Below are 119,456 nucleotides of genomic sequence, written 5' to 3'. Positions count from 1 at the left end.
CACCTCCGCGTACGAAACGTACGTTAAAGTTTTAGAGAAACATCTACTGGCCTCAAATCTTTTCCATAGAGATCCGTGCATTATTTTTCACTTTAAAGAAAAACCATTCAAAGCCACATTCACACGCTGAGATGTGTTTCAGGAAGAATCAATGGGACAAACTTAAAAAACAGACTCAGTTTGCCTTTTTTAAGTTTTGTAAGGAAGGAATCGAAACATCACAAAGTGGCAGAAGCTTTTATGGGCCACATGTGTTGAAATGTCATTGAAATTTGATTTATAGTTAATCAAATGAAGTTGACAAGAAAGCAATACTTTATTGTCAGCAAAGGAAAAGAAGAATGACTTCTTATTCAATCATCCTCCCATATTTTTGTGATTTAGGTCGATTGCTTGCATGAGAAACTTTTGAAAGGACAAACAAATTGTTGCTTATTTATTTATAGCCACAGTAGATATGGTACATTTAGTTAACATCTGTCTTGAATAACCCCCCCCCCCAACAGATCAATTTTGCTTGTCAGCTGATTGGTCAAAAATGAGGACGTTTGAGCATCTGCTCTTTCTGTAATTGGATTGAGTGAAACTAGTCCATCAGCAGGTATTATGCAAACGTGTTCAATGATTCAATAACAGGAGTAAAACCTGGACTAAATGTTGCACAGCAGTTTAGGAGCAATAACCCTGTTTCTGATGTTACAACTCTGCCAAGCTTTTATACGTAAAATAAATTGTTGTAACCTTGTCAGGATGGGGGAAAAGAAGAAATTCTTCTTCCCACGTTGAAAGGATTGGTGCTTTGTCTGTTTTTATATTCATACCACATCTCAGATATCCCAATCAAATAAGCCCAATATGCATCACATATTTGATTTAACAGAGGAAACAAAGAACAAAGCGTCTTTGCAGGATGGAGTTTCTGCTCCTAAACCACAAATATTCACTTATTCACCAGTGACAAAGGGCCGAACTGTCCAGCTGCCTTTATTCTGCCGGCTGAAAAGCCGAGGCAGTGTCTTTTGTTATTGAAAACTGACACAGCTTCTCAAGAAGTAGCTCTTGTCCTCTTCCCAATGAATCATTTCTATCCTCTCCACTTTCTCTGATATGCTTTAATGTCTTTCTACTTGCAGCATCTCGTATATCTCCCTTTAGCGGCCTCCTCCTCTAAAATGTTCTCGTCAAGGATCGTGGAAAAGTAGAGAAACCTACATATTTTTTTGCACAGATGCATCATCTGTGTAAGGAGAGGCTAATCTTTAGTTTTAAAGCGCGGTGAAATCTTAGAAAATGTAAAAGCAAACATGCCTCCGGTCTCCTGCAATATCCCATTCTTTTGTGTGAAGCTGAACGCAGCGGGTGGAACATGTGACCTCAGAAAAGGGAGAACATGTGATCCAGTAATCCGCCGTCCTGAGGGATGGATAGCCCGGTGGGCACTAGCCGACGTGGCACAGTGACTCATGCAGACATTACTGTGATATCACGTGGGGGGGTCGGGGGGGGTTTGCAATCGAAGGAATTTCTGAGGAAAATTCCCCCTTTGGGCTCAGTTCATATATGTGTGCCGCTATCTGTTACTCAGAGCTCTCAGGACTAAAATCCCTGTAACAAGACTCGTGTCGTCTGCTGTCAGCTGTGGATCTGTGGTTCCCAGTCGGTAGCGCTACGGCCGTTTGGTATCTTAACTGCACAAATGCTTCTGACCTTTTTTGGTGTTGAACTAAATGGAGGATTTCACCCTTTCATTCACGGTGGCGTGTCAGATTGATGCTCTGAAACCATCAAATAAAGAGTTTCTGTGAACAGAGATGGAAAGCCAGTAAAGAAGAACGCATAAGTCATCAATTAAACAGTTAAATAGGCTTGCAAAGCTGCAGAAAAATGCACAAATTGAGATTGTTTAATTCCACTCAACAAGGTGCCAAACTTATCAGACCCAAAAGCAAAATAAAACATTTCTAGATTATTATTTTGGACCTAAAAACGTAGGGTTTAAGGAGGACATATTTTGATTTCTTTTTTTTCTTTTTTTTCATTAAATTGGGTGCTTGAAGTGATGAAAACTGGCATTAACCTTGTCGCTTTATTTTGGGTCACCCAAGTGTGAAATATCTGACTGGGTCTGTGACATCACAGACCCAGCTCGGAGTAGAAATATCTACAACTGTCTTAGTCCAACAACTCCTCTCTTCTCCTAAATGTACCAGCTATTGGAGCAACGATTCCTGTAGATTGGATGGTGCATAGACGTAAATACTCTGAGTTTTCTTCAAAAGTCTGTTTGATGCTGTTATTGGAATCAAACAGCTTTACCTGGAAGAGCAAACATGTTAACATTTATTTTAATAGAGGTTCATGCCATAGATGAGAATACGTCCAGGTACTTGACTTATATTATTGATATTATATTATACAAAGATGGTTATTATTATTATTATTATTATTAGTATTATTATTATTATTATTATGTATAGTATATTATATTATTATTAGTATAGGTATCGGATAGGTGAATGGATGAATGAATGGGATGCCTGGGTCTGGGGCCCTCCGTTGTCGGGCCTGCGCGGGTGTCGCCTTGTTGGGGGGTTCCCTCTCTCCGGGCCCGTCTCCGGTCCCCCCCGCTGCCTCTACGGCGGGGCGCCCCTCTGGTCTTGGAGGGCCACTTTCATGGGGGACGGGTGCGCCTGCCCGCGTCGGCGGCCGGGGCGGCTCTGTCTCTCCGGGCAGGCTGGCCCCCTGCCGGGTGGGGGTCGTTGGCCTGATGGGTGAGGGCCTCCTGGCCGCGTGTCCGGCCCGGACCGGGTGGCCGGGGATTGCCTGGGTCGCGGTCCGCCGCCGCGGGATCCCTGGCTGCTTCTTTCCGCGCCGTGGGGGCCCCGCCCGCGGGCCCCCTCGGCCGCCGCCGGGTGGGGGGGGGGCCTCGCAGGCGGTGGGTTGCCTCCCTCCTACTTCTCCCCTCTGTGGGGTTTGCCGGTGGCCTGGGTTCCGGGCTCTTCCTTGTCGGCCTCTGGTCTCGCGGGTGGCGGGGTTGCTCCCCCCCCTCCCCCCACTATAGATACACTTCAGGTGGAGCTTTGTTTGGTTTATTACACACACACACACACACACACACACACACACACACACACACACACACACATACACACATATAGTCATTTAGTCACATGCACACACACACACACACACACACACACACACACACACACACACACACACGCATGATCATATACATACACACACACACACATAGACATACACACTGGCTTGTTCACCTGCATGCTGGCTCTCTAGTTTTTGGGTTTAGGTAGCGGTAGCGATAGCTTAGCTCAGACTGCGATCAGATCCCAAGATTTAGGTCGATTGCTGTTATTGTTTTGGTTGGCTCCGTGCCGGTTTCGTGCTTTGTTTGTGGTTTTTTGTTGCAGATTTCCAGTGCTTGACGTGTGTCTCCGTGTGTTCCTGCTTCCTGGATTGGCAGTGGATGTCGTCACCCCCCCCCCCCCCCCCCCCCACCCCCTCCCCCCCCCCCAAAAAAAAAAAAAAAAAAAAAAACACTGGGTTTGTATGTGTATATTTATGTATGTGTACGCATATGTGTGCGTATATATATGTATATATTACATATAGTAATAATGCACATATATACACTTTTGGTTTCTACCGTCATGGTATCAATCAATAATATGTGTGCAGACAAGGTAAAAAAAAAAAAAAAATAAAACAGAAACACTATTTAAACAACAGAGAACACCAGAGTTTGCAGCAGAACATAAAAGACAGTTATTGTAGGTCCAATGCTTGTCTAAATATATATATACACACACACACATATATATATATATATATATATATATATATATATATATATATATATATTAGTGGTGGGGAAAAAAATCAATATTGCAATATATTGTTGCGCTCTCTGTTGCAATAAATAATGGATAAACTGTTGGCAAATATCGATATTTTATTACAACATACATAATGGATTTACGCGGTTGTCACCGCACTATTGTTCATGCACTTCAATTTGTCTAGCTGTTCAGTGTTTACATTTACAAGACTAGGAGGCAGTGATGTATTATGAAAAAATAAGTTGCTTACTGACTTTTCAGTATTAGAAACAAAGCAGTGCACTGTCCTGGTTTATATAAAACATGTTATTAATGTTCATGCATTTTGATTTGTCCAGCTGTACAGTGTTTACATTCATGAGGAGGCAGTGAGGTACTATAAAAATGCACTTTCTTTGTACATTGTAAGTTTTTTGCATTGAATAAATGCATAACTACAGATGTTTTCCTTTTTATGGGTATTTTTTTCTTTTTCAGTCACATATATCGTTGATGAAATTTCTTACAATATATCGAATATTGTAGATATCGTGTATCGTGATATTATCGTTATCGTGGGCCACATGTCGCCACAGTATTGAATCGTGAGTTACCCATATCATCCCACCCCTAAAACCCCTATATATATATATATATATATATATATATATATATATATATATATATATATATATATATATATATATATATATATATACATATATATATATATATATACAGGACTGTCTCAGAAAATTAGAATATTGTGATGAAGTTCTTTATTTTCTGTAATGCAATTAAAAAAACAAAAATGTCATACATTCTGGATTCATTACAAATCAACTGAAATATTGCAAGCCTTTTATTATTTTAATATTGCTGATTATGGTTTACAGTTTAAGATTAAGATTCCTAGAATATTCTCATTTTTTGAGATAGGATATTTGAGTTTTCTTAAGCTGTAAGCCATGATCAGCAATATTAAAATAATAAAAGGCTTGCAATATTTCAGTTGATTTGTAATGAATTAATGAATCCAGAATGTATTACATATATATATATATATATATATATATATATATATATATATATATATATATATATATATATATATATATATATATATATATATATATATATATATATATCTGTGTCACACACACACTCACTAGTATGTGCGCCTGACGGGGGCGTGTCGGTCCGGGTCATATGAGCGTCAGCCGCGTCTCCGTCTCGTCTAGCGGGACTCAGACCGCCATGTCACCGTCTCACTGCACCGCCCTGCCGGGGTGAACGGAGGACTGGACCCGCTGCAGCCCGGCCTAACACACCACCACAACAGGTATCTTTATCGAGAGTTTAAAGAAAACTGTAACTCTGGAGTGAAAGCTCTGATTTTTCTCTTTTCGTCTTAAGTAGTGGAGTCTGCAGCGTCGGACAGGTCTGCCTTATGCTTCCATTATCGGACAAACCGAAGTCTACTTCAAAAGTCTTCACAATAAAACCCTGCTTTTGTCAGGATGAGCAAAACACATCAACTGACAATTAATTAACACCATCTAAATTGTAATCCCACTCATGTGTGTCATAACTCTCATAAAGTAGTGGAAAAAGATGCATAACGGGTTCAAAGACTAACTTAGCTTTGGTTTTGTTGTCTATTTCTTGCTATATTAGGTTCTGGAAGATTTCATCATTAGTACCACAAGTAACATTGTGGTTAAACAGTTAAAGTGTAAACATTTCCGCCTTTGTCCGCATATTTACTGGCTTTACGGCTATAAAACGCGTGGTTAACCGGCATCACACGCTGCTGTTTTGTGTCAAACCCTCTATTTGTTTCTCTGGGATTCAACCAAGCCCTCTTTTTATGACTCTTTTGGGTAAATCATCTATATTTCACTCCGACGTGTAAATATGTAAATACGGGCCACGTCGTTGGAGGAGGCCCCAGTTTTCTGTTGGAAAGAAGTCTAAAAAGCAGCTTTCTGCTCAAATGAATGAAGCACATGACTCCTGGGGGCTTGACAGCTCAGCCATTCATTCTTGCTTCCCTTTCTTTCACAACTGCAGCACAGCAGTGTTTCTGCAGAGGAAATGAAGACAGCAGTCTGAATGTCCCCACACACAGCCAGCATTTACCAAACTCCAGTCCCTCTGCTGAGCATGCTTTTTGTCAATGCATAGTTCTGTATGGAGGATTTTACTTGGAGAAATCCAGCTTAGTTTTTCTGAAACAGCAGCATGTTGCATTTACTTGGCATTAACTGTACTGAATTAATTAGATGCTATTTGATGAGGGAAAGATGGAAAAATAAATCCTCTCCCACTCATGAACCAGGAGGAGCTCTTCCAGGAGAATAACTTTCAGGTAGTAGAAGCTTTTACTCTTTAACAATCTGTTTAACTTAAATAGTGTTAAACAGAATTAAATTGAATAAGGGAGGTAATTTTGCTCCTGTTCAATAAAGATCTGGAGAGGAAACAAAAACTTGCATTATTGAAAAATCGTTTTGTTAATCAAAAAAACAGAACTGGATTTTATTGTAAATATTTTTAGGAAGAAAAATTATGTCAAATAAAAAAAAAACAAAATGAGTAAATTCTGAAAAACAACAAGTATATGGCATTGATTTGAAACAGAGTTTCAAGTTTTTTTTATCCTAAATTTATATTTTCCTTTTAAGATATTATTTTTGCTCAGTTTTACTGAATAAATGACTTAATTAAATTAATTCAGAAAAATTCAGCAGGAAATATACATGTATATTTTTCAGAAATAAAAGCTGCCACCAATTCAGAAAAAAATAAGCAAAAAAATACTATAAGAAAGAAAATTATGCCTTGAAGTAAGACATTTTTTTAAAATAAATTATTCAATTTAATTTTTGGAAATTAAATTTTCTACATAAATAAAAACTTTAAAATAAAAATCTCAAGCAAATTCAAAACCCTTTGGGCAAATTCCATACATACAGTATATTATCTTTTTACTGTTTCTTGTGTATCTTTTAATCACATAATTAGGAGCTTCTCTTGGTTGCATGAGAGGTTTCTTTGTAAAATTAGATTTAATTTTCCAGAAGCACTGAAAGAGTTTTTAACGATGAATGAATCCTCAATTGAAATGGAAAAAAAGAATTAAAACAGTCCATCAAATTTTAGTATCATCTTCAGGATATGTTATAATATTAGATGCCTGATACATGAACGATTGACTAATCCCGAAAAGATCAGGAACGTATTTGCATGAGCTCCTTGTAAAGTTAAGAGCTGAGGAAGTTTTGGTGTCTGTCTGCTCATCCTGACGGTCATCGACGAGGAGTTTCTGTTCATGTACCAAAATGATTAGCCGGCCCACATAGGTCTCAAGAGATTTGTCTTCAGGATGTATGTGGGATGATGGCTATTACCAGAAACCGATGCTTAAAGAATGCCAGAGTGGTACGGGATTACATTACAAATCCTCATTAGTCCGTTTTTCAGCTGAGCCTGAGTGGGTGAACTCTTCACAGAGATTCACGTTACGATCTGTCCTTGTTTTGTTTTTCCACAGATTTCTGATGACACCATCTCCGCACCAGTGTAACGGTGAGGAAAGAAGCCTTCTTCTCCTGCTGACTGTGTCCATAACTTGTGACAGACAGTGGTCCTGTGATCAGCATGCATGTGACGCACTGCACAGATTATTTCATGCATAACATATTACATGTAGCGTAGGCCGTTCATGGGTTGCATAGTGTAATAATTGGGCTATGGCTGCTTAATAGGATTAACTTGTTGACTAACTTGAATCAGCAGTCCCTGCAGTCCAGTTTGAGGAAACATATTATCAGTTCATACAACTTCCTCACGAGTCAGTGCAGTGTATTTTGGCTGAGATTCAGCTTGTTCTTATCTCGCAGTAAAGTACGTACGTAGTAAAGCTTATCGAAAGCTTGTTAGACCTGGGACTGGATTCATAAATGAGTACACACAAAACAATGTGTGTACCCCAGAGCACTTTCTGGAAACATCTTAGGAGCTACAGTAGTGAACTGTATAAAAAGGTAACAGAATCGAACAGCTTTATTCTTGGTATTATTTGTGGGATTTTGTATCTTAACATTTATACATTTAGATATGTGCAAAATCGTATTTTAATCCCTTCCTTTTCCGTGAGAAAAATTATAAAAATCATTTAACCACACTGGGTTTTGCAACCTCCGGTGAACAATAAGTAGCTTTTATTTTTTATTTTTATTTAACCAGATTCCTTATGTATTTAAAAAAACTGGACTTGAAGTAGTGCTTCGTGTATGAATTTAGTTGAGTCTCATTGAGATTTTTCTTACATACAGCTCTATTGAGGTCATTTCACAGACTTTAGGTTAGGTTGAGGTCTGGACTTTTTCTAGACTTTTATCTCTTTTGTTCTTCAGCCGCAGTGATGCAGATCTACTGATCTACTGATCTACTGATCTTTTCTTTGGATCATCATCCACCAGCCTGAGCAGTTTTGACTAAACTCTACTGTAGCTGACGACTGTACTCTGTGTTTAGATCTAAAATATTCAGTAGAATACAGAGTTCCCTGCTGTGAGCTGTGGATGTAAAACAACCCCAAACCATCACCCCTCCACCGCCATGCTTGGCACTGGATATGAGGTGCTTCTGTTTAAATTCTGTATTTGGATTTGATCAAACTTTTAGCGGGGGCATTAAAGCTAATTAACTCCCCTCTCAAACTATTTTGTTGTTCCAGAGCATTTGTGGTTTTCTCAGGTGCATATTTGAATTGACACATTAGACAGGGTAAGCAGAATAAAAAGACAGGATGATAACTTTGGCACATGCAGTGAGACCTCGAGACGTTTATCTGGAGAAACTGGCCCTGTTTTATAATCCAGACCCAGAGAAGTTGTTAATTTCCCGTTAACCTGCAGGTAATGACCGCTGTTGGGTTTCCTGCAGTTGGGACGTTTCAGAGACGTCCATAAATATGGTGTTTATATTACAAATCTCAGTTTAGAGGGCCGTCACATGACCATACTCTGCAGATGGACAACCCAACGTCTAAATGCAATTTGCAGCAATGTCCCTGTTTTCCAGATGTAATCATATAAATTGGCTTCTCCTGGAGATGATCAGTTAGATTCATCAATGGATAATAGTCTCAATTCATTACTGAAACACAAACAGTGTTGACAAATGGCCAGTTCAAGGGAAGTTCAGGGAAGGGAGGAAACTGTAAGCAGGTGTATTATTTAATTTCAGCGTTGGCTTCATGAGCGTTTGTTCCTCCTCAGGTGGATCTGCTTGCTCTGCCTCCCGTCCTCTTGTGCCCAGACATCTAACCCCAGAAGAAGCAGTTCTCCGCTGCCATGACGTCCAAGTCTGCGCTCCTGAAAGTCATCCTCCTGGGTGACGGGGGCGTGGGCAAGTCTTCGCTCATGAACCGCTACGTCACCAACAAGTTCGACTCGCACCTCTTCCACACTATCGGCGTGGAGTTCCTCAACAAGGAGCTGGAGGTGGACGGGCAGCGCGTCACCCTGCAGATCTGGGACACGGCGGGGCAGGAGCGCTTCCGCAGCCTCCGCACGCCTTTCTACCGCGGGTCCGACTGCTGCCTCCTCACCTTCAGTCTGGACGACGGGCAGAGCTTCCACAACCTGGCCAACTGGAAGAAGGAGTTCACGTACTACGCTGACGTCAAGGACCCTGACAACTTCCCCTTCGTGGTTCTGGGGAACAAACTGGATGTTCCCGAGCGCCAGGTCTCTGGGGAGGATGCTCGGCAGTGGTGCCGGGAAAACGGCGGACACCCGTACTTTGAGACGAGCGCCAAAGATGCAACAAATGTGGCCACGGCCTTTGAGGAGGCCGTGCGTCGTATCCTGGCGTCGGATGACAGAGACGATCATCTCATCCACAACAACACAGTAGATTTACAGAGGAAGACTCGCTCTGCGCCCACCTGCTGCTGAGCCGAGTGCTGAATGTGACTGGAAGTAACCCCAGGGCTATTTCTGCAGAAGTCACATGAGGGTGGGAATGTTGATCCAGAAATGAGGAACTGATGCCGACTCAGCCGCTGCTCTACAGAGCGGCTTATCCTCAGTTATACTCTTAACAGAGATCATCATTTTTAAATCAGTCATGATGTTGTTTTTAGACCAAATATGATTTTTTTTACATCATCACAAAACTGCTTGAAGAGTGTTCATGACAGACTTCATAAATCTTGTGTAGTTAATGACAAACCTCAGGACCACTTATTGTCTTAATGGAAGTTTAAATACTTGAAGAGATTTGAAACTAATCTAATTCACCTCCAGAAGTCTTTAAACGCACCAGTTCCCTCCAGATGGTATTTGAGATGCACAAATGATTAAAACATTCTTTGACGTCAGCTGTGGCTAAAAGTTGTGGCGCACAAAAAGAGAAGTTGGAATGTGGTTTTGTTCATAGAAGCAGATGCAAGTTGCAGTAACAACTTTGGGCACTCAGCATGAGTTTGATCCTAAGGATTTCGGACTTTTAAACCCTTTAGGACACATTTTGTCATTGTTTTCCTTAATATTACACTTCACAGAATAATACATGTCCATCTGTATTTCAAACTTAAGATGTAAACTTTTATCTTTTTTTGTAAGTGAGATGTTATTTCCAGGTTTACAATGACACTGGCAGAGAACATGTGGAATTGGACAGTTGTGGATAAATAATGTTTTAACAAGCTATATAGTTAAATTACCATATTTAACTATTTATTAATTGGTAATTACTCTTTTTATCATTATTTTAATTATTCGAAACATAAGGTTTAAAATGAATAAAAGTGCATCAAACATTGGGCCGAGACACACCCAGGTTTTGTGGTTATTTGTTGTGCAGTACCATTTCTGTCCACCAGGGCGCGCCAATATATCAATATGGGACGATAAGCGCCCAGTTTGTCAAAAGGAAGTCACGTGGTCTGGCCGCTTATTAGAAACACCTGAACACCAACACTAATTTAAATTTAGAGGTTTTATGTTGATGGTACGGCTGAAATTGGGCATTAATATTCTAGGAATATTTTTTGGTAATAAATTATTTTCTCAATAGCAAATTTAACGTGAGAACATGAGCTGCAGTTCTTCAGGAAATGTCTGGACTCGATGAAACGGTGAGTATTTAGCATGGATCTATTATAAATTATTATTATTTATATAGGTATATATAGGTATTTAGTAGTTTCACAGCCTTGAGATTTAAAACCACATCCTGTTTCTTAAATGTAAATGTTTTTTGTACTTTCTTGGGGAATTTAGAAAAAAAATTGTGGCGTCACAAGAGCCACAGAACAGTTACCTGCAGTGACAACACTGCCAAACTGATGAGCAGGACGGTTTTAAGATGCTTCTTGCTTTTACCAAGTAAAACCTAAAGAAAAAAAAAACTTCAAAGTCAAAAAATCAAAGTTCATAGCGTTTTCAGTTTTATCCAACAGTTTGGCAGCTTTGAAAAATGTTCATATTTGACTATTTGAAGTATTGGTTCAGTTTGAAATTAGGCTCAAATAATTATCGTTCAAACATTCAGATAACCACTTAATTTACATATATTCAATAAATACATTTCTTTCTAAAGTGAAAATGATTTTATTTTTTTTTCATTGTGTGTATGCTGCGGCAAGTTTAATGTCTGAAAATTGCAATTTGATCAAGATATCATTGGTTATACTTAATGTTGAAAGACAAAATTAACTTTTTTTTTTTTAGATGGATATGTATTCCATATGAGGACATTTCAAAACAATTATGAATTTCAATATTATATGCATTTGCACGTTGCAATTACACTGCAACTTTAAAAAAAATATTTATGATATGCATGTGTAATGAATAGATTTTTTTCAAAATTACAAAAAAGAGGGTGAAAGACCATCTCCTCCCCCCTGTCAGAGACAGACTGGAGTAACTTTTGTTATGGTTTTGGGGTGCAGGTTTGTTTCCAGTGTATGCAGCCAGGGTTGTGTGCGTGTTGAGTTAAAGCATGTGTGTTGGAGCAGGTGAACATCTAAACATCTGAGGACCAGGACTGGGGAACACTGTCTTGCATGACCTTTAACTGGAAAGCTTACAAAGTCAACATACAGAATGTTGAAATGCTAGTTTGCTTGTTTTTGACAAATATGTTGGTTCTTGACTTTGATTTCCAACCTATATGTCACCCTTCCCATGATTTTTCGTTGAACAGATGATTAAATCAAGTTAGTTGCCAGATGTTGCACCAGGCGTGTTCAAGCCTTGCCTACGTTTGTTATCGTTGTCCCAAAAATTGTATATTTTCCAGTTTGATTTCTAAAACACTAAAAATGTCAAATGGAAAAAAAAAGGCAAGAGACAACGATGTCACGATAATAAAAAATATCTGTTTTACTAGAGAAGGTTACAAAAATCATCACTATATAGGAGTCATAGAACTATTTCCAACTTAAAAAATAAAACCATAATGAAACACCTACAGGGACTACAATGCCATCGAAGTACAATGGAGTTTTCATTAGAAAAGAGGAGGGGAAGGGCCGGGGAAGGGGGTGGGGGGGGAACACCGCCTACCATAGTTGTCGGTACAAATGACGACACATCACCTGAAAACTGCGAAGACATAGTCATGTCTCCTTCATGCAAGTAACGAGGAAACAACAACACCCTGACACGCATCATCGTCTTATAGGAAATTGAATTTTGCCTTTTACATCAACCTGGCGGCAAAGCACGTATATTTATCAAACAGAACACACGGCAATATAGTCCTTTTTTATACAGAATAGACAGCTGCACACATGGACGATACCGACATGCTTGATCTCATCGTTGTACCAAAATTAGTTTTTTTTTTGTGGTATTTTTTTCTTTTTTTTTCCTTTTTTTTTGCAGGCTAACCAACCAGTGATGCTTGATACAGAAGATAGTTCATGATTGTTAAACAATATCTGGTTATAAAATTAATGTATGAAAATTCCTGACTTGTCTTATTCAGTGTAAACATCCAAAACAGTCTTTGTGGCTTGTATGAGAGGCATGACGTTAAAAATTTAAGGGAAAAAAAAGTGACTTTTGGTCCCGAGTCACTCATTTGGCTGGAAAAAATAAGCAACAAACATGTTCAATGAAATAATTATTACTGAATCACAAGAAGAAAAAAAAAACCCAGCTGCCTAAAACATAAAAAAATCGAATCTCATCTTTTTTTTTTCTTTTTAAATGTTTACGTCACGATCACCCCAATCCATCATATCATGACTGCACTGAATCCTTCTCACGACATTATCATTTAAGATGTTACGTTACAATTATATCAAATGAACTAGTATTTGAGGGCTAAACACACTTCTCAAAGGTTACATTTACATATATTTGTGGTGGAAAAAAATAGAGCATGGCAAAACACTGATTGTGTTCTCCCTTTTTTGGGGAGAAGTGGAGATCAATCTGTTAGCGAGATTTAGCTATTTACAGGTGAACATCATTCTCAAAAGGAAGAACCAGTAAAGCAGGTATTAATTCTATAATTCACACAGGACAGTTTACTAATCTGGTAAGAGTTGAATGGGTGAAGCTTTGGAAAAGAACACAAAGCCGATTTGGTTTGATACCTGAGGTGTTGTGTCTCTTAAGACCCGGCCGTAATCGTCTTCTGCTGCCGCTGGTGATGGATGGAGCAAAAACCACAAAGGTCTCTTAAAGGAACACGTTGGCGAGGTTGTTTATCTCCTGGCAGGGATTTGGATGAGGTGGCAATCTCACGACTGTACGGTAGAGAGTTCCTGCTATGGTTTTATAAATGTATCAATGTAAAACCATCTAAACCCAGCCTGGCCAGGCGTCCTAACTGTTTCTGTCTTGATACCAAGAATTAGTCTGGTTCTTCTGGATTCTCTTGTAATCTAAACCACATTTCTTCCTAAACTTGTCCTTTATAGGTTTGCTACCCCTCTGGTCTTTAATTGATTTGGCAGTTAAATAAACTATATATTTGAGAGAGAGAGGGTTGGGGTAGTTTGCTTTTTTAAGTTTCTCCCTCAGCGTTTTGTTTCTGAAATAGTGCAATGTATCGAGCATCAGCAAAAACAAGTTGGAGATGGAGAGAAAAGTAAAGGAAGGGGGAAAAAATCCATTGAGCCCAAAAACATAGAAGAAAAGATCAAAATGGTACCTGGCTAACCTTTCAGAGAGTATTTAAAAAAAGAAACATCAACATTCATACACATTCGCACAATATATTCATATTCATATATATATGCATATAAAACACCAAAAAAAAACGAAGGAAGCTGGTCGCTGCCTGGCTTCCCAGTGGCTGAAGCAGACGTGAGAAATGTGTTTTTTTTGTATATTTTTTTAGGCTTTTTTTCGGAGCTGTGTTGAGGCTGTGCTGGCTCAGGGCGCGAGGCCATCACAGCTGGGCCACGTTCACGAGCCGCCGCCCAAAAGCACGGGGAGGAGACGCTTCTGAACCGATTGTACCGTACTGGAGCTCGACCCCGGCGGGGCGGGCGAGCGCTCCCGTTCTGAAGCATCTGCCTCCGTCGAAGCCTGCTGCTTCTCCTGACCCTCTATTCTCTGCCCCGCGGGCGTAAGCACCCACCCGCAACTCTGAGCATCAGAGGCGTCGCGGAGGCGGAAGAGGATGGAGAATCAGGAGTCTGGCGGACTATCAAACACGACCGAGGTGGTTTGTTTTTATCGGAGTGAGGAACGGGCGCTGGATGTTGCGGGATGGGGGTTGAGGTGTGGAGAGGAAATGGGCAATGGCGGGAGAGGAGCTCCTGTCCTTATGAGTAGGAGGAGGAGTTCTGGCCCTCCTTGGAGCGCGCCTCGGCCTCCAGGTCCTGGTCATCCTTGGTCTTGATGTCTTGGTAATCGTGCGTGGAAGCTGCACTCTTCAGATAGCCCCAGTTGGCTGCCAAGATCATCAGGTAGTGAATCTGAGGACAGAAGACATTTTCTTCATATTCAATAACAGCTCAATCAATCATTTGTTTATTGTTTTGCACAGTTTTAAAAATATACAGGAAATATCAAATATAAATACTGTAGGTGCAGGAAGAGGCAAAAAACCCAATGGGCTTATTTGAAGCCTCCACCGAAGTTATTCAAATTTCATGTGTTATAAAGAACACAAGATTAACATACAAAAACAAAAAGTCTAACTACACAAAAGTGATGGCAAACTAATAATGCAATATATAAAGAATAAAGACAAAAAATAAGTGTGTGTGAGTGTGCATGGGATATTGTTTTTACAACTTATATTACTTATATTGACTCCTGAGCAAATAAGACGGTACATGTCACTATGAGTGAAACACAAAAAGAACATGGATACATGTACAACATTACATTGGGAAAACAGTTACAAAACAGCAGTCAAGTGGTCCTTCAAATGTCTTTTGTAACATTTCAAAGAGGAAGAGCTCTTTGCCAAGTGGGAAAAATCATTCCACAATTTAGTGCTCCTAAATTTTTTTTTCTCTTTGCAAAAAAACTAACTTTAAATGGTTTCTTAATGATAAAACAATTGAGTTTGGCGTCAAGGCTCCAATCTAATCAATCCTCCTAATAAGTAGAAAACAGAACAGGCCTTGCTAAAACGCAGCTCATTTACTTTTGAAGGGAATTATAAGACAAAACTACTGTGAAATGCTACTGAACTGTCTTTTTATGTCTCCTGAACAGTTAGTGCTTCGTTTTAGCATCTACATTTCCCTGGAGATTAAACAAAAACAAAAGCCCGCCTCCACAGCAGAGTAACACAGTGACCCTGTGTAAGCGTGCACACAGAAAAACACTCACACGGAAAGGCAGGCGGGCTGCAGGCATGAATTTCAACCAACAGAACGGCATACATGAGAGGCGGGGTTGCCACGGCAACAGATAAGCACGCCATGGCAACGTGCATATTTTAAAGGGGGGCATTATCGAGAGGATCAGGAGGAGCTTACCAAGGCGATGACAGTGGCTCCGGCGCCAGCCAACGCCACGATGTAAAGGTGGTAGGACAGGTAGAACTGTGAATGAAAAGAGAGATTAGCAAAGGAGAGAAGGAGAGGATGAATGAAGAGAAGAGCGTCCCCTCACCTCGCTGGTGCTACAAATATCCACCAGTGTGGCTCCGCAAGCTTTTCCAGGTGTGGCGTTCAAGGGGATAACACCTGCAGAATCAGAGAGATGCAACGTCACAACACTGAGAGCAGAAGCTTTTTCCGAGTGATTAAAGGAGTGATCAATCAGGACCAGATAAAGATTAAAGAAAACCGCTGCCGGGGGAAAATATGGGTCATTATTCTCAATCCCTTTATGCAGTAGAATCATTTGTACTATTTTGGACCGTAGTCTGAAATGCGGCCTGACCAGGATATAGTAACTGGCACTCGTTCCTTCATCAATACCGTCGTTCAAAAAAGATACAAATGTTCGTCACTTTGATCAGTTGTAGCTTCTGAACGGCTGACAATGATTCGACAACTGCTTGTAATTGGGGTCAATATTTCATAAAGCGCAACAGCACAGCGCCGAGCCAATGAAGCATATGTGATCCTCATCCTGCTTTGTAAGCGGGCCAGCTGTCTTTCAGAAGTGGGTCAATACTCCGCATTTGCCCATCAAAGCGATAACTAGATATGCAATCGCAGGAGAATCTCACTGTGGTGTAATACTTCATGAAGATAGCTTTTCAGCGAAATCCAATCCTATTCTGAATAATCCAAACATATTTTTTTGATCTCTTTATGTATGAAAAAATTGATGTTTCTAACAGATGGTATGATTTCTTTTTTTTTTCTATTAATGAGTGAAAGTAAAGTCTATTGAATTGTGAAAGATATTTGTATACTTTGCGATCCTGCTGGAACAGGTTTGTCTCCAAGTGGGGACACAGTGTGAGAGGATATTCTTTCATGTGCAGTTAAAAGCTTCAGCTGCTGAAGCCTCGTTCACATGTCCCTGATCACCTTCATTGATCAGAGAATCTCTCTTGAACTCTGAGCACATGTAACGCTACATGCGTTTTCATTCTCCTTTACTTGAACCGCAAATCAAAGTTCAGCGGGGATGTAGAGCGCGTTGTACTTTGAGCTGATTATACTTCGTAAAGGAGAAATATTATTTCTGCAAAATGTTCTGACTTCTTAAAGACACGGTGTGTACTGCTGACCAGTCCAGTTAAACTGGGGGCCGTCAAGAAATCTCAGTTTTGGGAGTGAGTGCTAAATGTGTTGCAGCAGACAGTAATTATGGCTAAGGCTGCGTCCCAATTGACCCCCTCGCCCTTGTTTTCTTCACTACCCCTACATTTTGGGCGTTCCCTTGAGGGTAGTGGTGTCCCAATTCCTCTTTTCACCAAGGGGGAGGGGGCATAACGAGGGCTAGGGGCTGAGAATAGCCCCTACGGATCGAGTGATTTCAGATGCTGACTTCGAGCGAGGGGCTATGAAAATCTCCCAGAATGCTTTTCGTCGTCATTTGCGGACTGAATCCAAAAGAAGTGAATAAATCAATATTTTGAGTTAGTTTCTGCATAAAAATGCATTTTGATTACATTTCTAGCGACAAATGTATATTGCAAATGTATAGCTCCCCGGGGCCGGGGGCTCTTCTCATCTCCGAAAACGTCGAGTCAAATTTCTTAACAGGCGTAATTTGGATAAACTGAGCCCCGGTTAGGGATCTTAACGGTTACTTTTACGCCTGGAAAAAAATATTAAAACTAATAAAGTGCCATATTAACAGCGCTACAGCTGAAATTAAAACAGCTTTTGGCTCTCAGCTTCCTGATCAGGGTAGGGATGAAAACGAGGGGGAGTGGGGGTATTGGGACAGGCACCTGGGCCAAGTGCCCTAGATCTCAAGTGCCCTAAAATCTCCCCCTTCTTTTTCCTTTTTCTCACTTTAGGAATGTAAATTCAAGGAATGCATCTAAGGAAGAGGAAAAACAAAATATATAGATTTCTGCTTTTATTTTTAATAATCAATTTTGGTCCTCCATATTTCTCAGCCTGTACTGTTGTTGACAAATGCCACCTCCTTAATATTTGTTCCTCAGAATCATTCAGTGTCTCACGTCAATGAAAACATTGGAAAGACATTACATTCAGTTTTTATTTTCTTGACAAAGGCCAGCATTTCGTAAAGGTAAATACTAGCAGCCTTTAGGCCCTTGGCTTATTAGACTAATTAAACTCCCGAGGCAGTGAATCCAACCAGAAATACAAGATCAAGCCTTTTGAATGGGGCCTGAACTACTGACCGTACTGCCTGACATCCACACAGATGGAGTCAGGAGACGTGATGTTGGACTCAGGAGACTTCATGGCAGCACAAGTAGTCCACATGTTAAAGAACAGGAAAACTGGGATGGCTGTGAAGCAGAAGATGGCGAGGAAGGCCAGAGCGAAGATGTAGGTCAGGAACATGAACTAAAGAAGGCAAGACATGGAAGGAAAGGAGAGAATTAGATGACTGTCACTGTTTGCTTCACAAATGCTGTAATGTTTCCTTAAAGACCTAACCACCCACCCACAGAGGAATCAGAGTCTGTGTTTTTAGGCTAATGTAGTGGGATCTGCATTAATTAAAGTAATCAGGATGGAAAGAAAAAAACGTGTGCCAAATAGACCACAAATACTCGTAAGTGAATGTGCTTAAAAATGCTTCTGCAACAATTCCACGGCGATCCTTTTGGAGGCTTGCAAATCACAAGAAGTGACTACTTTTAACTAAGGAAATGATAAAACCCAACCAAAGTAATTAAATCGTATAAAGTGGCTTTTAATTTGCATTGAATCTGGGTCAGTGGGTGAAGTAAGTAGTAGCTGCGCCTGCGTGTGTGCGGGCGGACGTACGAAGGCAGTGATGCAGCGTCCGCAGACTGTCGTCTTGAAGTCGCTCTGCAGCTCCTTCTTGATGGCGCTAGTGGTGTAGAAGCCCTCACCCAACAGGACGATGGCGTAGACCAAGAAGAACGAGGCGATGCCATAAATGATGTACTGAAAGATCTGGATCCTGGAGAGATGTACAAACAAAACAAACCTCTCAACCACGACCCTTGACCTGAACTCTGCTGTTATAGCTCATGAGTTCCCGAGGAAAACCTTAACATCTGACAGTTATAGTCAAAGTTTCCTGAAATTAATCTTTAATACCGTAACAAATATATGGCAAGCTCATGAAATACCCCCCTCTACCTTGGTATAGATGGAATTAAGTACATAGAGAGGGGGTGTTCATTAAATTAAAAAAAATATGCCTACAAGTTGATGATAGCTGATATTATGACTAATATTAGCCAGCCATAACGTTTGAAACCTTGGCTTTGACATTTGGCCGTTACCATGTTGGCTTGATGGAAAGGAAGTGATCATGTTTGGACACTCGAGTACATCTGGAAACTGATGTTTGAAATCTGATGAATATCTTTGAAAATATTCTCACCATGGTTACCATGGTTACACAATACGAAATACAAATACGAGGAGGGAATATCCCCTTGTGAGACCTTAATGTCTTGAGAAGTTTTACACTATTCTGTTTTTACATCTTTGTCAGGACATCTTTCTAAAATAGATTATCTAATTTTAATGGATTTTTTTCCTGGATGGATAAAGTTTAAATGAAAAATACTATAATATACATCAGTTTGAGGCTGAGAAACTGACTTCCTCTACTGCTGCTGCTTCTACAAGGCGTAACTGGGGTTATGTCTTAGATTGGTTTTCTTGTTAGTCTTACTACCTGCCTGGAGAAGTGGTTCAATTTGAACATTCGTTCATGTTCGGTAACCTCAGAGAGTTAGGTGGTTTTCCCCCCTTTTATTCTCACTATTTGTGTCAAAACAATTATGCTAGTGCGATACGATGCATAGTAGGTGTTGGTGTTCAACATTAATAAACCTGAACTCATCCCCTGATTGTGATTGTCCTTCAGCTTGTAACAACAACGTCTTTGATTGAAAATGAACCACAATAGACATGCATTTTATTTCCCCTGGGAGATGTTATGCCATAACCACTCAGTTACTCCCCAGTCTTATCTTAACTCCTTGTTTAGATGTCACTTGCTTATTTAAGACATATTTTTCTAGTTTGAAGGTGTTCTGAATCACAGCAGATGCTGTGGGTGAGCATCTTTCACAGATCAAATATCTGCAGCACACACTAGTATGTGAAAAACAGAGCAGCAGAAGTCAAAGACTAATATTTCAGTCAACAGTCTGCACTGGTATCACTGTGTAAGAGTGCTGTGGCGATGAACATGTTGGCAGGAAGCCTTTGAGGCTTGTGTGGGCCCGTGGTGTGGAGCCACTGAAGACTTACACCATGGTGAGGGTGGCGTGGTCAGTGGTGACCCTGGAGAAGTGGTTCTCCAGCATGGTCAGGGTGCCGGTCAGCGCCACGTGGCCACAGCCGCAGAACAGAGCCACACCTGAGAAGCAGAGGATGGTGGCCACCAGAGAGGCGTAGGGCACCCCGCCCAGACACTTGATGCAGCACTCGAAGCATCCTGCAGAGGGAGACAAAGAGGAGGATTATTTTCACTTTCTTTTTGCATTTACCACCAAATTAGATCGACTTAAGACGCGAGATAGACTTAAGATAGATGTCTATGTCCTCATTATGACGTAGAAAATCCTTTCATATTCAGCCCACGGTTGTGGAGATGTGCCCAGCCAACGTATCTTCATCTGTGTGAGTTGCTGCATCACTCTTATGTGGCGTAACGCACTTAAGCATCATGAACCAGTTTCCCTCTGTGATTTAGAGCTTTGTTTGTCGGTTCTCCAGAGACGTGCAACTTCAAAAGCGGGTTGTGTGGGTCCTAGCAGAAAAGTGTCTTTATGTCTATTCAAAACAATATCTGATGGTGCTTTGGGTTGCAGTGAGACATATTTGCATCCATGCTATCTGGTCTGAAGTGGCAGGAACACAGCTTTAGGGAAAGGGAATCTATCCCTCTCCTTTTCTTATCAGTATCTATTGTATTTTGCAAAGGAGCGATTACCTTACGACAAATGTAAACATATTTTCCTCGCTACTGATATTAAAACAGTAAAACTTGAGTAGGTCATCAACCAGGAGAGCATTGCACATGTAAAATAACGGTGGTCGCTCAAAGTATGCAATAACAATAAATCCTGGTGATTTCCAAGTAATAAAATAAATGTATTTTCTTTGGAGAAGGCAGTCGGAGAACGTTAAGGCCTCAGTCAGGCGTCATTTAAAGGGTGACGTGAGAACAATGAATTAAGGTCAGATTTGAAGGTGCAGAAATTAGAAGAGAAGTGCATCTCGCAGTGACTAATGGGCTCCGCTGATGACACTCTGTGCAACATTTCACTGCCTTTTTATCTGCTGCTGCTTGGTTTTTGGTCACTAGCAGAAATATGCTGGCATGTTTGCAGCGCTGGGGTAGAACAAGCACGCTTGCTTGAAGTGATGCAGAGAAGCACACCTCTGTCCTGCATGTGGAACATCTAATCATAGCATCACACTGGAGCTCAGCCGGGAGTGCTGAATATTACATGTGAGCGTTCTTTTCTTTATTCTAACCTTATAACAAGAATAACAAACACAAATACTTGATAGTGTTACTTTCTGTGGTGAAAGTGAGTGTCAGCCTGATGTCACTCCGGATTTGTGACATCAGTGTACAAATAAAAGCCAATTAATGAAACTTTTAGATACTAAAAAAGACCAAAAGAACTTGTTTTACAAGTTTCAAAACTCCAAAATGTTGATGAATAATTAAAAGTCCTCCCTTGTGCTTGAGCTCCATCTACGGAGCGATCATGATGAATTAGTAAATGTTTCTTTTTTTTCCATTAAGCAATGCATGCAGCTTCCTGCCTGAGCGGTGGGTTTTGGCCACGCAGGAGCTTCAAACACCCCCATCCTGCTTCAGCGGTGATGAAGAATGAAAAAGAGGGCAAGATAACATATCGTAATAAGCACAAGAGCTGTGTCTTATATAATAACCGTTAAAAATAACTCCTCCAGAAAAGCAGGAAGTTACTCCAGGAGAAGGAAAAAAAAGACAAAATGAACAGCCTTGTGTGTGCCACTTTGCTGTTTCCATGACAACCTGTTCCAGTTGGAAACCCTGAAGCATCATTATTTCATGTTCACAGGTTCGTTGGATCGAAACCAACCGGGATGATCTGTTCCGACAGTCGAGGAATTGGTGAATAACACACTTTACTGTCAGTCAGTAAGTGTACATGACAGTTGATCCAGCGAGAGCATGAGATTCGCTCCAACGTCCACACGAGTGTGAGCCGAGAATCTCTGACAGTGTTTATCAACGTCGAGCCTCATCAGCGGGCTCTGACAGCTAATAACACCAAGCATTATCCTTTCCACATAAAGCAATTAAACCACACAAAAAGACGCGACACCCTCATGAAAACACAGTCGGCGTGTAATTTGATTTTTGAAATGAAAACCATCGCCTGCCACTGGACCGTTCAGCATTGCAGGCCCGCAGACAGCTGTTATTGATGAGCTTAAAAGAGCCAATTGATTTCAGCGGCCCTGAGGGGGAGGAAGAATCATTAATAACACCACTGCGCTGGGAGGAAAACGCCAGTGTGCTCACTCTAAAAGTGGTGATTTTCATGTTTTTTCCCTCAGTTGTTGGCTTAAGTACTCGACTGGAGGAAGTTAATTCTAGAGACCATGGACATACAACGCTGCTGTACAGCAGGAGCTAAATTTAGCTTAGATAATTAATTTCTATGAACCGCTTAATTTGCTTCTTGAAAATCTGGTTTGGATTAATTCTTATGAATGAACACTACAAACTGGGATTTTTTACTGGGGGGGAGGTTTAGTTTTGTTTTGAATGTATGTTTGATGAAGAGTCCTATCTTGGTGGGGATGCTTTTGTTTTACACCAACAAAGTGGACAAAGACCAGACGTGCACTAATGTCCCCATTCATTAGTACGATGTTGTCAGTGGCAGAGCCCCGTGTGGTCAGAAGCGGTATTACTACATAGAGTGACTTTAAAAACGATTTAAAAGCCTCCTTCTTTGACGCCAAATTTCCATGATATGATGTAGGGGTGTAAGAATATATCGTGCCACAAAATTTCGTGATACAAAAACGTCACAATACGTGTCGTTGAGGAGACAAAGTGTATTGCGATATTGGAATATTAATATTAATCTATTGTGTTTACTAGTAACGCGCTTCCAAAAAAAGAAAAAAGTCAAATCATACATGGGAGAAACTATTCAGTTAGTGGCAAAATATTTGTACTTGTATGAAACTGAAGATGCATAATGCAAACCTGACATTTACTTTTAGTTCAGTTTGTGGAAAATGGTTGGCCTGGCTTTCTCTTTAAAACTTAAACAGTTATAAAGCATTACAAACTGTAACAATAGGGCAAACGCACAGCATTGTTCTGTATTTTGTGTCTTTCAAATAAAAGACAATTTTTTCCAGTCATATGTTCCTCATGCAAGGTTGTTAAAAAAAAATACTGCTATAATATCGTATCGTATCGTTATCGTGACCTCAATATCGTGTATCGTACCGTATCGTGAGATTAGTGTATCGTTACACCCCTAATATGACGGTCCAATCGGTGGAAGATCGAACTGAAGTGTGCCGCTGTTGTTGAAGACCCCGCGTTGCATAACATAGCGGAGGCTCGTTGCATAATAGATCCAAATCCTATTAATGGTGATGAAGAAAGCTGGCTGATAGAGAAGTGCAGCTGATAAGGATGGATGCCGAGAAGCGGGCCAGGCCGCTTGGGTGGGGGCTGCGACGACTCGCGACGGTCGACCGTTGAAAAGCTGCTCTGAACGGAAACTCCATCCTGCAGGTCGTTTAGCACGAGTCTTCAATCGGTTTTATTTAGAGTTCACAAGAGATGGCTGATCTTTCCTTTTCAAATGCAAATTAAGGTGGTGATACTACTTTTATCTCCATTCACTGTCGTGACTAATGTAGCTGGAAAAGGGGTTCTTTTAAGACAAATCCCAAGACTCCCTGAGTGCATTTTAGTGCTTATATTATGTCTGCTGTTAACTCTCGACTTCTTGCAGGCTCAATGCAGCTTCATGGATGGATTCACAGGTTTCTTTTGAACACTGAGCAGGACCTCTCATCCGGTCCGCCTCTGGCTAGGACCGTTTGTCAGCCTGGGTTTAAAAGTGCGCTAATGGGAAACAGACGGGCCGCGGTGGTCAGCGCGAGCCGGTCCTAATGGAAATCAATGGGCTATTCATTAGAGTAGAATTTAGGGGACACACCGAGGCCAGCCCATGTCTCTCATTTAGACCTCGCTGTCTCTCATCACCTCTGCCTTTGCCCTGCTTGTCTTCTCCTGTGCTTGTGGGTTTTGAAATACGACTGCTTGCCCATGTTGTACTTAACGGGGAGCCAGCTGGAGTTAATCGCCGAGATAATAAGTTACGCTCACGTTGCAATTCTGTATCGTATATATCATTTCAGCAAACTCAGACCAGGGGGGGGATGCATAACTCTGAGCTTCAGAAAGATTTATTCATAACTAGACGATGTTCCAGAGTTTAACAGACAGAAGGATGAAAACGAGTGGGAGGCAAAGGCATGAGTGAAGAGGAAAGCTGCACAGGAGATGAATGGAAGGCAAGCTTAGATGCGTTTTACTTTAAAGTAAAAAAAAAAAAAAAAAGCAAGAAGAAGGTGAGGAAAGAGCGGAAAACAGAGAGAGGGATGAGAAAGTGGAAGTGGAAAGCAGTCCTTGGCCTCGGGGCCGGCAAATGGCAGTTGCTATGGCAACGTGTTACCCACGACCCACTTCGGCAGCGGCAGCGCGGTCCTTCGCAGCCGCTCCGCTCCTTCCACACAGACAAACTAGGAGTGATGTAACCTTAATCAGAAGCCAAAGATGGGTGCTAAAAGGTCTGGAGGTTGAAGCAGAAATAAGAAAACACGCTGCCGGATATAAAAGCAGCCGAAGGGGTGAAAAGGGAAAAATAAGTCCATCCATCTGATGCTCAGGTCTGGAGAACTGGGTCAAACAGGAACTACTGCCGCCGCCAAAGAGGGAAAGATGCAATAAATGGAGGGTTTTGTTTGAGGGTTGCCGTCTTTTCCACACACTCCTGCATTCATTATACGACAGTCATACAGACCTCAGATAGCAAAGCTTTTGTCATTTAAAAAGCTCCAAAAGTAGCAAAGCGTTGCTGCTTTCAAAGCCTCCAGCTCCTCCTGCTTAAACATTCTGCAGTCACATCTTTCTGTATTGAACTTTCTGTATGTGAACATCACATTATTTGTACAGTTGTGAAAGAAAACTAGTATTTTAACCAGGATGTGATTAAACTGCACACCTTTAATATCCATAAACTGTAAACCGCTTATTTTTGAATAATGGGACAGGACAATGAAACATCATGATTCATTTAAACTTGTGTGTAGTAAAATACTGTGGACATTTTAGGCCCAGTTTTTATCTCTATCTCCAGATCTTTAATTGCCGTCCTCCAGCTCCAGGGTTGTTCATCAGCACACCACCGATGTCAGACTCGATCAATAGCAGGAACTGGAGACGGTACCAAATCTCAACAGGAAAACTGTTGGCGTGGAAATCAACTCGTTTAAGACAAATTCCAGTATTAAAGCATCATGAGTCTATTATCTGATGGTGAAAAGACAAATTGACAGGAATCAAAGCAGTTTTGAGTGAAAGTGGAAGATGTGTTTGCAGTAAGATGGAAATTAATGTTATTGTTGCCTTGCATCAAAATAAATTGATATTTTACGCCTCCGAAGAGACTCAAAGATGTTGTTCATCTTAAAGGGTGACTGAGGTCATTTTAGTTTCACGAACTATGATCGAGCAGGGGCGAAAATCCCGGGGGGGACAGGGGGGACAAGTCCCCCCCATTAGTAAAGCTGTCCCCCCCCGACCTAGAGAATAATTTGAGACAGAATTAATAATTTTGGAACAATGCAGTAGTATTTAGTAGTGATGCACCAAAATGAAAATTTGTGGCCGAAACCGAAATCTAAAATAATAATAAACAGTAAAATCTCATTACACTTAAAACAAGAGTCATCACCAGAAAAATTACTTGTTATTTGACAATTTTCACCTGTTTCAAGTAAATTTTCACTTAAAATAAGTAGACAAATCTTATAAGCAAAACAATCTTGTTCCACTGGCAGATTTTTCTACTTATTTTAAGTGAAAATCTACTTGAAACAGGTGAAAATTGTTGTTTTTTTTCCAGTGATGAGTCTTGTTTTAAGTGTAATGAGATTTTTTTTAACTAAAAATGAGACATTTTAACTAGAAATCAGACAAATATTCTTGTTAAGATTGTGGGTTTTTGCAGTGTATTATGTCAGATGTGCTGTATTATTGCACCTTCCACTTAATACCATTGTTTTGTATTGCTCTAAGAAAGGTCTTCTGCCTGTTTGCGAGATAGAGTTGAAAATGTCAAAATGCTGTATTAAAGGAAGGCTAAAACTTTTATTCCTTGTCCCCCCCTGGATTTATTCTCTAAAATTTTACTGTTTATTGTCCCCCCCAACTATGAAACGGGATTTTCGCCCCTGTGATCGAGACATACAAAAGAAGGAAAATTCATGTTTTTTGCTTCTTACACTTGACTTTATTTCTTTTCTTTTTTAATTTTCTAAGAAATGGCCCAGAAACATTCATTTTTATACACTTTATGTACTTGCAAAGTTAACATTACTTAATTTTATCAGTAGGGAACCATTTAGTGCAACTATAGATTGAGGGTTTCACTTTATCACATTCTGTTCAACTCAAAACTGCTTTGATTCATGTTGTTTTTAGTCCCTGAAGAAAGTGTACACCATTAACTATCCAAAATAAGACTAAAGGTTGTTTTTAACAGAGATGAAGAGAAATACTGACGGAGTTCATGCTACAACTCGCTTTGTAATGCCTTGAAGGTTAATTGTAGCCGCTTTGAATTCTCAGTTTTCACTCATTTCTGGTACAGGAGGCAGCTTTGTTATTTCAAGACCTCCATTCTGGTTCTCTTATTATTTTATTTTTGGACAATAGAGCATATTCACGCAGTCGGACAGAACCTGTCACCGTTTGCTGGCATCTTTTGTGATTGTGCTCAGCTTCCTGTCAATCACCCACGACATGAAAGAGTTCCTCAAAAGCGCATTTCTTTACAAACATCATTGTCACTTCATCATTGTTATTTGCAACAAAAAAAAGAAAAGATATAAAGCATACGCAGAGCCTCTTCCTTCTGGATAATATTGCTTGAAATATGGCTTTCCTTGCTGCTGTGTCTAAGGCATAAATATCAGCGGAGAGTGGTGGAGACAGGGATTACATCCACTGTACTGATAGTTAATGATTTCCCATAAACTGTGGAACGATGTTAATAAAGGCTTGTGAATATTTTACTGGCCAATCTGCTCTCTGCCCGCGGCTGTGTTCAAATTTAGAAGTGCTGCATTCATTATGATGCTTTCTCATCACGCGGAATTATGCGTAGATTCCCACAAGAGAGAAGGAGGACCTCAGAAAGAGAAACGGAAACTCCAAAGGTGTGGGAAAGTCCAGGGAAACGGCAGTGGGGGGGGGGGGTTGGGGCGGCCGCATCACCTCTGCTCGAGATGAAAAAGAAGCCCCATCTGTTTGATGGCGGCAGACTCCAACAGCCAAACTCGTGAGCTCGTTACTCCAACTGGGGAGATTTCCGTCTCTCCACTTGAATGTAGGGATAAAAGGCTCCTCTCGGCTTTTTATGAGAGCTGACATCAAAACCACATCGTCATGACAAGAAAAACCGCTGTTTCTTTTTTATTCTGAAGATCATTTTGCTTTAGGCATCTCAGCTAAAAAGAAACATGAATCAATCAGCTTGACTGTAAGGAAGCCAGAGTTTAATCCACCTATAGCCGTGATGCGTTCAGGGACGGTGCTTTGTGTTTGCATTCAAGCATAAGATGGCAGTTCCTTCATGTGGTGATTTGCCTTTTCCCAACGATATTTCTCTTTGAAAAACCGTTCCTTGCACAGAAAATAGGTCAGATCCGGCACATGTTGGTCGCCTGAATCGTTCCCTTCTCTCAACTCGGCACACATTCAACTCACAAATAACACAATATTGAGGCGAATGCTCCCAGGAATCATCACTGATCACCGAGATGGTCTCTATTCCCAAAAATAATATATTTTTCCTCTTTTTTTGTTCCCACGGTACATAACTGACCCTAATCTTCTGTTTGTGAGAAACCCTGTGCTTGTTGAGCGGCATTAGGAAGGCTAGAAGGTCAGCGTGTGGCTGGGCGTAACAGAGCTTGGTGGACCGTGTGGCTCTTAAATCTCATTTTCTGGTGATCAGATTGTTTTGCCCGATGATTAAAGGATTTTCTTTCCCCATCCACCTTATTGGCCCATGTGGCTTTCTACAATAGCTGTAAACTCACTAAAAGCATGCTCAACTGCATGTTTATTCACCTGAATTAAATTCAGATTTTCTGAACTCACTGTTCACCCAGGCCAGAAAATCAGAAACAATGTTGGAGAGGTGTTTTTTTTTTTGTATTTCTAAATTCAGTATCTAGAAACTGATTACCAATGAGATTATGTTTTTGTGCTGCTTACATCGAAGTGAGTAAGTTGTATAAGGTCACAGTTGGAGGCAACTGGGAGCCATTTCTCCCAATCCAGCTCCGTCCAGGTGGTAATTGGAAGTAGGCCTGTTATTAAAAAAATCGATTCTCATATTAATTCCTAAAAATCGATTCATATGTCTAAAGATCGATTTTATTTTTTATTTTTTTATTTATTTATTTATTTTTTATTTTATTTATTTGTTGTTTTTTTTTCATCGTTACATTTCAACTTTTATCCCCAAAAAAGGAATGTTTTGTTGGAGACAAGAATAACTGGTGGCATGTTTTTGCCTTTAAATATGTTTAAAGGTATGAAAACATTAAAGTGTTAGGTTATAATTGCATAAATTGTCTATATTTCATTACTTTATATACTGTCTCGGGGTTACATTTGCAAAAAATGCTAAAAACCAAATGCTCAAAAATTAAAAACCAAAATAGACCGAAAATTTAACAAATAAAAACAGAATCTGGGAAAAAATAAAACCGATTTCATCCGTCTCTGTTTCCTCCCTGGATCTGTTTGGTAATTCTGACCCACATGATGTTTCTGAAAGCAGTTCTATCAGCATTCTGGGAGCTGATTGGTCCTTACAGCATCATTAGCTGCAATACTTGCTGTTGAATCTCAATATAATACTAGTATTAATATGTTGCATAACTACAGTCATATAATTCATGCAACAGCTCAAAAAACTGTTTTAATAACACTAACCCAAATCAATATCGGAATCAAATCGAATCTTGATAATCGATTCTGAATCTTAAGAATCGGAATCGAATCGATTCTTGACATTTGAATCGATCCCCAGCCCTAATTGGAAGATAGAAAAATATTAGCATGTCTGTCCAGATGTTAGTGTCCATCACCACCGAGTAGAGCTGGAACGTTTTGTGAGGCGGGAAGCAGTACATGCATCTGCTTAGTGTCTGAGTCCAGCAGCACAGGCAGCCTGTGGCCTCCTGTTTTCTAACAACAGCTTAATCATCTACTTGGGACATGTAAGAGCATGCTCAATTTTGTCAAGCCGACAAAGTGGCGAGAGTGAACATGTAGACCCTGCTATCTTTCATGAACAACAGTTTAATCTGCCAAGTACCGACCACATCTATCCATGTTAATTGTAAAAAGCAGGAAGATACAGATCTGAATGTGCATGGCCAAGCTGTGTTGGGCCAAGCTGTGCGTGCCAAAAATAAAAGGTAAAACATCAGTGCTGGAACCTCTTCAGGGACTGGTTTAGTGCATGTTCACACAACGAGCGTGTTCTTCAGGGGCTGTGGGGGATAATTGGACCAGTGCAATTATCAGCTGTGAAGGATTAATTCAGAAGCGACTGGCTCTAGGGGCTGAGTTATGAGATCAAAACCCTGATGACGAACACTCCACCGGCTGCATGTACGGCGTGAGACTTTCTCATATTCACCTGTCCCGTGTCTGGCAGAGCCAAGTCAACACTGTTCGCTTGAGTCTCGTTCCACCATCATGTAAAATGGCCCCCCCGGCCAGGAGTGCTGTGCCGTTACACAACCGGCTTGGCTAATGTCGCTTTCCAGGAGATGTCAAAGAAGTCCGTGGCCTTCCCCCCCCGCCCCGCCTCTCCCTGATGCGATTATGGAGATTCACTTTTTAGCAGCCCAGGGGCAGATGTACACTTTGGCTGCCACAAAGGCCACAGTGAACTTGAACTCTTACATATGAGTTACTTGACAAAGTCTGTTGATGTTTAGTATAAAAAATAAAAACGGTATAATATTATGATTTTTTCATTTTTTTTTTCTGTGCGTGAGATCATATATTTGGATATCTGCACAAAGCTTCCAACATAACACAATCTGTCACTTTTTTGGGGTGTGATGTATTTTTATATTATACTGTATATCAAATGTTCAAAGACTGTGACATCACAGACCCAGATCAGAGATAAAATATCCAGCTTCTCCATCTTTATCCCTACACAGCGACATAAAATGGTATTTACTGTAATTTGGAAATGTGTTGCACAAAGCTGTATGACAGATCTCAAAAGAGGCACACTGTTCTGAATAAGGTGGAAGCGGAGACTTTGACTCCTACAAACATGATTCTGAGGACATTTCACATATGGGGCCTGTTGCACTGAATCTCTGTGATATTTCCACCAAAGCACTTCAGGGACATTTTAAGATTATGAAAATATTTCAATTGATTATAAGACATATATATGTACAAAGCTATGCACTGCCAAACAAGTGAACTGCTGAACACGGACCTGAACAGAGAAACGGAACGACCTAGACATCATTCAGTCGAGTTTCTCATCATTGTCAGCCACGGCTAATGATGACAAGTGCTAATCAGCATCAGGCATTTTATGGGCTGTGGATGAGAGCAGCAGATTGGGCATCAGTGGGTGATGGAGGAAGGCCAGACAAAGCTGGCATCACTCAGGAACAAGTCATGCTGCGCCAACCTGCCACTTGCTGCTATTCATATACCCATAGCGGGCTGGGGTGCCATGTTGGAGGGTGCTTTTAGATCTTATGATAGCTGGAGAAGTTGCTTTGAAAATGCTGAAATATGTTGCATCTTCAGGGCTGCACATTAAAAGCATTGCATTTCATGCAATAATTACATTAATTTAAAATGTCTGATTTAGTCTCTATTATTTAACCTTTTGTTCCCGTTACTAATCCATTTTCTGGCTGCATTCCACTCTGTTGTTGACATAGACTGCATGGTTTTGGCAGCACACCTGGCACTTAGTCTATTTAATTCTGCCTGGCTTACACACCGAGTCTGTGAAATGGGTTTAAAATCAAACCTTGACTGTTTGGGCGGACTGACGTCTCACTCGAGAGCTCCGACCCAGCAGTCCTTCATCGGTAACTTTGTAAAAGAGCATTTCCACTTCTGAAGAATGAAATTGACTGACTGTTCACTTGATTTAGTCTGTAACTCCGCTCCATTTACTGAAACCCAAGCAAGAGAGAAGAGATAGTTTTACTCACTATTAAAAATGGTTTTGTATCTAAAGCGCCAGGGTAAATTAATGTGAGCAGAGTTTCATCCTTTGCATATAATTTAAGTAGCGCAAAAGACATGATTTTTAGCTTCGTAGCCGTATTTGTGTCTGCCATGATGTCCACTATTGCTGTGAGAGCTTTCCATAGTTACTTTGGCAGGTTTTTAGGGTGTAACAATATATCGTGCCACGAAATTTCGCAATACAAAAACGTCACAATACGTGTCGTGGAGGTGACAAAGTGTATCGCGATATTGGGTTATTAATATTAATCTATTGTGTTAACGCGCATCCGACCGCGGCCGCGGTCCTCGACCCGCGGACCAAAATCTTCCTTCGCTCAGAAGAAACTAGTCCCGTTTTGCGGTCCCGTTTTGAGCTCTAAACTTTTACTTATGTAAGGCTGGCGTAGAGTTAAGCCTTACCTTATTAAATTAAACCTTTTTCGGGTCGTGAGTAGGATAAACACGGGGACAACTTCTGCTGAGTTGGAGTCAGTGTACTTTAATGTCCCTCAACAGTGTAGGATTTTAGAACTTCAATACAGCACCTAGTGCTGTATCACTCCGCCCAATCTAAAACGTACTAACAACTACAGATAAACTGACTAGTGTCATTATAGTCCCTGATTTACAGAATATAAAGAATATATTTATAAAATAATGAACCCTGAATTACCAAAATAACCTTCTTAACAAAAATAAATCTCCTCTTACACTTATAAGGTGAGCATGAATCAGTCTTTTTTATGATGTAAAATTGTATGTATTTATTTACTTTTATTTATTTATTTAATTTTAGTTGTAAAATTTCTGGAAAAAAAAAGGCAAATCATACATGAGAGAAACTATTCAGTTTGTGGCAAAATATTTGTATTTGTATGAAACTGAAGATGCATAATGCAAACCTGACATTTACTTTTAGTTCAATTTCTGGAAAATGGTTGGCCTGGCTTTCTCTTTAAAACTTAAACAGTTATAAAGCATTACAAACTGTAACAATAGGGCAAACGTACAGCATTGTTTTGTATTTTGTGTCTTTCAAATAAAAGACAATTTTTTCCAGTCATATGTTCCTCATTCAAGGTTGTTAAAAAAAATCCACCATGAGGCTGCAAGAGCAAGTTGACAGCTCCTGAAAGTAGTCTGATATTCCTTCAAATGAAGCTGAATGCCATATTTTAACCTGAAAAAAGTCCTTTCTGACACTGTTTGGAGTCTTGTCTTGTAAATTAGCCAAAATGTCACTGTCAGTGGTGTTTCTTGATGATAACTATTTAAATATTTCAGATTAGATTTGGGAATCAACAAATACCGTAGAAAGTGTTGTTTGGGAGGTTTACATTTACACACTAAGAGTGAGTAAACACATCTTTTCCACCAAACTGGCTCTGGCGCTGGTTTTCGATTCAGTGCCTCGTTAAAACTATTTAATTCTACTTCAACTCTCAGCCAAGAAAAACTGTCAGTAATGACTATTTTGTTGGTCCAGAGTCAGGACCTGGTTGTGTTAAGGGCGGGAAGACCAACTCTGTCCAACCACGGCCATTGCAAATTGCGCTTGCAATTTAATTTAAAAATCTTCATCAGCTCAAGTTTATACGATGGATTCTTCTTAAAATGGTTCTCAGAAATCCAGCAGTGTTCATAAATATGTGTCAGCGATGGGAAAACCCTGGTCACCATGGCGAGGAGCGCTCACAAACACCAACTGTTGTTTACAACGGTACTTAACAACTGGTACTTAACAGCTGATATTAAGACATCAACACAGAAGATGAGTCAGACAATCTGTGTTTTTCCACACATGGCAAAAGTTCAAACCTTGTAATTAAAGAGTAGATTTTTAAAGCTGAACCAGCTCTAAACTGGATCTAGCACCTGTCCTTCACATGTCCTGGATACAACCAATCCAACAAATAGTAAAAAATAAATCAATAAAACATGATATCATAGCCTGGAGAATTGGTGAGAACATGAAAGACCTTCTGACATGTTTCTGTAACGGCGTGTGGAGTGCAGAGTAGTTGTGTTAATCATACTGCTGGGGGAAAGAATAGGCTTAACCTGATGACTTTACACATATCTAACTATAATAAGCTGGTTTTATCATGAATTTTGAGTGAATTCGTCCCCATGTGGGTTTTATTGTAATTGCCTGAATGAACATAGTTGTTGTCAACTTAATAAAAACATTTTTGTCTCTTTATCTCATTATTTATAGCTCCATAAACCTGTTAAAGAAACAGCCTTTAGTCATTCAAGCATTTCTCACGTTTTTTGTCTTAATGCCGTAACAGCTGGTATTAGAGCGGAAGAATGTGCAGTTGTTGCAAACAGGGAAACAAATTTGGGCATAAAATATCACTTTCTTACATGTTTGAGCTTATTCAGCCCTCAGTGTCGTACTCATGAGGGTTATTGCATAAGTATAACGTTTCTAGCGTCTCGGCTGTTGGTTAGCTAAGGATTTGCATTACAACACAATAGTCAAAGTCCTTCTGGAAAGGTGGTTTTCTTATAACAGCTTGTTGTTTTGCCATAGTAGGAGTTAATTTAACAAGCAAGCTTGAAAATATTGATATAAAATCAGATCGTTTCAAACTGAGGCGGAAATAAAAGTGGTTTTTGAAGACCACTTCCAGATAAATCTAGATTTCCTGCCAAATGTGAAACTTTTGTGTAATTTCAATATAGGAAAAAATATTCTAGTGGAGCAATAAAAATAGTATTTCCCCTATAAAAATGTGTTATTTTAAACAGAGATGTCTTTTTCAGGCATTGGATTTTCCTTGATGATGTCAGGTTTTACTCAATAAAGACCAGCTGCAAGAAAAGCGTTCATAAATATTTATATGAATATAAATGTGACCACAGTGTGGGGACAGAGAGGGGTGAACATCAGCGTGCACCGCACGGTCCGGACCGCACATGCACGGACTTAAATGGAGCTTTTCTTCCAAAGCACTCTCCCAGCAATTCCCCTCAACCACTCCTGGTCACTGACACGTAAACAAATGCAAGTGCGCATACCGACGCAAACGCACGCACACGTGTCCAGATGGAGGCTGACAGCATGCTTTGGGGCAAATGAAGAGCACATGAGCCTCTCTGTGTGTGACGGCTTTCACATGCTCCCACAACCTCACACACCTCCGGGCCCAGAGGAGGGTCGGCAAGGGGTGTGTGCACGACGAGTGTGTGTGTGTGAGAGAAAGAGATAAGTGGTAGAGGAGGGCAGGACAGAGAAGCAAAGACAAGAACCAAAGAGAGGAAACTTTATCAATCAGTAATCGGTTACACAGTCAGGGTTTGTTAAAGTATCTGAGAGATTCACGATACAAAGACAGAACCTAGAAGATTTGGTCAGTGTTTAGTGAAGATGTTATTGCTACTAGATTTGAGCAAGAAATGTAGCTTTTTTGGAGCCTTTTTTAATTCCTGCTTATTCCAATTGAAAACTTGGGATGAAATTTGGCCAAAGCATGTTTTTGGATCGAGTTTGAGTGAACAGACTGGCTGGCATTTATGCACTTTTTCAGCTCATAAATAAGACGACTAGGGCTGGGCGATTTTGGACAAAAATAAAATCACGATTTTTATTTTTTTTTTCTCTGAAAACCCGAATTTCGATTTCGATTTTTTTGGTAAAACTACAAAAGACAATGGAATAAATTGTTTCAAATATTTTATCTTTATTTTTAAAGAAAAATAGCAAACAAATGTCCCTATTGGGAATGAAGTGCAATTGAAAGATACTGTAAATCTTCCTTGAGTTTAGTAAAGTGACAACATTTACAATTTTCTTGACCAAACAAAGATGACTAGACGAGCTCTGTCTGTAATGCAGCCAGCTGCAAAAAAGGAAAATCCATTTTCCGATTTTCCTTTTTTAACATCGTCTTCATTAATAAATCCGATTTAGATTTAAAATCGATTAATCGTACAGCCCTAAAGACGACCCATACCAAGTGGACAGACGCCCTGTTTAGACCTGGTATCACCATCTGACCTGGGGATCCCATCACAAGTGGACTGTTCACACTTGGCATTATCGTGCAACTTGAGTGACATCTCGTGATCTCACTCCCATCGCCAAATATGCAAATAAGCAAGTACTGGATTTCTGCTTGCAAAGACCAACAGTGTTGGGGAGCGGTGATGGGGTTTACCACACCTGGTTGGTTTTTATGGTTCTCATTGTTTTGCACAACAATATGTGCTGTGGTGTGATTGAGTACATCCTTCTGCCTACACAGAAGATGCCACTTATGCGGGTCCTTCAGTGTGGCACTTTTGTTTTTGAGTGATCAGCTGGCAATATGTCTCCAAATCCGTACAGGACTGTCTCAGAAAATTAGAATATTGTGATAAAGTTCTTTATTTTCTGTAATGCAATTTAAAAAAAAACAAATGTCGTACATTCTGGATTCATTACAAATCAACTGAAATATTGCAAGCCTTTTATTATTTTTATATTGCTAATTATGGCTTACAGTTTAAGATTAAGATTTCCAGATTATTCTAATTTTAGGATATTTGAGTTTTCTTAAGCTGTAAGCCATGATCAGCAATATTAAAATAAAAGGCTTGCAATATTTCAGTTGATTTGTAATGAATCCAGAATGTATGACATTTTTGTTTTTGTAATTGCATTAAAGAAAATCACAATATTCTAATTTTCTGAGACAGTCCTGTAAATGAGGACTTGTGATTGGATCACTCAGGGCGGATGTTAATACCAGGCCTAAACAGGGCCGTAGAAAATACCACCTTGTGTGTCAAAAATACAAGTGCCTTTATAAAAGGTCTTCCAAGTTTCTGTGAGATCTTGTGTCTCGTTGAAATTACTACAAGGACTAAATGCATGGACTCCCTGAGAATTATAACAGTAACTATCAGTTGTTTATCATCTCCCACGTTTCTAAAATCAGTTACGATCTAATAAAAACCTCAAGACTGCAGCCAGATGTGGAAGCAGCAGGTAATGATCAGTTATTTCCCCGTGACACCTGTGGTCATGTTCCTCAACAAAAACAGCAACATACATCTTGCATTAGTACAAGACCAAGAAAAGAGATGAATGTGTAATGGTTAAGTGATGAATTTCCCAGCTTTCTGCAGACACATACAAGAGCTAAGTCCTTGACTAGTGTGGAGAAGAAGCTCAGGATTTGTGTGTGCGGCTGTGGCGCTTGCTTCGGTCTCCAAATTGGATTACAGCGCGAAAGTAACAACAAATAATGGCAAGCGAGAAATGGAGCAGAAGTCACCACGGCTACAGCGGGGTCAAGAAAGTGGGGAAGGGCAGCCGACGCAGAGCAAATGTCAGCACCGACGGGGAGAGCAGCGCGGCTCGCCTTCATGTTCATCAGACAGGAAGTGGCCTTTAGATCCAGGGCCTCAGCGTGCGCTCAACTGGTCTCTGTCAGGAACGCTTTTTTCCTCGCGTGTGGTCTCCAACAGAAAACCAGAACGGTTTAATACTGTCCCCTCCGAGAGATGGCACATATCTACAATTGAGAAACTGCACTGCTCTCCATTACACTCATGAAATGCATGAAAGTTGCTGCCCGTCTGGTTGCTAACAAGTGAAACAACATCTGAGCTGAATTTCTTAATAGAGAGTTGAAATACATGCGAAGAAGACACCTTGTTGATTTTATATGCTGATCAGAATCATTGGAAATATACAACACTGTCTTCATCGAGGATTAGGGCTGGGGATCAATTCAAATGTCAAGAATCGATCCGATTCTTAAGATTCAGAATCGATTTATCAAGATTCAATTCAATTCCGATATTGATTTGGGTTAGTGTTTTTTGAGCTGTTGCATGAATTATATGACTGTAGTTATGCAAAATATTACTACTAGGGTTATATTGAGATTCAACAGCAAGTATTGCAGCTAATGATGCTGTAAGGACCAATCAGTTCCCAGAATGCTGATAGAACTGCTTTCAGAAACATCGTGTGGGTCAGAATTACCAAACAGATCCAGGGAGGAAACAGAGACGGATGAAATCGCTTTTATTTTTTCCAACATTCTGTTTTTATTTGTTCCTTTTTCGGTCTATTTTGGTTTTTAATTTTTGAGCATTTGGTTTTTAGCATTTTTTGCAAATGTAACCCCAAGACAGTATATAAAGTAATTAAATATAGACAATTTATGCAATTATAACCTAACACTTTAATGTTTTCATACCTTTAAACATATTTAAAGGCAAAAACATGGCACCAGTTATTCTCGTGTCCAACAAAACATTCCTTTTTTGGGGATAAACAAAAAAATTACCAAAAGTTGTAATGTAATGATGAAAAAAAAAATACATAAATAAAAAAAAACAAAAAAAACGATCTTTAGACATATAAATCGATTTTTAGGAATTAATATGAGAATCGATTTAGAATTGGGAAATCGATTTTTTTCAACACAGGCCTATCGAGGATGGACGGTTACAGATTTAAACCACTTGTGCAGGTGGATTTCAACTGGATGTCTACAAATGTGTCTCAGTCCGACTGTTCTGATACAGATTGGATTTCAATTTGCCTTGTGCATCCCTTCAGAGCAGTCTGGGACCCCACATTAGCGGTAATCTCATGATTCAAGAGTCTGGAAGTAAAAGCTGCGGTTCCAGAGCCCGCAGATAACCTTGTAAACGTCCTGTATCGTGTGTCGGTCATTGTTTTAATGAAATTCTTTTCTCTTTTTTTTTCCCTCAACAAAATTGAATTTGAAATTCAGTTTTAAAAACGAATAAAACTCTTTACTTATCAGCATGAAAGTCAGCAGTGACGGTTTCAAGATTCCCCTCCAGCAAGTAAATTGTCCTCTTGTTTTGTAAGGCAACCTGTAATTGGTCGGCAATGCAGACCAACAAAAACCACTAACAAACTACCCCCTTGATTCTCCCGCTGCCCCTCACACACAATACTCCAGAGAGCACAATTGCTGCCGGTTCAGACGCCATTGCATCATTACTTTAAGCGCCCTTGTGTTTCTTTGAAGCGCCTGCGATCTCTGAGAATCAGCACAGAAAATATGATGGCGACTGATTTCTGTGGCGTTTCTGGTCAGATACAGCCCTCTAACATTTTCTTCAATTAAGCTTAATAATCCTAAATTTAGTCAAAAACTGTCATATTTTAAGTAAAAACATTGCCATGGGATAAGGAAAAATTTTCTTGATAAGAATTCTTAAACTGTCAAAATAATCTAAAATAGTCTTATTTCCTTGAAACAAGGCTTCTTTTTTTAACGTTCTTTTAAATTACATATTGCAGCATTCTTACAACAAAGAGTCATTAGAGGTCAATCAAACTTGTGCAAAGCATGTATTTCCTCATGTGAATGCACCCATAAATTAGCACAAAGGTCATCTTTCTATCTGAATACGTCCAAAAGGCCAAAGCAGACACGGCTCACACCCTCCTGTCATGATCGTAGATTATCCTTCAAAGTGGGATGGACTGGGAACAAAGCAGGTGTTTTGTTGTCAGCGGACGGTGTGGTGGGGTAAATGATCTCATTAGTTGTTGCGTGAGGCATTACTGACACAGAACACCACTGCAATCAATCCGAGCGCTTATTCGTGAACGTGGGACAATTGGAAAATGAGATGAAAGGAAACTAGATTGAGACGTGAAGTCGGGGAACTGGAGACTGCTTTTTCCAAGGGTGAAACTTCTAAATAGTGTATACTAGGTGCAGTAATCTATGAATAAATTGATTAAATGTTTCATAAAAAAGGTTTCAACAGATGCAAATAACTCATAGTATAATTATTGGGTAGCAAACTCCATGAAGGGTTGATCCCAGTCAGAAAATGACCTCAAATAACTCTGGAGACAACGTCAGCATAGTGGCCGTTGAAGATTGAATCCTTCTGGCTTCGGTGTCCAATTAAAACAAAACAAAACAACTATCTGATCTCTTGAAAATAACAGTGTAAACAGTTTAAACCGAATACCTGGCTCCAAAATATATTCACACTACACGATCGCAAATCTGAGAGAAATAAACTGATGCTTGTTTTCCACATTTAATTCAAATATTTGCAGTCCTGCTTTCTGTTTGCTGATGTTCCAGCTAGAAACATCTTGTAAATATGCTCAGGTCAAACATGGCTGATTTTCTTTTTTTTTTTATTTATTTGTTCCAGGTGTAAAGGGGTTTTAGAGGAGAGCTCTGTGTCGCTGCAGCAGCTCTGTCCTTCCACGCAGAAAATCCAACAAAACCTCCAGACGGTGATGTAATCTCTTACGGTTCTGATCAGAACATCATAACCGAGGACGGTGAGCCGGCGCTGCGTTACATAAGAGCAGAGACACACACACACACACACACACACACACACACACACACACACACACACACACACACACACACACACACACACACACACACACACACACACACACACTGTGTGTGTGAACCCAGCACTCACAACCGAGTGAAGGACAGTTTATATGCACTCAGGGACACTTTCAAGCACTAAGAGCTGCTTCAGGGAACCGTATTATAACTAAGACTGAAATGTCACATCAGGTGTTTGGATTAAAAATCCAACATCCACTGAAAATGAAATGGGATATAATTGTACCTGAGGAAAGCAGAGATGATGCCCAGTTATTCAAATCCTGAGCATAGGACTTTGTCCCATTTGCTTCTCTAATTTCTTGTTTGTCATGAATTGATATAAACAGTATCTTTACAAAGTTGACAGAATATCAAGCCTGCTTTTTATCAGTTTAGTTTCAAAATGCAATAACAGACTTGCTGATTAGCATCAGCGCCTGATAACGGCGCATGATTAAGCCACAGCAGAGGTGGAGCGTTGCAGTTTGAATGTCAGACACGTGTGACGTACAGAGCCTTATTTTGATCACAAACATCTCGCTGAGTTTTTCAGCACTCTTGTTTCTCATGACTGTTTCTAAAGCTGATCCTAGGCTTTTTATTTTATTATATGTTATTAAGAAAATAAATCTTTACAAACAGCATTTATTCAGGTGTTTTAAGACACTGCCAATATTTAAAATGGTCAGTTTGGTTGGAGCCACCTGTTTGAAAACATGCTTTAAATGAGCTGTTCACATTTGCAGGGTACTGTGACATCACAAACCCAGATCAGAGATACTGTTGTATCGTCCCCAAATGTCAGAGGTGGAAAGCACAAAGCTGTTGCACCAATTTCCAGACGGACACATGGCAGAGAAGAGTGGCGTCAAGTGCAGTAACTGTCCCCACCCACTTTTACATGCTTGAAAAGGCTGCTGCTGTGCTGTATTTTTTTTATTTTTTATTCTATTGGTTTAGTTGATAGGGACAATGCAGTTTAAACATAGTTTCAGTACAATGACAGCAACTGATGTTCTGCACATAGAGTTTATAGCTATTGCTAATTTGCAACTCCTGTCCCTAGTTGGGCTTTTCTAACAATAAAATACAATACAACAATATCTAGGACCTATAATACAAAATATAAAATTACATCTATTTAAAAACAATCACAAAATAAACATTCGCTGTTAAAAGTTTGACTGAATAACGTCAAACATTTCATTCGACAGCTTAGGAATTTGTGTTGAGATAAAATCCATAGTAGGAGTATTTTATTTCATCCTTTCAGTAAAATGTCCTCTCAAAACTTTATCCATGTGCTCCGAATCAAAAGCCCTGGCACCCGCCGGCACAAGCTCCTTACAGCTCTCGCCTCCGTGCCCCCCCACTCCCGTAAATCTTCAGCTTCTTAACGGATGCTACAAGCTTATGGTCACATTCCAGATGTCAGATGATTACACGGACAAACGGGCCATCCTCCAATCCGGTTTATTTTGGGTTGCTGGTGTAGGTGGACCGTTGTGCAACGCCACACCTGGAGCAGCAGCGGCGCAGGCTGCAGAGCTTGAACTGGATGGAAGCGCCTCGCCGATTTCATGGCTTTCACAGCAAAAGGTGATTAAGGAAATCATAGGGCTAATTGCTCGCTATAAATATGGCCGTCCTCCTGCTCAGATGTCCTGAGGGGATTCAAACAAGCTCGCCTACTATGAGCTGAAGTTGCCTGATAAAAGCCTTCATTTAACGCCGGTCTGTGCATAACAGTGGGTCTTGGGAAAGGATGATGTCATGTCTTTTTAAACACTGTTGCTTTTGCACCTTACATCACAGACAGGCTGTGACCCAGCGATATCACTGGGGCAGGAGCCAAGACGTGCAGCATGAACTAAAAACAACATTTCAACAAGAGAGCAGGTTAGCCCTGGCATTTTTAACTGACAAGTCAGACAAGAGAATAAAACATCCAGTGCTTTATGTGTAATGATACTTTTCCAGGTCGCCAGTTTGGGCCAATTATCAGCAAATTTGTTTGCCGGTTTGGTCAGGCTTTGGTTGCACAAATTTGAACCAGAATTGGATTCATTCTGATCCACAATGAACCTACATTTGTTTGCTTGCTGAACTGACACAAAACATGGAAGAGCCAAAACATGCAGTTCCTTGAATGGCCACTAGAGGCTGGCTCCAACAGTGGGTCAATTTCCTGAGCCTGTTAAAATGTCCAATTTCACCTCAGAAATAAACACACTTACAGCCCGATTTAAAAATAGATTTAAGATGTTGGTTGATATCTGATTGATAATATTGCTTTTGTGCTGATGATTGTTCTAAATGCTGAAAGCATTAACCAAACATTGTTTATGCTGAGCAGCCATGGCCAAAGGCCACCACGAGCTGGGGTTAGCAGGAGGATGACCAGCAGGATGGCTGCTCGCTTGTCTGCTACTCGCTCTGGCAGCAGACTTGTTCTTTCCACCTGTTTACCCATTTTTGGGTTAATTTGGGTTTGGTCAAGTTGGCTCCTGCCAATATTGGATGGACCAGATGTCTTGAAAAAATGGGCTTCAAAACCACTCTTTAGAAAACCTGTGGATGGACATCACAGGGGGGTTTGTCCAGTTTTTTTCATAGTCTGAGAACAGAACCGGCTCAGTTTCACCACCTGGATTCAGGCCACTTCTAAAGGCACCATTCAGACGTTTTGGAGCGAGGTTATTTCTTCTGGAGCTTCTGATCAAACCTTTTTTTTCAATGTCACTATAAAAAAGTAAAGATTTTACTTGACACTTTGTAACAATTAAACAAAAAACTAAAATACTTCAATGAATTTTTGTACATATATCATTTAAAACCTTTGATTTGAACATATCTGCAGCAGAATAGGAGGCAATGAAACAGGGGAAAACTGTGGATGGTGCTGTGAAGTGTTTCGCCCTCCAGGCCCAGATTTGGTCTCCCATGCACCAGACCAGCTGTTGCACCACTCTTGACTAATTTCTACTTTTTTAATCTTTACAACACCCATGATGGATGCAGGCTTCATCAGGATTTACACTTCAGCATAAAGGCATGTAAACTGTGCATTCATGTATATTTAGGCTGAATCCAAACAGGATGGCCACAGTAAACAGCCCTGTTATTGAGTCACTAGCACTGCAAGTCCCCGTGCAGAAGGATGTGATTTTACTATGAAACCACTGTGAAAACAAATCGGTCACATCCACCGCGGGCGTTGAGTCCGCCAACGCACAGACACGCCTACGATTCAATATGTGCAACAGTTTGGGCGATTTGAGGGAAGAAATGGCTGATTTTGTAGTGGATTTTACAGCCTAAAAGGTGCACATGCAATTTCGGGTTCTGATTCTTGCAGAAAAACTTGACCTGAGAGGATTTGTGAGCGTTTTGATATTAGTGGATTTAAAGAGCCAAATCAAATCCTTAAGGAACTCAAAGATGAATGCATGCACTTATGACAGGACCATCCCTATAAGCACCGTTGCAGCTTCTGTTAATCAGGATCAGACAGCATCTCTAATGGACGCGGCTGCAGCGGCGGATCCACCTGGCGGAGAACAATGCGGCCGTGCGCGCCGCGCAGCCTCCCCATCAGGCACAAATGATCATGCAACAAACGCCAAAGCAAATTGGCATTAATGCACGCTCCGTAAAACCCAGCCTGAGCACCTTCCTCCATTGCCACCCCCTCCTCCCCCCATCCTCTTCCATCAGCCTCCAAATCCCTCCACAGCCCCGAAATAACGCAGCGCAACGTCTCATTTGCGCACGAAACTGTGGGACTGATCCGTTATCAGCCGCGGCACATAAAACTGCCCCATGCTGCATAAATCTGTCAAAAAATGAATGAGAGGCCAATACAGACACGTCGCTATTGTGTCGAGCCAGAGGCAAGTAGGTTAAACCGCTCGGGCTGGCGCAGACGCAAATGTCTCCAATGAAAAATGAAGGGAGGGAGAGAAAAAAAACATGTCAGCGGGGGACTTGGCGTACCTTTGCTCTCCTGGCCCTCATCCTGGGGCTCCTCCGCGCTGGACTCCATCACAGGCTTGGTCCCGTCCATGATTTTAGTAGGATAAAGCCTCCTTGTGCTTGTAGTTGTACCTTTTCAGTGTGTGGAGCTGGAGCCTGTCCTGGTGACTTGATGCGCTCCCTGTCTCTCTCTGCTTTCTCTCTCTCTCTCTCTCTCTCTCTCTCTCTCTCTCTTTCTTTCTCCCTCTCTCTCTCTCATGCACTCCCTCCCTCTCACCCTCTCTCTCCCTCTCTCCTCCCTGTTAAAGCGCCGTCTCTTTCTATATATATTAACAATCCAGTTTCAAAATGCAAGGGCGCTGACAGACCGGATTTATTTCACCAGTATGGATTAGTCTCCCTCCTCCCCCTCAAAATGATGGCAGATAAAGCCTTTTGCCCCCTAAATACACCCCTAAATATGGACAGAACTGTGCTGATTGTGTACTTCCTAAATGTGTCTCTTGATGACACATGATTGCATTCATATGTGCTTCACTCCAAAACCCTGCCGTTCCCTTTCCATCAGCAGATTCCTCTGCAAGTCTGTTTGCATGTGTTTTTCTTTAAAGAATAATGATAATAATTGTCTGTATGCATGCAGTGCACAATGTGAAGGGGAAATGTGCAGGATATGTAAATATGCATACTCATGGGTAGCCATGCATGCAAGAACAGACACAACCACACATACACACACACACACACACACACACACACACATTCACCGCCCCCTCTCCATCTGGTGAGCTGAGTGAAAAACTGAGAATCAAAGAGGGAAGGAGGGTTTATTTGGAGCTGTCTGCCACACAAGTGCTATATGCTAATTTCAGTCTAACTATGAAAAAAAACAAAACACTTTTTTAAGCTCCCAGCTCCCAGCTCATCAACTCTAAATACCTGACTCTGGATGCATGTGTGATGAAACACACAGGAGGTGCTTAGTAATTATTGACTCTCAGGTGTGATTGTCTCCCATTATGAAAGCTTTGATTTGAGCTTTGATTGGATTCCTTTTGACCAATCAGAGCTGGCTAAATGGTAAACAGCCATGTGCCACATTTTACCTAAGAGGGGTTCCTTTGTTTGTCCCCGGGCTAGCCCGCTGACTGGTTGAAGGCACAGTCCAATAAGGAGTCAAACAAATGCACCCCTGAAGTGCTTAAACGTGGGTGTGGTGTGTTTTTATTCAGAGAAAGGATACAAAGAGAGGGGGTGCAGGTCCCATCACTCGCCCCTTTTTCTAATAATAAACACATCCCCAAACAATGGAACGCCATCTGTCCTGAATCCTCTTAAACAAGGTTTTAATACGGCCCCACGTGCCCCTGTTTCAGACAAAGCTCAGCCCACCAACCGGTCTCAGATATCCCTCCCCCCGGCCCCCCGCTCCCCCCACGCAGTGAGACAGAGGTGGCTGCACCAGAACGTCCAACAAAACATCAGACACAAGAACGGCTAACAGGATATACCACATTTAGTGGATCCAGTCGGCCCAAGGGCTGAAATTTACACCCGCTCTGCACCATATGCTGGGGAGTCAGGTCACCCCTCACCCTGACGTCTTGACATTTGAACGCCTCTCAAAGCCACGAGGACATCCGATCCACTGCATAGATGAACAGCTTACAATCACTCAAGTGACTTTTATGTTGACTGTTTCTTGTAGTAAGAATGCTTAAAACTTTTTAGCACCTCAACTCATTCTTTCATATTTTTTAATTGTTTGGTTAATGAAATGTAAAGGATGTAGAAATATGTAGTCAGTAATTGGTTTCAGCTTTAACTGTATTTATAGAACATGAGCCACATGTTTGATAGTAAAATCATTTTCATGGCTGATTAATTTGCTGGTTGTTTTTACTGTAACAAGGTAATTATGTAAATTTACCACAACCTGCGGTGATTCATTCTCAGTCCAAATCAAAAATACATTAATTGTACCCTGCACCGACCACGTTTTTTAGTTTTGCTTCTCTTTGCTGGGCTGCAGGAAGCTTTTGGGATCATAGTTGTGTTGATCCAACAAAAAAGATGATATAAAAAGTAAAACAAATGCACAAGGAGGATTTATTATTCTGTGATCCTCAGCTAGGCCGCGATTGGAGGAGCTCTGCTTCTAAATGCTCCACGTGGGGCAAGAGGTTGCGCTGAGGACGGAGCGAAACCGCGGCCCTCTGTCCCTGTTGTGACCAGGGGAGAGGAGATGCATCAGTCAAGGACATGTGGGCAAAACAAACCTGGAGACGTGGCCAAATGTCCTATATCATCTGGGATGTAGCTTTGGAGATCATTTTATAAGCAGGTCAAAGCTACATAAATCAGTTACAGAATAATACTTGATATCATCGTTTGGCCTCAAATACACTCTTTTACAATTTTCACCACCTGTTACAAACCTCCAGTATTGATTTTCTGATGTTGTCAAGGTTCATTATACTAAATAAATACTATTACAACATACAAATACACTACAAATAATTCCAATTGCACTCTCCATAAAGATGATTTGTGACTATTTACAAGTGAAATGTCCTGAACAAACAGAAGAAGTGATTTTCTCTGATTGCATCAGTGATGACCACAATAAATGAAACAAATCTGACTTTCCTGTCACCCAGAGTAATATTATCACCACACATAGAAGCAGGAACTGAAACAACTGCAGGAAATGTATTAAAAAATGCTTTTTGTTGACACATTTGTATTTAAATATCAGTTTTCTTTTTACTTAGAGCACATATTGCAATATGTGGTAGTTTTATACGGAAATCAAAGGCAAGCAAAATCCCCTCAGTTTTTTTACTTATTTATTTTGTAGTTTGAAGTTGTATTTTGTAGCAAAAATGAAAGGAACTGGCAGAAACAGTCACACAAGTCCTGAACTGTCAGTTATCAGCCTTGAAGGGTACTTTTTCTTCCCATTTTCTCATAGAACCCCCATAATCCCTCGCTGGGTCACGCAGATTAAGGACTTGTCCCGAAGATGAGATACAGTGCTTCCTGGCACTCTTCACTACCACCCAGTCACACACACACACACACACACACACACACACACACACACACACACACACACACACACACACACACACTTTGGCCAAAGCCTTTAAATAAGTTGTGTTCCAGAACATCAGGAAGTCAGGAACCTCATAAATCCCACCAAGAAAAATACAACCAAACGTCTCTTGGTTTGACAGCAGCAATATTCAACCTATAGTTCATTTAAAAAAAAAAGAAAAACAAGAAACAACCTTATTTCAGTTTGCTAATTTTGCCAATAATTTCACACTGGTCCCCATAGTGCTAATTATTTATGTGTTGAAAAAGAAGGTGCAGCACTTTACTCACCAAGTCTTTCGTTGTTCCTTTTGGAGAGAAGCCGTATCACCTCCATATCAACTCTCTGCACTTAGACCCCAATCTTATTGTAACCTTCACATCTTTATTTATATACGTTTTGCTTCAAAAGGCAAAACTGTGAGGGTGTATTCAAAACAGGAACATCCCACAGAGGTGGAGAGGAGTGGTCCGCTCCACCCGCCAATCTTTCTTTGACTTCTTTTGATAAAAGCATATCACAAAAAATGGCCTTAATACCTTTAGAAAATTGTGTTAACTTTTCTAAAACAGACAGAATAGGTGTCTTTTTTTACATTTTCCAAAGAAATGACAGGCCAACCCACGCTCTTACTGTCAAGATAAAGCTACAAAGTCCAAAAGATTACCAAAATAAGCAGGATTCGCCCCCTGGGCCCAGGACATATTTGCACAAAATTATGCTGCAATCCATTTACAACCTTGATATTCTAATCTGGAGAAAAGATGCCAACCAAATGAGCGCAATCCCCAGTGCCATGCATTGTTTCACACTGACGGGACCGCTGTGGAGATTTCGAAGAAAAAGCAAAGGTTTTATCTCTGCAAAGCTCCTCATATCAAAGGCATGTACACTGTGTGCATGTTGGGGGTGGGAGCCAGGTTTTTTTATTTGTGTTTAATCCCCCTCAGCTGCATAACTGTGCCTGTGGAGAGTATTATCCCACAAAAAAGTAACCACAGAGCAAGATTTGGACTAAACAAAGGACACCAAGGTTAAATGCAAGTCCATGGCCGGTGGAGTTTGAACGTTAAACAGCTCGGTTGCTGGTGTGAGCGCGTGGTTAAATGTCAGTGATGCCAGTCAGTGTTTTCAATACAAACTACTTCAGATTTGCAGTGTTTTGCTCTGGCCCGACCGATGGCACTGGTAAATGGTGCTGAACCATTTACAGTTGGCTCTGTACTGTAGTTATTTGGGCAGTGACAGAACTTTTTATGATCTTTGCTTTTATTAACAGTAGATTTGAAATGAAACAATCAAGATGTGATGAGGTTTCACAGGAATATGGCATTTACCATTTTTGGATTGGAGGGATTTTAAGCAAGCTACCTTATCTTTTGGGGGTTCCTAAGTATTTGTTGGGGTGCTGTTTAGCCCCTATGTAGGCCACAGTCCTCACACAGCCGGTCCAGGTTCAAGTCCCGGCCTGTTACCTTGTGCTGCATGTCTTCCTCTGCTCTCTCTGCACCCATCCCCTCAATCTAGACATACATTTTATCATTTGCCACATTTTAGTCATCTCGTGACCTTCCTTGAAATGCTTTTGTCAGGCGCTCACTGTATCCATCTTCAGTTGCTGCTTGTCTCTGTATCATCAGCCTGGTCTTACGTAACTGAAAAGCATCCTCTGTTGGGTTGAGATTCAGCAACTGACCTGTTTCCACTGAACTGTGTTATTCTTTTTATGAGCATAATTTTCCTAGTTCTCTCTCTGTATCTTCGCAACTCTCCGTAACTCGTCCTGCAAAACTTCTCCTCAAAAAAAAAAAAAATGTGTCCTCGACTTTGAAGAAGATGGATGAAAAATTGTGATTTTCGACACGTCCGAAAAACCATGAACGCATAAGAAAGTTTTTGCAATATTTTTCTCTTTTTTTTTCGTTTCTCTTTAGGATATTTAGGTTTTGAGCAACTCTAGAGTTAATAGAAATGTGACTATCATCCATCTGCACTGAGAAGCACCGTCCTTTCGCTGTTGGAGGTTTTGCCTGAATGTTTACAGCTCTGTACTCATCAAAGTTAATCTGGCTACTAAAAACTGTCAGCATTAACATCATCAAACAGTCGACTCATGCCTGTACCATAACACTAACGTGATGATCAGGCGTTCCTTTCCATCTCCATACTTTTCTACTGTCATTTAGCAGATGCTTTTCTCTAAACCGAATTGCATCTTAGAGAACAAACAAACCATTTCCCCCGGGGAGCAGTTAGGGTTAAGGGCCTTGCTCAGCCACCCAAGGTGGTTCATATCTGTTGCCATTCCGGCCTTGAACCTCCAGACCCAAGCCCACCTCTGTAGCCACTAGACGTCTTCCTATTTCTCTGAAACAAGTTTACCCTGGTTTCATATGTCTCAATGATCTACATCAGTGGTTCCCAACCTTTTTTCCTTGTTTCCCCCCCCTACTTGTGTCTAAGACCAGCCGGGCCCCCCAACCCGTACGTATTAGCACCAAAATAGAAAAAATGAACATTAATTATGTTTTTTTTGATACATTTCTCTTTGGTTTACTCTGTATACATATGACATTGTTTTTCTCCAATGTCACCAATGTATAAAATATGCACAAAAGGACATAAAAGGACATAAAAATATTTCTGAAAAATGTCTCTTTTAATATGAAATCAACATTTTTTTACATTTTTCCTTTAACAACCTGTCGGAGTAGATTAAATGTTGAGTAATGATATAATAATAAGGAATGAAATCATTTGCTGTGTTTGTCACCAGTGTATAAAAAACACAAAAAATATTCAAGACATTCATAAATTATTCCTAACAATGTCTTATGAATGACTTATTCGCAAATATAATTTTTACAACTGCATAATTTCAAAGCAGACAAAGTTTCGTGCCCCCCCAGAGATCTCTGGCACCCCCCCAGGGGGGGACGGGACCCCAGGTTGGGAGACACTCGTCTACATCATGGAGGGCTTTTTAAAAAAATCTTCATTATTTTATAGCAAAGTCTAAACTGGCTCACCCATCCTTGAATGTTGCCAGTTGTTTGCACCTTTTTGTAAATCATCTGTACTTACAATCAAGAAGCTGTCTCTTGATTGTAGATTTAGATGATACACCTATCTTCTCTTCTGAACCTCCGTTGATGCTCTGAGGTGGTTTTTTTATCCAAGAAAGTCTTCTTGGTCTTTTTGATGATGTTGAATTAACAAGTGCCAATTACAGTTCTTTTTTTTTTTTTTCAAGAAGGAACCAATCAGCTGATTTGTCCACATCTAAGGTTTTTGCTATTTCTCTTATCGATTTATGTTGATTTTTCATATCTATGAAGGCCTCCTTCACTTGCATAGAGATATCCTTGGACTTCACATCGGTAGCTCCAAACAGCTGCTCTGTTTGACTCGCTGTAATGAGAGAATGGACCACATCTGGATGATTGACTTCTTTTCCTTCACTTCTCCTAATACATTTGTCAGACTTCTCAAATCAAGGCTGAAAATCTACACTTTGATCACATCTTGTCTCATTTCACACAAAAATGTGGTAGTGAATAAAGGCAAAATCATAAAAATGCTTTCGTTGTCCAAATTTCTCTGTATCATCAGGGGCGTGTTTTGCTTCAAAGGAATCTCACAGCAGACTCTGCTCATGACACACCACAGAAACTTTCTTATCTGCCTCCGCAACTCTTCAAGTCCATTAAAGGGAAAGCCATGACAGCCTGTCGAAGGCTTGTCTTCCCTCATTAAAGCAGAACAGAAGAGAAAGTGGAGCCCGAATAGGATCGTCCAACAGTAATGAGGACATGGCTGTGTCTTCGCATGAACATCTGTGGAGTTAGTGGAGAGAAAGGAAGAGAAGAAGAAGAAGAAAAGAACACTCCTGTAAAGAGACTCATGTGACGGCCACATACTCAGCATCAGAGCAGCCTGATCTCTCAGCGTTGCCGTGGAGACGTGAAACACCCCTGCTAGGTTGCAGCGATTCAGATCTTTTTCTATGACATTATCAGTTCTAAGAAAAGTTTGAATGTGGCTGCGTAACAGCTCGAGACGACCGAGAGCCAGAAAGCACATTAATAAGATAGCAGTGAAGAGAAACCTTATCGGCGCGTGCAGCCTGCACGTTTCAAGCCCGCTTTGTTGCTGCGTGGCAAAAGCAGAGGGAGCGTTATCCCACAGACAGTCAAAGTGCATGTAAATCTGCAAATTGTGCCATGCGGATGTCGAAAACCCTGAACAAGACGCTTCATGCTGGTTAAAAGCATGAAGCATTTGAGTGTAGGGCTGGGCGATATGGACCAAAAGTCATATCTCGATATTTTCTAGCTGAATGGCGATACTCGATATACATCGATATTTTTTTCTGTGGCATAATTGGAGTTTCCCCCAAAGCATTATAGCATAGCATTTCTGTTAGCTTCATTTTTTTCTGAGGCAAACCCTTAAAAAAACAGTCAGTTTTAATACAAAGCCTCGTGCCAAATGTCACACAGGTTCCTTTATTAACAGAGGTCTGCACAATATCAAAATGTATAAAACAAATGAAATAAAAATAAACTGCCTGCATATATAGAATAAAAATGCTTCTTGAATAAAATAAAACAAATTTCCCTTTCCTGCATAACAATTAAATTAAAATACACTGTGCAATTAATACAATGTAGACAGTAACAGGCAGACTTTTCCACTGAGGTTGACAGTTGTGCAAATAACAAAACATTTGTGCAAATCTCAAATAAAACATTCAAGTCAATTTGTCACAAAATAAGCTATATCAAAATCATTAAAAAAAAAAAAAAAAAAAAAAAATGTAATCGATATAAACGATATTGTCTCACACCATATCGCGTTTGAAAATATATCGATTATATATTAAAATCTCGATATATCGCCCAGCCCTACCGTGAGGATTAGGAGTTTTTAGACATTTGTGCTCATGACTGCACTCCTCAGAGGTCCAACCAGTGCCAGTGGCGTGTCATTTATTACATCCTTAAATCATCAATGATCAGTGAGGAAACAAAGATGCACCAGTTCACATAATGCTGGTTCTTGTTTGCTCATGTTGCTCCGTTGCAGCCCCTGTGACACTCAGCCTCGCTACAGGCGTCGCCGTGACCTTTTAACAGTCTTCCTGACATGCTGCTCAGGAGCATAATGTGTCTGTTGTTTAACGATTAAGAGATGGGGTCAGAGATGGCAGTGTTTCAGCCTCACAGTCGGTGACGGGTCACGGTGGGGTCAACCTCAGGGATCAGGGTGTGAGTCCAGAGGTTGACCTCTGCACGAACCGCTGTGTCTGTTGTTCTGCACTTCTGTACACGGCTGCCGAGCTGCTCAGAGCTGTCGGGCTAACGGGGGCTTCGAGGTCGCGGCCGTGCAGCTTAACGAGAACAGGATGTGAGAAATTATACTGGCAGTTAGGGACGAGGTTTTTCTGCCGTTGACTGGACTTTTCTTTCCAATTATTACCAGCGTACGAGTCCTCAGGCCACATTCTGCACTAGAGGGTTTCAAGAGGTTTCAATGCCCCGAGCGCTGAGGTCAGTTTCCAACTACACGTCTTTCAGAGTCAGCCTTTTGCAGTGAGGTTCAATTAAATTATATTTTATTTATGTAGCGTCTATGACAACACAAGTAAAAGTAAAAACCTGAAGCCAAACAGCGGCAGGGAAAAACTCGCTGTGTGTCGTCGTGCAGTCCGGTACAGCTTCCATTTCCAGCTGTTTCCACAGCTGGTACAGAATATACCGAACCAATAACCACGGATGGGTAGTAACGAGTTACATTTACTCCGTTACATTTACTTGAGTAAGTTTTGAGAAATGTTGTACTTTTAGGAGTAGTTTTGAATCACTATACTTTTTACTTTTACTTGAGTAGATTTGTGAAGAAGAAACTGTTACTCTTACTCCGCTACATCAGGCTATGCTGAGCTGTTACTTTTCTTTTATCCCTTTTATCCGCGTACGCGTCAATCTCATGACATCACTGAGTGATTCTTTGGGAAAAATGTTTGTTTTTGCATGTTTTGTCACATTTACACAGACTCAAACACACACAGAGTTTCTATGAGTTCATGGGTTTGTTCTAGTTCTGCCTGGTTAAAAAAGAAATGTACAAAGGCTTGAAATTTTGTGCTACTTGTGCTTAATTTATTTTTTGATTCTGTTATTATTTTTGCCTGAAGATGATTATTTTGTACTTTTGTCTGTTTGAATGGTTGTGTTAAAAAAATAAATCAGACGTTACTCAACAGTTACTCAGTACTTGAGTAGTTTTTTCACCAAGTACTTTTTTACTTTTACTCAAGTAATTATTTGGATGACTACTTTTTACTTGTACTTGAGTCACATTATTCTGAAGTAACAGTACTTTTACTTGAGTACAACTTTTGGCTACTCTACCCACCTCTTCAATAACAGCAGGGGACGAGGTTCATATGATGACGCGTACAGGAGCTGTTATTCCAAGCAACCACGATGACTGTAGAATTGCGTAGGGCCCCCCCCCCCCCCCGGGGGGGGGGGGGGGGGGCCCTACGCTCACGCGTGCAAAATTTTTGGGTTTTTCGGGTCGGATCGGGTGTCTATATGCGCAATTTTAACTTTCCAATTAACAAAATACTGGATACCTTCCCCTGCCTCATCATCATTTGGCTTGCCTCGACGCGGAGCCCCGCGGCTGCTTGAGACCCGGTCGGATCAGTGATTTTTGTAACAAATGTATCAAACGAGCCTTTCAGAGAGGCATTAAACTCTTCCATTTTCTTTAGTTTTTTTCTTTTTTCATTCCCTGATGGAAATTTCCTGAATCTGTCTCGTTCTCTCGACATTGTGTGACAGTTTGTTCCAACTCCCCCCGTCTGGATCAGAGCAGCTTGTGTCTGCGCTTGGTCTGATCAGTTGTATTGAACAACAGACACGCGCATCATTGCACATATATTTATTGATATGCACAGACTAGTACACATTTAGGTCTGTAATGGAACGTGACTGTTGATATTTATAAGAGAAAAAAGAAGAAAAAAAACCGTCCCATAGCGCGAGGCCCCTTGGGGCGCGAGGCCCCGTGCGGTCGCACGGTTCGCACACCCCTTGCGGCGGCCCTGCCTTGGATCATTACATTTTGACTGCGAAACAGCAAATCACTGGTGGTCCGAGTCTCGATACGACTGATGTCACAGGCTTTGTTTCTCTGATTGGTTTATTGCGCCCATCCAATGTCGTCAAGAGGCTGCTTCTTCTGCATCCCTGGAAATCACAGTCGGATCAGGAGGAAGCAGAATAATTGTTGAATTAGGCCTGACTTTTACTGAATATTTTGTTAGCATTGTTACGATACGTGTTGATGTTCCTTTGTCTCCGTAATCTTATTAATCATGAGCCATTTGAGTCATTTTCTCCCGTGTGCTACAGTTCCAGTATCAGCTGTTTCCGTCTGTTCTTGCCACTAGTCAGCTGTAAAGTGTCCTGTCAGAAATGTTGAGAACAGCCCATCACTTAAGCACACAAACATGCAAATGCACAGGCGCACGCGCCCTCACGCACACACAAAAACAGTCTCAGCGAAGGCTTTGACAGTCTCCCGCTGCTGCTTTAGTTTAATCCTAGACACTTTAATGGGCTTCGGGCTTCCTCTAAAAGGGAAACCTTTGGGAGAGAGAGGCTGAAGTGTCACACCTGACTCCTCTCTCACCTGGAAACTTCTCCGTAGAGTAAGTGTATATGTGTAAACTGGTGTTTATTTGTGTGTGTGTGTGTGTGTTCATTGATTTATGAACGTATGTCCAGATACGAGGGTTTAATCTGTGGTCGCGATGATGACCCACTTTCAACCCCACCCTCGGCTATCAGTCGCTAAGGAGACGCTTCCCTCTCATCCCTGAGCAGAACCATCAGGCGCGGAAAAAGGTTAATCCATCTCCAAAACAAACACGTTTACCCATCAAATGTAAAGATATTCGGATTAATAGGAGCACTTATAAAACCAGGTCAGTCTTGTTATGATTTCACAGGAATATTTGAAGCAAATGGCACACGTCTGTTACTAGCAGTTGAGTCTTAAATCCCCCTTTTTCCCATCTCTTCATTTACTCCTCCAGTCCTACAGCGAAACAGAAAGCAGATAACTTTGATGCAAATTCATGGAAACCAGTCACATCCGGGTGTGTTGTTATCTGTGCTGCTGGAACCACCTGCACCTCTGTGAGCGACCAATTTGCATGTGATTGCAAAAGTTTCTCTCCAATGTGTTATGAAATGAAGATTGTGAAGACTTCAGCCTCTATCATAATCTCGCTGGTGCTCGCACACACACACGAATCAAACGCCCGACTGAACGCCCACCCTCCACTTGAACCAAGCAAACAAAAATAACGTCTCCCACGTATCATCTTATTTACAATTTCTGACTCCTGTCGGTACGGATGGCTTAGCCTGCACACACCTCCGCACGGACACACAGATGCCTGCACACGCCCCCACCCCCCACGGCACCCTCCTCTCAGCAATTTATCCAGCGAGCCGATAATCCCGCTGGCCCAGATTTGGCCCGCAGTCTGCTCCACATGATGTTACTCTGTCACCGCCTTCACAACAAGCGAGCACACACTGTGACCTTACACCAGACGCACACGTGTGGCTGCAGACTGTCTGCTTGCATCATGTGACCTCTCCAGGAGTCCGGCGTCTCGGCACCTGTGACCTACTGTACGGAAGCACAGCACATGCCGGCAGCAACGTGGGATGAAAGCTGCACCCAGCTACAGTATGCAAGCGCGCCGTGAGTCAGTGTGGTGGAAATGCAAAAAAAAAAACAGGGTGGGCTCCTCATCTTCATCACCCTCATCATCACTGCAGAGGTGGAGGAACGGTGCAGGAAGGGTGAGGGTGGATGGCATCCCCTGCTTCCTGTGGGTCAGTCTATATCTATGCCTTCGTGGGCACACGTATGACTGTTCACATGTGTGGAAATCTGAAGTGACGACCACCTTGTAGCTGCGTGCATCGCTGCGTTGCCTTGGCAACAGGTTCTCTCAATGCCAGCTGATTCCAAGACACCAGAGTAGCCAGTGGGCTGAGCTAAAAAAAAAAAAAAATCACATGCAGGATGAGGAAAAGATGAGAGAAGCTTACATGTGAAAGTAATAAGGAGAGTTTGGTGTATAGAGGACAGAGAAGCATGTTTGAATTATTACCCCCCCAGGGGTTGGTCAAAGCCAAATTACGAACTCAATGCCTGTGAGTAGGGCTGTGCGATTAATCGATTTTAAATCTAAATCGGATTTATTAATCAAAATCGATGTTAAAAAAGGAAAATCGGAAAATGGATTTTCCTTTTTTGCAGCTGGCTGCATTACAGACAGAGCTCGTCTAGTCATCTTTGTTTGGTCAAGAAAATTGTAAATGTTGTCACTTTACTAAACTCAAGGAGGATTTACAGTATCTTTCAATTGCACTTCATTCCCAATAGGTAAATTTGTTTGCTATTTTTCTTTAAAAATAAAGATAAAATATTTGAAACAATTTATTCCATTGTCTTTTGTAGTTTTACCAAAAAAATCGAAATCGAAAATCGTGTTTTCAGAGAAAAAAATCGGGATTTTATTTTTGTCCAAAATCGCCCAGCCCTACCTGTGAGGGATGGTGCATAAACTTAAACGATGAAAAATGTCCATATTAGACTGCTGAAAAACAGAAGTAGCTCTGCCAGGAGTGAAATGTCTGAATCTCAGGTTGTTCTTTTTGTGAATGAGTCCTGTAGAAGAGATTAATGCAACCGCAAAATTCAACAACTTGGAGTTTAGCAGGAAGATGAAGTATAGATGCCAAAAAAGTTGGTGGATGAGAGAAAAACCCGGGCAAGACAACAAAGAAGGAGGCCTGCCACGGGGGAACGGCATGAAAACCAAGATGACTCTCTCCAACTTGCTAAAGCGGTTGATTTAATGCCGAAAGTTTTTTTTAACTGTAGAAGCCAAGACAGAAAGGCACCGTAAACCCAACCAGCAGGAGCTCTCTTTGACCTTTGTGTGTTTGCCTATTTCCATGCCCTTCCAGGTCCGCATGTTCTGTTTTCCCAGTTCTCCAATCAGTCTTTCACTTGCCCCATCTATCAGCTGCTTGCCAGATGCTTGAGCGTGAAACTCTACTGGGACCTAATGTTAATGTTTAAAACATATAAAGTTGACAGAAAAATGTCTTTTAAATTGACCCTGAACCGACGAGCAGACTTGTTTAAGAGGCTCCACAGCACTCAGCTTCCACTATCACCAATGAAACCAGATACACCTGTCAGCTTTATGTTGAGGAACCAAATGCAGGTGATAAGGAAACAGAGAGGAATTTACGTTGTCCTTTATTTATTCAAAAAATGAAACGGCAGGACATCCAAAAGAAAACACACAGGCAAAGCACTGCAGCAAAGTGTGAGAGTTAGAACAACAAACAGACCAGCAGGGGAGGAAGGAGAGACTTGACAGTAGTAACACTCCTAGAAACACACGAGGGGTAACGAAGCACAGGTGCTAAAAATGAAGACAGCCTTGACCATGGGAGGTCACGCACCGGGCAAAGACATTTTCAATCAAAACAGGAAATAAAAGTAGATGCAAAACATCAACATTGTACTGCCTCGTTAACCACGTAATTTCAGTTTTTGTTCATTTCAATGCATTTTCACAAATTTCAGACAAAATTAACCCAAATATCGTTTGTTTGTTTCCCTTTTTTACGGGAGATTAAAGTTGCACGCTCTTTATCATCAAAGATGGGCCGCCAGCCCATCTTCTGACTGTAATCAGTGCATCACCCGGGTACTTGTCGTGTGCTACAGTATGCATCAACAGAACCATCGCTGCTGGGAACTTACGCCTTTACAATAGAGAGTGAAAGTGCACAAATGTTATTAATCGTAGCCAAGGTCTGCTTATAAAAGCAGTCAACCACACTTCATTAATGCTTCTGTGAGTCCTTCCTGACCATGTCCACGTTAGGCTGCGTGACTCACTATGCAGATTATCCAGTCATCAGTTGCAGATGTAGCTTAGGTTGTTGATGTGGCTGCCGTGTGAATGCTCAGGACGGACGACTGAATGGAACTGATTACATCACATATTTAAGGTGGACAACCTTTTACATTGTCTAGTTATAAAATCTGATGTGGATTATAATTGGACTGGATTTGATTCCAATTAACTGGACCTAAAAATAAATTTAATTATCTGAGAAAATGTGTAAAAGATTTAATTAACAAGGAATTGACCTGAACTAAACTCACACTGATGCATTTTATGTCCAAAGTAAAACCGAACTGGACGAACCCCTCTGTGATGTCACTTGCAGAGGTGTCAAGTAACAAAGTACAAATACTTTGTTACCTTACTTAAGTATACATTTTGGTTATCTATACTTCACTGGAGTAATTATTTTTCAGACAACTTTTTACTTTTACTCCTTACATTTTCACGCAATTATCTGTACTTTTTACTCCTTACATTTTAAAAACAGCCTTGTTACTCTATTTCATTTCGGCCTTTAAAAAAAACTATCCAGTTAAATTGCTCCATCCGGATAGAGTGAATTTGGTTGTGGTTGTTTCAGATGTTCTTGTCCAGTTTTGTTCTTACATCCGTTCCCTCAGATTCCTGCAACTAAACTTGGATGTACATTCCAATAAAGGTTAGGATAAATGATAACATGCCTCTGAAGTTTGACTTTTTGCACCATTACAATACTTATAGGCAACTAGTCATCATATCTGCTGCTCTCTGAAACACATGTTAATGCTCAATAGTACACATATATGGTTCTTTAATATATTTGCATTATACTAAGATTCATTCATTTTCAATGGCTTTTGTCCTTAATGGCTTTTTTCCCCCTTACATTACTTTTACTTTTATACTTTAAGTAGTTTTGAAACCAGTACTTTTATACATTTACTTGAGTAAAAAACTTGAGTTGATACTTCAACTTCTACAGGAGTATTTTTAAACTCTAGTATCTATACTTCTACCTGAGTAATGAATGTGAATACTTTTGACACCTCTGGTCATTTGTACGTGTTTGGGGACTGGTTTAAACTCCCAACCCCAGTTAATCCAAAGGCAGGTAGTTGAAACACTTCCAACTACAGGAAGTTACCAATTTTAGCTTATGTTACTTGTTATGCCAACTAACATTAACCTTATATTTATTCTGAAGGAATCGGTCTATCATCCACATTGTGGTTCAGCTGGGAGCAGCAGTGGTCTGATTGCCCAGTGGCCCAGGTGGATTCTGGGGGTAAATATGTGTCGCCTGGAGCACTGACTGAAGGAGCTTGAGCTGCCAGCTCCACCTGCAGCTAAGGACGGAGGTGGATACTGCTGCTTGGTCTGGCCAAGCTGGCACATGCAGGCCGTAAAAGGTGGCTCGCTTGTCCTTTACCCCAGAAATGAAATAATACATGTAATAAATGAAATGTATGTTTCAAAAATATGATACATCCAGCATTATAGGGTTAACAGCTCAAGGAGAAGGTGGATAATAAAAAAGCAATTCAGCATGCTGTGATTAATTAAATTGTAGACTGTAGAACAGTATTTCTAGTCTTAAAAGAAATACTTAACCACAGAATTGTATATAATGGACCTGTATCAGCCTTTTTAATGGATTTTCATGAGTAATAAAAAAATTCAAGGCGTAATATTTGAGGAAAGGGTGTCAACTGCAGCCAAAAAAACAAGTGTTTTTCACGGCTAAATCGCTGTAGCTTCATTGTCAGTATAATGAGATTCAAATCCGATCAGTAGATTGCTCCAGTTTTTTTCTTTTTTTTTCCCTCAAACTGAGTGATCATTTATTCCCTTAGACTGAGACAACCTGTAAAAAGTGCAGGCCTTTGAAGTCGGCATGCTTAACGGTTGTAACTTTCAGCATCCATTCTGCAGATCAGTGCGTTGCAAATCCACGGAGAGGAGGTAGAAAGATGTGAGTTCACATGCGGCCAAGCGGAGTCGAACGGCAGCGGAAAGAGAATTCAGAAAGATTAGGAAGAAAAGGCGATGGCTGCAGAAGGAAGAACTGAGAAGACAATAAGCAGGGGGATGATGAGGGGAGCAGATGATGAGGAGGCAAAGGCCCAAGTTTGGAGAGACTGAAGTTAACAAAGAAAAGATGAAACAAGAGTCGTTTTATGGTGACTTCCTGCAGAAAAATGGCTCCAGTTCTCCATCACAGTAAATCATGTCACTTGACAACATCCTGTCTGTTCTCAACTTCTCACTGGCCTGAAGGTAATAAACAGCTCTCTGCCTTATTGGAAACAGATGTGATGAGTGTAGGAGGGGAATGGGGGGGCGGCGTGAGAGAAGCAACAACAGAGATGGAGGAATGTTTGAAGAAGCTGGGTCTTGGCCTACGGAGATCAAACTAATTCATGTCAGCTTCCAGTGAAAAACACAAAGCTGAACTTCCACCACAAACTGTCATCACATCTGGTCTTGATTGTTGTTGAAAGGCCGTGCGTGTGTTCGGATTATCTTCAAACCTACCAAGAACAAGTACGCTTAGAAACCTAAGATGACAGGCATTCACTTGTTTACTTTTACTTGAAAAAGAAGAAATATGTTTAGAAATGTGTCTTTAGGACAATATAACATAAAATATCTGGTTCAGATTCATTTGATAGAATATTTGATTATGTTTAGGAAGACTAGTCTCGCCCTCGCAGTCTTCAGTCTCTACTTTCTACCAAAACCATTGGGTAACTTGAGGATCCCAGCCCATTCATCTCTACTAACAATTTCTTATCATTTAAAGGAGCTTGAGGCAGGATTGAGGCAGGATTTATGAAAACAATTCGTATACGTTTTAAGTTTTCTAGTAATAATGTCAGATGAAGCGTTCCAAACCAAAAAGAATGAGCCCTCTAGTGTATCTCTCCGTTGCCTTGAACAGGCTGTGTGCTGCAAAATGTGCTGCAATTGGGGGGTCGAATTTCCCGCGCTGTCCTGCGGATGTGACGTCACATGACGCTGCATGCAGGTTCTCCCCGTTCTCCCGTGCCGGTGTCGGTGCTTTTTTTTCCCACCTGCTTTTTTTTCCCGGCTCCCCGTACGTGATGACGTTTCGTCTTGTGATTGGCTTTTGACCGTACGTGATGACGTTTTTGATGACGTTCCGTCTTGTGAAAACTGATGATTAATAAATGTAATAAAGCAAATCGATAATTTAAAATGTCTATTAAGATCAAAATATTTAACTGCTTACTGCTATGCAGCAAGCAAAAGATTGTTTACCCTATACTGTATATAGTAGGCTATTATTGTTTCAGCTCACTGATGAATCTCCAATTGTCTAATGAAAATAGTCCCTAATAAATATTTTAACTCTAATATTTTTTTTAGCCTATGTCAGTAAGATCACTGATAATTCTGATAATTCCTTGTATATGTTTCTTCTCCCTTTTACCTCCACTATGATCTGCTGCTTCTGACTAAAATACCATCGCGGGGAAAAAATGCACACTTCCGGGGAAAATATTGCAGCCCGATACAATCTGGTACCCACACCGGCTTCGCTGTTGGCTGCAGTACCCCCGACGGCATCGTGGCGAAGGGTGGCGCTAGAGTCTCATTTCTTAAAAGGAGCCTCATGCTCCTTTAACAGCACTATGTCAAACATCAACAACAATCAAGGTATCTAATAAACATGAAATGGAAATGTGATTGGACCAAGAAGTATTAAATAATTTTACAAATCAACTCAATGATCAGAAAGAAACAAACTAACAACCTTTAATAACTTGTAGGAAAGGTTTAAAGTCTCAGTTTTTCATGAAAAGTGAATACTTTTTGAACAAGTGTCTCTTGAAGCCACGCAGGTTTTGGAGACGGCCCCTAGTGGCGATGAGTGGTATTTCACTCCAGGGATTGTCGGTTTCATCTCTTAAACCCAGTGTGGCCACAAGTCCATCTACTTCTTTACAGTCCAAGACTGTCCGCTGTTATTTAATATAACAACATTTCACATCCAACTCGCAACAAACACAAATGTCATGTTGCTGTCACTATTTAAAAAGCCTTTAACATTGAAAATGTGACCTTCTGCTCTTCCAGCAGTTGTTGAATTTATTTTTCCGAACCCAAACAATAAAACTGGGATATGGGTCCATTTTGGTTCTGATAAAAACAGAAAATGAGAAACCATCAGCTTAGAGGAGAGGATTTGTCTGATTTACAGAATAAAGGGTCAGTAAAGGGCTCGAAAACCAGTTTCATAGAATAAAATTGATATACTATTGATATAGTCAGTGAAATGGTTCATCACAATGTTGGATATCCAGTATGTGACCTGATTAGGAGCATCAGTCCAGACTGCTGTCTGTCCTCTGTTTGGTTTGTGTCTGATTAGCTGTTATCACTGTAAACAACCTTCCTCTCACACACATCAACTAATATTGCATTCATTATATAAATGCAGGTGAAATGCTGTAGAACAAACAAACTGCAGAAATGAAAGAGGTTAAAAAACTAAAAATAAATATCACCCTGTTAATTTAGTTTCAGGACCCTGTAGATTTCACACAACATCCCAATTTCTTAGGAAACATGGATGCATTTCCTCCTTCTATTGAACTATCATATCCTGGGCTCAGTATGAATGTCTGACTGAGGGAAGTGAAACAAAAAACCGAAAATGTGTAAAAGCCATGCATGCCCTGCAGCATCTGCACAGCGGTTGTATGTCTCGTTTTGGGCTCATTCCCCATTTTTAATCCACAGCGAGGGAGTGGATCACTCCCTCTTAATCCAATCACCATCAGCTCTCACATGCAGAGCTGACATCGGTATGATGAGAGGAATCTACGTTGAGCTAGTCGGGTAAATTAGCAAATAGGAAAAACAGACAGACAGGATGCAACAGAAAAGCTCCTGAGAGTTTTTCTGTTCTTGTTTGGGGGATTTTATTCTTGCAAAAGGCTTCTTCTGGGAGAAAGTATTGTTATGATTTTTGATTGTCTTGGAAGTAAAAACAAACAACTTTCCTTTCTCTTCTCATGAAGACGTCCAATGTGGCTTTTGAGGAGTCTTAAGGACTATTGTTGTGTTTGAAGCAGTCGATGCTCAGGTTCTGGAGATCCAACTAAACTATTATTCCTCCACCAGCATGCTTGACAGATGTTTGTGTGGCTCAAAGAAGTCTTGTTGTTCTTCAGAGGCAACACTTCAAAGCTAAGCATGATGTTTTGTACAGAGAAAGCTGGTTGAGAGTGAAAGATGAGCTGGCTTTTCTCCTAGTCTTCTAGTAATGTTGGAAGCGATCCTGAATGTTTTAGCCTTTTAATAATCGTTCTTGTTGCTGAATGAAGATCTCTAAATAGTTTAGAGATGTGCTTATACCCGTTCTCAGACAGATGGGCAACAGAAGTTGCTTCTCCGAGGTCATTACTTGTATTTTTAACACAAAAACCAACAGATAAGTACATGCAGGTGTGGCTGCACAGTCCAGCAGTCTGATCATCTTACACTGTTAACCCGAATAATTTCACAGAACTCAAAATTTTTTGGGTAACTGGTTGCATCAAAATTTCTAAGTTTCTAAATTATTATTATATATTTTTATAAATGTTTTAAGTTTCCACAACTTAAAACTTTCTATTTTCCTCAACTAGTCCGTGGGAAATACACTCAAAAGGTCACACTAAAGGTCTTTTCAGTCAAATAAAAGTGTTTCTTCTATCATTCTTATGAACATTTCTCTCAATGAGTCCCGTTTCTTGCAGAATCTGAATCTTTTTAGAGTTTTGAAATTTCTGTTTACAAATCAGAGCTCCATAAACTTTGGTGTAAACTACTACAGAACGCAAATCTCTACAGGTTACCTTCATACTGTAGATTTACATTGAGAGTATGTCTGAGATAAGTTCATATTCTAGGGATTTTAGTGAGTTAGCCCGGCCTGTCTGTCACATCAACACCCCCAGCACTCTTTCTTTACCCAACACAGAGCCGCTGCAGCGCTGCTGGCACCAAATAACAAATAACGCACACAAGCAACATGTGACGCAAAAACTGTCCGCTGAGTCCCGGGAAAACGTGGTCATGAAATGTGTCAATAAAAAAATGAAACCACGAAAATCCACAATCAAACTCATAAAACTCTCCAAGTCGGAGCAGGTTTTGCGCACATTGGCACAATTTGGCACAATTTGGCACGATGACAGACCGGCGGAGGTCGCAGCGCGACCTGGACATGTCAACAACTTATAAAACAAAAGCAGCAGCAGGAACACGTGAAACACGGTTGTCCTACCCATTTTTCCTGCTCCCGTGGAGGATTTCCCTGAGACAAAGATGTTGACGGCGTCCACAGGTTGTTTGGCTGCATGAAGACAAGCGCGCGTCCCGTGCAGGGATCGGGGAGAGGTGGGTGGTGGGTGGATGGATGGATGAATGGATGGATGGATGGATGGGGGGGATTGTGACGCCACAGCCGGGACACCACATGGATCAGACCTCCTTAATCCAAACAAGAATCCTCATCGGATCTGCTCTCCATTTCACATGCGGAGAGTCAGAGCTGTTTCCTGCTTTATGTTGGCCGTGGACATGCATGGACCCCAGATGTGCTGGGGGGGGATAGTTCTGGTTGTAGAGGAGAATTCAAGTCATCTAAATAAACACATCTATGTTACTGTGCAGTATTGAAAGTATGCATCAGGTTTGCTCAACTTGAATTCAAACCATAATTTTAAAGGGGACCTATTATGGCATCTAATAACTATTTTAAACAGGCCTTGAATGTCTTAAAAATAAGCTTTTGATTGTTTTTGCTAAATAGATTAGAAATTCAGTCTCTAAGCCATGTCTTTATCTTCCCATTCTCTAACCTCATTATCTATGAGGGATTCTGAGTGGACGGGGCTATGATAATGAGGCTCTGTGCTGATTGGCTGCCTGAATGACGCGATACACCGCTACGGAAAAATGGCGGAAGCTCCAGCCGGCGGAGTTAGTTTTGGGCGTGGTTTCACGCATCGCTCCCGTCGTTACGTAACGACAGGAGCAGAATCTGAACGGCTCGTAGATCCACATCACACTGGACGGATCATCCGGGCGGCTGTACAGACACTGCAGAATTTGGTTGCTTTCCTCCTTCTCTGAGTTGGCAGGCTGAGGGGAGACCACTTTATATATGTTAAAGCAAGAGAAAACGTGTTTTTCATAATAGGTCCCCTTTAAAGAAATCCACCTTTTTCTCTTTCTAGTCTTAAAGTGAAGATGCAAACCTGCAACACTGCAGTTTTGGGCTGCTGCCATAACCGGTGATCCATCTCTAGCTCGTTGGCCACTTGGCCTGGTAGCAGCTGCAACAGCCGAGCCATCCTCCACATTTGCTCGTAGGCCACAGTCGACCCGATGGGGCTTGTTGAGGGTTGATTTGACTGAAACCCTTTTCAAATATTACGGTAGTAACATCAGAAATGAGTCTGCGTGGAAACATTTAATGAGAACAAAATGTAAGGTAACACTATGGACCCGTGTCGGTCAACTGAGCATCAGCTTGTTGCGAGTTCCAACTGGACTTGATTGGAGCGCCCTCAGTCCTCGTTTCAGCGTACTCATTTTAAATGTATTGTCTTAGGATGCAGGAACAGAATCTGTGTAATATTAGTTAGCGTCATGGGTTAGTATTAGCTCACCAGCTAAACTGTAACAGATGGAATTTAGCGAAGGTGGACGTATTCCTGCGGGTTTCCAGGTCAACATTTGGATTAACCAGGATGTCCAGTCCCTGCTAGACAAGCAACGTGCAGAGACAAAAACGATCCTTCAAAAGCACTCTTTATAAAATACAAAAAACTGTAAGTGAAGTCACAGGAGGCTTGTCCACTTCTTTTTATACAAATATAGTGCAACAAACGAAATCTTGCCGTCGCACTTTTGTTGTCTTCCTCTTTCTACTTTTACCAGATAATCTGTTTTCATCTCAGATTGTCTTCTATATCATCCTTTACATCCAATTTCAAGTTGCATCCCTGCAGAGGATGTTTTAAAAAAGTAGAAACAACACGTGCTTTTACATTTCCTTGTAAATATACTATTCCTTTAACACGTTTGATCCTATTTACACAGTTAACTCGTGGACAGCAGCAAATCCTCTCATATAGATTTGGAAATCACAGCTCTGAGTATTTCTATCTTCTGCCAATTTATGGTTCTACTTTAACATTCGATTAAGAAAATATGACACTGTAGAGATTCATGTCAAACCTTTAAAACACGGATAATTATGTTTTTTAAGACTTTGTTTTCACCTGTCTGATCAAAACCCAATTTGAAGGAAACATATTAGAAAGAACTGTATTAAGTTTTTTGTACTCAAAAGCATTTGCTGAATCCCATACCGCTACATCCCTAGTGAAGAGATGTTTATTGAATGTCTCCAAATGTTTTCTGGTTTAGATATAATAGACTTGCTTACCCTGCCTTTAAAATGCCAGAGCTGCTCCAGAACAACTTTATTTAATGGATGAAACCAAGATAAAGATAAGAGGCTGGTGAAGTGGAACAATTCATGATCTGAGGAATGCAAAGTCATATGTAAAACACACCGAGGGAGCTTTGATGATGGAAGCTGAAGGATGAAGTCTGACGTGTTTTACTACATCCTGCTCACTTTCAGCCACATGCAGAAAAGTTGATGGGAGAGTGTTTTACAGTCCTGATGCAGCAAAGACCAATTCAAACACAAGACAAAACCCAGTATATGGTGATTTCTCTTGAATATTGTCCAAAGATTCTGGAAAATAATTTAAAAAATAACTTCGTCCAATTTCTTAAAAACATTTGGAAAATATTCAAATGCTGAAAACTTTATCAACTCCAGTAGGGGCAATTAATTTGCAGTTTCCTACATCTACAAACACCCTGTTTAGCACACAAAGAGAGATTGTTAAAAGACATCAAACAAAGTCATCAAGCATAAGATTCAATAAATAAAAACAATAGGTGTCTTTTAAAAGTACAGTATTTAAAAAGAAATAAAAGATCTGGAGAAGTATTTAGTAACAGCGGCATAATTTCAACATCTCAAACATGATCAGGTTGGTTAATAATGATTTTTTTTTTTTTTCATGACCATCTGATTCCCCCAGAAGGAACACAAATCTCTCTGTCTGGCTTTGATAATCTTGAAGCAAAGCTTCACAACACCTCACTGCTTATGCTTGTCCTTAATGAGTCAACAGATAAAAGAAAAAGTCCAAAGACTTTAGATAAAAGTAGGCTAAAATCCTACTGACATTAAAAGAATTCACCTTCCTCGTCAAGGAAAGTCGTAGTTGACCTCTTTTGACAACGTTTAACTTTAAATTACAGTTGAAGAATCTTAGGACATTTATGACTCCACTTTCTGATCGTCACTGTTTATATTCAGAATAGGATGTGATGTAAATGATGTTCGTTTTTGAAACACTTGAAGTAGTTTTCATGTCAGATTTTGACATTTGAGCTGTAATTAATAATTCATAAACCCATTATCATCTTAAATACACTCTTCTTTGCACTTCCGTGTTTGTGGGGGGTCTCTCTTAGTACTGTAATTTTTTTACTACTTTTCATAAGTCACTTTAGGGGAAAAAAGCATCCAGCAGGTTGATCAGAATGCCCTAATGCAGCCCAGAAATTTTTTTTAACCTTAACTGTTTGTGTTCAAATACTGTATCAATCCACACCATCGCAAAGTAACTTTTGAGCTTGTCTGCCCAAGGGCACGCCCTGTCGGTGTAGAGGTTAAGCTGCTTTAACAGCTCTGTGCATGATTTATTTTTGTCCGGCCTCTTTCTAGCTCTTATTTTTCCCTCCATCATTAGTCTGATAGTCACGGCTGCCACGACAGCTCTGTGAGATGCTTTTATCGCTGCTGATGCATGACATAGTGCCGTAAAATGATGTGCACTTGTTTCAAGAGACAACCACAATGGGAGTCCAACGTTTCTGTGGCTGGTTTCTGCTGATAACAGCGATGCGAGACTGTGGGAACAAGATGATACTTCCTAGAAATAATCAAATATTACAAATGAAACTGAAAGTAATATTTTTACAAAAAAATAACCACTCCTTGGTATTGCTTTAATTCTTAAACTTGTGATATGACAAACATGTAAAACACCCGTTAAGAGGATGGAGAGTGTTTGTAGGCATCTGGTGGGGTTGAAATATTAACTTTAATTTAATACATTTCATACATCTAGTTTGACACACTGCCATGAAAGTTACAATCTATGGATTGAGTGTTTGTCTGCACGCTTGGGAAAAACTTTCTGTACTAAAATGGTTTAAATGTCAATGTGAATACACACCAACCTTTTTTTTTATTTTTTATGTAAGAATGTCCCATTTTAAAGCTGAAAAGCAGTTTTATTCAAATCTTATTATGCAGAGAAATCCCCAAGAAATCCCACTGATACAGAGGTTTTATTCAAACATTAAACACTTTATTATGAACAGGAATTAAATTAAAAAAAAAACATTGCCAGGCTCAAAAAATAGTATGGTGCGAACATAAAAGAGAATGTCTCTAAGGAAGCACATAAATACCTTTTTAAACCTGACAAAATGTCGAGACACTCCAGTTTAGAAATAACAACAAAAGCATTTTGTGTTTGCTGAAAAGTGACATCAGAAGCAGCCGCGCAGGAAAACATCTGTTTAAGTGGTGAAACTGAGTCGACAGGCAGAAGAGGAGCTGTTGCAGCGCGACGCGTCGCTGAGCCAGAAGGTAAACGGATTAAGTAAATGTGGTTTGAATACATTTACATCATCTACAAGAGCAGGTCTGCTGTGCATCTGACCCTCAGCTGAACGTCTCACTTTTTGGTGCCTGCATTCTGTGATTCAGCTGTCGTCTGTCTGAGCAGGAGCTTATCTTATTCACAATACCTTCGTGATCCGAGCAGGGAAGTTTACATTCTGCAGCTCAGCCTGCAGATGTTAAAGTTTCAGCGGGATGACGGGCCAGTACTTAGGTTGCTTGCGGTCACAGTTCCTGTCAAAAGTGAGCTGCATCGCCGCCTCCATGGCCATGATCTTGGGTGCGTCCTTGCCGTACAGCTTCTTCATCTCAGCTGTGCGTCTCTGTCCTGGTCGCTCAGACGGAGGGGCGAGGCTGCTTCTCCAGGAGACGGCGTGCAAGTCTTGGTCAGCCGGCACGTAGCTCTCGTGCTCCTCTGCATCAATCTGCTGCTGCTTTTCTGCAAAACAGGAACATGTTTCATTTATTACTCATGAAGTGAAGCTGGGGCAGCTCTCTGTGCACCTTACAAACATCTCTTATTCACGTACTCAGCTCCTCTCTGTGTCTCTCCGTCTGGGCGAAGTACTGTCGCAGCTCCTCGCTGATCTCCATGTTGCTGACGTCGCACTCGATCTCGCTATCCGAGCTGCTTTCTTCCTCGTCATCTTCTTCATATTTGCCGTCGCTCTCCTCGACATGCCAGTCTGCATAACGCTGATGAGTGCTGGGATGTGGACCCTGCCAGTAGGCCGGACCGTAGGCGGCCTCCAGGGCCTTTTGGTAGGCCTGTCTGTGTCTTTGGTGCCAGGCCATGGCCTGCTGGTAGTGCTGCCAGTAACGGCTGTAGACGGGGCTGGAGAACCGGGACATCACAGTGCTGATGTGTTCCTGAAAATGAGAATTGCAGAACAAGTTTTAACAGTTTGTGTAGTTTTTTTCCCCTGTGAATTTCTTCCAGACTAATTTTTAAAGGGGACCTATTATGGCATCTAATGTCTATTTTAAACAGGCCTTGAATGTCTTAAAAACAAGCTTTTGATTTTTTTTTTTGCTAAATAAATTAGAAATTCAGCCTCTGAGCCATGTCCGCAGCATCTCAGTTTCTAACCTCCTTATCCTATGCAGGATTCTGAGTGGGCGGGGCTATGATAATGAGGTTCTGTGCTGATTGGCTGCCTGAATGACGCGATACACCGGTACGAAAAAAGGGCGGAAGCTCCGTCCGGCGGAGTTATTTACACCGTGTCCTAATAACTGCATGCGAAGCGAGCAAGCGTCACCGACAAAATTAATTCCATTGCTTTATTTTCTATTGGACTGTCCTAACTGGCCGCAGCAACGCAGCGCTGCGCAGCACGATGCGCCGTTTGAGCTGAACATTGTTCGGACGCCCTGCTTCTAGGACAGAAGCAGAATCTGAACGGCTCGTAGATCCAGTTGGCAGGCTAAAGGGAGACCATTTTAATATGTTAAAGCAAGAAAAAACCTGGTTTTCATAATAGGTCCTCTTTAAGTGTTTGGGACAGTTCTGCACATAAAGAAGGCCGAAGATTATTGATCCAACTGCAAGGATGTAAAAAAAAAAAGACCTCCCTGAGCAAGACAGCAGCTTCAGTCTGTGGCAGGGTGGAGAAATTGATTGGGCACAGGTGTGCCCAATCAGCTGAATGGCTGCTTCCTCGCTGCCCACACCCAATCCTACACCCTGCCACACAGTCAAATAACTGTCCCGTAGAGGATAAATATGCAACTTAAAGTGATTTAAACAACTACATTGTGGTGGATATTGTACAGTAAAGACTTGGTTAAACTGGTCCACCTACATCCCCTCAGCACATGTGGAGCTGAGGTGCAAACATATTCAGATTGAGATTGAGATGACTGTATTAATCCCTTTGGGAGGTTCCCTCAGGGAAATTGACATCTCCATCTCACACACAGCACTGTCATTTACAAATCAAACACCCCAAAAGCCAAACACCCATATAAAGATAAAAAGATAAAAAAATAAAAATAGAAAGGTAAAAGGTAAAAACAAACAAAAAAACAAAAATTAAAACTGCAGTGCCATAAAAAGAATTATATGGATAGAAAAGTGTCAAAACAGCTACAAAACGTAAAAAAGCAACAAGAAAACATGCAATTTTAACGGGAATACTGACATATTTGAAGAATTATTGACATTTACAGGTGTTTCAGGCTCTCCTGATTAAAGACAACTTTCTGCACTTCTTGTAACTTCACTTCGACATTTAAAGACAGGGAAGAGTTGTTATGTTATTAAAGTTGTCTTACCATCACTGGGAGGCTGCAGTTTGATGATTTTCTCAGTGTAAGCAAAGATAAAGTCTGGCTAAAACATCTATGTCAAACGTTGTAGCCAAACGACGAAATGATTTCTTAAAACAAGCCTCCTATGTGTCCCATTAATGAGCTGAATGCTGCACTTTATGAAACTCTCCCTCCTCGTTAGCAGTTAGCTCCCGTTAGCTCACCATTCTTCCTCGCTGGTTGATTCCAGGCAGCTTTTGAGGCGCAAAATAATAATAACGAGGCGACGCCCCCTGCTGGCCGCCCCGTGAACATGCAGCATATTAAGATATATATGCATCTGGACATCGCAAGAAAATCAGAGGAATTGCTATTTTTTTTCGTTTTACTTCTACCTAGAGTAAATTGATCATTATTGTGATTTCTTTCAATAACTTTAATGCATAACAGATGGCCAGTTTTCATGTAAACATACTTTTTTTTTTATTATTAATTATTTTATTTTTCAAAATGAAGACAAAAAAAGGTTAACAACACCACATTTCACATAATCAAAAAGAAAAACATTACAATGACAAAAAAAAAAGACAAGGGGGTGGGGGGAAGGGTTGGTACAGATAAACTTGGAATGATGGTGCCTCTAGCGTCAGTTCAGGTCCAGCTCTAAAAGAAAAATAAATAAAATAAAATAAGAAGCATGTGACCAACACAACAGGTCATGTTATTATTCCATTATTCTCAAGTGTTCTCTAATGACAGTCCATGGGGCAAATTGATCATTTTCATTGTCTTTAAGGATTGAGGTTGCCTTTTCCATTGACAATAAAAGTCCTTCAGCCAATTGTATTTATGAAAGCAGTTTGGCTTGTATTGCCCTCTTCACAGACAGAAAAGCTAGGGCAATGATACGTTGCATAATTTTTACATGTATATTTTTCACTGCACTCCCCAATAAACATACAACAGGACATTGAGGAATATGAATATTCAAAATAGCTTTTAAAAATTCAATTACTTCAGACCAGAATTGTTGGAATACCGGGCAGAACCATAGTAGATGCATAAATAGTTCAGAGATCACAGTTCAAAGACATTTGGGTCATTTTTTTTAACTTATGTGGCGTGATATAAGTTCTATGTATCATTTTATATCTCACACAACTTCAAATGGATGTTGACTGCTTTAATATTAGATTCCACTGATCTGCAGTGTTTAAGCATGTAAACATACTTAATAGATAGACTTTATTAATCCCAAACTGGGAAAATCTGATATTTCAGCATCAAGATTTAATATAAAAACAAACCACACAATATACTGAAGGGGAAAAAAAGGTTGGGGAAATGAACCAAATTATATTAAACTGGTTTTCCCCTATGTTTAGACTTAATTTGTCCACTTCCAGATAAATTATAGCCTCTAACTGCTTGTGTAAAAAGAAAATGGAGGAAAAAAAGACATTTGATCTAGAAAAAAGGGCACTAATGTCCAGAAAAAAGTGTACTCCACCTTATTTTCCCCCCATATATTAACATAATAAATAAATAATATAAATAAATAAAAGAATCATGAAGTATGTTTCAAAGAATCCTTGACCTTTTCAGCATAATCTGGGCCAGTTAGTAACTCAAGTCATTGCATACTGTCCCTCCTGAGCAGTCAGCCGGGGTGGGGTTGCTGGAGTTCCCCTTAACTTCAGCAATGAAATTTAATGGTCAAATTGCTGCAGGAGAAAATGAATGGGGCCTCCACCTGGTTTTAACAGCAGGAGGGAGCTGAGGGGATTTCCTCATGGTGGTGGTTATTTGCTGGAAGCATTTATCTGTTCACCTCTGCAGTTTGTTTCATTTTTTTCTTCCTTTTGTGCTTCTATACAAGGAAAGGACAAGAGGATGTTCTGCTCACATCCTCCAGCATGGAGTCATGCTTTCTGATAATCACATAAGAGATGCTGAGGGCCCTCAATCTGAAAACTGTTGCGATGGATGCAATTGTCTCCATAGAAACCCTGCCAACAGTTTAACCTCCTGATTGGATGAAGCTGCGACACGTTGAAGCACGTAACAAGCCTAAATATATGTGCAGTCACCACAGTTTATAGTGTTTACAGTGTGGCTCCGTACAAGAGAAGACGGTTTAATTTGAAGAGCTGGATGTGAAACAGTAACGCTCGGCGTCTGAGCGCTGCGAGACTCGTCTGACTGTATATGTGGGTCACGCTTTGGCTTGGGGCTTCAAAGCTTTCACAGGAAATGCAAAAGGACGCATGTCTTTTCAGAACATATTCCCTCTTGTGATGTGGGAGTTTGTGTTAATGTTGTAAAATGAAGAATGAAGAACCGACAAGACGCTGCTTATGTTTCTTATGCAGATCATGAATTAGCTTATTGAATATCAGTGCAGTGTAACTATTGTTACACACACACACTCTGTTATCACCTTGTATTAGGTTGAACTCTTGGATTTTTATTAGATAAGACGAAAGTGTCAAACCAATCATCCTGCTCTGCGCTCACCTACTTTGCAACAGAGCAAAAACCACAACCCTGTGACCAAAGTTCAAAGGAAGAGATGTTACAGATGCCACAGTTTTTATTCTCTGCTTTGTTTCCCATCGTTTTCTTTGTCGCTTAAACGTGACTTCAGGGCAGATCACGAGATTCAGCATCACTTCCCTGAGCCAGATTTGATGTGAAATTCACAATAAATCTTTAGACATTCAACACAACGCGTCAAGTCCAAGTGAACGTCTGAGTTTATATTCTTCACACCTCAACTTGAGACTCCCAGATAAGTAATCAAAGTTTTACTTGGTGGCTGACTGCTGAATAAAACTTGACGAGGCTGATAAACATCTGTCTGTCGAATAACTGAGGTGTAGGAGTATTTACTGCCTCTGTTTAAATGTTTGTCACTTTCATTCCTTGAATGTGTTGCTGTCTTAAACCACAAGATAAACACACGGCTGAAACGCCTCCAATCACCTCTGCTGTCTGGTTCCACATGAAAAAAAACCCCTCCTTTTGATACCTGTAAACGTAGACTCTCGTAGCATGTGAAATACAACCCGACAGCTGGAGACAGTATTGATGAGTGAAAGTGACTCTGCAGCATGTAGTGTTCACATGCGCTTTAAAAACAGACGGGTTTTAGTTTCCTCCCCTCCAGTGCAGCTGTTTGCTTTTCAGGGTGCAGCTGAGCTTTCCTCTGCTTCATTGAGGTTCAGTAAAGACTATCTCACGTTGGAACCAGCCCCTAGTGGTCATTTTAGGAACTTGCAGCACCAGTGTCTCCTCAGGACCATTTCTCCACCATGGTAGCTGACAGGGCCGGTTCTAGAAAATGATGACTAGGGGTGCATTTCAGATCAGAGGGGGTGCACATGCCTGGCACGTTATTTAACACTAAATTATGCATTTTCCCATAATTCCAAGCGGAATAATAATAGCAAAACAACAATATTTGAAGTGCATTTCAAGTGCACTTTTGCAGCAATATTGCTGCAGAACAAAGAAAATGCTACATTTAGTCTGGACTACCTCACCCATCAGACAATCTAGCAACAGAAAATAAAACATAGCAACAAAAATAAATTTAAGCATAAATATACGAGAATGTCTCAGAAATGTAGAATATTGTGATAAAGTCCTTTTATTTTCTGTAATTCAAAAATGTCATACATTCTGGGTTCATTACAAATCATCTGAAATATTGCAAGCCTTTTATTATTTTAATATTGCTGATCATGGCTTACAGCTTAAGGAAACTCAAATATCCTATCTCAAAAAATTTGAATATTCTGGGAATCTTAATCTTAAACTGTAAACCATAATCAGCAATATTAAAATAATAAAAGGCTTGCAATATTTCAGTTGATTTGTAATGAATCCAGAATGTATGACTTTTTTTTTTAATTGCATTACAGAAAAATGAAGGACTTTATCACAATATTCTAATTTTCTGAGACAGTCCTGTAAACTTGCTTGCGTCGTTGTGCTTGAACCACTTCTGAATATCCATCGTTACTTTGTGTTAACGGAGCAGCAGAGAGCAGCGCCTTTCTGGTGCAGGAAACTGCACGGAGTGACGGACACTGGCTGATTTATGGTTCCGCGTTGCACCAACGCAGAGCTTACGGCGTATTATACGCGGTGACGCGAACGTATGGTGCGCGTTGCCGCGTATCCTACGCCGTAGGCTATGCCGTCGATTTAACGCGGAACCATAAATCGGGCTGACGCGGGCGCATTTGTCAGTTTTCTTTTCGTCTTTTCAACTGAGCACAAACACATAAACTGAGGGTGCAATGCATGCTTTTGCACCCTCGTAGATCCGGGCCTGGTAGCTGAAGAGTCCAATCTCCAACGTGAAGGTGTGAAGGCCAGACTCATAATAACATGGTATCACAGTAGAGAGTTAACGTGCACTTTAATTCATATATTTTACTCACAAGTCACAACCGCATTAGTTTAGGTTGCTTAGGTATTTTGAAGATTATCCCATATTTGGTGTCAAACAGGTTTCAAGGAAGCCGTTGATGGACTGGCGACCCGTTCAGGACTTTCATCCCTCACCGTGGTCGATTCTGGCACCCAGAAGAAGTCTGGATAGATCCTGATCTTCAGACACAAGTGGATCAGAAGGTGAAGTGTAATCAGTACTCGAGTTGTAAAAAGAAATCAGGGGGGGTGGTGGATTTTATCATATGGGGACAGATAATTTGTGCTGATTACAAATAATATAATATATTACACATAATAGCAGTGACCAAAACACCTGCAGAAATACTGCAGGAATGACATAGCAGCAGTTAAATGCAGCCTTCTATAAGCTTTAAATATCCACTGGGCTTACATCAAATACATCAAAACATAACAATAAAAAACACTTTTCTGATGATTTTGACCGTTTTTATTTCAGGGGGGATGCCATCCCCCGTCATCCCCCCTCAACTCCAGTACTGAGTGTAATGTTCTCCAGACCTCGATGACTAGCAGGCGGCAACCTAGTCAGCCATTTCCACCGGTATAGAACGTACCGAACCAATCACAATGGAGTATGGGTACGCTTTACACGGGGACTGTACAAGAGCGTACAAGAGCCAAAACTCAAAACAACCAATCGGCTGCAGAACTGCTAATAAGATGTTGGATCAACACGTTTTACTGATGGAACCAATTCTGCAGAAACATTTAACATTTGTTTCTCATTTTGACTCATTGAATCTTCCTCTTAAAGCATTTTGACTGCAGCCTTGATTTGACTTTAATGATCCTGCATCAAGTCAAATACCTGATGCACAAATACCACGGCAGGTTAGAAATAAACATTGTCTTGTATTTCTGATTAATAACTGCACTAAGACTGATGTTTACTCAGAGCAGGTCTCTCTCAGCCTGCTGCTTGGAAAGAAGTAGTTGTCTTCCACTTCCTTTTTAGGGTATTTCAGACTTTTTCTTTTCTTTTTAGATGTCCACACTTGCTGTCTGGTTGCCAGTCAGCAGGTCGGCTGTTTGGACGTCTCTGCCGTCATGAATCGGTGCAAACTCTGGTTTGTTCTGTTGCTGCTGCTGCTGGGTTTCACTGAAGGGAACAGTATCGCTGTTTTGGGGTGATTTTTTTTCATTTTTGCAGCTTTTTCACCACATTCCCCTCATGCAGTTTGGTCCCTTGTTGACTCCACTTCCAAGTGCAGAAGCATTCAGCTCAAAATTGTATAATGTTTCCTCTGATTGCAGAGAAGGCGGTGAAGAGCGTCGGGAGGGAGCTGGTTATGACTCCGGTGTGTTCCAACACCACGCTGGACAGGATCACACTGATCGTGTGTCAGATCAAGACCAGTAGGAGCAGAGGAGAAGGATGTTGTGTCCTGTACCAACACGGACAGGGCTTTGAGCACACGTGTGACCCCAGGTTCAGGCTCGCCGCCAAAAATTGGAGCGTGTTCCTGCTGCTGGTCAGCTTAACGCCGCAGGATCGCGGGAACTGCACCTGCGAGTGCTCGCACATTAACGGGATGCATGTTCTCCATCTGCAAATCTACGGAAGAGTATTAGAGCCAGGCAGGAGGAAAATAAAAATGATATTGGAGAGGAGGAAGATTTTTTTTCATTATGCACTTCGAGAAAAAAGTCGAATTGTCGAGAAAAAAGTCGAAATGTTGGGAAAAAAGTCCAAATTTCGTGAATAAAGTTGAAATTTTGAGAAAAAAGGAGAAATTTCGACTTTTTTCTCGAAACTGTATTTCAACATTAATCTCGACATTTCGACTTTTTTCTCGACATTTCGACTTTTTTCTCGACAATTCGACTTTTTTCTCGAAATTGTATTTCAACATTATTCTCGACATTTCGACTTTTTTCTCAAAACTGTATTTTAAGATTAATCTGGACATTTCGACTTTTTTCTCGACATTTCGACTTTTTTCTCGAAGTGCACAATAAAAAAAAATCTTCCCCTCTCAAATATTTTTTCTCCTGCATGGCCCTAATACTCTTCCGTAGCAAATCACAGTGGAAGGTACGTGTTTCGTTACCCAGCAGCTTGAGTGTCCTGCTTTTTTTAAATTTTGAGCTCTCTAAGTACAGTGGTAAATAAATCATTAAAAAATCTATTTTTATTGTTATTATTCCTCTCCTCTGGCCTTTGATTTCATGCAGAAACCAGCAGATCTCTGAAGGCTCTCGCCTGCATGACCGTGGTCAGCGTAGCCGCTGGGTTCTTCGTCACAGCTGGGCTTTTACTTGGACTCGGCCTGAGAATAAACCATTGCAGGTGATTCCCTTCAGTGCCTTTACATCACTTGGAAACCAATTTCATCACTGCAATTACCTTTTAATTGATTTGTTTTCCTTTAAAACACAACACGGGTCTGTTTTTAGCAATCTGAAAGAGTCAGACCAAGAAAATGAGGCGTATTGAGACAGAAAACTCCTAAAGTCAGCCGTTAGCTCTCTGTTTTGTCTTGCGTGGAATAAAACCAGATATATTGTTGTTTTTTCAGAGTAACTATTCAGTCAACACCGTCTGGACCATCTGGAGGTGGAACCACACACTCTTCAGTGAGCACTTTTTCTGTGTCATACTCGGTAAACTGCACATTTGTTCCATGCATTTAAATGGTGATGAGAGACAATACAAGTTGAAATATTAGATTGGAGATTAAAGTCGACTCATGCAGGTGGTGCAACCGATATTCACACGAGCTGTGAGTCAGACAGCGTTTTATTAGGGTACATTTACTGCAAGTAAATGGAAAAAACATCCGATTTCCTTCTGGTGTACCGTTTGCAGTTCAGAGGAGCAAAAGACTTTCAAAAGCATCTCAAAGTGTCAGTGGGCACTTAGGTTTATGATGTATGGCGTTGTCGGGGTCAGCGGTGAGACATGACGGGGGAAGTTTGCTGCTGGAGCAGGGTACTGTGACATGTACAGCTCAGGTTTCAGTATGACTTGTGCTTCCTGATCACACTTGCACTGTGTCACAGATATCTCTGTAGAAGTTCATATGTAAGGTGCCACTTAATTATAAGGTATTTTTGCCAATTTGATTTCAGTCTTTAGACTATTTATAAGCCTTTAAAACATTATGGGTTTCTGACTAAACTGTGGAAAACACATTTTATCCTGATTTTTCTCATTTTCCAGCTAAACATGCCTTTTTTGGCATTTTTGATTTTTGGTGTGTTTAAAGGACAAAGGTGAACTTGAGGCCGTGTACACTTCAACCATCTGGGGTCGATCTCTACCAGAATACGTCCTCTTTGTGCCATCAACCTGCCGCCAGCGATCACATGACGCTGAATTCAGCCAGAAAGGCTGTAATTGTCCAATTGAAGCAGGAACTAAACAGAGAGATCCATCAGGAAGGCAACATCTATGAAAACATGTGAAGCAAGAGTTGAGATAAATGTGTAAATATTAGGACATATGTATAAATATATTATATAATCAACTGGAATACTGAACTCAAGTTCTTTTACTTTATTTGAATAGTCATGATAATTTGTGATCAATTTCGCTTCCGCTCATTACATTTTTTTTTTTTTTTTTTTTTTGTTTATTTTGGTCATCCAAAAAACAATGTTACATCAGTGCAACCATCATCATCCAGCACACATGGGGAAAACAGCAAAACCAGAGAGGAACTACACAGACGGCTCAAAAAATGTGACCAAAAAAGGTGTAGGCTGAAGCATGAGCTTGTGATGCCTACCCTATTATCATAAGGCGCATAAGGCGCACCTAAAAGCCTTCAATTTTTTCAAAAGTTGACCATGCGCCTTATAATCCGGTGCGCCTTATATATGGATCTTTTCTTACATTTCTCCATACTTGACCTTGCTGGGGTTGAAAGTCGCGACGAATGGATGGCGTTTTGGCGGGTATACCGGCTTTCGCGAGTATGACGTTTTATTTTGAGCGACGAAAAACAATAAAATATATTTATTCTTATATGTCAAGATCACAATAATCTTCCAATTTAGAACTAAAATATTAAAGAACTAACACAAATAAAATACACTTCAATTAAATACTTTGTTCCGGAGCCGCGGGTTGCCGACCCTTGGTCTAATGGATGCATAACGTAACCCCAGCCTCTACTGTAGCGCCTTATAATGCGGTGTGCCTTATATATGGAAAAAGCTTTAAAATACGTCATTCATTGAAGGTGCGTCTTATAATGCGGTGCGCCTTATAGTGTGGAAAATACGGTATATGAGAGGATTTTATTGCTGCATCGATACTTTGACATGAGTAAAGGATCAGGATCATGGTCTGTAGCGCCGGGGTATCAGACCAGTTTCATGAGAGCGTTTCCAGAAAGTGAACAGGTATGTTGTATGCCAGGCTGAGTGGAAATACCCTCTCTAGAGTACTTTCACCTTCAAAACTCGGCTATTCGCTGTTTAAACAAACAGAGTGCACATACAGTATGATGGTGTTGGTTTATTTAAGTGCAATTTTTTTCCCCACTTTTTTTGTTTAAACGCATTTATAAATACATTTCTTATTGAACTCCCTCTGAATGGTGTTAATTAACTTCAGCGAAAATATAGACTTCAAAGATGAGGCTATTTTGTTTGTTTTTGGTTTAGTCAGAACATAATCAGTTGATGTAAAGGTACTTTAAATGAGCCGAATAGCATGACAATCTATTACCGGTATTATATTCTAACAGTTTTTAATTTTCATGTTTTCATTGACAAGAAATGTGGAGCTGTGGTGAACATCAGTACAGTACAGTGTAGATGTGATGAGAGCTGGACGGTACTTCCAGACCTGCTGCTTTTTTCCTTGAATAAAAAAGAAACCAGACAACTCCCACTCCCTGGCATCATCACCTTGAATCCTACCAGCAGGGTGGGGATTATTATGAAAATAATGTTCCATGTAGAAAGTTGAAGCAGTCAGGTTCACTTCTGTTTTTGTACAAATGCTCATAAACTCGTTTGATAAGTTAAATGCAGTCAGCCGGACGTCTGTTGAGGTGTGGGGGCAGAATGGATGGATGGAAACGGTGTTTTGTCCTTCTCCTGCCGCTGTGCGTGTGTGCCAACAGCAGAGGTACGTACACAACCTAAAGCAGCTCATCTGTGACAGAAATCCCCAAATGTTTGACTTGATGCTTTTGAGTTACTGAAAGTGTGTTTCCTCCTCAATGCAGTGAATATTGTGAAAGCTACCAGAAGAGGACCGAACATGACTCCGGTGTGCGTTGATGGAAACTTTGGCATCATTTTATCAGCGACTTGTAAGATCAGTTCAGACAGACACCAGAAGGACGGATGTACGCTGCTGTACAGCAAAAGCGGCCTTGTTGTCTGTCCGTGTGACCCCAGGTTCACGCTGGTAAACGTCAATCGTACCGTATTCATCCAATTAACCAGTCTAACATCAAAAGACAGCGGGAACTACACCTGTGAGTGTTCGTATGAGAGATGGACACAAGCCGTCCGCCTCAGAATAACCGTGGAGGGTAAGCATCACATTTCCAGAAAAGTTTTCTGAAATGAAGCAAAAACTGAACCTTTTCATGGCTGACGTAAAATAATACACTGAAAATCCAATTTTCTTTTTATTTGAGATGTTTATTTATTTATTTATTCATTCATTTTCTATACCATTTTTATTATCTACTGAAATTAAACATTCAATTCTAAAGTTTTTATTTAGAACATGATAGTCGTAGTAACAGACGTGCTTGAACCTACTTAAACAATGAATGAAAAAAATTGTATAATTTGTATTATTATCATTATTTGTATCATTATTTATTTGTTTTATTTAAAAAAATTATTATTGCCTAATTTATTTATTTGTATTATGGGATTGATATGGAGGTCTCAAACTCATGTATCACATAGGATACATCCGTCATTATGGGGTTATTTTCTTGTTTATCACATATATATATATATATATATATATATATATATATATATATATATATATATATATATATATATATATTAGTTCATGTGTATGTTTATTTTACCAAGTAAAAAAAAAATGTCACATCAGGGTGGAAGATAATCAATCAGGATTGGGTATAAAAGGGGCATTTATCAAAACTGAGTGTTCATGTAACTGATTTTACCAAAACGAAAACTACCACACCAGTACTGACGCAGTTTTCATTAACGCCATCATGTACTTCCTCTTTCTAAAACCAGAGCCCTGCCACCATCATCTGTATGGAGGTGTATTACATCCTGAAATACTGCTCCGGAGATAAAAAAAAAAGTGGTTTTGAAAATGGTCTCCGCCTTTCCAAGAGCGGGCAGTCATGGTTTACGTCTTTGTGTCAAGCTCAACCTCTTTGCAGTCAATTCAAAACATATCATTATAAAATTGCTGGAAAACACACAGTTGTTATGTTTGAGGGTCAGTTCACGAGAAACTATTGTACCACCCCCTGATTAGTGTTGGCAGGGCCGCCGCAAGGGGTGTGCGAACCGTGCGACCGCCCGGGGCCTCGCGCCCCAAGGGGCCTCGCACTATGGGCCGTTTTTTTTTTTTTTTTTTTTTTCAATTTTTTTTTTTTTTCAAAAAATTTTTTTTTTTCCCTTATAAATATCAACAGTCACGTTCCATTACAGACCTAAATGTGTACTAGTCTGTGCATATCAATAAATATATGTGCAATGATGCGCGTGTCTGTTGTTCAATACAACTGATCAGACCAAGCGCAGACACAAGCTGCTCTGATCCAGACGATGGAGTGTGGAACAAACTGTCACACAATGTCGAAAGAACGAGACAGAATCAGGAAATTTCCATCAGGGGATGAAAAAAGAAAAAAAACTAAAGAAAATGGAAGAGTTTAATGCCTCTCTGAAAGGCTCGTTTGATTAATTTGTTACAAAAATCACCGATCCAACCGGGTCTCAAGCAGCCGCGGGGCCCCGCGTCGAGGCAGGCCAGATGATGATGAGGCAGGGGAAGGTATCCAGTATTTTGCTAATTGGAGAGTTAAAATTGCGCATATAGACAACCGATCCGACCCGAAAAACCCCAAAAAGGGCCCCCACAGCCATTTGGCACAGGGCCTCGCAAATCTCCCAGGCGGCACTGAGTGTTGGGACATGAGCTCTGCAGCAGACGCTGCATCCACTACGGTGACCTGAAACTGTTTTCTTACTGGGAGGAAACTACACTGCTCTCTACAAACGTGCAGCGGACCTCTCCGAGCATGAGCGTCTGTGGGAGGCAAACAACAGTTGAGGCTTTGCTCTGTGGTCAAAGCAGTCTATTTATGAGATGAACTGACACCAGTTCTACGTATGAAAGATGAAAAGACCGCTCTAGCCTGTTATTAATAGAAGAGCATCAGTGTACGTGTATTATGCCACATACATGTGAAGCTACCACTAATGGGGAGACGTACATTGAAATAGAATCATAAAGTACATCATCTTCTAAAGATGTATGTAAAATTACCTGATCATAGCACGTCTTGAGTCTCGTACAACTTTACTGTACAAAAACTGTGGACAATAAACATCCATAATTGGATAGCTTGTAGATGTATATGGAACATTTAATAACTATATGATAATGTCATAACATCTCGGTAAGACAATTTCTCAAATTATTCAGGTGTTTATATGTCTTAATAACACAACTATGGCTGGGAAACTGCAATCCTTGCTGACTGGTATCATGACCGTAGTTAGTCTGAGGCAGCTGTTAGCGTGGCAACTTTGCAGACTCAAGGGCTGAGTATACTTCTGCGTCACACACACGCAGAGCACACGGCGCACCCGTGGTGCCGTCACGAATCGTTCAGACTTCTCCGTCTCTCCGTTTGGTCGCGGTGCAGTACCCCCCGCGGCCACTAGTTAGCGATCTTTTTCTGAATGGTTTATCCGACTTTTTCCGGTCACAGTAAATCAAAGAAATAAGGACAACTATTGTGCAAAAAACAAAAACAAAAAAAATCACATATAAACGAAGAAAAAAGCCCTGGAAGTTCACTACTGATTCAAACCGGAAACCGGAAATGCTTCGCTTTCAAACGAACCAATCACAGCCCTCTCGGTCTGCGTGTGGTCTGCGTCTCCTCGACGCGTAGTTACAATTTTCGGGAGGTGCACGTCACTGACGGCGCATGTGACGGCGTGTCCTCTGCGTGTCCAAAAACCACACGCCGTAGACACGGCGTCGTTTTGACGCAGAAGTGTAATTCAGCCTTCAGTCTGACGATTGAAGTTTTGTGGTCACATTTGCTGAGAGGAATTTGGTGCCCGTTGTTCTTTACATTATCGCTTCAAGTCACAGCGGTTTTGGGGTATTTGCTCAGCTACAGTCAGGTGGGTTGAGGTTTTGACTGTAACTAGGTTGTTCTTTAATTTTTGTTGGTGTTCTTCACATCATTGCTGTGTTGCAAAACCAAGTTACTGAAGCAACGACTCTGGTTTTAGTCAGACGTGCAGCTGCGCATGGAGGCCCAGTCGCTGTATATTCAGATGCAGTTTTGCCAACCTCAGTGCACAAACTATCAAAACCTTGTCTGGGAAAAAAAAGTGTTAACATATCTTGGCTACTGCATGAGTTTTCTTGATTTACAATTTTGGCCAGGTGAAGAGAAGAGCATAACCTGGATCATAAGGTTTGTGGCTGCAGTCTTTATTGTTGCTGCCACAGTATCGGGGGCCGTCCTCAGCGGAGGGATCTGCTGCTGCGAACTGAGGAGGAACCATCTCAGGTAAAGAGCTGTCGCTGCATGCGCTGGATGATGATTTAGATAACTGTGGTTTGCAGCAACAAAAGTACTCTGTGCCTGGTTGAGGTGTTAAGTGCCCTCTGTAATCACTAACCGTGACATTTGGTTACACTTGCAGACAAAACCCACCAGGATGTGACCTAAGCAGATCTGAAACTCTCCAGACGTTGGTGAGCCCTGCATGCTTCTCTTTTATCTTCAGTGTTTGTGAAGAGTTGCAGCCTGTCGGTTTTAAAACTACCGTTGGGCCAAGTCATTGAATGCTGATTTAGTTTTTTGGGGTTTCTGTCAGGACGAAGATGACCGTTACACAGACCTGCTGTGGCCGACCAGGGACGTCTACCAAACTATGTCCACTTGGGGACCCGGTGGCGGCACCGGTCACACCAGCACTGACATGGACGACTACTTCATATGCCAAGAAACACAAGAGTCTGAACTGAACTCGAATTATGAAAATATTTCAGATTAGCAGCTGTGATTCACATATTGTTCATACGGCTTATGAAATGTATTATGGTGCTGATGTGGGTTTAAAAAAGGCCAAACTGGTTACTTTTACATGCATTTGTTGGTCTAGTCCAGGGATGTCAAACTCATTTTCACCGAGGGCACATCAGCATAATGGCTGTCCTCAAAGGGCCAGATGTAACTTACAAATGTAACTAAATGTAATCGAATATAATGTAAAATAAATGTAACTACTCCTTAATGTTAAATAACTCATTATTTATTATAACTTATTCAAGTGACAATTACAGTTGCATAGAAAACATACGTTTGCTTGTTGCTCTAACATAAATCTTTTTAAATTGTGTCAGCTTATGAAAACCCACATAACTCCATTAATGAAATCAAACTGTCCATTTGAATAAAGAAAAAATAAAACTGAGCTGCAAAGAACATGTATGACATGTAAAATTTTACATTTGCTGTCTTTAATATATCCTGTCTTTTATTTTGTTCATTATTGTTAGTTCATGTTCGTGTGTGTGTGTGTGTGTGTGACAGACGTGCATGGGACAATTGTGAAATACGGAATCAACTGCGTTCCGTATTGGTTCAATACGGAACGCAACTTTTAATTCCCAATTACGTAACAATTCTGTATTTCAAGGGACGGGTGGGGACCCTAGGCAGGTCACATAAAATGACACTCTGGCCCGCGGGCCTTGAATTTGACACATGTGGTCTAGTCTCTTAATTTAAATAATTCTTGAATTTCGACCTTGGAGATCAATAAAAAGTCATGTCTTGCACTTTTGAGTTTCCAATATATGTATTTTTTGGATTTTTAATGAAACTCTTGATGGTCCCCGACATTTGTGGCCCATCTGAGACATAAATGTGGCACCACATGGTATTTCTCTGTGGTTTACATGTCGAGCTTGAACCCCAAAGCTCGAGACTAGAGGCCAAATTCAGCCGGGGGTATTTATTTTATCTGATCCTCGAGATATGCAAACTAATGAATGGACTTTAGAGACATACTTGGACCATAGCTGCGTGCCCTTCAGTTGATCTTGTTACCTTCACTAGACAAGAACGTTAAATTCGTTAATACGAGGGTTGTTTTCAGCGACGGCGAGACTGTATAAAAGGAGCTGGACAAAATGTTTCTTTAGGGGGAATTTGAGTTGTGTTTTTTGGACCTACAGTATGCAGAATCCCATTTGGACGGGAGCTGAGTCTCCCCAGCCTCAGCTGATCCAGATTTGGGCAGATGGGTGGCAGCCAGATGGAAAACACCGGCCTTACCTCAGCTACCACAAGCAGGGACTCCTGGTGGAGCAGGCCTCACGTGCACTGAGGCTTCATGTGAGCAGTGGTGGGACTGCAGGGTAAAAGAGTCACCCCTCATGCAGCTGTCACAGATGTTAAAATCTACCTCTGGAGAATAAACCGGCTGTAAACATGTTTATTTCTGCTGTAAAGTTGGACATGTGAATGTGGGTTTCTATGCCGACTGACTCACTGTTGCTGTAAACCGCAGGGTCCACTGAGGAGCGGCTGCATCGCCACCACTCCGTAACGGTTGAGAAGATCCTCTGAAGCTTTTTGCCATCACATTTAATGAATGCAGTGTAACACAAAGTTCATTAGATTTAAGTGTAATGGTGGTAAAGCTTCATTTTTTTACAGCTACAATAGATTTATTTGTTCATTTGTATTAGATCACTGTTTCCTTTCCGAAAGAGGCAGACTTCCGTAGAAGCCAGGCTGTCTCCCTCGGCTCTTGTCTTTGTGAGAACAGAGGCTCTGAGGTTTGGTGAGCTCTAGAGAAGTGCCAACAGATGAGCTTCAGTCTCACGGTACACTTTGCAGACCAGGATGGATCCATGGAAACTCTGCTTCGTTCTGCTTCTGCCACTCAGCGTTTGTTCTCACAGCAAAGGTACCGCTCAAAAGATAAATTTTATCCTTGATTTAAGGCCATGTGAGGAGGTTCTGTGTTTTTCTGACCTTTTTTCTGACTATCATGATGTCCTCATATTTCTTTCCTGTGTTGTTTGCGGACTGACAGAATAGTTTCTGTTTTACTTATTCTGGTGCAAAAGATCAAATGTAAAGATGGATTTAACAGCTACAAGACTACTACGTGCTGCCCATGACCTCTTCTTTCATTTTCTGCAGAATCTCGGGATCCGCTGCTGAAAATCATCAGTGAACAACCAGATTTGACTCCGATATGCAGCAATGAAACTCAGAAGATCACAATGATAGTGTGTAAGAACAGCACAGAGATGAGCCGAGGGAAAGAGTGTTACCTGCTTTACCGATACCCACGAGGCTTTAAACACAACTGTGACTCCAGGTTCACACTTAAGACGATAAATCAGACTGTGTTTCTGCACCTGGACAATTTAACACCAGCAGATAGTGGGAGCTTCACCTGTGAGTGTTCACTTTATGAAGGAACATATATTCTACACCTCAACATCACTGTTAAAGGTAAAAACTAATTTATTTCAAGACACTCTTTTCAGTTCTCTGGCTATTATAACAAAAATATTTCTTTTTTTTTAAATACAGAGAAGACAGACACAACAAGCTCGACAGAAATGTCTTACTTTTATACAATAATTGGCCTGACTGTCCTTATCATATTAACTGGAGTCACTCTGGGAGTTTTCTGCGGGAGTGTCTGTCGTGGGTAAGAGAGGAAAAATCACAAGACTTTTGATATTTTCCTACTGTTCTAGACTTTTGTTTGCATGTAGAGTCCTTCGTGGACAAAACATTTAAAAACTGTTATTATTTTTAATCATTTTTCTAAACTGATTTTTTTTTCAGAGAGAGAAAACTGGTAACCATGACGACAACGAATTCTTACTACAGCACAGTAACATACACGGTACAATGATGCACCTACTGTACTGCATTTGTCCTCTGCTATTTATTTTACCATCACAACTTAAATTTTTGTATTTCTTGCAGGTGACAGACGAGACTCGACCAAACCCGGCCCTCCAGGCGGAGATGGAGTAGGATTTACTCTGCTGCCAAACAGTGGAGGACCAAAACCTTCAAATCTGATCATGCAAATGCACAGATGTCCTTGAAAAACATCTGCATGTCGCTCAACATTTGATCATTATTTTATAAAGATTTTATTCCTTGTATGACTTTAATGGAAATATGCTTTTTTTGAATTTTAAATGAAAGACCACAGTTGATGAATGATTTAATAAATGAATAGTTGAAACTATTGACTTAATCTGTTGTCAGTTGTTCAATTTACTGAATATCTAAATGCTGATCTGGGTGTAAAATGAAGCTGTTGCTGCTGCAGATGGTATAGTTTACACTCAGTGGCCAGAGGGAATCATTAAAATCCACCTTAAGATGTCACATGACCAGAAATAGTCTGGCTCTGCAAACTCGTACACTTCCTTCATTGTAGAGGGCCTCACTCCAGTCTTTCTGAGACCGGAGGCTCTGAGGTTTTGTTTGCTGACGAGAAGTAGAAATGGGCGTGCTCAGTCTCAACCTCACAGCACAGTTCACTATACCAGCCCACTGTCGTTTAGATGGATCCATGGAAACTCTGCTTCGTTCTGCTTCTGCCACTCAGCGCTTATTCTCACAGCAAAGGTACCGCTCAAAAGATACTTTTTATCCTTGATTTAAGACCATGTGATGAACCTCTGTGGTTTTCTGACTATTATGATGTCCTCATATTTCTTTCCTGTGTTGTTTGCGGACTGTCAGAATAGTTTGTGTTTTACTTATTTTGGTGCAAAAGATCAAATGTAAAGATGGATTTAACAGCTTCAAGACCACTACATGCTGCCCATGACCTCTTCTTTAATTTTCTGCAGAATCTCGGGATCCGCTGCTGAAAATCATCAGCGAACAACCAGATTTGACTCCGATATGCAGCAATGAAACTCACGAGATCACAATGATAATGTGTAAGAACAGCACAGAGATGAGCCGAGGGAAAGAGTGTTACCTGCTTTACCGACACCCACGAGGCTTTAAACACAACTGTGACTCCAGGTTCACACTTAAGACGATAAATCAGACTGTGTTTCTGCACCTGGACAATTTAACACCAGCAGATAGTGGGAGCTTCACCTGTGAGTGTACACTTTATGATGGAATATACACTCTACAGCTCAACATCACTGTTCAAGGTAAAAACTAATCTATTTAAGGACACTCTTTTCAGTCCACTGGCTATTATAACAAAAAATATTTCTTTTTTTTAAATACAGAGAATAAAGACCCAACAAGCTCGACAGAAATGTCTTACAAAAGAAAGACATTTCTGTATACAATAATTGGCCTGACTGTCCTCCTAATCATCAGCATATCTGGACTCATCCTGGGAGTTATCTGCAGGAGAATTTTCCACCATAGGTAAGATAAGAGATAAATGTATGGATGAAGGTTATAGTGAGACCTTTTTATCATCTGATATCATTCCAGTAAAGGTTTCCTGGTTTACTTTGACACAAGCCAAAAACCTGCAGGAATAGTTGCAGACCAAGAAGCACACAGACGAGTAGCGTTTCCAAATGTGGAAGCGAGAGGTCAATTCACGAGGTGTCGCCCACAACCCACAGAAAGCAGAAGTCCAAAATGTCTTGTGTTCATGCACCTATAGATTTGTGTGATGGCTGATGCAAGTATTTGTTTTTTGAACTTTTCATGTGCTGCTTTTGTGTCATCAGACGACAAGAAGTGCCCATAACGATCCACCCTCAGCCGGTATGGTCCTCTTTGAAATGAAGCCTGCATTTTTGTCCACGTGCAATATACCCTAGAGACTTTTCTCTTAACCACTCTGTCCTTTTGTAGGAAGAGGACATTGAGCCATACGACGTCTTCATTCAGAAGGAGAACGTGCTGTATCTCACCAAAGTGCACAGCAGCACAGCTTAAAGAAATCCTAGAGCTGTTTTGTGCAGCATCTGCTGCTCGTTTCATGTCGTCCCTGTGAGTTGGAACAGGATCTGCCGTCTTGAGTCGTTAAAATCAAATGCACCTTAGTTCATTTATGTTGTAGAGGAAAATTTCCACCAGAATAAATATTTTTCTTAAAAGAACTTGACTTGTTCTTGAAGTGCCTGCTGTTTGGGTTTTAAAGTAAACAGCCTTCTCTGGTTATACTGATATTTTCAGTATTTTCTCAAAACCACTATTTTTAATCCCAACCCCCACCAACTATGTTATGTGGAGGGATGCTCTTTTTCAGGTTTTTATGAATATCAGACCATTCACTCACGTTTGTGTTAGTTGTTGGTGAGGTGTACGACTGGGCACAAGACACCTTCATGCTTCTTGTATGAACTTCCTGTTGTCACCCGCATGCACCACACAACTTTATCTGCTGTCTGTGTCAAGTGGAAATGCGCCTCGTAAAAGCTTGAGCTTGAATTTAAAGAAACGCCCCGTTGCAAAGGCCATCTGTGGTTTTCTGACACATTTTCTCACTGTGGTGAAAGATTATCCGTAACAATAACAGAAATGGACTTGGTTACACAGGAACGTAGGACAAACAATTCATTATGTGAGTGATTATGTACTGGTAAATTAACGATGAGCTAAAATTGAAACAAATGAAAAAAGAATCAGCCATGTTTCTGTAATTGATTCATAACGAAGTACTCCACTTTTAATGTAATGGAGGACCATGAAGTTGCCAAATGTACAATAATTATCATATTTGTATGATCATTTTGACTTCTGTACTGTATGATAACTTCACAAAGCCACTCACAACTATTTTTTCCCCATTGGTCTGATTTGGAATCAGATTTAGCAGATTAATTTGTTTCTGATCTTTCCTCTCTCACTCAGACAGGCCTCCTTAGTCCCTCGCCCCACGACGTCAGAAAACATTGCAAACTTGTTTCTCATCTGTTGTCGTATAGCGTGTGATTAATTCAACCTGAAAACAATAGTTTCAGGTTGTCTGTACTATAATTCGGTTTTGGCAGCACTGACTCATTATCTCTATCAGCAGTTGCCCAAATCCAGTAATTATTATTTGAGTTAATCGTCGAAAGGGGCTGTTGTTATTTTTGTGATTATTTCCATCATTTTCAGAAGAAAAACATCCACATTTGATCAGAAAAAGCACTTATTAACAAGTCAACTGTTAGTGTAAGATGTCTTTTTTCTTGTAACTCATTATTATCTACAAAATTATAGGTCATCATCAGTTGATGGTCAAGATTATTAGAAAAAGCAATCTATCAGTGTCTTTTAGGAGTTTACAATGACAGCTGCCTCTGTAAAACCCTTGGTCCAAGATGTTTTAGTCAGACTTTGGACACAAAGGACCACATTTTGTCAAGAAACACTAAAAATAAATATGCCATGAAGAGAGATGAACACAAGCTATAAATGGATTTATTTGACAACATCCAACATCATTACTACACATACATGGCATTACTACACATACATGGCAAAGCTTAAATACATTTATTTTTAATTGGTTATATTTGGAAAGTTAAAACCTAAGAACTACGGCGCTACAAAACTTTACATCTAGTACTTAGTGATGTTCGATACCACCGCTTTCCTTTCCGATCCGATTAAGTAAAATTCGGGTATTGGTGATACTGATTCGATACCGATGCATTGTGCAAATACACCTAATGTGCCCGGTAAATATAAATCATTTGCTGTATTTTAGATAGCTTAAGGATAAAATACACCAGAGTAACTTATTTAGCTATTTATTTTAAAGTCAGAAGTATACTGAGGTAGCGGCTTCATTCACAATATAGCCGAGCTATTACCACAACAGAAAAACAAAAAAAAAGTCTGAAAAAGGTGTTTCCATCACAAAAAAATCTTAGTAAATGAATAAAACCATTAGAATAAATAAAAAAATAAAATAAAAATCAAAAATAAGAACTACTATAAAAATGAAAATGAAAAAAAGTAGTTCCTACCAGCACATTGTCATTTAGACAAAATCTGAATAGTTTAGTTACTAATTAATGATACATTACCACAAATTATCAAATTATCAAAAGTATCGACATTTTCATTTGAGAATTGATTTTAGAGCATACAGACCTGGTATCGGAAGTATTGATATGTCAGTATTGATCCGCACATCACTCAGCAGGTGGTCCGTCTGCGCTGCGTCACTTCAGATGCTGGTCAACGCTTAAAGTAAGTAAATAAAAGTAAACAAAACTAACTTCACTTTTAATAATAGTTTTGTCTTATTTTATTAACATAAATCACACATAGACCTGGTACTCTTGGTTTTTTTTAGCATATGTGTTGTTGCTACACTTATGTGCTAATCAGTGACAGCCGCTCAGCGTTATCAAAGTTAACAATGACCCACTGTTTATTGTTGTAACTTCAGTTATTTTAGGATTTATGTGCCATTAAAGACAACTTATCTGACCTTTTTTTAATGATTTATATATCCTATAACTTAATATTGTCTTATTTTATTACACACTTTCATCAAAATTGCTTCATATCAAATCGCTCAATGCTTCCTGCAATATAATAGTTTTTATTGAGGACAGTCGTCAGGTGGTATTTCTATAAACATGTTCTGCATTTAGTGTTGTTCTTAATAAACTTCATCATTTACATTTCTCTCATGCAGAATTCATTAGTTATTCACCAACTTTACAGACAGTGAAATTTACTCAACTCTCCACAGCTGTGAAATAAATACGTTTGATACCGTCGCCTTTGTCAAAGACACATAATAAGAAACCGTTCATGAGGCTGAACTTCAGACTTTTGTCCACTAGATGGCGCCGTGTTACCTTGTTACCTAAAGCTGATGCCATACCAGTTATAGTTATTATGTAAGTTGTGAAACTACCTTGTCAGTATTATCAGCTGACTCAGAGCATGCATTCAAGAAATCCCCAAATTAGACAATCTAAGTCTTTAAAAAAATATTTGAACAATGTCCTAATCATATTTTGTTTTTATTGTTTCACATTGTTTGTTGAGAAAAAGGTCATTTTTAATTTGATGGTATAAGCGTGTCTTTAAAAAAGTTAGCCCTATTCACTGTTGTGTCTTCTTTTAACAAGTCTAAATAATTCTGGGGACCGTGGAGACCAGTTCCTGTAGTTTTAGGAGAATGTTGTCTCATTTTTGTCCAGTACAGGCTAGTTCCCGGCTCTTTTTTTGTGTCCTGATGTACCAGATGCTTTCAGTTGGACGCGGGTCATTCCAGCTCCTGTCTTGCAACTTTAATGGATGCAGTGTGTGGTTTACTGTAGCAATGTTTTGCTGAGAGATCCAAATCCTTCACTGAAGTAGTTTCTGCAAATAATTTCAAATTTTGATTTGTTGTGGATCATCTTCAAATACATGCTTTAGTAGCACCTACTTACCATAATCCCAATTCTTTTTTGATGTGATGCTCACATCAATTTTAAAATGAACTAAACATTTTTATGCGATTATAAAATGTCTCACTTTCAAGATTTTGTGTTTTCTGTGATCTGTTGAGAACAGAATAAGGGATTATAAGATTTCCAAGTCATTACATTCTGTTTTTCAACTTACATTTCACACAGATTTCCCATTTTTCAGACATGCACATGCCAAGGGAAATTAGATGAACTTTATTTTCTCTCATTTCCTAGCCGAACGACTGTTTTCTTCCCGAAACTTGATCTTCTTCTCCCATGAGGCTGTTTTCTTTGCCCACCCTCCTAGCTCCATAAAACGCCTAGAATGGTCATTAGACTTTGGAGACTGTGTTCCTCAGTCAACATTATTATTTGGAGCCTTCGTGGGTGCTAATGGGATGAAAAATAGGTCTCTTGCAATATGTTATAATTAAGACTTGGGAATGCAGCCTGCCTTGTGCTGGTGCAATTCTTTGTTTGAAAGGACGGTGCACGTGGAAAGAAAGGAAAATAGAGTGTAAACAATTATTGTCCAGGTCAGCTTTTGTAGTTCTTCGATCAAACTAACTTTAAAACCAGCATTTGATAGACAAACAACATCTTCTCCAGAGGTTATGACACTGTTATCTTCATGAAGGGCTGCTTGAGCTCATCTGAGCCAATTGAATTCTTTCTGGTAATTGCATGAAGTCAATGCTGAATCGTTTGGGTTTGGTACCACAAATTAACTCTCAGGGACTCAGCTGAAAACAGAGTCTTCAGGAGTTTCCTGATTAGATAATAATGAGTTGCTGATATTCCCTATAGCACTCTTGTGATTAGCAGCACGAGTGCAGCATGAAAAGTGTGGGAGCCTACTACTTTCGCTACATGCTTACTGTATATAAATAAAAGTAGAAGGAGACAGCAAAGGAGAAAGAAAAGAAAAGAAAAACAGACTTAACAAGATCACCAGTGGAGGAACACAGCAACATTAAATGAGAAGAGAAGACGTTCTTGCAGCTGAACAGTGTCATCCTCGGCTTACTTCATACTCGTTCAGCATTGTTTAACACTAATGAAGGCAACCTTTTGTGCGTTTGTGTTGAAGCGTTTTCCTGTGTCAGTATCCATGCACACCTGGTACGTTATTTACCAGACTATTTTGAGCCGTTAGCGTTATTCTTTTACAAAGAAAGAGCGATCAAAAGTCTCTTTGGATTGCAAGGAAAAAAATCTTGCAAATGTGAAAAATTGTGAAACATAATAATACTTTGCAACATTAATACAAGAAAACCCTTAGAAATACTTTGACTTTTATCATCTTTATCACCTTTGGTTTGCTGTTTATTATGCCAGTATATTGTGCAGACTTAGACAAACTTGTTGGCTCCATTAAAAATAAAAAAAGATAGAAAAACCCATAACGGTCACTGAAATAATTTGAAACTGACAAAAGTAATAATAGATAATTTAATGAACACTGACTCATGCGATCAGTGTTTTTTTCTTCCTTTTAAAGGGAAGGCACCAACAAATGTGTCCACAGCTATGTTTATATCAAGTGGCAATCACTTGGTTGCATTCTGCAATATCGCCACTAGATGCCAGCCTCACCTTTGTTTGAAGATCTTCTGCATTATTGGTCAGGCTTGTTTGAGCCAGATGATTTCTTCCACCCATCCATGGATGGAGAGGTATCCATCCATCCATCCACCCATCAGTGTCTTGATAAAAATGCATTCTCTCTGATTATCAATGAACTCTGTAAATTGTTGGCACCATTAAAACAGATCTATAAATCAACAAAACTATGATCAGTCATTTTTTGTCTCTACAGTTACAGGTTATTACCTGGTAAGTCGGAACAAAGCTGATGTCCTGACACACTGTTAGACAGGAATGCAGGTTATTTCCCCTGTTGGGCAGATGTTGCGTAAGATAACTCAGTGCTTCAAAACAAACCAGCTGCAAATTTCTGCTGAATTTCTTTGCAAGTTCATTCTATCTGTATTTCCACACAGCACGCAACCGTGTATCGAGTAACTGTAATTTCTTTTGCTGCACCTTTTTTTTTCTTCATGTAATCGAAGGAAGATTTGGACAAACAGAGCTCTTACTTTTGTTTTTTTTCCCTGCCTGGTCTTCCCCTGCTAACTTTGACATTCCCTTTTACTTACAGAGGAAGTAGAAGATTTTGAGCGTCTCCCTGAAATCCCCGACTCCATGGTGAGTAGTTTGTGCTTCCTATTTTCACGTTGACACCTCCACTGTGCTGTGTTTAGAGCCCCCCGCCCCCCTTTGTTGCTGGATTACACTGATCAGAAGTCAGTACTTGTGCAGAGCTGGAATTGATGGTAATGATTATTCGAGGTCAGGAGAATTCTGTCAGCACATTTTGTGGAAACTAGTCAGCTCTTCTGGTTGATGTTGTCCGCTCAGAGTCTTTGCACTTTATCAACTCAACCTTCGGTCAGTGGCCGCTGTGTGTTCTGTGTGGCAAGATTATCAAAATGGTGATTATGCCAGGTACGTGACGGAACAGGCAAGTGACAACTGTTTGCATGAGAGAGAATTTAAAGCAGCATAGAAACAAGTTATGACTTGTTTGTGACTTGCGAGCGACACCTAAGCCACCAGGCTTTTGCATGTCATATGCATCATCATCTGAATGAGAGAACAACTTATGGCGTGATTAGTAAGCAGGGACTTGAAACAAGCAACTTAGACCCCAAACTAACACGTACAAATCTTAAAGTGGGTTTAAATTAGTAACTCCAGTACTATGTAATTGTTTGAGAATGACCCTGACTAAGAATGAAAGCAAGCGGATTTAGGTTCAAGGTTTGTTTTGATTGGTCAAGTCCTTGGAAGTTTGCCAATAGGCAAGCCCAGTCATGGACACCCACAGCTCTTGTCACGCACACACATTTTCAATAGATCATCATGTTATCAACATTCTCAGCATTTCCTTTTACTGACCTCAGCACATCACACCCTTCCTTGCACTTATGTTCCAGAATCGAATCTAAATGTGGATGTGGACAGTAATAAGCTTTGACTAGAGCTGGGTGTCTGTGCTTAGTAGAGATGAACGCCAGCTCACTCAGATAAATGTCTGCATATAGTGTTGACTGCATGGCACCATTCTGCAGAACCAACAGGCCTGGGAGGAGGTGTTGTTCATGAAACTTCCTCTGCAGAGTGTTGCAAAAAACTGTGTCCACGAGGCCAAGGTACTTTCAGCAAAAGCCTAAAATCACTTTTGCATTTCCTTGTTTAATCCGTTCTTGCTAAATTTGATCACATAGCAGAATCTTAAAGGGAAACTCTTCAGGTGATTATCTGAAGAACCGTGCAGCTTAACTTGAAATGAGTGAAATGTTACTGACGGCCTGTCCAGGGTGTACCCATGTCCTCCGTCCAAGGACAGCAAGGACGGGCCCCCGCACACCCCCGTGACCCTAAACAGGAATGAGGTAGTCATAGAAGACGGATGGAGGGAGGGAATAAAATGTAGCTATCACTTTATAAATCAGAATATACTGGCGAACTATAAAAAAAGGACATAAAATATACTATAAATCAGTTTATGAGTTATACAGAAACTCCTCTGTCTGCTCATTGGAGGGTTTATTTCTTTTTTTTATTGTTTCCAACATTCATATATGTATTATGCAGTTATCAGATAAATTGTTTTGATGTGGGAAGAAAACTCTAGTCATGTTATTTTGCATGTTTTCTTTCCACTTGACTGATCGAAGTATTAAAATAGAAGCACAAATATTTATCAAGCAGTGCTTCAACTTTGTCGGCCCTATTCTGTATTTTCATTGGTAATTAAGTGACCTTACAGAGAAACCCTCACCTCTTTCTTGCAAAACACAAAACGTGAAGTTTGAAACTTCGAAAAATGAAGTAGCTTGGCGACTGACTACCAGTCTGTGACAATTTGTCACAGGTGCAGAGAGACATGTTTAAAAATGAGAAGTGACCCCTGCGACCAAATTGGCCCACTTTTGTGGTCTAATTTAGGTTTTATTGGGGGTGCAGGGACTTTCACTCTTGCACACGCTGATACGATTACAGCACAAGCCGATGGCCTGCGGTGTCAGATTCTAATTTGAAACCGCAGGTATTGGGTGGCAGGTAAGGATGGTACTTCCCTGCTCCAGAAATAAGATGTTTATCTCTCGATAGTGAAAATGATAACTTAATTACCGGTAGTCCATAATTGATCCCAGTCTTCCAAATTGCACCATTTATTACAGTTGAGATTACGTTAGGACACACCGATATGATTCATTTCCTCTTAGCAATGATTCACACTTTGGTGACTATTCCATTGAGTTTCTTATAAACTGAAAAAGAAACATTGTTGAGAATGTGCTACACTGCTCACCAGCTTAAATGTTTTTAAAATCAGATTAATATTTTCCGAATCAAAAATTAGTTTATTCCTCCAAATACTTGGCAACAACATCGCAGAAAGAATCTGGAACAAGGTGATCAGCATTTAGGTTCTTTCCTGTTAAGTGACAACCGTTTAAGAATTAAAGGGAATTAAACTGTAAAACTTCCCCTTCTTGCTGCTTTTGCAAACAGTCCTACGTAAGCGATGGAAGATTTACCATCGTTTACTGGCTGAGAAACCCACACTAACATGACAGGGATTTTTAAAGGACAAAGTAAGCACAACCACAACATAGCGGATATAACTCTACTCTTGGGTTAACCGTGATGTGCAGTTAACACATTTCTTGAAACATTAAGCTGTGATGCAACAGTGAGAAATGTGGGAAAGATTCACCCCTTTTTTAAATGCAGTCTCTGTACAAACTTACAGTAACACCGATCAGGACTTCCTGAAGTGAATCACTTCCATTGACCATGTATCGTGAGAAGTGTTTGGTGAAGGCAAAACCAGCTTAAATGTCGATTAGTGACACTGTGTAAAAAATATATGCCCTCATACATTTAGGGAAGTGGCATCATACTTGTACATTTTTACTTTCTTTATTTTTAATGAAGTGAGTCATAGTTTACTGTTATCTAGTCATCTAAAACATCTCAGTATGAATCTAAACTGGAAGGAAATATAATTGCAGTTCCGTGTTTCACCAACGGGGGTCGCTAGTAGTAGCCAGTAATAGTCAGTCTCCATTTACTCCCATGTGTCCAACTTTGTACAGAAATAAACATATTTATAACCTATTTTGAAAACATTTATTTCCTCTGCATCTTGCATCGAATGGTCATCTAGTCAAACAATTTTTGGCTCGCATTACTTCAACCGGATCACTCACCAACAACTCGACACTCTCGGTCGCCCTGGCAACTGGGTTTGGTCAACCTGCAAAACTATCCTGCGACCATCGTTTCTCCATGATTCGTGACTGACCGAGTGACCACCAGTCCCAGGAAACCTCCACGAGTCCTTGTTTCAGCTCTGGCAGCACTTCCTTTTTAGATGTTGTTTTGGTAGCGAAATCTGAAATGCAGATGTTTAGGCACATTTGATGAAAACAAATGCAAGATAAAATGAGTTTGCTTGTAAATTGTCACAAGCTTAGCATGCAGGCATTCGAAATAAGTCTTCAGAGAAACTAAAGGTCACATCACAAGTGTTTTTTTTACATGATCTATGGTCAGACTTCTTTGCTGACAAAAGTATCGTCACATTGTTTCGCAGATGTTTACATCCCCTCCTCAGGGTGGACTTCCCCACGGACATCAACATGGGCTTGAGTGAAACACGCGTGTGAGAAATCACGAGTGTGATCACGCTTGCTAACACATTAATTTGAATTTGGCTGCGTAAGCAGAAGGTGCTTAAACCTTGAAACAACAACAACAGTAGGAAACTTCTCTTTTTTGGTTTATGTCGGTCAGTTTTTTGCAGGCTTGAGGTGTCATACATGTTTACTGTCATAAGCAGAAGTATTTACTGGATCTTACAGTCGTGATAAGATGAAATTTTAAAATGTAGAGTGACATCAAACATTTAAAATAAAGTGAATAAATAAATAAATATATGTATATCTATCAAAATGTGTATTTTGAAATAATTTAAAGTAACTGGGTATTCAGTATTATTTTCTCACTATAATTATTTTTATAAATCACAGGGGTTTTGAATGATGACTCTTCCTTACAGTTTTGTTTTGAAGCATACAAAACAAAAATTAAAAATCCTAATTCACCAGATACACTGATGCATCTTCTGACATAAGAGAAAAAACACCCGAGTCACCACAGTTGGTTTCATTTTCATTTACAGCAGCTGTATAAAGCTCCTCCTTGAGCAAAAGCTGAGAAGTTACTGCTGCACTGAAGCAAAATGCTGCTGTTCTTGTTTGTTGTCAGCTGGCTGGTGAAAGGTAAGTGATATGACAGGAGAGGGTAACCTCTTCCCATTTTTACTGTCTTACAGGATCCAGTCTTTGTCACAGTCATGTAATATGTGGCTCTTACTGAATGTGCAGTTATTATATAATTGTATAAGACTTTAGAGGCTTTGAAGGACATTGATCAGTGCTGTTTTGTAAGTTTACTTATGAAATTCAGTTATTATTTTTTATTATGAATCTTTATTTCGGCTTGTACACACTTTTTTAAAAAACAAGATGAAAAGGTAAAAAAAAACATTTCTTTTGCCGAAAAGGTGTAGGCTGAAGCCGTAGCTTATAGTGCCTACCCTTTTTTTCTTATGATCAGCTTAAATATGAGACATTAGCATTACTCCGTGGAAACAAACAATACATAAAGAAGACAAAAATAAGTAAGACAAAATATAAAATTGATGTTTCACATTCTAAAATGTTTTTGATAGTATACTTTATAATTATAGTGTTAATTATATTTATTTACAGTATTCTTTAAACATTTCCTTAAACTTGAAGATAGAACTACACATTTTTAGGTCGTTGTTACAACTATTCCAAATTCCTCTAGCCTTAATTGATCTACATCTCTTTTTAATATTATTTTTTGCTGTAGTCATCTCAAACATGAGTTTCCCCCTCAGATCATAGCGGGTTTCTTTTATTTGGAACAGGTCCTGAATGTAGTTTGGTAGCAGTTTCTGCTGGGCTTTAAAGGCAAATAAAATAGTTTTCTGCTCTACTATATCATGGAATTTTAAAGTATTATAAGTAAGTAAGTAATTTTGATGCACTGTGTTTTAACTTCACTGTATTTCAGAGGTGATATTTCACCTTTAATTGATCTGGCAGCTAAAGTTACTTTACAGGATGAGATAAATATAGCATGGAAATAAAAATGCATTGTTATGCAGTAAAAATGAGCCTTGTCACAGGATAGAAAATGAGTAAAGTCTGCTTAAACCATAAAACCTGTCAATGCTGCTGTATCAGTAATGGTGCAATTTTAATTTGGTGTACATTATACTTTTAAGAGCATTAGTTCCTAATAATCTAATTTAAGTCAGTGGTTTTACTAGTTGAATTTCAAGGAAGTATCTTTTTTGGTCAACGCTATGTATTACTGAAAACTATAAAGCTGTATTGTATCCGTATTTCCAGATGTGGCATCAAAAATTCAAGTATATGGAAACGCCACAGCTGAATACGGTGGAGAGGCTATTTGCGGCTGCACAGCGCCCACCTCGAAAGGTAAATACCTACTCTCCAATGCTCTGCGGTCATATATCAGGTCATAAATGTTATCTGCTGCTTCCCGCACGCAAAATGTGTTTGCCTGACCATCTGGCATCCGGACAGGTGTGCTCCAGGTCACGTGGCAGAGGCTGTTTAAAGACGAGTCCATCGAGAACTTGGCCACGTACAGCAAGCGATTTGGACAGCAAGTAAATGAGCCGTACAAAGGAAAAGTGACCTTCACAGAGGCCACTCTGAACTCGTCCTCGATAACTCTGAGGAACGTCGCATGGGGAGATGAAGGCTGCTACATTTGTTCCTTCAACGCTTATCCTGACGGGTCCAAAAGGGACGAGATCTGTCTCACAGTCAAAGGTAAATCGAGGATGAGTGGAATAATCCCCTCACACAGTTTTGCCTCATTTATTATTCCCAAGCAAGGACGTTCATTTTTCTGAAGAAAACACCCCTGTTGTCTTTAAAATCCGCTAAACACGTTCACATTTTCTAATGCTTACAAGACTATTTACACTTTGGACCTTTGGATGTAAAACATGAATGCACGGAGATTGTTAAACACATGGTGACAAATGTCTATCTTTTCCATTAAAGGGATATCAACTGTAAGCACGAGCCATGTTCCTGGCCGTGGTGAGGGGGGTGAGAGGGAGGACGTATTCACCTGCTCAGCCACGGGTAAACCAGCTCCGACCATTGACTGGGACTCGCCCGGCGCCATCGTCGTAGACCGAACTGAGACGACTGTGGTCAAGAACAGCGACAACACGTTCACCAGCAGCCGTAACCTGACTCTGAGACTCCCTGCGGACTCGTGCTCGTACGTGGAGTGCGTGCTGAACAGTGGAAGTACAGGGCACAGAAGAGAGAGGATCCCTTTCCCTTGTGGACCAGGAATCAACACAGCAGGTAAATCATTTAAAAGCCACGGTTAACTGTAAAGGGCTTGGTTCCCGACAGTTGACTCATGGACAGTTATGAGTTAAAGGGAGTTTGAGGCTAAATTTGGAGCGGAAAGAAACACTTTGCAAGGAATTCCTATCAGTTGCAGTTTGACTAACCAGGCTGCCTGGTAGTGATGTCACACTAACCAATCCCTATTCATCTGTTCCTGGACACAGCAGCTGAGGAAATCCCTCAAATTCAATTCAATTCCTGTTCCAGTTTATTTCCTCAAGGAAGTGAGAATAAATGACAATGTCATATGGCCCCAAACATCAATCAAAGGAAAGCTGTGACTAACAGGACAAGAAATGTATATTATCTGAGTCATCTGAGTCAGCGACTCAGTTTCACTTTTATGTAGGTTTTGTATTCAAGGAAAGCCCATGTCATGCTTCCCTGAGTTCTGCTGGTAAACCGGCTCTCTGGGGAGGTCATCAAACAAATAGCAGAAGTTTGTTCTTATACTAAAAGTATAAGTGCCACCGTGAGCCCCTCCCTTCCTCTTTTTGGGAAATATCTGATGCCTTAATTTCAGTAATGACCAACTATGTGCCGTTTCTCCTCAGGGAATCAGCCCTCTCGGTCACACGTTGCAGTGGCCATCACCTTTGTAGTCGTGATCGCCGTCTGCATTGTTGTTGTTGCAGTTTTACTAAAGCGAAAAAGGTAAGACTGGGGCATTGACTTCTCTGTATATTTGCAGCAGTTTGGTTTAATTATCAATCTGCGAAGCACAGTTTAATAAAGGGCTTTTCTCTCTTTCTGGCAGGTGGAGTTACTTGAGGAGCAAAGATGAGAGTACCGCTGGCTCGACCCCATTAAGTACTGACAGAGTAGAACAGGAAAACATTCCTTAAGCCTTTTGTTTTTCATACATCTTTAAAGTCAATAAGCTAAAGCAAAACAAAAAGCAGCTATCAGGAGTTTAGGTTTCCGAGGCAACTTTAGCATGAGGCGTGTTTGTGAAAGGGCATGGATTGTCCTCCGCTTTCATATTGACCCCATGTGAATTGCCCACTTGTTTATTTATGTCCTTGACGTCAGTGGGGCTTAAGAGACCTGTTATGCAACCTTGTACCTGAACTGAAACCACTGTCAGGATCCATATTCATTTCTTTTTTTAGTTTATTTTCATCTCACATGGACCCAACATATAAACATTGAGGTGTTTTTTGTTCTACAGCCTGCTTGAGTTCATTATAACCTGCACGCTGCACTTTAATTTTAATAAGCTCAGGCTTTGAAAAATGTAAAGATTTGGAAACCAGGTGAAGGGGAAAGAGAATGTTGAAGTGTTAGAGGAGGTTAAAAGGAGGACAGAAATGTGATTTATAAATAACAAACATGCTTTGAAAGCAGTTTAGGATTTGTCAGAGCTGAGAGCTGCAGCGCGATAACGAAAGTTGTGTTCAAGCGGGTCATGAGGGTAGATTATATCAACACAAGCAGCTGATGTGTTTCAGAGGAAATGAAAGCCAACGAAAGTCAGACGAAGTCTTACGCAGTGGCGCCATCTAGTGGTCACTGACAGACCCAGGCAGCACACAGAGAATGTAATATCTAGATGCACCAATCAGCTGGAGATTGAAATGAAATGATTTCCGTCTGAACGGCCACAACCATTTCCCCCCTCTTTTGGGTTCTCTACTTTTACCATATGCATCAGCCTAGAAGTGTAAAGCAGATAAATCAGAGAGTAACGAAAACATCTGAGATGCAAAATTCGATACAGACCCATAACAGGGCATCAGCCCACTGAGCATGCTACGTGCATCATCTTAGACTGACAAAGGTTAAGAGAGTTTTTTATTTATTTTTGTATTTATTGATTTATTTTATCAGTAGACCATAGAGCCAGCAGCCTTTTCATTCATGGTGATTTAAGTTAACGTAGACAATTTATTTTAGCTGTAAGAAAGAAAATCAGCTAAACTTGTTTGTGGCCAATCAGACCATGAAAATCTGTCAGGCTTGTGATCTTTGATTTCCTTTGTGAAATAATAACTGTTACCTCATTTATAATACCTGTATAATATATATTTTATTTATTTTGCACTTGCAGTTTGCACATTGTATTAATTTTAAATGTTATTTATTGCTTTAAACTAACTAAGTAATACCTAAAAATGCACATTTGTTTGATAGTGGTTCAGATGGTTGAGCAGGTTGTCCAATGATTCAGGGATTGTTGGTTCAAATCCCGCTCCCTCAATCATCTGTCATTCTGTCCTCGGGCAAAACACCTCACCCTCTATGTGAGGGCATGGCTGGTGTGTGAATGTTTCAGTGGTGGTCGGAGAGCCATGCTTTCAAACAAATGTCTCCTCTATCCATGTTGTAACAAACCTTTTGTTTATGTTTCTTATTCATTTATTTTGAGATGTATTTATTTGTAATTAGCTCATGAGTTAATGTATTATTAGTTATATATGTAGTTAATGTAATATTTGTTGAGTGGATGTGTGTTGTTTTTGTGAGCTATAGGACAGTTGAATTTTCCTTTGGATTAGTTCATCAGCTAAATCAATAACAAAGTGCAAATTATCCATCATACTGTACACGTGTAGGACAATTTATACAACCGGAAAAATAAATTATGATCCATATGCTTCATTGAATTCTTTGATATCGTAATGCTCTTTTTTTCAACTCAGTTGACCACTTGACCACTGGATGCTGTCGTTTACCGTGATTATACTTGAAATAAAAATGATAGATGAACTTTATCTGACAGTGCAAAAAAGGACAAACTAATTAAACTGGCCTGAAAAAAATGATGCGAATGTCAATTTAGCATTTTATTGCAAAACCTTTTATTAATCGCTGCAATCACGTGATTTCTGTAATTCAATGACACTTCTGCACCTATAAACTAGAGTTTTCGTGCACTCGTGAACAAACTGCTAAACTGTTCCAGGTTTGGATTGCTTTTCGTCCAGATTGGGATGTTTTCAACTAATTATTTGAAATTTTTTCATTTGATTATTTTACTATTATTTCATTTTATGACATTTTATCTTGTTTTTCCAGAAACATCACTGAGTCTGTAATTTAGTAAAAAGTCAGACTTGAAAATAAGTCTGTCTGGTTTTATTAATTGTTGCCACATATTTGCAGGTAACAAGATTTTTTTTCTCTGGCTGAATTTCGTATTAATAATTTCGCTTGGAAGAAGTAAAGTCATAAATGAAACAAATCAAGTTCAACGGCTTTGACCGTGAGACGCCCACCTGTGGTGACGCCCACCTGTGGTGACGTCACAGGATTGTACCATTTAGATGGGGGCAACTAACGTTATGATCCATTAATTAGTCATGTTATTAAGAAATAATTAGCTATTCTTGATCATGTAACAGTTTCAAGGACTTTATGGTGTGTTGTAAATGTGTTTTTTATTTAAGTATGTGTTTTTATTTTGTTGCTGATTAAAGTGTTTTCATGGTATGTTACCCCCACGTATCTTGTTTCGTTTTCTTGTTCCCTTTTTTTAAATTAGGCGGTTGATTTGAATTTGTATTGAGTTTGAATTTGACAGCACGAGGACACAATGATGCAAATAGTTAAAATAAATTACCTTTTTGCTTTCGGGGTGTTTATTAAAGGTCAGTAGAAACTATGTATATTTTTTCCCATCTTCTCTGTCATGAATATTCAGGCTGCAAACACGTTTTTGTATTTATTGTTCAGTTATATGTTTTTAACGAAGGGACTTAACCAAATACATCAAGTGCAGTCAGGATTTGCATGCTGCCTTGCAGTCCCCCCTCTGTTCATCCCACTGCTTGCATTCACCTGTCTGTCTGGATGTCAGGTAGATGCATGCTGACATCCTGCAGCTTCAGGTTTTACTTCAGCCTGGGGAGTTTTTACCTGCAGTGTTTATTTCTATGTTCATGTAATAAATGCTCAGGGCTCATGTTCTGGGACTCTGAGCGCCTAGAGACAACTTCTAATCAAATCAAATCAAACTTTATTTATAAAGCACCTTTCATACAAAAAATAACACAAAGTGCTTTCCATAAAAAATAAAAAAAAATGTAAAAGAGTTAAATGAGTCAGTTAAAAGCCTGATTAAAGAGATGGGTCTTGAGCCTCTTTTTAAAAACATCAACAGTCTCTGCGGCCCTGAGGTTCTCCGGGAGGCTGTTCCACAATCGGGGACCATAAAAACTGAATGTCGCCTCCCCGTGTGTCCTAGTTCTAACTTTTGGTATGGTTAAAAGGCCAGCACCGGAGGACCTCAGGGTCCGTGAGGGTTGATAGGGTAAAAGTAGTGCAGACAAATAAGAAGGCCCAAGACCATTAAGACACTTAAAAACTAGTAAAAGAACCTTAAAATCAACCCTGAAGCGCACGGGGAGCCAATGCAGCGATTTTAAAACAGGTGTAATGTGCTCCCGCCCTCTGGTCCTCGTCAGCACGCGTGCGGCTGAGTTCTGTAATAATCTGTAGTAATAGACCCTATATAAATGACATGGAATTAAAATTAATTATATTAAAGTTATTCTATGCAACTTCCTAGAGCTAGCAAGAATTTTGAAAGAGGCACCTCTAAGCCCCGCCCATTCGGTCTGAATGATACGGATTGGTCCAGGTCCATGAAGGGAAAGAACCAATCAGATGTCTTCATTTTAAACCACGCCCCCCCGCCCTGTTCCATGCGCGCACTCGCTTCCAGCCCCCCCCTCCCACCCACGTGAACAGCAGCCGTGAAGAGCCGCAGCAGCTCCGGCTCGGAAGCTGTATGGGGGGCCGTGGGGATGTAGACGTCTCCATCACGGCGAGAGCGGAGAGCGCCGGTGCACGGCACGGCAGCGCGGCTGGCGGAGCGCTGCGGTGCCGTGCAGGTTCTGTTGCCACAGCTACGCCGTAGGGTACGCCGTAGGGTACGCCGTAGGGTACGCCGTAGGCTACGGCGTAGCCGTGGCTCTAGAGGCTGCACGGCACCGCAGCGCTCCGCCAGCCGCACCGGCGCTCTCCGGGATGGAGACGCCAGTGGGCAGGATGCACGTTTGGGTGGGCACAGCCCCCCCCTGCGCCCCCTAAAACCGGCCTCGCTTACAGGTGAATGAGACATGGGGTAGTTTTGCTGTAAATGTGCTGTCCAAAATAATAATAATCGTTTAATAATCGTATGCGCGTTCGTGTTTGTGGGGGCTCGGCTTTGGACGGAGCGCTCGTCGGGGGGGCGGGGCTTAGAGGAAGCGCCACTTTCAAATCTTGCTAGCTCTAGGAAGTTGCATAGAATAACTTTAAATTCCCTTTAGTCATATACTGCCATTTATTGCAAGAAAAAAAGTTTTCTGACAAGGCAACAATAAGATTAAGAAAATTAAGCATTATTTAAATTTTTTCTTTAGTTTTTACGGTTTTCCTTGTTCTTGTTATAACTGTACAACTATGAAAAGTGCCAGAAAGTGATGTTTTGTGACTGTTTCATACCTTGGAGCTTGCTTTTCTGAATACCACGAAGGACATTGTCTGCTTAATAACAGAAAGCTGCACATAATATTATTGGATGTTAAATTGTGAAAAAGTATTCTAAGGTTTACTTAAGTTTTGTGTCTCTGCATCTCCTGCAGGTGTGACAGGTGCATTCATTGTTTTTGAACATCTTCTTTATTCTCTCCAATGTCTGGGTTAGAATTAGCATATAATAGTTTAGACTGTACTTTTTCTGTCATTTCACATCAATTTCATCTCTGCATCTCCTGCAGGTGTGACAGGTGTGATCATCACTCAGCAGACTGTGGTGGCAGCAGTGGGGGGAGATGCTCAACTCAGCTGTCAGCTCTTGGACAAGAAAGACGTCGTTCAAGTCACATGGCAGAAAGTTTTACCCAAAGAAGACAAGAACATGGCCTCGTACAGTGAAAACTGGGGTCAAAGAGTCAATCGTGATTTTAGAGAAAAGGTTGTGTTTATAGAAGCTGAACTGCAGAAGAGCTCCATAGTGATCAGGAACGTATCAGAGCAGGATGAAGGATGTTGCCTCTGTCTCTTCAACACCTACCCTGATGGTTCTGTTCGAAATAAAACTTGTCTCCGGGTCTATGGTAAACACACAACAATATGAAATGAACTTAAAGTTAAAGTTATTTATTCATAAACCAAATCCTTCTACAGAAACTGGACACCAGGATGTTTATATCATCATGTTTGTTTCTCTGCAGAGCTGCATGAACCCGTCCTTCATGTGGAAGAATCAAAGTCTCCTGAAGAGACACGTGTGTCCTGTTCAGCCACGGGTCGACCTGCTCCGACTGTAACGCTGACCGCTTCACAACATCCTCTCTACTCACACAACACCGTCAGTGTCTACAACACCAACGGTACAGTCACCGTCACAACTACAGCCCTGCTGTCAGGTTTCCATGGCAACAGCACACAGGTTGGATGTGCAGCGGGAGCACCGTCTGGTCCTCAGAAAGATGTGTTCATGATGATTCCTGGGAAGAAACAGAGATCTGTTGATGGTGAGAAACTCTTTCAAATCCTCCCGTTTACAGACTGATGATCCATCTGTGGTTCTGATGTTTGATCTGGTTTCAGGTTTGGATAAAAAATCTGGATCCAATCAGAGATTAAGTAAGTTCATGTTCAGGTGGTTTTGTATTTGGTTTTCCTTTGAGTGTCTCAGTGTCTCACATCAACATTTATCTGTTTCTCTAAAGGATGGACTTTGATCATCATAATACCCCTGATGGTCGGTTTGGTTGCTTTACTTGTCGTCATCTTCATCCGGGTCAGAAGCAAAACACAAAACAGGTACTTGCTTCTAACAGTACATGTGTTGAATTGAAATGTATTTTATTAAGTTAAATTATTGTTGTAGCATCAGTTATTTGGGTCTGTCTGTTGTTAAACATCATGTGACCTCCGTGTCCTGAACAAGACATTTCATCAGCTGTTAGACGTTTCTGTTCTGCACGTTTGCTTAGAAGTGATAACAGTCAACTTTAACAGTGATTAAGACGTGTATCTCACCCCACACGCCAACTTGTGTTCATATTTATCCTCATTTAGGATATTCTGTTGTTTCAACATCTGTGTGTCAGTCAGTTTGTGTCTGTTACAATGTTCTCAAGTCCTTCATTGTGTCACACAGGGACGCTGACGCGATCAAGATCTCTTCAACTCCATACAAGGACCATCAGAAGTAAAAATGTTCATTCTTTCATGCTTCCTACTTTTGCATCGATTAGTTATTCATGATGTTTTATAGTCACATTTTAAATCCTCTAACTTATGTTAACTGTGTTTTTCTGTCAAAACATAATGAAAATCATGTGATCATGGCAGTAAGTCTGAGTATAAGGCAAAAACAAGCTCAGGGGAAAAATAACAGGTAGCTTTTTTATTGTGCCACTATTAAAATTAGGTTACATTTTTAAAAAAAGGAGAAAAAAATGTCATTAATATTAAGTACAGTATTTCCTTATTGTGCAGCAATACCACTTGTGACCACACGAGGGAGCAAATCACATGATAGTTTATGTGTCGGCCCTGATGTAAGACTAAAAAAATAAGTCATAAACGTCAACTTTAACAGTTATTAAGACGTATATCTGACCTCACTCGCCAAATTTTGTTCATATTTATCTTCATTTAGGATATTCTGTTGTTTAAACATTTGTGTGTCAGTCAGGTTGTGTCTGCTACAATGTTCTCATGTCCTTCATTGTGTCACACAGGGACAGTGAGGTGATCCTGATCTCTCCAACTCCATACAAGGACCATCAGAAGTAAGAATCTTCATTCTTTCATGCTCTCTACTTTTTTATTGATAAGTTATTCATGATGTTTTATAGTCACATTTTGAATCCTTTAACTTATTTTAACTGTGTTTTTCTGTCAAAACGTAGTGAAAATCATGTGATCATAGCAGTTGGTCTGAGTATAGGGCAAAAACAAGTTCAAGGGAAAAATAACAGAAAGCTTTTTATTGTGCCACTATTAAAATTAGGTTAAATATTTTAAAAAGAGGAGAAAAAATGTCATCAATACTAAGTATCTCCTTATTGTGCAGCAATACCACTTGGAACAAAAACACATGTTAGTTAGTGTGTAAGACCCAACAGAGAGCATCTTTTTGTGGGATAAAGTTTATTACAGGGCGTGCAGGACCGTCTCTACTCATTAACACAGTATTGTCAGTGGCTCTTTTGTCATCATCATATTTGTGGTCAGAATAGCTGCAAACACACATTCTTTTTTTATTTTTTATCCCCGATTTTTTACCCATTTCATCACCCAGTGCTCATACCTAAGTAACAGTCCTGGGCATTGCTCCCTTCTGCCAACCCAGGGAGGGCCCTACACTGAGCTCAGGTCTCCTTCTTATCCTGAGGAGTGACGGACCGCTTCTTTTCACCAGACAGGGTGAGGATTCTCTGGGCCGGACGTAGCGCGTGGAAGGATCACGTTATTCCGGCCGGATCCTCCCCACCCCATCTGGAGCCCCGGTTGGCCAGAGGGGGCATGTGTAGCCCAGGACTGCTGCATGTTTTTGTGAGACATTGCTACCCAAGGGAACATAGGGAGAACATGCAAACTCCCCCTACAAACACACATTTAAATGCATAATGAAAAGATGAAAAAGGTTGCCACTGTTTATCTGATGTTGTATTTGCTTGATACTAAGATCCACAATGATCATGTGATAATTGTACATTTCTTTGTTCACACTAAAAAGAGACGATTCAAACTTTTGCACGACAATAAGTCGTACCTATTTATGTTTACAGTATTTGTCAAGTATTTTTAAGCTACATATCATTTTGATCTGTATCACATTTTTTAGTTTACTCAATTTTTTTGTTTTAATGTTTGTAATTTACAACTGAAACAGTGATTGAAAATGTGTTTTGCTTATGTGAAGGACTGAAGAACCTCTGAAGACACCAGAGAGTGAAAAACCTCTAAAGACATTAGAGAGTGAAGAATCTCTAAAGACATCAAAGAGTAGTGAAGTAAGACGACGAATGAGTGCAGTGAAAAACAGACCAAGTGAGAGACGAGAAGCATCAACATCAACAGCAAGAAGACTTGAGTTCAAAACACCCTGACTTTTTAATTTTAAAAAAGTTATTCACTACACTGTACTTACAATCAAACAAAAACAAATACAAAGAATTGGTGCTATTTAATTTAATCAGTAATGCTTTTTTACTTTCCAAACATTTTTAAGTTGAAGATTAATCCAAGGAACAATTGATAAAAAGCATTAGCCCTGGGAACTTCCGACCAGATCAACTTATCCCTAAACTTATGATATGTGCCACAGGTTTTAAAGTTGCAGTAATTAAACCTTTACTTTAAAAAAAAAAAACCCTCTCAGACGTTTTAGCTAATTATAGATCAATTTCCAATCCTCCATTTGAATCTAAAATTCTGGAAAAAGTAGTTGTAAGTTGGTTATGTCACCATTTATAAAGAAATGATCTATTTGAAGTCTCTCAGATAAGGGATTAGTGTCTATACTGGTTCTACTGGACCTCAGTGCTGCTTTACTGTAGATCAGCATACAGTTCAAGTTAATTCACCTGTGTAACGAAATCTCTACCGTCAGGCGGATTGTACCATTTAGAGAGATATTATGGGGGGAACTGACGTCATGTTCCATTAATATATACTTTTATGAAGTAATAATTAGCTGTTCTTGATCATATTACAGTTGTGTGGGGTTTAATGACGTACATATGTTTTTCTATATGTATTTGTACATGTATTGTTGGTGAGTAAAGTGTTTTCATTCTTATGTTACCTACATTTATCTGTAAATGTAGGTGACCAATGAAAGCATGTGTGCTAAAGATCACCCGGGAATTGGGGATATTACTGTCTGTGACAGTATGGTTGGACACGATGGTTCAAAAAGATGTAATACATTACTTTCTTGCTTTTGGACTGTTTGTTGAAGGTAAGAAGAAACTATATTAAAGTTTTTCCATCTTCTCTGTCATTAATATTCAGACGTGTTTGTATTCATTGTTGGTCAGTTGTGTTTTAAACATTACTATTACTATAAACTTAACCAAACGCAGTAATTGCAATTCCTGCTTTTATGATATCATGTATTTTATTGAGGAAAACGTTTCTTCTTAACAAACAAGACAAGAATGAAACCAAAAGAGTAAAGAATTTTTTTGCTGCTTTTGTTGGAACTGCACACATTTCATAAAAAGTGGCAGTGGGTGAAGTTTTGTGACTGTTTTACACCTTTTACCACGTTTTACATGCTCTTCTAAACAACATCAAGGAACTTGCAATTAAAAAGCAATACAGAACTTCCAGTATGGCGGTGAGCTGTGTGGAAGTGTGTTGACCTGCTCTGCTACCCTGTTGGCTAAATCCTACTTAAATATTGCACTTGAGCTATCGAAATACCTCCATTTCTGCATTTAACCGAATCCACGACAACAATTCCATACTTAAAGGACCTTATCTCCACTTATGGGTACTTCTCAGGCAACAAAGTAAACGTAGACAAAACAATGGGTTTGGGACGACGGATCCCACAAGCAGTCAAAGTCCAGAGTGGGTTTAAATGGCCTAAAGATGGCATGAAATACTTGGGCATCCAAATCCCCACATCGCTAAAAAATTTGTTTTGTGTAAATTATAAAAGCATCATACAAAATGTTAGTAAAGTTATGGACCGATGGTCCGCGCTTCCTTTATCCATGTTTGGTCGTGTTGAGAGTGTACGTATGAATGTTCTACCACGTCTTCTCTACCCATTCCAGATGTTGCCTATCGATATCCCCAAATCAACTTTTGACAAACTAGACATATGGAGCTAGAATAGTCTCATAATTCACAAATGCACACGCCGATCCACAAATACACAGGACAAAATTCACAAATGCACAGAACAACTCACACGTGCGTAGGACAATATACACAAATGTATTTTTGATACATCGCAAATATAACCTGATTTACAAACGTTTTTTGTCTGTGAGCTGCGCTGGATTTGCGTGTGACTTTTGAGACTCCCCTGACGTTACTCGATCCACAAATACGTTGTTTTTTTTAACACGGAAGGATCTGCAACCAATCACATGTCTTCCTTTGTTTCAGAATGGTGCACACAAACTGCTAAACTGTTCCAGGTTTGGATTGTTTCTTGTCCAGATTTTCAGCTAATTATTTGAAACTTGTTCATTTGATTATTTTACTATTATTTAATTTTATAACCTTTTATCTTGTTTTTCCAGAACCATCACTGAGTCTGTAATTTAGTAAAAAGTCAGACTTGAAAATAAGTCTGTCTGGTTTTATTAATTGTTACCACATATTTGCAGGTAACAAGATTGTTTTCTCTGGCTGAATTTCGTATTAATAATTTCGCTTGGAAGAAGTAAAGTCATTACAACTGTGAGAAATAGAAACAAATCAAGTTCAACGGCTTTGACCGTGATAGCCATATACACGAGTGAGACGCCCACCTGTGGTGAGGTCACAGGATTGTACCATTTAGATAGGGGCAACTAACGTTATGATCCATTAATTAGTCGTGTTATTAAGAAATAATTAGCTATTCTTGATCATGTAACCATTTTAAGAACGTTATAATTTCTTGTAAATGTGTTTTTTATTTAAGTATGTGTTGTTGCTGATTAAAGTGTTTTCATGATATGTTACCCCCACGTATCTTGTTTCGTTTTCTTGTTCCCTTTTTTTTTAATTAAGCGGTTGATTTGGATTTGTATTGAGTTTGAATTTGACAGCACGAAGACACAATGATGCAAATAGTTAAAATAAATTACCTTTTTGCTTTCGGGGTGTTTATTAAAGGTAAGTAGAAACAATGTATAATTTTTCCATCTTCTCTGTCATTAATATTCAGGCGCTGCAAACACGTTTTTGTATTTATTGTTGGTCAGTTATATGTTTTTAAAGAAGGGACATAACCAAATACCTCAAGTGCAGTCAGGATTTGCATGCTGCCTTGCAGTCCCCCCTCTGTTCATCCCACTGCTTGCATTCACCTGTCTGTCTGGATGTCTGGTAGATGCTGCTGACATCCTGCAGCTTCAGCTTTTACTTCAGCCTGGGGAGTTTTTACCTGCAGTGTTTGTTTTTATGTTCATGTAATAAATGCTCAGGGCTCATGTTCTGGGACTCTAGAGGCATAGAGACAACTTCTTTAGTAATAGACCCTATATAAATAAAATTTAATTAAAATGAATTATATTAAATTCACTTTAATCATTTACTGCAATTTATTGCAAGAAAAAAAGTTTTCTAACAAGGTAACAATAAGATTAAGAAAATTAAGCATTATTTAAATGTTTTCTTTTGTTTTTACGGTTTTCCTTGTTCTTGTTATAAATGTACAACTATAAAAAGTGCCAGAAAGTGATGTTTTGTGACTATTCCACACCTTTGAGCTTGTTTTTCTGAATACCACGAAGGACATTGTTTGCTTACTGTAAGTTTCACGTCTCTGCATCTCCTGCAGGTGTGACAGGTGCATTCATTGTTTTTGAACACCTTCTTTATTCTCTCCAATGTCTGGGTTAGAATTAGCATATAATAGTTTAGACTATGCTTTTTCTGTAATTTCATCTCTGCATCTCCTGCAGGTGTGACAGGTGTGATCATCACTCAGCAGACTGTGGTGGCAGCAGTGGGGGGAGATGCTCAACTCAGCTGTCAGCTCTTGGACAAGAAAGATGTCGTTCAAGTCACATGGCAGAAAGTTTTACCCAATGAGAAAAAGAATGTTGCTTTCTATAAGAAAAAAAATGATCCAGTAATAAACACTGACTTCAGTGAAAAAATCAAGTTTAACGAGACTGAACTGCCGACCACTTCCATCATCATCATGAAATTAACAGAGCAGGATGAAGGATGTTATCGCTGTGTCTTCAAAACCTACTCAGAGGATGTTCTGATAAACAGAACTTGTCTCCAGATCTATGGTAAACAAAAAAGAAACTTGCAATTTTAACCTATTTATTCATTAAAAAAAAGTCAAGTACAAAAACTGGACAGCAGGATGTTTATATCATCATGTTTGTTTCTCTGCAGAGCTGCATGAACCCGTCCTTCATGTGGAAGAATCAGAGTCTCCTGAAGAGACACGTGTGTCCTGTTCAGCCACGGGTCGACCTGCTCCGACTGTAACGCTGACCGCTTCACAACATCCTCTCTACTCACACAACACCGTCAGTGTCAACAACACCAACGGTACAGTTACCGTCACAACTACAGCCCTGCTGTCAGGTTTCCATGGCAACAGCACACAGGTTGGATGTGCAGCGGGAGCACCGTCTGGTCCTCAGAAAGATGTGTTCATGATGATTCCTGAGAAGAAACAGAGATCTGTTGACGGTGAGAAACTCTTTAAAATCCTCCCGTTTACAGACTGATGATCCATCTGTGGTTCTGATGTTTGATCTGGTTTCAGGTTTGGATAAAGAATCTGGATCCAATCAGAGATCAAGTAAGTTCATGTTCAGGTGGTTTTGTATTTGGTTTTCCTTTGAGTTAAGTGTCTCAGATCAACATTTATCTGTGTTTCTCTAAAGGATGGACTTTGATCATCATAATACCCCTGATGGTCGGTTCGGTTGCTTTACTTATCGTCATCATCATCATCATCATCCGGGTCAGAAGCAAAACTCAAAACAGGTACTTGCTTCTAACAGTACATGTGTTGAATTGAAATCTATTTTATTAAGAGAAATTATTGTTGTAGCATCAGTTATTTGGGTCTGTCTGTTGTTAAACATCATGTGACCTTCTTGTCCTGAACAAGACATTTCATCAGCTGTTAGATGTTTCTGTTCTGCACGTTTGCTTAGAAGTAATAAAGGTCAACTTTAACAGTGATTAAGACGTGTATCTCACCCCACACGCCAACTTGTGTTCATATTTATCCTCATTTAGGATAATCTGTTGTTTAAACATCTGTGTGTCAGTCAGGTTGTGTCTGTTACAATGTTCTCATGTCCTTCATTGTGTCACACAGGGACAGTGAGGTGATCCTGATCTCTCCAACTCCATACAAGGACCATCAGAAGTAAGAATCTTCATTCTTTCATGCTCTCTACTTTTTTATTGATAAGTTATTCATGATGTTTTATAGTCAGATTTTGAATCCTTTAACTTATTTTAACTGTGTTTTTCTGTCAAAACGTAGTGAAAATCATATGATCATAGCAGTTGGTCTGAGTATAAGGCAAAAACAAGTTCAAGGGAAAAATAACAAAGCTTTTTATTGTGCCACTATTAAAATTAGGTTAAATATTTTAAAAAGAGGAGAAAAAATGTCATCAATACCAAGTATCTCCTTATTGTGCAGCAATACCACTTGGAACAAAAACACATGATAGTTAGTGAGTCGGCCCTGATGTACAGTAAGACCCAACAGAGAGCATCTTTTTGTGGGATAAAGTTTATTACAGGGCGTGCAGGACCGTCTCTACTCATTAACAGTATTGTCAGTGGCTCTTTTGTCATCATCATATTTGTGGTCAGAATAGCTGCAAACACACATTCTTTTTTTATTTTTTATCCCCGATTTTTTACCCATTTCATCACCCAGTGCTCATACCTAAGTAACAGCCCTGGGCATTGCTCCCTTCTGCCAACCCAGGGAGGGCCCTGCACTGAGCTCAGGTCTCCTTCTTATCCTGAGGAGTGACGGACCGCTTCTTTTCACCAGACAGGGTGAGGATTCTCTGGGCCGGACGTAGCGCGTGGAAGGATCACGTTATTCCGGCCGGATCCTCCCCACCCCATCTGGAGCCCCGGTTGGCCAGAGGGGGCATGTATAGCCCAGGACTGTTGCATGTTTTTGTGAGACATTGCTACCCAAGGGAACATAGGGAGAACATGCAAACTCCCCCTACAAACACACATTTAAATGCATAATGAAAAGATGAAAAAGGTTGCCACTGTTTATCTGATGTTGTATTTGCTTGATACTAAGATCCACAATGATCATGTGATAATTGTACATTTCTGTGTTCAAACTAAAAAGAGACTATTCAAACTTTTGCACGACAGTAAGTCGTAGATATTTATGTTTACAGCATTTAAAGTATTTTTAAGCTGCATATCATTTTGATCTGTATCACATTTTTTAGTTTACTCAATTTTTTAGTTTTAATGTTTGTATTTTACAACTGAAACAATGATTGAAAATTTGTTTTGCTTTTGTGAAGGACTGAAGAACCTCTGAAGACACCAGAGAGTGAAAAACCTCTAAAGACATTAGAGAGTGAAGAACCTCTAAAGACATCAGAGAGTAGTGAAGTAAGACTACGAATGAGTGCAGTGAAAAACAGACCAAGTGAGAGACGAGAAGCATCAACATCAACAGCAAGAAGACTTGAGTTCAAAACACCCTGACTTTTTAATTTTAAAAAAGTTATTCACTACACTGTACTTACAATCAAACAAAAACAAATACAAAGAATTGGTGCTATTTAATTTAATCAGTAATGCTTTTTTACTTTCCAAACATTTTTAAGTTGAAGATTAATCCAAGGAACAATTGATAAAAAGCCTTAGCCCTGGGAACTTCCGACCAGATCAACTTATCCCTAAACTTATGATATGTGCCACAGGTTTTAAAGTTGCAGTAATTAAACCTTTACTTTAAAAAAAAAAAACCCTCTCAGACGTTTTAGCTAATTATAGATCAATTTCCAATCCTCCATTTGAATCTAAAATTCTGGAAAAAGTAGTTGTAAGTTGGTTATGTCACCATTTATAAAGAAATGATCTATTTGAAGTTTCTCAGATAAGGGATTAGTGTCTATACTGGTTCTACTGGACCTCAGTGCAGCTTTACTGTAGATCAGCATACAGTTCAAGTTAATTCACCTGTGTAACGAAATCTCTACCGTCAGGCAGATTGTACCATTTAGAGAGATATTATGGGGGGAACTGACGTCATATTCCATTAATATATACTTTTATAAAGTAATAATTAGCTGTTCTTGATCATATTACAGTTGTGTGGAGTTTAATGACGTACATATGTTTTTCTATATGTATTTGTACATGTATTGTTGGTGAGTAAAGTGTTTTCATTCTTATGTTACCTACATTTAAATGTAGGTGACCAATGAAAGCATGTGTGCTAAAGATCACCCGGGAATTGGTGATATTACCGTCTGTGACAGTATGGTTGGACACGATGGTTCAAAAAGATGTAATACGTTACTTTCTTGCTTTTTGACTGTTTTTTTAAGGTAAAAAGAAACTATATTAAAGTATTTCCATCTTATTTGTCATTAATATTCAGACGTGTTTGTATTTATTGTTGGTCAGTTGTGTTTTAAACATTACTATTACTATAAACTTAACCAAATGCAGTAATTGCAATTCCTGCTTTTATGGTATTTTACTGAGGAAAACGTTTCTTCTTAACAAACAAGACAAGAATGAAACCAAAAGAGTAAATAATTTTTTTGCTGCGTTTGTTGGAACTGCACACATTTCATAAAAAGTGGCAGTGGGTGAAGTTTTGTGACTGCTTTACACCTTTTACCACGTTTTACATGCTCTTCTAAACAACATCAAGGAACTTGCAATTAAAAAGTAATACAGAACTTCCAGTATGGCGATGATCTGTGTGGAAGTGTGTTGACCTGCTCTGCTACCCTGTTGGCTAAATCCTTCTTAAATATTGCACTTGAGCTATCGAAATACCTCCATTTCTGCATTTAACCGAATCCATGACAGCAATTCCATACTTAAAGGACCTTATCTCCACTTATGGGTACTTCTCAGGCTACAAAGTAAACGTAGACAAAACAATGGCTATGGGTTTGGGACGACGGATCCCACAAGCAGTCAAAGTCCAGAGTGGGTTTAAATGGCCTAAAGATGGCATCAAATACTTGGGCATCCAAATCCCCACATCGCTAAAAAATTTGTTTTGTGTAAATTATAAAAGCATCATACAAAATGTTAGTAAAGTTATGGACCGATGGTCCGCGCTTCCTTTATCCATGTTTGGTCGTGTTGAGAGTGTACGTATGAATGTTCTACCACGTCTTCTCTACCCATTCCAGATGTTGCCTATCGATATCCCCAAATCAACTTTTGACAAACTAGACATATGGAGCTAGAATAGTCTCATAATTCACAAATGCACACGCCGATCCACAAATACACAGGACAAATTTCACAAATGCACAGAACAACTCACACGTGCGTAGGACAATATACACAAATGTATTTTTGATACATCGCAAATATAACCTGATTTACAAACGTTTTTTGTCTGTGAGCTGCGCTGGATTTGCGTGTGACTTTTGAGACTCCCCTGACGTGACTCGATCATGGATGTATTATAGAACTCGATTATAGGACTCGATCCACAAATACGTTGTTTTTTTTAACACGGAAGGATCTGCAGCCAATCAGATATCTTCCTTTGTTTCAGAATGGTGCACAAACTGCTAAACTGTTCCAGGTTTGGATTGTTTCTCGTCCAGATTTTCAACTAATTATTTGAAACTTGTTCATTTGATTATTTTACTATTATTTAATTTTATAACCTTTTATCTTGTTTTTCCAGAACCATCACTGAGTCCGTAATTTAGTAAAAAGTCAGACTTGAAAATAAGTCCGTCTGGTTTTATTAATTGTTACCACATTATTTCAGGTAACAAGATTTTTTTTCTCTGGCTGAATTTCGTATTAATAATTTCGCTTGAAAGAAGTAAAGTCATTACAACTGTGAGAAATAGAAACAAATCAAGTTCAACGCCTTCGGCCGTGATAGCCACGAGTGAGACGCCCACCTGTGGTGAGGTCACAGGATTGTACCA

At 40.1% G+C, this 119,456-nt stretch overlaps 7 protein-coding genes across 12 annotated transcripts; 5 read left to right on the top strand and 2 right to left on the bottom strand.

The window, feature by feature from the left end:
* Positions 1-5,049: 5,049 nt before the first annotated feature.
* On the top strand, positions 5,050-10,677 carry LOC133425326 (ras-related protein Rab-9A-like). The gene is made up of 3 exons (XM_061716117.1): positions 5,050-5,181; positions 7,396-7,430; positions 9,128-10,677. The coding sequence occupies exon 3, from the start codon at positions 9,203-9,205 to the stop codon at positions 9,806-9,808; it is 606 nt and encodes a 201-aa protein (XP_061572101.1). The 5' UTR covers positions 5,050-5,181; positions 7,396-7,430; positions 9,128-9,202; the 3' UTR covers positions 9,809-10,677.
* A 1,543-nt stretch (positions 10,678-12,220) lies between these two features.
* Positions 12,221-64,367, bottom strand: LOC133425324 (neuronal membrane glycoprotein M6-b-like). 3 transcript variants are annotated; one of them, XM_061716116.1, is made up of 7 exons: positions 64,243-64,367; positions 20,185-20,371; positions 18,715-18,874; positions 18,120-18,288; positions 15,953-16,026; positions 15,817-15,882; positions 12,221-14,799 (listed from the first exon to the last, which is right to left on the bottom strand). In XM_061716116.1, exons 1-7 carry the CDS (start codon positions 64,244-64,246, stop codon positions 14,647-14,649), a joined length of 813 nt encoding a protein of 270 aa, XP_061572100.1. In that variant the 5' UTR covers positions 64,247-64,367; the 3' UTR covers positions 12,221-14,646. The 3 variants fall into 3 exon arrangements, with proteins under 3 accessions (XP_061572100.1, XP_061572099.1, XP_061572098.1); XM_061716115.1 differs by lacking the exon at positions 64,243-64,367 and adding an exon at positions 47,224-47,310; XM_061716114.1 differs by lacking the exon at positions 64,243-64,367 and adding an exon at positions 43,855-44,094.
* Positions 64,368-68,105: 3,738 nt separating this feature from the next.
* On the bottom strand, positions 68,106-71,225 carry gemin8 (gem (nuclear organelle) associated protein 8). The gene is made up of 3 exons (XM_061715616.1): positions 71,023-71,225; positions 69,276-69,615; positions 68,106-69,184 (listed from the first exon to the last, which is right to left on the bottom strand). Exons 1-3 carry the CDS (start codon positions 71,023-71,025, stop codon positions 68,925-68,927), a joined length of 603 nt encoding a protein of 200 aa, XP_061571600.1. The 5' UTR covers positions 71,026-71,225; the 3' UTR covers positions 68,106-68,924.
* Positions 71,226-88,239: 17,014 nt separating this feature from the next.
* On the top strand, positions 88,240-89,782 carry LOC133425088 (uncharacterized). Its single transcript, XM_061715769.1, has 5 exons — positions 88,240-88,322; positions 88,550-88,867; positions 88,949-89,093; positions 89,408-89,444; positions 89,535-89,782. Exons 1-5 carry the CDS (start codon positions 88,259-88,261, stop codon positions 89,616-89,618), a joined length of 648 nt encoding a protein of 215 aa, XP_061571753.1. The 5' UTR covers positions 88,240-88,258; the 3' UTR covers positions 89,619-89,782.
* A 5,209-nt stretch (positions 89,783-94,991) lies between these two features.
* On the top strand, positions 94,992-105,151 carry LOC133424871 (OX-2 membrane glycoprotein-like). 2 transcript variants are annotated; one of them, XM_061715431.1, is made up of 7 exons: positions 94,992-95,299; positions 99,351-99,450; positions 100,615-100,704; positions 100,813-101,064; positions 101,302-101,616; positions 102,219-102,318; positions 102,422-105,151. In XM_061715431.1, exons 2-7 carry the CDS (start codon positions 99,411-99,413, stop codon positions 102,507-102,509), a joined length of 885 nt encoding a protein of 294 aa, XP_061571415.1. In that variant the 5' UTR covers positions 94,992-95,299; positions 99,351-99,410; the 3' UTR covers positions 102,510-105,151. The 2 variants fall into 2 exon arrangements, with proteins under 2 accessions (XP_061571415.1, XP_061571416.1); XM_061715432.1 differs by lacking the exon at positions 94,992-95,299 and having other exon boundaries at positions 99,207-99,450.
* A 21-nt stretch (positions 105,152-105,172) lies between these two features.
* On the top strand, positions 105,173-113,270 carry LOC133424867 (OX-2 membrane glycoprotein-like). Of its 3 annotated transcripts, none has more exons than XM_061715421.1 (8): positions 105,173-105,254; positions 107,370-107,708; positions 107,826-108,128; positions 108,205-108,240; positions 108,327-108,420; positions 108,761-108,811; positions 109,347-109,397; positions 110,534-113,270. In XM_061715421.1, the coding sequence occupies exons 1-8, from the start codon at positions 105,200-105,202 to the stop codon at positions 110,718-110,720; spliced, it is 1,116 nt and encodes a 371-aa protein (XP_061571405.1). In that variant the 5' UTR covers positions 105,173-105,199; the 3' UTR covers positions 110,721-113,270. The 3 variants fall into 3 exon arrangements, with proteins under 3 accessions (XP_061571405.1, XP_061571406.1, XP_061571407.1); XM_061715422.1 differs by lacking the exon at positions 110,534-113,270 and adding an exon at positions 109,961-110,523; XM_061715423.1 differs by lacking the exon at positions 110,534-113,270 and adding an exon at positions 110,030-110,521.
* Positions 113,271-113,354: 84 nt separating this feature from the next.
* LOC133424866 (OX-2 membrane glycoprotein-like) lies at positions 113,355-117,831 on the top strand. Its single transcript, XM_061715420.1, has 7 exons — positions 113,355-113,454; positions 114,246-114,584; positions 114,694-114,996; positions 115,073-115,108; positions 115,194-115,296; positions 115,637-115,687; positions 116,835-117,831. Exons 1-7 carry the CDS (start codon positions 113,400-113,402, stop codon positions 117,019-117,021), a joined length of 1,074 nt encoding a protein of 357 aa, XP_061571404.1. The 5' UTR covers positions 113,355-113,399; the 3' UTR covers positions 117,022-117,831.
* Positions 117,832-119,456: the final 1,625 nt, after the last annotated feature.

Source organism: Cololabis saira, chromosome 24 (genome assembly GCF_033807715.1).
Source record: "Cololabis saira isolate AMF1-May2022 chromosome 24, fColSai1.1, whole genome shotgun sequence".
NCBI lineage: Eukaryota > Metazoa > Chordata > Actinopteri > Beloniformes > Belonidae > Cololabis > Cololabis saira.
This window is presented reverse-complemented; position numbering and strand designations above follow the sequence as displayed.

What these genes read in the sequence shown, in the direction of transcription:
- LOC133424867 (XM_061715421.1), top strand. Translation starts at nt 105,200, where the DNA reads ATGATGCAAATAGTTAAAATAAATTACCTTTTTGCTTTCGGGGTGTTT. An exon ending in CCATACAAGGACCATCAGAA is followed by an intron (nt 108,812 to 109,346) that starts GTAAAAATGTTC and finishes TGTGTCACACAG; the next exon opens with GGACAGTGAGGTGATCCTGA. An exon ending in CCATACAAGGACCATCAGAA is followed by an intron (nt 109,398 to 110,533) that starts GTAAGAATCTTC and finishes GCTTATGTGAAG; the next exon opens with GACTGAAGAACCTCTGAAGA.
- LOC133425326 (XM_061716117.1), top strand. Translation starts at nt 9,203, where the DNA reads ATGACGTCCAAGTCTGCGCTCCTGAAAGTCATCCTCCTGGGTGACGGG.
- LOC133425324 (XM_061716114.1), bottom strand. Translation starts at nt 43,924, where the DNA reads ATGGACGGGACCAAGCCTGTGATGGAGTCCAGCGCGGAGGAGCCCCAG. An exon ending in TGAGGGCCAGGAGAGCAAAG is followed by an intron (nt 20,372 to 43,854) that starts GTACGCCAAGTC and finishes CTCCCTCTGCAG; the next exon opens with GATGCTTCGAGTGCTGCATC. An exon ending in ATATTTGTAGCACCAGCGAG is followed by an intron (nt 15,883 to 15,952) that starts GTGAGGGGACGC and finishes TTTCATTCACAG; the next exon opens with TTCTACCTGTCCTACCACCT.
- LOC133424871 (XM_061715431.1), top strand. Translation starts at nt 99,411, where the DNA reads ATGCTGCTGTTCTTGTTTGTTGTCAGCTGGCTGGTGAAAG. An exon ending in CACAGCGCCCACCTCGAAAG is followed by an intron (nt 100,705 to 100,812) that starts GTAAATACCTAC and finishes GCATCCGGACAG; the next exon opens with GTGTGCTCCAGGTCACGTGG. An exon ending in ACCAGGAATCAACACAGCAG is followed by an intron (nt 101,617 to 102,218) that starts GTAAATCATTTA and finishes GTTTCTCCTCAG; the next exon opens with GGAATCAGCCCTCTCGGTCA.
- LOC133424866 (XM_061715420.1), top strand. Translation starts at nt 113,400, where the DNA reads ATGATGCAAATAGTTAAAATAAATTACCTTTTTGCTTTCGGGGTGTTT. An exon ending in AACTTGTCTCCAGATCTATG is followed by an intron (nt 114,585 to 114,693) that starts GTAAACAAAAAA and finishes GTTTCTCTGCAG; the next exon opens with AGCTGCATGAACCCGTCCTT. An exon ending in GAAACAGAGATCTGTTGACG is followed by an intron (nt 114,997 to 115,072) that starts GTGAGAAACTCT and finishes ATCTGGTTTCAG; the next exon opens with GTTTGGATAAAGAATCTGGA.
- LOC133425088 (XM_061715769.1), top strand. Translation starts at nt 88,259, where the DNA reads ATGGATCCATGGAAACTCTGCTTCGTTCTGCTTCTGCCACTCAGCGCT. An exon ending in GCTCAACATCACTGTTCAAG is followed by an intron (nt 88,868 to 88,948) that starts GTAAAAACTAAT and finishes TTTTAAATACAG; the next exon opens with AGAATAAAGACCCAACAAGC. An exon ending in AGGAGAATTTTCCACCATAG is followed by an intron (nt 89,094 to 89,407) that starts GTAAGATAAGAG and finishes TTGTGTCATCAG; the next exon opens with ACGACAAGAAGTGCCCATAA.
- gemin8 (XM_061715616.1), bottom strand. An exon ending in GAGACACAGAGAGGAGCTGA is followed by an intron (nt 69,185 to 69,275) that starts GTACGTGAATAA and finishes CCTGTTTTGCAG; the next exon opens with AAAAGCAGCAGCAGATTGAT.